This window comes from Arvicanthis niloticus, chromosome 14 (genome assembly GCF_011762505.2).
Source record: "Arvicanthis niloticus isolate mArvNil1 chromosome 14, mArvNil1.pat.X, whole genome shotgun sequence".
Classification (NCBI taxonomy): Eukaryota; Metazoa; Chordata; class Mammalia; order Rodentia; family Muridae; genus Arvicanthis; species Arvicanthis niloticus.
This window is the reverse complement of record NC_047671.1, coordinates 65,823,238-65,946,818: the sequence shown is the minus strand read 5'-3', so window position 1 is coordinate 65,946,818 and position 123,581 is coordinate 65,823,238. Positions and strand designations below refer to the sequence as shown.

The 123,581-nt window shown below is 42.0% G+C and overlaps 2 protein-coding genes, 1 long non-coding RNA gene and 1 pseudogene across 5 annotated transcripts; 3 read left to right on the top strand and 1 right to left on the bottom strand.

The window, feature by feature from the left end:
- Positions 1-23,674: 23,674 nt before the first annotated feature.
- Positions 23,675-25,084, top strand: LOC117719649 (tubulin alpha-1C chain pseudogene; annotated as a pseudogene).
- Positions 25,085-32,241: 7,157 nt separating this feature from the next.
- Dsg3 (desmoglein 3) lies at positions 32,242-62,664 on the top strand. The gene is made up of 16 exons (XM_034518259.2): positions 32,242-32,415; positions 41,223-41,258; positions 41,933-42,064; positions 42,963-43,118; positions 43,522-43,666; positions 44,295-44,461; positions 45,259-45,387; positions 45,853-46,038; positions 48,713-48,984; positions 49,788-49,927; positions 52,480-52,707; positions 54,346-54,600; positions 57,590-57,732; positions 58,006-58,069; positions 60,395-60,621; positions 61,668-62,664. Exons 1-16 carry the CDS (start codon positions 32,368-32,370, stop codon positions 62,427-62,429), a joined length of 3,090 nt encoding a protein of 1,029 aa, XP_034374150.1. The 5' UTR covers positions 32,242-32,367; the 3' UTR covers positions 62,430-62,664.
- Positions 43,012-78,793, bottom strand: LOC143434368 (uncharacterized). Of its 3 annotated transcripts, none has more exons than XR_013103831.1 (4): positions 78,599-78,793; positions 69,262-69,303; positions 57,612-57,787; positions 43,012-43,171 (listed from the first exon to the last, which is right to left on the bottom strand). It is a non-coding gene; the product is annotated as an uncharacterized LOC143434368 (long non-coding RNA). The 3 variants fall into 3 exon arrangements; XR_013103832.1 differs by lacking the exon at positions 43,012-43,171 and adding an exon at positions 61,579-61,678 and having other exon boundaries at positions 56,140-57,787; XR_013103830.1 differs by lacking the exon at positions 69,262-69,303 and having other exon boundaries at positions 78,599-78,790.
- On the top strand, positions 78,740-122,333 carry Dsg2 (desmoglein 2). Its single transcript, XM_034518227.2, has 15 exons — positions 78,740-79,096; positions 93,020-93,055; positions 94,377-94,511; positions 99,295-99,456; positions 99,591-99,735; positions 101,313-101,479; positions 102,993-103,130; positions 103,229-103,414; positions 107,456-107,721; positions 110,627-110,769; positions 111,055-111,282; positions 113,322-113,549; positions 114,344-114,465; positions 116,215-116,541; positions 119,244-122,333. Exons 1-15 carry the CDS (start codon positions 78,755-78,757, stop codon positions 120,258-120,260), a joined length of 3,642 nt encoding a protein of 1,213 aa, XP_034374118.2. The 5' UTR covers positions 78,740-78,754; the 3' UTR covers positions 120,261-122,333.
- Positions 122,334-123,581: the final 1,248 nt, after the last annotated feature.

The following is a 123,581-nucleotide window of genomic DNA, read 5'->3' as shown; positions in this document are numbered from 1 at the left end:
TGCAACATTAAGCATTATTATAACACTGAGCATGCCTTATATGAGAAAAGAGTCAGAGGCTAGAGAGACAGCTGAGTGTCAAGAGTACTTACTGCGCTTGCAGAGGACGCAGGTTCATTTCCCGGCATCCACACTGTGGCTCACAACCATAAGTAACTCCAATTATAGGGGATCTAATGCCCTCTTCTAGCCCTGCTGGGCACTAAACATGAACATGGTATACATACATATATGCAGTCAAAACACTCAGACACATAAAATAAATCTATAAGAGAGACAGAGAGAGGGAAAGAAAGAGAAAGGGATGAAGAAAGGGAGAAAGGAAAGAGAGAAAGAAGTTTGTTAACTAGAAATTCTTATTCAAAAGGATATATACATACATATATCCATAAATATATATATATAATTATATTTTATTGATTTATATTAATTTAAAAATCACAAAAAGAAACAGATCTTGGAAGATATAGTAGTATTTTTTCCTAGTACAGAAAGTTTTTCCTTACTTTTGCTAATTAGGTAAAAAATATGACATACTGTTTAATCAGTTTTCTTGGCCTAAGTCATGGAGGTTTCACTTGGCCACCACAAGTTTTCCAGATACACATATATAATTATTATGTTTTTAAACAATATTTACTTGGAAACTGTTAGGTTTTGAGCATTGGTCTTAGCTTTATGGATATGGAAGGAAAGAGGACAGACGTGCCTGCCTCAAGTTTCACGCTCATTTCTAGATGTACAAAGAGAACATGAAGGTATGACTTTGAATGCCTCCAAGAATAATTAGAGAACAGCTCGAGGTCATTCCAGAGCTTGGCTTCTCTTGCTAATACTGCGTGAGATACTGAGTGAGTGAAATGCAGACAGTAACACGGATTCCCTGTTTTCAGTGGGCATACGTCTGGCTCGAGAAACAGAAACTATTTAATTCTGTAAAATATGTAAACTATTCAGTACAAACTGTAATATGACTGGAAAGACTATGTAAATGAAATAAATATCTTTTCAGGGCTGATTCCTTTTAGAAGGAAATAGTGGGAGAAGGTTTTTTGTTTTTATTTTTATTGTTTTTTGTTTTGTTGGGGAGGGGAGTTAGGGTTTTGCTTGTTTGTTTCTTTGTTTGCTTTTGCTGTTCACTTATTTAAAAGCTTTTGCATTGGAGGCCTCTGCCATGAGCTTTTGTTTGATTTTGAATAGAAAAGAAATAGAGAGATAAAGTACCCATAGTTTGTTGGTGTGAAACCTTGAACCCTTGTTCAAAACCTCTGGCCAGTGTTCTGATACTATAACTGCATGAAAGTGGAGAAGAGATAGGGGCTAGTGAGATGGCTCAGGGGGTACAAGTGCTTGCCAACAAACCTGATGACCTGAATCCAATCTCCAGAACCCACATGGTGGAAGGAGAAAACCAGCTCCTGAAAGTTGCCGTTAAAAGAATGGAGAAAATCCAGTTTCACCTGCCGTGTGAATTGTGCTTTTTGTGAATTAGAACAGAAAAGACATCTCTTAAAAAGCTGACTTCATTAAGCGTAAATGCAGAATGGCTAAGTTACTGATAGCTGAAGACTCTTTCCCTGTCACTAGTTAATTATGTACCTGAATTATTTTGCAATAGTTTTTTAATGTCACATACTGTGATAGACATCTTGCGTTATTTCCATCAATGATTCAGCTACATTTCTCTTCTTTATAATTTGGTGAGATCCATGGAAGATTCCAGCACCTTTGCCTCTGTAGTCATCTTATGGACAACACCCAGGCATTAGCTGACCACAGAGTGGCTCCTAGACACTCAGTTTTGAGAAATATCCTGACATGAAGACTTCTCTCTTAAGGCTTATGATCTACTGAGCCAGTCATTCTCGAAATCAGAAAACGGCTAATGAATCACCAGTCAGTCAAAACTCAAAACAATATTGTTAGGTCTCAAACCTGGGACAAATTGCTGAGGTGCTTGTCTATTTAACATATCAAAGCAGATGCTAGGTTCTCCCAGCATTCCTCTGTCCCTACCTGTTACAGGGTATGGTTGGCCTACTCTATCCCCTACCCTGAACTTTGTAGCCCAGGGCTGGGCTGCCCTTCCCCAGCTGTTCTTCCCCATATAATCCAGCCATTTTTGCTATGCTGGTCCTTTTCACTCTTTTTGCACTTTTGGCCTCTTGGTGTCCTAGCTCCCCAACCCCTTACATGTTCTGTCTTGGTCTGCTGGTCATGTTCATCTGAACTCTCTCAAATGTTCCTGCCTCTGGCTATGCTTTCTCTTTTATCCCTTTCTCCTCTGCCATACCTAGAAACAATGATGTTCTTCTTTTTAATTCCTTTTTTCATTGAACTATACGGTTTAAGAAATAAAGACTAAGATAGACCCAATTGTGAGACAAGAAGGAAATGTCTCTGTGAATGGTTTCCTTTTTCTCATCATCATGTGCTTCCAATAGAGGCAATTCATGCCATGCTAGATCCTTCCTCCACTGCACCCTGTCTGTGGATTCAAGGTAACAGCATTTCACTTTCTCTTTCTGCACTAGCAGTCAGCAGGAAGCCTTTTAATATGCTGAGGTGGTCAAATCATATCATACACAACTCAAGTTTCTGAAACTGGCTTAGTTTTGAAGATCTCAGAAAAATAAAAGGGAAAAATCAAAAGTTGTACTATTTGGTTAGAAAGTAAACTTGAAATGACATTCATTAAAGGCTTGATAAAGAAACCTGAAAATCTAGGCAATAAATTTTGATAAGTAAGCATAATAGCATATATTTGAATGACATGTGAAATTTCTTGAGAAGACAGAATTATTAATGAATAAACAGACTTTATTGGAAAAGCCTTGGGTTTAGAGAAAAAAAATCATTTAGGATATGACAGTGTTTATAAATCTAGTCAAAAACTTCTGTTTCAATTTTTTTCTCTTTGGGACTAAATATTTTCATTACAGTATAGTACTAAATATGATGATGTTTTATATATTTCTTCAATAAAAGCACATGAGCTAAGAATGAAGGTGCTTCATTTGACTCTTAGTGAAGGTAGAATTTCATGCAGGAATGCAGACATGCTCAAACTGAAAATCTTTACTACTATGTCATTAGGAAGTGCTCCTCTGTCGTTAGGCAGTGCTCCTCTGTCGTTAGGCAGTGCTCCTCTGTCGTTAGGCAGTGCTCCTCTGTCGTTAGGCAGTGCTCCTCTGTCGTTAGGCAGTGCTCCTCTGTCGTTAGGCAGTGCTCCTCTGTTGTTAGGCAGTGCTCCTCTGTCATTAGGCAGTGCTCCTCTGTCGTTAGGCAGTGCTCCTCTGTCGTTAGGCAGTGCTCCTCTGTCGTTAGGCAGTGCTCCTCTGTTGTTAGGCAGTGCTCCTCTGTCATTAGGCAGTGCTCCTCTGTCGTTAGGCAGTGCTCCTCTGTCGTTAGGCAGTGCTCCTCTGTCATTAGGCAGTGCTCCTCTGTCATTAGGCAGTGATCCTCTGTTGTTAGGCAGTGCTCCTCTGTCATTAGGCAGTGCTCCTCTGTCATTAGGCAGTGCTCCTCTGTCGTTAGGCAGTGCTCCTCTTTATCCTCACCTGTTCCATTCAGGACATGGGTTCATTTGTAAACTTAAACTCTGAATAATTAACATTAATAGAATCACTGTTTTGTTTGTGAATGCCTACTACAAGATAACAAACCAATTGAATAAACATCAGAAACTGCTGTAGACATTGAAATTATATCTTTTCCCATACCCTTTTGAAAATGAAACAAAATTACCTCTATTATTTCTGTAGTAGACTAGAAAAGAATAAATAATTTCATTGTCAATTGAGAAAAGCTCCATAAACATAATAAAATATGGTGATGACATGTAGAGTTTTACCTAACAAGGATAAAGAAGATATATGAGCCAGAACTATAGAATATACCCAAAGACAAAAACAAATCAAAGCAGAAATTATAAAATTATCACATATGCTCCAACGTTCGCTAGTATAGGGGATTTTCAGGTGTTCAGCGGTCTCTATAAATTGGCTAAGTTTTAGAAGCTATGCTTAGTGCTTCCCATAACTTCAGTTAACTCAGTCATTCTGGATTTCTGATGGGGTTGAAGACCTATAGTCTCATAGCCAATCCTGGCTATTTACTTTGAGAGAAAATATCTGAGAGATGGTTTTCAGCTGACATTCATTCTAAAGAAAAAAAACAGGATCAAAAGTAAGTGTTTTAGTTAGAAGAGATGACAGAGGTTCTAGTTAGTCAACAAAATGATGGACTGGGTATTAGGACTATCTTGTACCTCACTGGTACAATTAGGAATAAGTATGCTCTAATTGTATTTTGAGAGGAAAGTTTTACTTTAACAGGAAGAGTGATATGTAGGAGGAGCTAAGTGGGAAGGAGTACTGAGAGGAAGAGATGGAACAAGGAGAGAAGATGAAGGAGAGGAGAAGCTAGGTGATGAGAGAGAGAAAGAGAGAGGGGGCATGGAGGCAGATGTTCACATGTCTCCACCAGTCAAAGATAGTTTTTATATCTAGGTTGGGTATTGGGTTATGCTTCTGATTGAGCATTACCAAACTTATAAATCCTTTGATTAACATTTTTAAAAAATTGTATAAAAGCAAAAAGGAAAGGGGGGGCATGGGACAGGGGTTTTCTAGGGAGGGGAAATGGGGAAAGGGGATGACATCTGAAATGTAAATAAAATATAAAATAAAATTTTAAAAAAGAAAGAAAAAAAATAAAATTATCACATAGGCAGCCATTTTAATTATAATTATGACAACATTGTTCCACTGTCTTCCTTCTTAGCTGACTCTCCTGTACATACTGCCTCTCTTATGTGTATTAGCCTGTGTGCTCATAGAAAACAAAGACAATGCCCTGCTTGTTTTCTGAATCTCCAGTGTCATATGTCTAGTACACAGCCTTCAGTCCTTAACTTTAAAACATAGTCTAAGCCTCCCTAAAAGCAAGTATCTGCAATTCACCAGTGCTGCCTCTAGAGAGCACCCTATGGAATGATCTTCCCAAAGAGTAAATCAGAGTCACCCAGACCTGACACTATTACTGAGGCTATGGAGCGCTCACAAAAAGGGACCTATCATGACTGCCCTCTGAAAGATCCAACAAGCAGCTGAAAGAGTCAGATGCAGATATTTGTACACAACCAATGGACAGAAGCTGCTGATCCCTGTGGTTGAATTAGGGAAAAGTTGGAAGAAGCTGAGGAGGAGGACAACCCTGTAGGAGGACCAGCATCTCAATTAGCCTGACCCCCTGGGATCTCTCAAACACTAGATCACCAACCAGACAGTATACACCACCTGATATGAGGCCCCTCAACACATATACAGCAGAGGACTGCAGGGTCTGAGTTTAGTCAGAGAAGGTGCACCTAACCCTCAAGAGACTGGAGGCCCCAGGGAGTTTAGAGGTCTGGTAGGGTGGGGGTGGGGGCTGGGGACATCCTCGTGGAGACAGGGAACAGGGAGGACGTATGGGATGTGGAACAATTGGAGGGTGGAGCCAGAAGGGAATAAAATGTGGAGAAAGAAAGAAAGAAAGAAAGAAAGAAAGAAAGAAAGAAAGAAAGAAAGAAAGAAAGGCAGAAAGCAAGCAAATCCAAAGTTGATTACATTTCAAGAGAAATTGACCTTTTGTCAAAAGGATCTTGGGATAAAGTTATGAAAACTACGTTCTAATTCTTTTTAAAGGAGTTTAAGGTATACTTGAATAAAATAAATATGACAGAGAAAGCAAGTCAGAGATGCAGAACTCCTCCAACACATTAAAATTCGATGATCTGTTCAAGAGCAAGCTACTCAACAGCATGTGGGCTGGCGCATGAATAAGGTAGACCAGCCCCTACCCAGACTGATGAGCTTCTGGCAGGGAATGGCTGTAGCGGGTAGAGAGAGCCAGCTTTCTTCAATGGTGTGGGCTAGTAGGTTGCCTATGCTCCAATGCTTGGCCCCTACACCCATGCATATATGGGTACCACTAATTATGCTCCAGGGCTTATGAAAGAAGGAGGAGGAGGAGACATGAAGTTGGAAGAGGAGGTCAGAAGGTAACTGGAAGGAGTTGGCAGAATGTTGGAAAGGAGATGTGGTCTACATTCATTGTATTTGTATATGAACCTACCAAAAAATATATCATTCTAAACAGTGGTGCCAGGCTATATATCTCAAACCCCTCTGCCTCATATCCCAAAGGCCACTTCCAGGTTGAGTCTACCTCCTCCAGGTTCTGCAACATCCCTAAAAAGTACTGCCAGCTAGGGACCAGTTGTTCAAACACATGAGGCCATTTTTTTTTCTCCTGAATCTGAAAGACATAAAACACATAGGGGATATTTTGCATCCAAATTATAACAGGTGACATGGAAATGCCAACAAATTATGTGACTAAAGATAACCGAATGAAGATCGAAGACTACCTGTATGTGTTGCTGTTACCATAAAATATCAACCCAGGAATTGGAAAAAGTTGCTGTGGGCTGGAGAGATGGTTAAGAATGCCTGTCGGCCTCACAAAGAAGGCAATTTTAATTCTCAGGACCCACCTCCGGCAGCTAACAACTACTTGTAACCTCAGCTGCAGGGGCTCTGATGTGCCCTTCTAGTCTTCGTGGACACTGAACTCATGTGCATATGCTCACACACAGACACACATGCATACACACAATTTTAAAACTAGATATTTTTAAAATAAAAAGTTTTTTTTAAATAAAATTATATTTTGGTTAGAAATCCATAGGTTGGGCTTCCCTGTGAGTACCCAGGTGACTGATTTCTAGGCGAGAGCGATTCTGAGTGTGTGCTTGACTGGGGAGCAGTGTGTGTCTGTGGTGAGTCATGGTAAGTGTTAGGGCAAAAGTCACAGGGCAGGCATGTGACCATCAAATACATATTGACTAGGACAACTTCATTATGAGTTTAAGAGGGAGGTACTGCCTGGGTGGGGACTTTGGTATCAGTGAGGTGTGAGCCACCAGGCATGAGAAACATGAACTAGGTGGAAGTTAAGTTATAAAAAACCAAGGAGTAACAAAGCCAAGAATTTGCTATTATACACTGACTGCTCTTCCAAAAGGTCCTGAGTTCAATTCCCAGCAACCATATGGTGACTCGAAACCATCTGTAATGGAATCTGATACCCTCTTCTGGTGTGTCTGAAGACAGCTATAGTGTACTCATAAAAGTAAAATAAATAATAAATCTTTTTTAAAAAGTAAAAAATAAATAAATAAAAATTCAAAAAAATGTTATATGAAACACTATGACCATAAGAAGTCTCCATACTCATGTGGTTTCTGTGTTGTTTGGTTGGAATTACTTTTTATTTGTTTATATTTTCCTTATTTGTCTGTGAACGAATTGCTAAAAATAGAAAAATAATCAGAATAGACATCAGGTCCTCACTGTCAGATTCAGGAGGAAATAAAGATTTAAATCCAGTCATATCCAGCCAAGTAAACCTGAGAAAGACAGAGAAACCTTTGACCCCAGTTGAAAGTGTGTTAGTCAGTTTTTCAGAATAGAAACATAACACCTGTCACAAGCAACTTAAAAGAAGGAAAGATTGACTTGGACCCATAGCCACGTGGCTTCATAGTAAAGCAGAACATCATAGTGAAAACTATATTGTTGGGCACACCAGAGACACTCAGCTCACAGGGGACAGGAAACAGACAGAGAAGAGTCTATATACAAGACATGTCCTTCAGAGGCATATCCTAGAGAAAAGCTTACTCCAGCGGGCTCCACTAATGTCCATTCAGCTACACATCCATCACGGATAAGTACACTGATACATTAGAACCTCAGTGACCAATTTTCAAAAGTCCATAGTAGAAACTAAGCCTTTAATGCATGAGCTTTCAGGGGCACTTTTAGATTCCAGTCGTAATGGGAATGAAGGACAAACAGCCAAAGGAAGAATAGAAAAGGCATTTCAAGACAATAAAACAAAACGGGAGAAACTGGAAAGGTTCAAATACAGATGAGACAGATCCTCTGAAGGGGAAGTGGTTCATAAGACTGATGAGTGCATGATGGGGTTTGACCACAAGGAAGGCCTGGAATGCAGCTAAGTTGGTAGAGCACTTGCCTAGCATGTTCAAAAGAAGCCCCATGTTCAATATCAAGCACTGCATGAAACCAGTTGCCCTAGTGCACATCTGTAACCCCATTGTTCAGGAGGTAGAAGCAAGGTGGTCAGAAATTCAAGGTCACCCTGGACTAAATAGCAAATTTGAGGCCAGCCTGAACTACATGAGACATTGTCTTTAAAAAATTAAATAGACAAAAAAAAAAAAAAAACATCAGAATAAATCTATATTAATCTGAAATTGAAGGATGGCTACTGAAAAAAATCAAATGCTGGAAAAGAATCCTTCCACACCCTTGGTTAACATCTGTAAGTGTAGCCACAATAAACATCTGTGTAGAGATCCACCAAAAAGGTAAGTGTAGACCAACCATGTGATCCACTTATAGTACTCTTGGTACTTACCTGAAGGAGTCAAAACCAACATAAAACAGATATACCTACACACACATGTTTATTATAGCAGTATGCACAATGGTTATAGTATAGTTGTCTTTTCTACTATGGGACAAAACACTGTGACTGAAGAAACCTCTAAAGAAAGGATGTGATTGGGAATACAATTTCAGAGGATTAGAGTCTACGATGGTGAGCAAAGGCATGGCACCAGGGACAGCTAGGATCTCACATATTGATCCATCAGTAGGAGGCAGAGATGGAGACATTGGAAATTATACAGGTTTTTTTGATACCTCAAAAACCCACCATCAGTAACACACTTCCTCCAACAAGGCCACACCTCCTAATCCTTCCAAAGCAAGTCAACCAACTGGAGACAAGTATTCACATAATGCAAAATGTATTTACTCCAACTTCAAAAGTCCCTGTAGTCTTTCAGTCTTGATACCATTTAAAAGTCCCAAGTCCAACATCTCTTCAGAAACTCAAGATAGTCTCTTCCCTGTAGCAGGATATCCCCCCACCCCCCCAAACATTTACCATAATCTCGGTAATTTGGGAGGAGCTAATGTAGGAGGAGTAGGGAGAGGAAGAGGAGGAGCTAAGAGGCAGCGATGTAGGAGCCATGGAGAGCCACGCATATATGGAGAGCAGTCTTGGGTAACAACTTATATAAAGGTTAGTTAATTGGTTAACACTTCCAATTGTGTGGGCATCTTTATAATTGAGCATTACCAAATACATAAAGCTATTGAAAAAAGGCCTGAAAATTTCATGTCATTGTTGCTTTTAATAACTGAGTAATACTCCACTGTGTAAATGAACCACATTTTCTTTATCCATTCATTAGGTGAGGGACATCTAGGTTGTTTCCAGTTTCTGGTTATTACAAATAAAGCTGCTATGAACATAGTTGAGCAAGTATCCTTATGATAGGTTAGAGTGTCCTTTGAGTATATGCCCAGGAGTGATATAGCTTTAAGTTAAATTGATTCCCAATTTTCTAAGAAATTGTCATATTGACTTCCAAAGTGGCTATACAAGTTTGCACTCCCACCAGAAGTGAAGGAGTGTTCCCTCAAGGCAATCTGTAAATTGCCTTGACAACCAACTGTAAAATCAAATGCAAATTACATATGTCCAACATACAATGGTACAGCATGTACCTTACCGTTACAAAAGGTAAGAACCTGGGATAGTGGGCCAAACCAAAGCACAACTGAAACATACCAGGGAAGACTCCACTTCCTGTAGCCCCACATCTGATGTCAATTGAATTAGACAGCTCTGCAATTCTGATTTTGCCCATACAGTAGACTCCTCGTTCTTGGTCTGGTTCCAGTCCTTTTGTACAGCTCTCCTTGGCAGATATCCACAGCTCTGGCACCTCTTATATCTTGGGGTCTCCAACACAATCCAGTCTTCACTTTCATGCTTTCACAGAAACGGGCTCCCTACCACATCCCTGGCCTCGGTGGCTTCCCTTAACCAGGAGGGAGATCCTGCAACCCTTTTACTCTTGTCTTCTTCATAACTACTTTAAAACCAGGACCACTTAAATTACACTGTCGAGTTTGGCTACCAACTTGTGGTGGACCCTACATCCTTTGAATCACATGTGCAACAGGCTTGGTTTGTTGCTGATTTGGGGAGTAAAAAATTCCTAAGGCCTTTTTTTTTTCTACAGGTTGCAAGATTAGCTGGATGAGGTCTTACCCTGACGGTACAATTTCAATGTGCATCAGGCCTCTCCTTCATCTCCATATCAATTTCAGCACAAGTCTGGACTCCAATATTAAATGTCCTGGTTCTCTTTTCTTCTCTAAAGGATACATTCTGTATTTCTATTTGCTTGGCTTGCTCCTTTCCATTGTCAACTTGCAGAGAAATGATCACTAACAACCATGTGACACAGTCAGTAATAGGCTATCTCTAAAACACCTCTGCTGAAGAAATTAGTCTAGTACTTTTTAATTCAGCCATGGGCAAAATTGTCAGGGCAAGGGAAAAGGCCAAATATCACAAGAACTGAGTCTAGCTCAGTTGCCAGTATTGCTTCCCTATAAAATCTCTTGAATGCTGGACCTCAGCACCAGTGTCTTCCAAGGTTCTACTTGGATGGCCCATTAAGTTCTACTTATGGTATGCGATCATTTTCTCGTCCAAAGTTTCGAAATCTACATTCCTCCAAAAAACAGCATGGTCAAACCTGTCACAGCAATAGCCCATTTCCTGGTACCAACTTCCCTGTTAGTTACTTTTCTACAGCTGTGACAAAACACCATGACAGTGGCAACTCATCAAAGAAAAGTGTTCAGTTGAGCTTATGTTTTCAAAGCCTTAGAATCCCAGACGCAGGATCGAGGACCTGCTAAGAGCTCATACCTTGGGCTGTTAGCAACAGGCAGAGAAAGATAACAATGGCAACAGTTCCAGGCCACATCTCCCTGTGTAAAGTGATATTGTGAAGCTCCAAGGTGTGGTTGAGGAGAAGGTTTTAATTATAGATATAAGGAAGAGAACAGCCAGAGGCATCTGGAAGAGTCCAGAGCAGGAAGAGAAAATATTAGATTGAATATGGCCATGAGAGCATAGAAGACAGGGAGAAAGAAAGGAAGATAAAAGAGGGGACCAAGAGAGGAGGGCAAGTGGGGAAGGGCAAAAGTGTACATGACCAGAATGAAAGGTTATATAGGAATGAGAAGCTGAGGGAAGGGAAGCCATGAGCTGAAGAAGTTTAGGGAAGAGGACAAGGTGAGAAGATCCAGGATGCCAACATGAGCTCTGTAACAGGTATAGGTGATGCTGAGGGAGCCTGGAGGCAAAGCACTGCTTTGGTGTGCTAATAGGCACCACAGTTTGTGCAGACTTTCTTTTGAAGCTGACAGTTTTGGGGACCAAGTATCCAAATATCCAAATATATAAACCTAGGAGGCCATTCTCATTAGAACCACCACAGAAGTTAAGAGAAAATATTGTTAAGACTTTGGGCTATTTTTCTCTCTGGCAACTCTACTTGTACAATGCATGCTTATTGTAGAAAGCAAAGACACTTAAGGAGAAAGTGGACATCATAGTCCAGCATCTAGAAATGTCTAAGTGCTTAAGACTGCTTTCTCAGCGAACGCCAGCACAGCCCTCCCCACTTCAGAAGACAGGTAGTCCCTATAAAATGCAACTTTGCCACTGCATGTAATACGCACCTCACTGTGTCTTCTAAATTGGGATTTATGTATACAAGCTTTCACTCACCTATTACATTAAGTTTCCTTTGTAAAAAGCATCTTAAGAGCTGGTTCCTCCTGGGAGTGGGCAAGAGGTTTCCCCAGCTCTTGCATATAATAATAATAATTATTGATGCTTTCATAAAGGATGTGTTCCTGTGTGCTTTACATTATTTCTGTCAGAGATAAATTTCCAAAGACAGGGGATGTATAATCTATAACACATCTACCTTACAACAGGAGCATAACAAGAAAGTCCCGGATGTTGCCCATAACAGCTTACAGTCAGGCAGAAATGACAGTTATGATTATGGTGCCCCTGAGTCTGAAACACCAGTCTCCTTTTCAGTTCTAGATCAAGTCTGTGAGTTCAGTATATACACCATATCATTCTGGGACCTTCCTGCTGTCATTTCTTGCTATGGTGAATTTATTGAATAGACAACCCTGCATCAAGCCTGAGGCTGGCCCAGGCAGTTTTGGCAGATGCAAAACTTACTCTGATGCTTGATGAAGTTGATGCAGAGCCTGGAGCCCTGGATTCCAACCCCTGGACTAAGAAAAGACAGAGAGACCAAAGTGTGGCTTGGTTGTCAAGTACTGCTAGATCCAAAGAGTCAGTGGCACCCCTGTACAGTAGTGGCACTACTGTAGAGGACTTAGTGATTAGCCATTGGTGCACATAGATAACAGCCATCAGACTACATTCACAAATCTTACCAGCTTGCCATATTTGTTTGACAAGGTTGGCTATGATTGCTATGAAAGTGATGGGTGTTCCCTCACATGTCCAAGCCTTCCATCTTCTTTATTACAGAATAAAATTCAACATTTTATGGCAGCTTTTCAGTCTCCCTGGCCCAGCTGCTTTTCTTCTGCTGATGTGCTGGAGCAGATGAGACAAAGAATTCAAGTTTCCTCAGGGAGGAGGAAATAGAAATGACAGAGGATCGGTTAGAACATGATCAGTTAGAACATGAAACCACAAGCTGTGACAGCCTGGTCTCAACAACGATGTACTACAGACCGTGTAGACATCTCCAAGTGTCTTGGATTAAGGATGAGGATGAGCAGTGTTAACATAGGCTAGTAGGATAAGACTAACAAGATCACATCAGATCACATCCACCATTGCTAAGAATTCCACCCCATAAAGACCACCTTTAAATCCAAGGAACTTTACCAAAAGGGATTGTTACTCACAAGTTGAGAACCACTGCTTCTCCCTTCATAGTTTCTGATAGGCGTCCAGAGGCTGTGTTCTGCAGAGACGTAGCAAGCGGGATATATGGACAAGTGTGAAACCCAACATTATGTTTTAGGTTTTCGTTGCTGTGCCTAAGAGATCCATGAAACAAACAAAAAAAAAAAACTACCCAAGGATAGACACTTCCTGAAATGCTGGAGGATGCTGTTTATGAGAGATAACAAGCCACCTGTTTTCACTCTTCTAAAAAAGTTTGTTTGTCTCAACTGCACCAGATGTTCTTGGTCACATGTGGGTGAGAGGCACACGGGCAGGAAATGTGTCAAGATGTTAACTGGCCCCTGATTGGATGGAGGAGGGGACACCTAGGCAGGAAATACATCAGGATACATACTTGTCCCTGATTGAACTTAATGGGAAATAAGATGGCCGTGTGGGGTTGCGTTTTTAAGCCTCTACATGGCATGACTCAGAGCCATTTTCTAGAAACCCAGAGATGGACTTGGCCAGAGTCCATCAACCTGGCCAGTATTTAAAGCTTGTTTCAAATTTGCTTGCTTATTCTCTTCTGGTGGGATTTATGTAGAGTCCTGGCCAGAAGAGCAAAGCCTATGTTCCCTTCAGCCTTTCTCTCCTTGTCTCTCTTTAAGATGATGGCTCCAGCAAGCTACTCCAAAAAGTGAAGTATTATTCCAAAAGCCCAGGAGTGAAGAAGAAACCAGCTTTCAAGCTCTACAAAAGGGAAGGAAAGGTAGAAAAGTACAACCAGAAAATCCTGCTGGTTTAGGAACTGTGGTTTCTGTGGGTAAAAAGAGATGTCCTTTTTCTGAAGGCCAGGGTGTGTTCAATTCATTGCATGTCTCAGCAAAGTGTTTGTGAAGCACTCTTGTCTACCACAGAAGAGTGCAGATGCCACTGATTTCATGACAGATACAGTAATCCACTGATGCGCAGAGACAACTGAAAGAAGAAACAGCCTTTGTTTTGTCAACTAGAAAATATCTAGTAAAAATAAGGAAATGCTTTGTAGAAAGATGGAAGCCGGGATGAGCTGGTAATTTTGAGGTGGGGTTGCCAAGTGAGCTCCCCTCTGTCCTTGTGTATCCAACACACCCAGATGCAAGATGTAACACAACCTCTTCCCTTGTATCCTGAGGTACAAGCTGTGTCCACACCTTCAGATATTTGGAAAGTTCTTGTGGAGTGAATATTTGATGGTTGAATTGGATTTCTGTAATCAATTCTTAGTATTAATTTTTTTTTCTCTAAAAGAGAATATATAAAAACACATTATCGAGTTCCAGGACAGCCAGGGCTATACAGAGAAACCTTGTCTCTAAAAACCAAAAAAAGAAAAAAAAAAAAAAAAACACATTATCAACCTATCAGGAGTGAGGGAAGAGATTCCAAGACTCAAGTTCTACCTACACTTTGAAGCTCTGCGAAACTGGATAGAGAATTCTAGTCACACATAGATACAATTCTCCCGTAAGTCACGAATGTTCCCCTGACTGTTTCTTTATGAAATTAAAGAACTGCACTAAGTCACTGTTTGCAGACATGTAAGGTCATTCATTATAGAGAATTTCTCTTCCCGGGAAGCACTGGGAAAATAAGGAAGTACTAAACCCTGAGATGCATGAGAAGAATTTATAAAAATGAGTGTTCTGGGATCTGCAACCACCGGGGACCTACAGTAATTGTTCCTTGGGAGAATATTCATCTGCATGGAGAAGAGGCCATGAACTGAAGATACATATTTCTTCACCAATTTATATTAACACACACACACACACTTTTTCAGACAGGATCTCACTACATAGCTTTGGTTGGCCTGGAACTCGGGATCTCCCCACCTTAGCCTCCACAGTGCTGGGATTACAGGTATGGATAAACACAAATTTACTTTGATTCTTTCTTTCATCTTCAATTTCTTTTTATATAAAACATACTGCATTTTGTAAAGGTGGATGCTTGATCCCAGTATCTAATGGCCCTGTGTCATCCTAATCTCCAAACCTAGGCATGGGATTCTGCCTACAATGAGTAACTCAGTGGCCGAGGAATGTATTATCTGGGTTTCATAGTCATTACCTGGAAAAAAAAAAAAAAAAAAACAAAAAAAACAAAAAAACATGAGTTTCTCCAACCACAGGGGTCTCTAGGTATGAAATTGTTCTGTGCTCAGCTGTGGGGGGGGGGGGGAAGGCGGGGCTGTGCATGTTTGTGGGTAAGTGCACACTTTGCTTGTGCATGTAGAAATCAGAATAACCTTGACAGAGCCTTTCATAGGTACCCGCCAATTTTTATTTAATGAAGGCAGGATCTCCCATTTGTCTGGAGCTCATGTTAATCCCACCAGTCAAGAATAAGACCACTGCCACAATTTTGTTCCAAATTTGAAGCAAGCTTTAATTAAACACTGGCCAGGATGGACCCTGGCCAGGTCCATTCTTGGGTTCCCAGACAATGGCAATGAGTCACATTTTGCAGAGGCTTAAAAGGCAAACCCATAAGGCCATCATATTTCCCATCAGGTACAGTTAGGGACAGCACATATCCTAACTACCTTCCGCCTACATGTGCTCGAGCACATCCAGTGCAGTTGAGTCAAACAAACTTGTTCAGAGGAGGAAAACCGTGAGGCTAGTTACCTCCCGTAAACAAGAGCCTCTAGCATTTTAAGAAGTGTTTGTCCTTGGGCAAGGAGCTTGTAAATTAGAGGCAGTTGGGTTTCATAGATCTCTTAGACACAGGAATGAAAACTTAAAACATAATTTTGGTTTTCACACTCACACTCACCAATCTGTCTAGGGTAACTGACCATCAGCTGTCTCTGCCTCCCCGGCACTGAGATTGCATCACATCATCATGTGTTTTTGTCTGAACCCATACCTCTCCCTACGCACACACACACACACACATACACACACATACACACACATATATACACACATACACACACACATACACACACACGCACATGTGCATACACACATACACACGCACACACACATGCACACATACACACATGTATACATACACACACATACACACACACACACACACACACACACACACAAACACACACACACAAACGCACACACATACCACTGGCTTTCTGAAGCTTGAACTCAGGTCCTCAGGCCTATGTGGCAAGGATTTCACCAGCTGAGCTATCTTCCCAGCCCCATTCTGTTCTGTCTGGGAAGATATTAGGTATTTTCTCATACACATGATTGAGATATTCTAGGCATTATGCTCAAAAGGAAACCTACTCTGACAGATGCTCTTTGTATATAACATGGTCCCCAGGATTCTTGTGGTCAGATAAAATATGGAATGATGTTCTGGGAAGGCAAGGAACAGCTGACCCTGAAGGGTAACTTTTCTGGAAGGTTGTGGGATTTTGGGGGGGGGGGGAGAGCTATCCTTTTCCCTGTCTGACACTCTTGACAGAGTGGTTCAGCTTTTACTGAGGTCAGACTCACAGCACCCCAACCCACTCACACCCCTATCTCTAACAGCTTGCTTTTATCATGTAAGTTTTAATGGTTTCTAATGAGAATTCAGGATTATAACTAATTGATCTCTCAAAAATGGGGGTGGGGGAATTACCTGAGGGCAATTATCTTTTCAAGTGAAAGCACAAAAGGTAAATTTTCTCTAATCAATAGATGAATACAGATTTCAGATCTACCATGCTCCCAGTCGGGGCAGAAATGAAGAAAAAGAAAATATGGGAGTAATAAAAACAGAAAGAGAGAAAGGAGAGGCAGAAATGGGGAGAATGAAGCATCAGAAGGGATGAGAAAGGAATGATCCAGGAGAGACTCACCTGCCTCAGAGAAGGAAGGGCATGCATGAGGGTGTGGCCGCTGTGCTCACCTGCCTGCGGGCTATCCAACCGCACCCAAATCTGCCCAGCCTTCTCCAATTGCACCTGGAAGCAAGCCACACCCAGTTCTCAGCATGGGTAAAGTCCCTGTACTGAGAAAGAAAGTGGCTTCCTGCTTAGGAGTTGGGAGAACTGTTCTGATTCCTGATGGATCGCTCCTCATTTTTACTCCACAATTCCTACTGCTTAGTTCACTTGTTTTTCTCTAGCTAATCTTAACTTCTTAATGCTTGACTTCTCTTTGTTTCAGTTTCCAAAGGCTGACCTAAACAGAAGCTCTCAGACTCTGAACCCGGTCCCATCCTTCAGTCTGACCTGGTATCTCTCACCCTGATTTTAGATTTGCTCCCAAGGCTCCAGCCATATAAATAGAAGTCATATTCAGAGCCGTGAGCCCTGGCCCATGTTTTGTGCAAGCTTTGCTGCTGTCCGACAAGTATTGATTGACAGGCACAGAGGGTACAAAAGAGAAACAAAGCATGGCACCTACCACAGGGGAATACCACAGACTCATTAAAGAAATCAACTCTGTTTTTTGTTTGTTTGTTTGTTTTGTTTTGTTTAAAGATAGGATTTCACTATGTACTCCTGGTTGCCTGGAACTGGGTTGACCCTCAAAAGCATAGATGGGACTTGCCTTGCCTCTGCCTCCCAAGTGCTGGGCTTAAGAGATCAACTCTTAAGCAACATTTTAATGTAACATTAAAGGAAGTTCTCCCTGGCACTCTGGGCATGGAAACACAGCAGGATACCTGAAGAAGACACATCCCGAGCTTAGTCTCTAGGGAGCAGCCAGCAAAGTGGTGGGAAGTGCTAATTGTAGCTGTCAGGCAGTAAAGAGTGAGTGCATGCTGGGAATGGCAGGAGAGGTTGGGAATGTTCATTGGACCAAAGCAAGGCAAACAGCCTGTTATCTCTAAAGAGCTGAGAGTGGAGAATAAAATTAGGTGAGGACAGTAGATTAGGATGCTGAAGCTTTCAGTTCTGCATCTCTCTGCCTCTTTGGCCTTGTGACCATCTGTGACATGCTGGTCACCTTTGGAGGTCCTTAGACCTGGAAGAAGCAATGAGACAGCTTAATATCTTCTGATGACATGCAAAATGAAGCCGACGGGATGTACTGTGGACCAAAGGGTCGGATTTGGATCTAACGAACCCTTAGTGACAAAAAGAAAAAGGTAAAGGATGGGAAATAATCCAAGGATGGGGCAAGTTAACTCAACTGTGAGGTCGATACAAAAATGGGACATTTTTCTAGTGAAAACAACTGGCTCAGACATACAAAGGTGACATTTCTACAGATCATAAGATAGAAGGGAACTAGTGCAGTGCCCTGGTTTGCCCAGTGTCGCTGTAATAAAGCATTGACCTAAAGCAACCTGGAGAAAAAAGGTTTTACTTGATTTACAAGGTAGAGACCATCATCGAGGGAAGCCAGACTAGAAGCCCAGAGGCAGGAACTGCAGCAGAAGCTACAGATGAGTGCTGCTGGGGAAAACCTTCTCTAGGCTTTGCTGTAAAGGCTACTATAAGGACACAGGTAGAGAGATGAAGAGGGTAAAGTCTAGGAGAAGGAACAGGAAGCCCCCGTGCTTTCTTTGAAGCCTGGATCTTCCCACTGATAAGGACCCAGAAGTCCCCTGAGCCCAGTCTTTGGGATTTTACACAGACTGTATTGTGTGAGAACAACTGCTAACTGGCCGGATGGAAGAAGCAAGGTGTGTCCACTTCTGTATTCTTCTTGGCTTCTTTGGGTACCATTCCTCCCCTCTGGCCATTGGCAGAAACTCTCTGGGATGAAGAGGGCATCTTATAACCTTCCGTGGAACAAGGATAAGCCAGAGAATTTTTTAGGGCCAGGTCTAAGACAAAAGGGCAAATCTAGTTTACAAGCCAGGAAGTGGGGACAAAGACCAAATAAAATCCCCACGATGAGAAACATACAGATCAGAAGATATTTGACATAGCAACAAACGCCATAATTTTAGAAAAGCAGGGTCATGGTACATAAGTCTACTTTATTTCCAGTCGGCCAGGAAGGGACTTGCAGGTGACAGTCCTACTTCCTGCTAAGTTACCTAATGTTTCATGATGTAGTGCTGGCCTTCTGTTTTAGAGACTGAGGGTTCAAATCCTCAGCGTGTCGCCACTGTGCTGGGGATAAAATCCAGTGTGGGTTACTTCAGACTCTTGACTTGGTATAAAACAGAGTTAATAGCATCTCCAATGAAAAGGTATGTAGGGTAAAATAATTAACATTTAAATAAGTACTGAGCAGAACAATTAAGTGTTCACTGAATCTCAGCTCCTGGGCCTGGCTGAAGTCCATTGTGCATAGGTGTTCACTGTCTTGGGCTGTAGCCTGAAGGGAATTAAGAGCAGCCAGTAGGACAGCCTTTATTCCGTCTCTGGCCCATCGGAACCTAACTAAGAAACACATTCAATTCTCTTCAGCTCTGCCCTCTCATCCAATGGTTTGCTCATGTACTTACAAACTCAATAGGTACATATTGAAAGCCAAGCAGTGAACAAGGAGTAACAGATGAGAGGTCCAGACCCTTTTCCCTTTCAGAGCTCATGCTGTATGATTTGGAAGAGACCTTCTCACTTGAACTGCATGGTGTTTCACATTACATACTGCATTCAAGACGGCCTTGTTTTTAAGAGTAGCGGCATGACTCCGGCCATCACCTAGAATCCTTATTAGCCTCTTGGATTAGACCCAGCGGATGCAGATGCTAGAGCACTCCTCAGTAGACTTCCCCAGACATTACCTTGAGTTGATGATGAAGACAGCTGCAACCACATTCACCTCCCAGGACCTACCCATGTACACGGAGCTATACCCTCCATCAACAGATCAGGGACCTTCCTCCTCCTCCTTTCTTTGTTTTTGGTAATGCCAAGAAATGAGGAACCCAGGATTTTGGTATGCTAAAGCAAGTACTCTGCCATTGAGCAAACATCTCAGCCCTGGAATCCCCTTTGGAAATCTTTTGTGCCCCCTAGAAATTGGTAGTGAGTCTCAGAATAACTACCCATATTTTTTATAAACACCCATTCCCAGAACTGTAATGCTTTTATCCTCCACAATAGGAATGTTATTTCCAAATAATAAAAAATTCTAGTTGGGTTTTTTACTTCCAACCACAAGTGAAGAGGGAATTCTTCCTCAGTCCCACTCCTGTCGCTCTCTTCAGACGACCATCTCTGTCAGCCATAATAGAAGGAAACGCATGCAGTTGGTTATGCTGCCCACACTTTCAGCACAGTGTATAGCTGGCTCCTGTCTTCAGACAACATTTTTCTCATTGAAAGAAAAACATTCAGTTCAAAGAAATTTAATAGTTCAATGTTAGTATGGTATTTTTTTTATTAGTAGTTAAAACCCTTACATAACAATTATATATAACTTTTCATGTTAGGGCCAAGTTCCTTTTTTCTAGATGACTTTGAAAAGTAAAAATACATTTTAATCAAAGTGTTTTGTTTTTCAGATGCATATGTTACATTTGGCATAGATGAATGAATGTGATGTTTAATACATACATTAAAATAGTAACATAAAAAAATAGTAATAAAAGGTGCCAGTGATTTTCTTTTCCATTTCCTTTTTAGTTGAATGCCACCTCCCCTCTATAGAATATACAGTAGTGACGCCATTTTATATAAAAATTCACCCTAAAGGCTTAGCATTTGTTTTTTTATATTTTCTCTGTATTTAAGCAATCATTTGAAGCCACATAAATCATATATATATATATATATATATATATATATATATATATATATATACTAACACATGTAAAAACATGTGCTATTTCATACCTTGGTCTTCTTATGCAAAAGGATGACATTGTAAGAAGCCAACTGGGGTATCTTGAATTAATTTTTTCAATGTCTAAACAATACTCTACTTTGGGCATTGTGTTTATCTTATTTATGTACTTGTGGAGCAATGCCACCCTCACTGGGTGTTGAGGCACTAATATTTTTCACCTTTACATAGCAGGAACAATTGCAGAACAATCAAAGGAACAGACAAAAAAAATAGCACTACATGTAACCTAAGTGGTGACTGAGATGGGTGAGATGGGCAAACACAAGGTCCACTCCCATCTCAGAATCTGACTTACCAAGCCATAGATAACTTTCACTAATGCTACCAGTGCATGGCATGTGCCCTGCTGAAACGTTTTAAACGTTTAGAATAAGCTTTAAACGTCCATCAGTGTAGCTCCCTAAAGAAAGCCCTAGATGGGGAAATGTGGAGACAAAGTTATGGTGGCTGAACCAGACAGGCTTGATACCATCTCCCAAGCTTACAACTAGACAACTTCTTCTTCTGTCCATAACAGGAACAAAGAATTAGAAGCAAAGTCAGCCTTGCTGTAGCCAGAGACTTCCTAGAGAGCCTTGAGTCCAGAAGAAATGGCTCTTTTTTCAAAAAGATTTGTTTTTATTTTTAATCATGTGCATGTAAGAGGAATATGTGCTCATGAATGCAGGTGCCTGTGGAAGCAAAGCATCCTCCTGAGGCTGGGGTTACAGGTAATGGTGAGCTGCCCAACGTAGGTGCTAGAAATCAAACTCAGCACCACTGTACTGCTGAGCCATTTTTCCAGGCCCTGGAAGCAATAGTTCTATCTAATAGTTGCGTTGGGGATAATAAAGAGACTAGGGTAAATTTAGATGCCTGGTAAAGCAAGACCCTTCATTATTCTTCTCAATTATGATACTTTTGTTACTGTTGGATCTCCTTGGGTAGAATGTGCCACCATGCAGTATGATGACAGTCCCTGTTTGCCTTTATGAGCATTTTGGAAGGTTTTTTTTTCTTCCTTATGATCCTCTATGACCTTCCTCTAGTCCCCCAGCTTTATTCTCTGCCTAAACTCCAAGTCAATCCTGAAAAGGGCATGTAGATTTTTTTAAAAAGAAACTTTTGCTTTACAGGGGCAATTTGTTTCACCCAGAAACATAATATCTTATTATTATTTTCTTTCTTTTTATATCTTTCTTTAGTGGTCTTCTGTGTATCCTTAAGAAAATTACTTCCAAATATTTGATCATTTTTAGCTAAGAATGTAAATAGAGTGTTTCGTTCATGTCACTATCTAAATTTTTACTACTACAGAAAAGTTACTTGTTTTTTTAATGTTTATTCTACAACTCCCCCTTAAATGTTTCTAGGAATCAATTAAATTTCCTAAGTAGCATATACAATATGATGATAAATATTAAAAAAAAAAAACCTGAAGGTATCACTTGATTCCTATGCAAATATTAGCTATAAAAAATGAGTCCCTATTCGAAAAATAAGAGAACATTGGTAGATTGATTGAACATTGAGGAGATTTAGAATAACGAACCTCTTACCTACAGTGTAAATAGCCTGAGCTTGGCGCTTCCTCCAAGTGATACCTGAGCAGCCTATACTGTGCCGCTTCTACTTGTAAAGAAACAAAAGGGTGCCTTGAGAATGTGTCAGCCTTATTCTGCACCACAGAACAGATTAACACTAAGCCACTATATTGCACAAGATGAGGGATGAGAACAAACATCCATCAAATTTGTCTTTTGTCTAATACATCAGAAACTCAGCCTTGCATGACTCATGGAGCAGCAGTCGTGGTGAGGGAGGAGAGAGGTGGAGCTTTCTCTACTTTCATCCTTCTTTTGATCTAATTTCCAGAAAGGGGCCACATACGCTGCATCTGTACCAGTCTTGAATCAAAAAATATAAAACCCTACTCTAAGGATTGTTCTTTGAGAGACACACCTAATGTTCAGACTAAATAATCCTTGGGGTCCCAGAGAAGTTTAAATATAGGAAGTAAATTGTAGTCATAGTCCAAAATGAAGCAATGTGAAACAATATAGACAATTTCTGTAGACTAACCAACATATCTCAGTAAGACAGGCTCACAAACGGTTGAATCAGACACTGGACTCCATCCTTAATACTGATGGATGAAGTAATGGTAATGATGCAGAGAAAGACCAATGAGACATCCCAAACTATAGGGCAACGTTTTCCCAACCACAGGCAAGTACAAAACAGGCTCTCATGAAGGACTATCATTCTGTCCCCTGAAAAGCAGAAGTGACATACACACTTGAAAGTTATATCCCCACCAGTTAATCCTTCCAGGAAGCATCTCATAACTTCGAGTTAGGATACAATAGAAAAATCACTGAGCATGGCAAGTTCTACAAGTTTTACAGGTTTTGCAACTGCACTGGGAACTTACTAATCACACAAGCATAGATGACCAATGCCTCACTACATACAAAGTCAGGAGTCCATGAGTCTTGAGGGGGAAAAAAATGAGTAGATCTTGAAGAACTAAGCATGACACATTACTTGCAGTTAAATATGTGCCCTTACCTTCCCAGGCCAGAGCTGATGGTTCCCAACTACACTGAGAACTGAGGTCTTCAGATTGCTTCTTCTCAATGTGCCATGCTGCTTCCAGACACTATCCCTCCACAGATCAGCATCTGTAACATGGCAGAGAACCCACGTGCTAATCAGTGGTCACTACATTTTCTGGCATGGGGTTGAGAAGCCAGCAGAATATTCTACTTGTTATTTCTTCCCTTGGAAAAATAATTGGGTTGCAATTTAATTCAAAAAAAAATCTTTTAAAAAAAAATCTAAGATTTGCAAGTAATGATACTAGTACAATTCAACCAATAAAAGGCAGAAGTCAAGGGTCCTGTGATACTTAAAGCTGCAACAGGTGGATTAGATTGTGTTCTAAATATACTAGGAGATAGTGTCAATTCTGTTGTTTTAAATGAAAAATAGATTCTTCTTGACACACACTGCTTCTCCCCTGGACTCCTTGGTAGTCTACTAATGGGAGGTCCTTGTCACCCTCTCTTCCCTTCCTCAGTTTTCAGAGACCACTTCAAGGAGTAAACATGCACGAGTTTATCTCCAGCCATGTTGGCCAGGCTGGTGTCCAGATTGGCAATGCCTTTTGGGAGCTCTACTGCCTGGAACATGGTATCCAGCCTGATGGCCAGATGCTAAGTAACAAGACCCCTGGGGGAGGAGATGACTCCTTCAGCACCTTCTTCAAGTGAGACAGGTGCTGACAAGTATATGCCCTGGGCAGTGTTGGTAAACTTGAAACCCACAGTAACTGATGAAGTTCATACTAGTACATACCACCAGGTCTTCCACCCTGAGCAACTCATTACAGGCAAAGAAGATGATACCAATAACTATGCCCATGGCCACCACACCATTGGCAAGGAGATTATTGACCTTGTCTTGGACAAAATTCACAAGCTAGCTGACCAGTGCATGGGTCTTCAGGGTTTCTTGGTTTTCCATGGCTGTGGCAGGGGAAATGGCTCTAGGTTTATCTTCTTGCTGATGGAGCTGCTCTCTGTTGCTTATAAGTCCAAACAGGAGTTCTTCATTTACACAGGCCCCAGATTTTCACTGGTATGGTTGATCCCTACAATTCCATCCTCACCACCCACACCATCCTTGAGTACTCTGATTGTGCCTTCATGGTAGACAATGAGGCTATGACATCTTGCATAGAAACCTCGACATTGAGCACCCAACATACACTAACCTTAACCACCTTATTAGCTAGATTGTGTCTTCCATCACTGCTTCCCTCAGATATGATGGAGCCCTGAATTTGATCTGACAGAATTCCAGACCAGCCCTGGTACCCTATCCTCACATCCACTTCTCTCCGGTCACAAATGTTCCTGTCATCTCTGCTAAGAAAGCCCACCATGAACAACTTAAAATAGCAGAGATCACTAATGCCAGCCAACCAGATGGTGAAATGTGCCTCTCAACATAGTAATTACATGGCTTGCTGACTGCTGTACCCAAAGATGTAAATGCTGCCATTGCCACCATCAAGACCAAACATACCACCCAGTTTGTAGACTTGTGCCCCACTGACTTCAAGGTTGGCATTAATCACCAGCCTCCCACTGTGGTACCTAGTGGAGACCTGGCCAAGATCCAGAGAGCTGTGTACATGCTGAGCAACACCACCATTGCTGAGGTCTAGGTCACAAGTTTGATCTAATGTGTACCCAAAAGCCCCTGGTATGTGGTGGGGGGAGTTCTCTGAAGTTCATGAGAACATGGCTGACCTACAAAAGAATTATGAGGAGGTTGGAGATGCAACACACCCCACCCCATCAGTTTTTAGAGAGCAACCCTCTGTTCTAACATCAGCCTGGGTTGCTTGGGGATCTCCACAGGACCTTCTTGGCCAATAACTCAACCAAATGCAACACAGGCCCACCACTGGAGACTTTACCTGGCCTCAAAAGATGGTCAATTCAGACTTTGGATCTTCCAGTACTAGGAGTACTAGGAGTCTTCACTGGGGTCACCCTCATGGATTCCAGGAAGTTTACACTGCCCCTGATTGCTTCCAGCCATCTCTTCCTGAATTCTTTCCCTCCATGCCTTCCCTGGCACACTTGATCCCTCCTGCTCTCATCCCCATCTGCATCCAGTCTACCCACAAAATCTGTTCTATTCCCTCTTTCTAGGAAGATCCATGTCCCCCTAGAGCTCTACTCTTGACCTAACATTTCTCGGTCTATGAATTCTAGATTGATTATCATCTATTTAACAGTTAATATCCTCTTGTAAGTGAATATATACCATATTTGTTTTTCTGTGTCTGGGTAGCCTCACTTGGGATGATTATTTTTTAGTTGCATCCATTTTCCTGCAAATTTCCTGGGGCTATTTGTGTAGATATATTTTCATTATCCATTCTTCAGCTGAGGGACATGTAGGTTGTTTCAAGTTTCTGACTAGTATGAATAAGGCCTCAATGACCATGGCTGAGCAAGTGTCTTTGTGGTGGGATGGAGTATCCTTTGGGTTTATGCCCAGGAGTGGCATAGCTGGGTCTTAAGGTAAATCAATTCCCAATTTCCCAAAGAACCACATATTGATTTCCACAGTGGCCATACAACTTCACACTCCCACCAGCAATGAAGAAATGTTCTCCTTGCTTCACATCTTTACCAGCATGAGCTGTCACTTGGCCATTATGACAAATATAAAATGGAATCTCAAAGTAGTTTTATTTTGCATTCCCCTGCTGGCTAAGGATGTTGAACATTTCTTTAACTTTTCTGCGCCATTTGACATTCTCATTGAGAATTCTCTTTTTAGGTCTGTACTCCATTTTTAATTGAATTGTTTAGGTTTTTTTATATCTAGTATCTTGAGTTCTTTATATGTTTTGGATATTAGACATCTCTCAGATGTGGAATTGCTAAAAACTTTTTCCTATTTTGTAGGCTTCCTCTTTGTCCTATTGACAATGTCTCTTGCCTTGCAGAAGCTTTTCCATTCAGTACAGAAGATCCATTTATTAATTGTTGATCTTAGTGCCTGCACTATTGGTGTTCTGTTCAGAATGTTGTGTGTGGAGTTTTGGGTTTGATTTGATTTGGTTGTTGCTGTTGCTGTTGTTGTTAGTTGGTTGTTCATTTGTTTGTTTGTTGGGGGTTTGAGACAGAGTTTCTCTGTGTAGCCATAGCCATCCTGGACCAGGCTGGTCTTGAACTCAGAGATTACCTGCCTCTGCCTTCCGAATTACTAGGATTAAAGGTGTGTGCTACCACCATTCAGTATGGAAGACATTATCTTTCTGAAACAGTATATATAGGATATTAGTGAGTGGCAGTGGCTACCTGAGCAAGAACATAGCTCTAAGTCCTTGCCTCTGCCATGGGAGAGATGCTATGAATTTGGCCAGGGTAACTGGAAGAAGAAAGGAACTCATGACTTTAATATACATTTTGTAAAAAAAACTCAAGTCTGTCAGTTTTACCTCCAACAAATCACAGGAACCAAGAAAAAATTTGTTCTGAAGTAGTATTGAAGGCCATCTGCAAAACTTCTTACTCACACATTTTACTATCTTATAAATACATTTCCACAAGTAAGTAGTTACCAAATCAGATTAATTCAGAGCAAAGAGAGGTTGACCCTGGTTCACAGCATATATTAACTTTTTAATGTATATTTATACTTTGTAAGTCTGGGCTGGAGTTAGCATAAAAATTAGTCTGTAGCTCAGTAATAGAGTTCTCAGCTGGCATGTCAAAATCCTGGATTTAATCCTTGATACCACAAGTGCATGCGCGCGTGCATGTGCTTGCGCGCGCATGCACACACACACACACACACACACACACACACAAATATCATGTAATGCTTTCTTTAAAAATATTCCTAAGAAAGCATGGCAGTGTTGGCACACAACTTTAATCCCAGCATTTGGGAGCCATAGGCAGGTGGATTTCTGAGTTCAGGTCCAGCCTGGTCTACAGAGTGGGTTTCAGGACAGTCAGGACAACACAGAGAAACCCTGAATTGAAAAACCAAAGAAAGAAAAAATATATATTCCTAATAATCTACAAAGCATGGTGAAGCATGGTTGGATCATCAGCTTGGCTCCCACTAATTAAAATACAAACTGTTGTCTGAGCACAAACAGACCTCCAGGCATGTCTGGATGCCTCCCCTGGATGATCAGAATGGGAGAGGTATACAGTTCTCACTACCTTGAATGTCAAAAGGTGACAAGTCCATACTTTGGCAAACCATTTTAAAATACAGGTACACTTTTGACTGGTGGCACTAGCCTCAGTTTATGAATTTGTAAACACTCAAGCACAATGAAACATTCAAAAGTCAGTAAAGGTGACACAGACTACATACATGTTTCCAGTGGAAGCAATGAGAGCCAGCAAAGGCTTACCAGGGAAGCTGAAGTGTAATGAGCCTTCTGTCCTCGATGGATAAGGGAACTTCTGGAGATAATGAGCTCCAAAAACAGCATGGAAACTTCTGTAGTCTCTGCCCATTTGAATAAACATTCATTTTGATTGCTTGGCTTCTGAGACACAGTATGATATGGCTCCATTTCTGGGGATGAATTCTTCAGCTTGTGTTGGATCTGCTTTCAAACTCTCCTGTCTTCACATGGTTTATTAGTTGGGACACAACCAAAACATACAATGAAGCTCCCCTTTAATTGTTAACATTATGATTCTCATTTTGATATCAGTCTCTCGATCAAGAGCCAGTTCAAGCTAGGGTTGGGTTTGCAAGCCATTATCCCAAGAGTAAAAACACCATTACTCAACCTGAAAGCACTGAAAAACACTCAGTGGTTAAGAGCACTGGCTGTTCTTCCAGAGGACCCATGTTCAATTTCCAGCACCACTTGGCAATCTCTTTAACTCTAAACACAAATGAATAGCAAGAGAAAGCACCACAAAGTGTAGGAGATACTCTTAGACTACGTTACTACAGCCACATGAACAGGGCTACACCTGGACATTTCCTTATCTTACTGAGAGACCCATCTTTCTAAGACAAGGATGTGTGGGCTTACAGCCACTATGGAAGTTTGTATGGAGAGTCCTCAAAAAGCTGAAAATAGATCTGCTCTATAACTAAGCTACACCACTCTGATTATTTACCGAAAGGATTACAAGTCAACATATCACAGCTAATCTTGAATACCCATGTTCACTGCAGCACGTTTCACAATAGTTTAGTTATGGAACCAACCTGTATCTCAACAGAGGAATAGATAAGAAAAATTTGGTCTATATACACAGTGGGTGTTTTTCAGTCATAAAGAAAGATCAAGGTATGTCACTTGCCAAAATATTGGTTCATCTGGAGATAATCATATTAACTCAATCACACCAATCTCAGAAAGACAAAGATCATATATTTTCTTTCATTTGGGGACCCTAGATTTAACAGAGATGCATAAAATTATATATCTGTAGATGGTGTTAAAGTAGAAATGAAATTTTCTGGGAAAGTTAAAGAGAAAACAGGAGCATAGGGAGACAGGCTCCAAGAATTTCGTATTAGTATGAAATTTGCCTTATATGACCTAGAATGTTAAAATGAAACATAAGGAAATTGTTAAGGGCACAGAGACAAAAAAAGAAGAGAAAATTAGAGAGACCCATCTGCCTATAGATCCCTTGCTCAAGGATAATCTGAAGAATTGCAAGATGTTAAATCATGAGAGAAAAATGAAAGCACTTGGTTCATCTTTTTCCTCCTCCCCATATGTTTAGACTACTACTGATAAAACCTTACTTTCTTTATATTATTTTTCAAATATCTTTTTCAATTGCAAAATTAATACAATCTCGCCTTTAATCCCAGCACTTGTGAGGCAGAGGCAGGCGGATTTCTGAGTTCGAGGCCAGCCTGGTCTACAGAGTGAGTTCCAGGACAGCCAGGACTACACAGAGAAATCCTGTCTCAAAAAAAAAAAAATTAATACAATCTCAGGCTGGATATGGTAGTGTACATCTGTCATCCCAGCACACAGGAGGCAGAGACAGGAAGATCTTGAGTTCAAGGCCAGTCGAGGCTACTTAGCAAGGCCCTATCTTGAATAAATCCAAACAGGATTCTCATTACAAAAACAAAATCATAGAATAAGTCAGAATGTAAACAAAATAAGAAAAATGCAGTTATAATCTTAAAAATAAGCTTGAGGTTTATGGTGATCCTTTTTATTGATTTATCTGTATTTCTCCTTTGTAGCATGTAATTTTTTAAAATGTCACACAAGGCTCTGGAATCAACAGTCGCCTGCCATGTAGCTTCACTAACCTCTAACCACTGGCCTGGACTGGCGATCACTCTTTATGAGTCGCTGTGGATGGAAAACACCAGACAATCTTAATATTTAAAATCAGCCAGATGTGGCAACTGCTGGGGGCAGAATCTATTGTCCTAAACTCATCAGCTATCCTGTGTTGGAATTCATCCAGTGGCAGAGGCCCCACCGGGTCTAATAGCCCCAGGCCTACATGGTGTTCATTTTCTCTGCTCCACAGCCTGGCTAAAAAGCCCTTTTTTTCGACAGTCTCCTCCTCTTCCTTCTGGGACCCAGAAAACCCGCCTCCATATCTTTACACAAAGATTAGCTTCTGTCATCTTTATTTAGCCAATTAACTAGGGAACTTTTGCCTGCACTCTTTATGTGAGCAATCAGTGTCTATGTATATACTCCAAACCCTCTGCACCCTTAGCTATGTTCAAACACTAATTTCAGAAGGCCCCTAACATTTGATCACTTACACTTAACACTGCACAAACACCAGAAAATGCAATAAATCTCCTCTCAACTTCTATCCACTCACATTTTCTCACAAGTCTAGTCACAGAACAATCACCTCATTGTCCAAAGACTTTGTCCTGTACCTCAGCCCTTCAGTGTCTCCAAGGGCTCAGTAGTCACCTCCATTCTGATTCTAGTCCAAAAGTGTATGAGATATGTTTGCTGGAGTCACAATGGAAGAAACTCTACAAGGAATGTCAAACTTGACCTCCTGAAATTTTCTTTCAAATAGAAGTAGATTTTTAAAGATTCACTACTTATTTTTCTGTTACAGACTCAAATGCCCAACAGCTTTTGTCATAAACACTCTACGGCTGGGGAGATGGCTTAGTTGATATGAAAACAAGGGTTAAAGTCCAATCACCAGAACCTAAAATCCAGATATGATAATGTGCTTGCAATCTCAAAGCTAGGGAAGCAGACACAGATCCCTGGGGCTTGATGGCCATCTAACCTAACCTACTTGATGAATTTCAAGCCAGAGAAAAAAGTGGCACATACTTTTAATTCCAATAATCTAGAGTCAAAGGTGAATCTACATGAGTTCAAGACCAGCCTGGTCCACGTAGTGAATTTCAGGCCAGGTAAGGGCAACATAGTGAGAGCCCACCCAAAATAAATCAAAATAATAAAGTCAAATAAAGTCAAAAGAGGATGGCACCTTAAGAATAACACCCAAGGTTGTCCTCTACCCTACTACATATACAGAGAAATACACACACACAGAGATACACACACAGAGATACACACACACACACACACACACACACACATTTATGGCATCACCCAGGGGTCAGTAAATTAAAAGGACAGATAGTTAATCAGTTTGCCTTTGCAGCAATACAATCTCTTGTATAGCTGCTCAGCCCTGCTCAGGTATCCCATGCTAGCATTAAGGCAGCCATTCACAATAAAACAAGTGGGCAAGGCTATGTCCATTAGCCTTTGATTCTCAAAAAACATTTATATCTAAAACAATAGTTTTCTGGAGATAGGTGGTAATAGTGATCACAGCTACACAACTCTGTGAATGCACTGAATGACACTGAGCTGCACCTTATGGTTGATGCGAGGGATGGAAAGATGGTTTAGCTGTGGAAGCATGTATGGACAAAGCTGGCCTGAGTTCTATCACCATGACCCACATGATAGAAGGAGAAAACTGTAAGTTGTCTTCTGATTTACACACACACACACACACACACACACACACATTCATATAAATGTAATTTTAAAAACTGTGGTAGCATTCCTGTATATTTCACCAATATTTAAAAAGAAATAGAGGCAAGATATTTCGTACCAGATTTCTTTTTTAACTTCTGGCCTATATAACATTTTCTGCTAAACACTCTAGGATTAAAAGAACTCTTGGGAACTAAAATGCTTCTGAAACAATGCATCAATACTTCTAAAAGTAAATTGTTCTTCTGAAAATTCTTCTTTGAGTATTGTGAAACCAACAGAGATCCTGTTATAGCTCCCACCCCCAACACAGGGTACAGTCCAAGTGTTTTGGTGATTCTAAGCATACATCAGTGTGCAAGCTGACTGCCTGGGGGACTTAAGGCGTAATTAAAAGAGCACTATGATAACCTATCTCATAGCCAATCTACTTTCTCTAAGTTATGAGGGAACAAAGGCACAATCGGATGTCACCGGCATTGACACAATCCGATTCTGCAATTCGTAAGTCACGTACCTCAAACCCTAGCACACCCAAGGAGCTGTCTGTTTCTATTTATTTCCAGTTGATTTTATTCAGACTCTGTATTTATAGTGGCTAGCTATGGCGCTTTTCTTTCTTTGTTGTTTGTAGGTCTTTCAATAACGTACATTATCAATTAAGACACACCATTTACCCATACACAGCTGAAAACAAGTGATTTTTTTTTACAAGTAGATTTGGGGGAATTTTCTATCTTTCCTTTCTACTTTCCAGTTTTCAGCTGTGACCTTAAGAAACCACCTAGATTTTTTTTTTTTTTTTTTTTTTTTTTTAGTGCTGCCAGGGGCAGCTCTTGCACCTCCATGCCATGATTAATGTGTTATTCATCTGATACCTTCCCATTCAGCTCTTGTCTTTAGCCTGTGAACCTCTCATTTAGCTTCCAACAAAGGATTCCATTGCTGTAGGAACTGAGGTGTGTCTCAGTTTTTACCTGGGAGGCAGTGATGCAAGCGTTTCTGGTGAGACCAATCCTTGGCTTGGGGTGGGGAGGAACAGACTAACAGGCCACCAGGAGAGTCCTAGGGCACACAACAGAGCCACCACTGCCAGAAGAGAGCTTCAGACATAGGATACATACACTCAGGTGAGGAGCTGCAGCAAGAGGCTTGGATTTATCACCAGAGACACCAGTGACAATGGCCTGCCTATTCCCCAGAGCCCTGGGACCTCTAGCCCTCCTGATGGTAAGTCTCATCTTTTTCTAAAACCAGTAAACTCTTCTGCTTCTTTGCTTACCACAGAAGAGTTGATATGGTTACTGAATCCCTGTTGTATGTTCTAAAAAGGATGAAGCAGAACTAACTGTGAACATGTTAAACTCCTTTCTCTTTTGTTTTTCTTAATTTTGAAAAGAAGTGTGAAACAGAAAAAAAGTTTATTTTAATGTATTTTTTTAATATTTCTTCTGTGATCAGATTGACGCATTCCAATCCTAGGTTTTATTTTCCACAATCTTCGCTTTCTTCAAGGCAATAGGTGTTTTCTAACACACAAATAAAAACAGCACGAATGATACCAGCACATCAGTTCTCCAGGCTCACAAACCCCTCTCTAAGGCATATGGCTAAGACTCTGCATGCCTGGTCTTGATACCCGGCGTGTTTTCTAGAAGAGTCACCAACCGTTGAACTAAAATCAAAGTCATTTTTGACTCTAAATGATTTGAGAGGATTATTAAGAAAACCAGTTTTACATTTAGCCAGTATGTGCAAAGTAGATGGAGCTTTTGGGGGAAGGGAGGTGACAAGACCTTTGCAGGAGAATAATGTCAGAAGAGTAGCTCTTCTGTTGACTGGGGAGACTTTATGTTTTATAAGAGACAAGAAGAGTCTGAAGTGAAGGCGTTAGTTTAGATGCTGAAGCTAGTGTATGACTTAATCGTGCACTAGTGAGGCATAAATATGTCATAAGTCACCCCAAACTTGAAGATCACCAAGACGTGAAATATAAATAAAGATAGGAAAGTTTTCCATAGCTAACTGTCACATTGTGGATGACAAACTCGGCCTCAGCATCCATTCCTGCCATTGCCTCATTTCAAAACACAGAGAACAGAGATTGCTAAGCCTTACAGGGAGATAGGTCTCAGGCGTTGTCTAAAACTTAAAGTTGTCTGCCATCACAACACACGCCTTGTGTGGAAGGATGTCTCAAGTCTCCCTCATACGACAGTGGTCAAACAGAAAACAGGCATCACACAACTTTTTAAAGAAGGGACTAGTGACTGAGCAAGGCCTCTTTCAACTGTGAAGCAGGGGCAGTTCTCCTACCATGCCGGTGGGGAGAAAGTTAGAACATGTGTTTTCCAACTCTCAGGAAAGTTTTGCCCATGCAGGGGAAGAGGAAGAGAAAGGAACAAAGTGGGAGAGGGGGACAGAGACAGAGGGACTGAGAGAGAAGTACAAAATGAAGGGTCTAGGTCTGACCTGTGCCATATCATAGCCACTGTCCGTACATGTATGTTTGTCACTTCGAATACCACTGTTCTGAGACGAAATATGCTGTTAAATGTAAAATATACAATGAAGTATTTACTCATAACAAAAGAGTGTAAAAGATATCCTTAGTTTTTATTTTGATTGCATATTGAAATTACAGTATTTCCAGTAGATTAAATTAAATGCAGCACTAATTATCAAAATTTTTAACAAGCCTTTTAATGTGCGCGTAAGACATTTTAAAACTGTTCATATGGGTGGCATTTGCGCTTCCCATTAAGCTAAGCTGTATCCTTACTCCTGCTTTCAGAGGGCAGTGTTAGGCAGATAAGGCTCAGTTGACCTTCCATGGATAGAGACCGACTGAACTGTTCCATTGTCAGACTGACAGGACAGTTGTGTTCTTAGCCAGGGACTATAGCGCCACCGGTTTGGCTAGAATGCAAGTGTATGATAGAGAATCAGAGTCATGGAGGAATTTAGAAAGGTGGATGAGTGTAGCATTGAACAGTTCATTCTGTGATGGCAAATAGAATCCTTTTACCAAACAGGAGCCACCCAGACTCTTGACATAATGTGGTTACCCATAAAATGCAATGTTCCCAGAGCATGGGCACCGTTTGTTGTTGAAGGGTGGGGTCTGAAAGTTGAAAGACGAGTCTGGAAAAGGTTTCTAAGTATCTTTCCTTTCATACACACCATACAAGGCCATTGGATACCATTGCAGTATGAGATGCAACAGCAAGGCCTAGGCTTGAGTGTGTAGCTCCTCCATTGACTCATTCCAAGTCTTATGTTCTCTACTGTCAGATAAGAATCATCTTAGGTTGGGCATGGTGGCACACGCCTTTAATCCCATCACTCAGGAGGCAGAGCAGACAGATCTGTGGGCCCAAGGTCAGTCTGGTCTACATAGTGAGCTCAGTACAGCCAGGACTCTGTAGAGAGACTGTCTCAAAAAAGGAAAAAGAAGAAAAAGAAAAGACAAGAAAAGAAAAAAAGAAAAACAGCAATGGAGGATGGAGAAAGAGAGAGAGAGAGAGAGAGAGAGAGAGAGAGAGAGAGAGAGAGAGAGAGAGAGAGAGAATCATCTTAACCCTGCTCCTGCCTCCTTAAAATGCCCACAGTAAGAAGAGAGTATCCTTGTGGTCACAGAAGTATGTTCTAAAGATACCATCCAGCTGTAGTTTTTCAGTACTGGGTGACATCCGTCACAGTATTGTGCTTTAATGTCTTAACCGCTGACATCACTTAGGTCAGGAAGGTCCTACATGTTCCTTCAGTTAGAGTATGTTAGGAATACTTGTGTGAGTCTGGAAAGATGGCCTAGTAGAGTAAGAGAGCTTGTTGCACAAACAAGAAGACCTGAGTTTGAATCCTCAGTACCCACACAGAAAAAGTCAGGCATGGTCACGTGATCTGAAGCCCTAGCACTGTGGGAAATGGAGACAGAAGGATCCTTGGGGCTTGCTGGCATTGAGACATGTTCAGTGAGAGACCTTGTCTCAAGAGAATAAGATAAAGAGTGATAAAGAACACTCAGTGTCTTCCTATGACCTCCAGGCACATACACATGTAAATATCTCTCTCTCTCTCTCTCTCTCTTACACACACACACACACACACACACACACACACACTCACCTATACATGTATATATACAAATAAAATTTAAAAACAGTATTTGTGAAACTAATGTTTCAAGAATGACAAGAAAAGGGGCAACCTTAAATAAATATACTATGAGTTCAAGAAACTACATGTTTTCAAATTTAGAGATTTTTCTCAGAAAGTCTCAGCTATTTGGACTTCAAGATCAATCATTTGGAAGATGTACACACAAAGTCCACCTGACTATTCTTTTAAAGATGTAAGATTTACCGGTTCTCTGTATTTATCCAAATTATTTCACATAACACAAAATTAGCACTTTCAAGAAAGAGTTATTGAAGATGCTCACCTTCATAGATCTGCTTATGAAAATAAAATTTGTCTTCAAAGAGAAGCATTAGTCCAGGTCTTACAGTTAACAGAATCTAAAACATGTTTGAGCCATAACTCCCTTATCTGAGGAGTGACTAGTCAGTGTTACAATGCTGGTGAAGTTTTACTTAGGGAATTCGATGTTTAAACTTCAAAGGTTTAATACAGTTTGTAGTAAATGGGGAAGCGAAGGTCACTGACATGTCAAGTCATGAGTAGTGTGTCCTAGAAATAAAAAGTCATTTCAGCCATCTTTTCTACATTTTCTGTACAATATCAAACAAAGTATATAAAAATTGGATTGAAGCTAAATGTGTCATTTTAATAAATGGACAATCTATGAGGTGTCTTTTCCACACTTGGTTGGTGAGATGGTTGTTTCCACTGTTAGTGAATGTATGGAGATGTGTATCCCACTGAAAGTCTTTAAATTTCAAGATTCTAACGGCAGAGAAAGCTTGCCAGGAATACTGCTTCACTCGGCCTGACTGGCAGCAGTCAGGAGATGCAATTATCTCTAGCAATTAGGATTCCCCCTTGCTTAATACCAGAAACCAGTTCTCATCCCTAACTACAGCACTCTGTGTCCCAGAGGTTTCTCGTAAAGCTCTTAGCCCTTGGTGCTTCCTTTCCAGTAAAAAGTCAATCAATAGCCTAAGGTGAAGGCTGGCTTGGGGAAATGCCTCATGATGAAATTACATAGATGATGGGTTATCCATAATTACGTGACAAATAATTGAATCTGCCTAATGCACACTTTTTTCTTAATGGAGTGCAGTCCGCCAGGCTGTGCATTGCACAACTCCAGTAGGTGCATTCATGGGAACTGCAGCGGCAGCAGCACCCCAGAAGCTTGTAAAGAGCACCCTCACAGGGGTACAGTGGAGCACTGCTACTTTGCTCAGAAGAGAAAGAAGTCACACACACAAACAGCAGTGCTAAGGGGTCTCTGCATACTTGTCAAAGGGCTTTCTGATACCGCTTTTCTGTTCTTGTTATTCTAACTGAAATTACTACCATTTACTAAGCACCTATTGTGTGCTTGGGCTCACCTGTGGAGTTTACATCTGTTCAATCCTCACAAGGAGCCTACACATAAATATGTAGTACTATCCTTCTATGGCAGAAGAGAGGGGAAGGAATGATTCGTGGTCCTAAGTCCTGCAGTGGTACATGCCTGGGACTGGGATTGAAATCAGTCTGGAGGCTAGGAAGATGGCTCAGAGGGCTGCCAAGCAGGTGTGAGGAGCTGAATCGGGGCCCTAGAACACATCTGAGAACAGATGCAATGGAATCAGAACTCTCCTATAGGAAGATGAGAGGAAGACACAGGAGAATCCCTGGAATCTTGCTGCCCAGGAGCCTAGAAACCACTGCAGCAAACAAGACATTTATCTCAAACAAGGTTGAAGGTGAAGACAGACATCTAAGGTTCTCCTCTCACCTCCACATACATGGCATGGAACGCATACTCCTGTATGTGCCTGCACAGACACACACAATTAAAAAGAAAGCCAGGATCTACAAGTCCAGATTTGCACCAGCACACTTGATGGCATCCTCTAATGCATTCAAATGGAATATTTGCAAACAGCCAAGGGCATCAATTTTACTTTAGCTTTAAAAAAAATCAGCTTTCTAAATTAATTGAGTTTACACATCGATTCTTGAAAACTGAATTGTCAGAAATTAAATACTAATTTGCAAATAATATATACTATTCAATTGAAGATTTTGCTTTGATGAATATACTACGTTTATTAGAACATTTTGTGGCTTTCTATTTCAAAAATTCTGTATAGTCCTAGCTTCCACTTAACATAACATTTTTCTACTTTATATTTATAGAACCATTAGGTTTTGCTTTCTATGTAAAATCCAATACATTACATGAGGTATTCAATGCTTTGTTATAGAGTTTGTGTTAGAAAATAATCCAACCATAAACTAAGTATTCCACAGACTGCAGGCCACACTACAGTGCTCAGAGGGTTATTGGTGTTAAATGTGTGTTCAGATTAGCCTTTTCAGCTTACGGTGGGATTATTAGGACGTTATACAGGAAACGTGAAGGAGCTTTCTCATAGAGGTCGGAAGGGTAAGTCACTCATTTTTCAGAACTGTGCATTGTGTAACTCATTCAACAATGTGTCTTGAAGGACTGCTCCGACCTGCCATGTCTACAGTCACTGCTTCAGATTAGTTGGTCAGTTGTAGCAGCAAAATTTCAAACTGTATGCATTTTGTGACATTTCTTGCCCAAAATGCATACACATAAATGTCATATTTAAAACATATAATAATTCCTTTGAATTGCCTGAACTGCACTCTGGCTTCCCGAGAGGGGGTTGCGGTGCTCTCTTATGGGCATCTAGAAATGGGCATTGTTGCTGTGTACGCTGCTTTTCTCCCAGCAAAGCACCTGACAGAAACTTTAAGGGAGAAGAGTTTTATTTTTGACTCACAGTTCCAGTCCGTCACTGGAAAGCATGACGGAAAAGCTGTGCCAAGAGAACCTTTCTTCAGTAGCTGCTCACACAGGAGGCAAAGAGGGCTTGCTGGGACTGGAGAGGAGTGCAGTTTTCTGAGCCCCGCCCTCCGTGGCCTGTTTCTCCAGCCAGGATCCGCTCCTGGGGCTCCACAGTCTCAGAATTGACACTCATCAATCTCCAGTCGTAGTTCTTGCCAGCGGTGGAGTGGTTCAGCACTCAGAAATGTTTCCATCAAGTCCTTTGTGTTCCTGGAAACAAACAAAGGGCATCTTCCCACAACACTAAAATAATGGGTTACTCTTTGAAATCGGTATTTTAAAAAAGAGTTTAAAATGTAAAATGATTAAGTCATCTAAGGGCTCTGACTCTGTGAGAGCACTGGACACACCACACACACACACACACACACACACACACACACACACTCCTCACAATAGCCTATGGTATGTTCTGTTGACTCTCCACAGACTAGGCTTTGCCTTCCTGGGAAGGTAGGAGCAGGGCTTTAATATCTATTAGAAGACTCATTCTCCTAAGAGCTTGTACAGACATGACTCATGTTTTCTGGATGACTCCTTTTTCCTGTAAAGAGAAGTATGCCTGGCCCATCCTTACCCTCAGAATCATCTGAGAAAGAATAGTCAGTGACCACACCACACTAGTTTCTTCTTCCCTAATAGGCGGCATGATATTGGAGCGTCATCTTGAGATGCAATTTAAAATCGGAATTTCAGTTAAAATGTTTGCAATGGAGGGGTTAATCATCCTGTGTCTGGTGTAATTGCTCCTTTGGTCCAGACATGGACCTGCCTGTTCATTACAATCTTTAAAAATAAATGATGTAATAAAACTACATTGTTTCAGAATCAGCCTCAGCCTTTGACGAGATAAAAATCTTAAGTGACTGTCACACAACTTTCTTCTGTGCATTTATGCTAGCTCCGGGTTAGGATCTGGTGTCATGGCAAGGCACACACCTTGGCCACAAAGTGGCTGTGTTTCAAACCCTTACTCGTCAAAGACTATTAACTGGGACAAAGCATTCGTGGTCTTATTTCTCTATATCCATTAAAAACAGGGATTATATAATAGAATGTTCTTCGGGTGGTTGCAATAAATAATAGCAATATTAAGTACAATGTTATGCAAATAAAAACTAATCAAGTCACCCACTACTATTACACTTCTAATTTATGCTGTAATTTGTTCTCCATGGCCTTTGTTCTTCAAATCTCCCATTCAGTGGATCAGAAAATGCTTGTTAAACACTTGAACAGGAGGGAAAGATAGGATAAGACCCAGGATTTGGAAAGCTTATGAGTAAATTCCTTAATACACATAAAACAGTAAGATACAGGGGATGTTGTGAGCTGGATGGCATTAAGCAGAGTGTGAGCTGTACAAACTCAGAGAGGGAGGCATTAAAAAAGACAGCTTCGTGTAGCTTGTTGGTACTTGACTGGATAAATCATGTGTAGGTAGGCAGTAGGGAGAGAGGAATGCACTCCGGGTGGAAAGCAGTACAAAAGCCAGGCCTGTGGGCTCCTGAGAAAGCAAAGGCTCCAGCTGCTCAGGCTCCAGCTGCTCAGCCTCCTTCATCCTCATTTAATTTTTTATATCAGTGATATACAATGAAGGCTTTATTTGTTTATTGGTCGGTTAGTTGTTTGTTGTTTGTGACAGGGTCTCAATTATGTAGTCCTGCCTCGCCTAAAACTCACTATGTAAACCAGGCTGGTCTCAGATCCTTAGAGATCTGCCTGCCAAGTCCTCCTGAGTGCTACAATTAAAGAGTAGGACCACTACGTCTGGAATTAAAAATAAAGTTCAGTGTTTAACTTGCGGCAGGAAAGAGCAGAGCAGACCCATTACCACATAGCAAGCAGCACCTGAGACTGGCATAGAATAACCCCTGCATATATGTGTGCATGTGAACACACATATACACACATACATAATATACACACTTACACAAATATATATATACATATGTATAATATATATATTTACAATTTCATAAACCAGAATAGTTCTATTCTATTCTCCTTACTCTAGTTCAGCTTTAAAAGGGTAGAAAAGGAGAAAAGCACAGAACAAAAAAAAAAAAAATCTGTCTTGAAAAGGACTTTTTATATAGGGTTATATATAAGCTTTTATATAAACACATAGATAATAGGGGTTTGATTTTGTTGTTGCTTTTTTTTTCTAGTGTTTTGAGACAATGCCTTGCTATGTCACCCTGGCTGTCCTCCAACTCTCTACAGCCCTCCTGCCTTAGCCTCCCACATGCTGGGATTGTAGGCCTGTGCCACCGTGCCCAGCAAGATAGTTTTGAGTAATTCCATGACCACTTTCAGAAGTTTATCATGACAGTCCCTAAGCTCTAGGAGCTGTTCATATGATAGCTATGTAAGAAACACGTAGAAGTTGCAACTGGCTGAAAGCCTCATTTTATAGTCAGAGATGGTGATAATGATGGTGATGGTTGTGGTGGTGGCTATGAGTCTTCTTTATTTTATTTTGTTGTTTTTTGGTTTTGAGACAGAATTTTACTCTGTTGTTCAAGCAGATCTAAATTTACCATAAAGCCCAGGTTTGTCTTAAACTAGCTACGCTCCTCCAGCCTCAGTTTCTAACTGCTGGTAGGTTCCTCTTTTGTGTCATGAAAATCTGAAGTTGTGGTGCTGTCGATCTGTTGTAGGAGTTAATAGCACTTGGTGTTTTTACAAAGGGTCTAGTTTCAATTCCCAGCACTGACATGGCAGCTCACAACCATTCTTAATCCTGATTGCAGGGGATCCAACACATACACACATGGTGCACATGCATGCATGCAGGCATGTATTCATACACATGAAGTAAAACACATAATCTTTAAAAGTCTGAAGTCAGATTAAAGAGCTAGAGAGAAGGCTATTCCTTTTCCTGATAGGATTTTCCACTTTGGGATGCTTCTGCACACCAAAATATTTAAATATTTAAAACTGAAGAACAGAATACAATGATAAGGATTATTAGCTTTATATGTCACATGTTTGAAGAACTCACATGCCATTTGGTTTTATCTGATGTCTACAGGTGGTGCTACTGGTACACGGGGAAATGTATTTAAAGGTAAGTATGCAGTTTTTATCATTGAAATCAGAATTTGCTTTTAAAACTTAAAATCAATCATATTGAGAAAAGTAATCAAATTATTTGATCATTCAACTGTGAAAACATATAAAACTAAAATTCTAGCAAATAACCCAAATCTTTTAAGAATATCTATAAATATTATGATTGTTATCTCATATGGTCTTATTTATTTCATTTTATCCTTCTATGGGATTTTGTTGGTTGAGTGGTTGGTTGGTTGGTTGGTTGGTTGGTTGGTTCATGGTCTTTTGAGAACAGGTCTTCTGTATAGTCTGTCCTGGCCTAGTACTCATTTGTTAACCAGACTAGCTTTGAACTCCAGGCAATCCTCCTGCCTCAGCCTCACCAATTATTGATTGCAGACATGCACTACTATTTCTGGGCCTTTTCTTCTTATCTTAAACAAATAACAAGCCAAAGTCAATTGTGGAATATATAGGGAGGAAATTAAATATGCTTAAATGCTAATATTAAAAATCACACAGCTTAGTAATGACCTATTTAATGCTGCTTCTTGACAAAGTATCAGGTGAGCAAATGTTCATCAAAGTAGAAACAAAAAGTTCCAGCATAGGTATCTATCTATGACAATGTTCGAAGCAAAGACTGCCAGCCATGTAGGTGATAAAGTGGGATCTCTTTCAACGCAGCCAGCAGGACAGCACGGAGAAGACGGGGAAGCATTGCAGCTGGCCAAAAGAAGGTACAAACGTGAATGGGTGAAATTTGCAAAGCCCTGCAGAGAAAGAGAAGACAACTCGAAACGAAACCCAATTGCCAAGGTGAGTCATATTGGCAGAAGTGGTGTGAGCCTTAGAATAAATGTATTATGTGCAAGTTAAAGATGATATAGAAATTCCATCTAGTAATATATAACCTGGAGAGTCCACAAAACAACAACATATTGTCTCCAACAAAACTACAATAATAGTAATGTTAAAAAATAAGAAATTAAAAAAATAGAGGAATGATAGCCTTTAGGGTTATAAAATGGGACTAAGAAATGTACTGGCTCATTTTAATGTATAAACTGGTGTGTGTCCAGACTCTAGTAAACAAGAATAAAAGGAAAGGAAGATGTCAGGTAGATGACTGGATTGACCACGGTTAGGGAAACTATTGAGGCAGGTCAATGAGCTATCTCATAAGCAATGTACTATTCTCTCTGTTAAATGGCTTTAAAATTCTAAAAATAAAAACCATTTCACCTCGTATATACTTTGAGCATCTGTCGCCTTATCCTTTCCCTTTCCCCCTTCATTGTCACTTCTTCCAACTTAGAGAAGCATCCTTGTGAAAACTTAAGTAAGAATTCTGTATCCAGAAGAAGTCTTCTCAATACTAAGTCCCTGTTGTTTTCTTACAACTTTTTAACATTCCCATCATGGTACCACAACCTAAACAAGCATTCAAAAGCCACAACGACTAGTCATTCTTGGTTGTGCTGGTGAGCAAAACAGCCGTACTTATTACCCAATCCTGCTCTCCAGTAAATAAGCAGAGCAAGAAGTAAATACACGGTGATTGGGGGGGGGAGGGAGAGGGAGGAAACCAAGAGAACAGATGACTTTAGACCGTGGAGGTGGAGGAGGCAGGAGAGGAGTTGTCAATGGTCAGCTTGACATTTAAGCCATTTTTTTGTTTGTTTGTTTGGTTGGTTGGTTTTTCCTTTTCTTACAGATCACTTCAGATTTTCAAAAAAACCAGAAAATTACCTACCGCATTTCTGGAGTGGGAATTGATCAGCCCCCTTTTGGGATCTTTGTTGTTGACCCAAACAGTGGTGATATCAACATAACGGCCATAGTTGATCGTGAGGAAACCCCAAGCTTCCTGGTAAGTTCCCAATCAAGTTATCCTTCTTCGTGTGCTTTGTGAAGTTAGAATGTCTGGTAGGTTTACAAAAAAAAGGGAATGCATTAATTGCTCTATTAAAAAATAGTATTAGTCCCTCTATCAACAATCTTCTGCAATGGCTCATGTTTCTGACATAATATACACAGGGAGTACCTAGGGTAGACTGGGATTTAGCACACAGCTTTCTAGAATTTTATCCTGCCAAAATACAGCAGCTTTAAGGAAGGCACACCTGGGAACCTTCGCCTTTGTCCACAGTTTGGAAAAGTGTTTTTTCTTCTTAAAGTTCTGTATATGTCAGCATTGGTCTAATTTCCATGAGTTTAATAATATGCAAACTAACTCTGTACAGTGATGATGTATATTCTTCCTGTGCTTCTAGATCACATGCCGAGCACTAAATGCCCTGGGACAGGATGTAGAGAGACCACTTATATTAACAGTGAAAATTTTAGATGTCAATGACAATCCTCCAATATTTTCACAAACCATATTCAATGGTGAAATCGAAGAAAACAGTGCTTCAAGTAAGTCTTTTACAGCGCCAACCACCCCCAATTCATATGGCTTTTCATGTATCCTTATACCATTGTTACAAACTGTTCCATTAGTTTGCTCAGTCATTTGATAACAAAAAAAATCATTATGATAGTCTAAGATTTCTTTTCCAAAATTTGTAGTTAATTCTTAATTAACAGTTACATCAGAATTCTATTTGCAGATGATGGTTCTGTCACCAGTTTAGTGCATAGGGACAGAGCCTCTGTGTGAGCCACGATGCTGAAGAGGCCGATTAGGCTGGGTGCACAAGCACCATGTTTTTATATCATAAGGGACAGAGACATGTTCACATTATTTGGATCATTTGGAAAGGAGGCATTCAGGTACATCTATGTGGAGAAGAACTCCAAACAGAAGATAGCCCCAACTTCAACAAAGCCAGGGCTGTTAGAGCATTTAAAGAATTTTTTTTTTTGAAAGCCAATAAATTCTAGAAAGAGACTGTAACCCTGATAGTTTTTTTTTTTTAAGCACACGGGTAGTTTTAAAGTTTTTTTTTTTTTTAAATAGGAATCAGTACTAAACTATTCTGACTATTTAATGTGAGTGTAATCTAGGACTTTATATAGTCTGATGATTTTCCTATTTTCCCAGATTCTCTGGTAATGATTCTAAACGCCACGGACGCAGATGAGCCAAACCATATGAATTCTAAAATCGCCTTCAAAATTGTCTCCCAGGAGCCCGCGGGCATGCCCATGTTCCTCATCAGCAGAAACACCGGAGAAGTCCGCACTTTGACCAGTTCCCTTGATCGAGAGGTAACAAGCTTCGTGAATGTGTCCAAACCTAAAGGGCTTGCTGGCAAGCAAGCCAAGAGAGAGGGGTGCCTCCATCTTGTCTGGGAATGCCAACGGAAGTGGGAAGGCGACTAGCTCTTCACTGAGCCAATCTAGGGGAAATTGCCTCCTGGGTGTGACTCTGCGTTGGTGGGATGTGTCCCTGTGACAGCAACCTCTCACACAACAGTTCAAATGGGGGAAATTAAGGAAGACACTGGTGTGCAGAAGCAGAGACTGCACTGTGATTAATTCCTAAAGATTGGGAGAGAATTCTTAGATGAAGAGATTTCTATTTGTCAGAAACTTTGACGGTGTACCTTTTCCCTAGGTGTATCTATTTAATTTTACCTCCACATACAAAACACCGAAGAATCCCTTCCTGTCTTCTCTCATCTGCTCCCCCAACGCCGTGTGTCTCCACCATAATGGGCTACTCAGATGCATTACTTTCACTTTTTTTTTCTAATAGACTGGTAGAGAAACTCCACAAGTGAGCTTCTCTCAATCACATCTGCCTGTATCACTGTAGCCCCCCCCCCCCCCGAGTCCAAAACACTACCTTCAGAAGTTTACAAAAGAGGAAACGTCTTGTAGTGGCTTACCACTTCCATCCAGTCGTCTGGAGCCCCACCAGTCTATCCCTGCCATGGACAACTAAGTGTATGAGAGCCATCATTCACCAACTTAAATATTTTCACTCTTATCCAACTAAAGCAACTAGTGGCCATTCTTAATCTTTGACAATTAACCTTTATTCTTTTTCTCTCCAAATTTAGCAAATTAGTAGCTACCATCTGGTTGTGAGTGGCGCAGACAATGATGGAACAGGACTGTCGACTCAGTGTGAATGTAGTATTAAAATTAAAGATGTAAACGACAACTTCCCGGTGCTCAGAGACAGTCAGGTACATCCGCTTGTCCTTAAAGAACCATCTTTGTGTATGCTTTATAGTTTGGCATCCCAATTCGTTAACTGCCTGCTTGGTGGCTTTTTAATCTTCTGTGCTTTTCTGTTTTAAAAGAAATATGCTTAAATGTAAGAATTAAAGAGTCGGTGTGAATTAACACATGCTTTGAGAAGCAAAGATTAATACTATTTAAAGTAAGTGTAGTTCTTACAGGTAAACTCTAGAGTTGAATATTGGGCAACCACCTAGAGGTTCTAGCAGGGGAACAAAGCTACTCATTCTTGAATGAAGAACATCTTCCTCTATTGGAAGGTTGATTCAGGGAGGGAAGAAGGGCACACTTGCCTAGCCAGCTAGATTAGCCACACAACCCTGGCAATGGCCAGAGTGACAGATGATGCTGCAGTCAGGTCACCCCCACAACCTGCACTAAATCTGAAATCCTGAATGTCTCCATTTCAGTATTCGGCGCGTATTGAGGAAAATACTTTGAATGCAGAGTTACTCCGATTTCAAGTGACAGACTGGGATGAAGAATATACAGATAATTGGCTGGCTGTCTATTTCTTTACCTCTGGGAATGAGGGGAATTGGTTTGAAATTGAAACAGATCCTAGAACCAATGAAGGCATCCTGAAGGTGGTTAAGGTAAGGTCTGGGTTTCCTTAGTGGGTAAAAATATTCTATAGTAACTCAAGTGACTAGCTGTACAAACAAATTACGTTAATAATGTTACCGCTTTAATATCTAAAAAATAGAAAACATACCAAAGTAGATAGCATTTATTTTACTATCATTATGTTTGCATTGTCTAAAGACAACTTCTCTTGATATACTATTTTTTCTTCCAAGCTACTGTACTTATAGAGCACACACACATGCACACATAGGTACACCACACACACACACACACACGCATATACACACACACACGGGTGGGTTTGCATGTTCTCAGTACAGGAAAGCAAAGACACTTCATATATTCATCAAATTTACTGTCTGCAATTGTATTGAAGTTCAGAAGAGATGAAAATGCATGGGAGACTGTGGCTCGGGAGCTTGTCAACGTGTTTTAAATGCATTAGCTATTGTCCTCACAAAAAGAAGTCACAATTTCTCCAGAAAAATGGGAACTTCTAACAAATTCTGCTAGGTAAAAAAGCAAAAACTGAGCAAAGCTTTGGTTCAACATGACAAATTCCCCATCTGGAATCAAGTCAGGACAGTGGTGGCTGTAAAGAGCACAGATCACAGATCGGGAAGATGCCCAGTCTCTGCTGATGTTCTTTGGCATCAGGATTTGGAACATTCTGGAGCTTCTTTAACACCTTGGGTCTGGTGTAAGGTTGAAATGATAATACTCCCTTAGCAAAGAGATTTATAGAAGATTCACGAACACTTCTTTATCACTCCACATTTCATAGAGAGTGTTACAGCTTCTGAACCTGCAAGGGCTCCACTATAAACTCCCACTAACATTGTAACTCTCTATTCCCTGTACTGGGGTCATTCTATTGCAAGTTCAATACCTGGCTGTTATCCTTGAACCATGACATCTCCTCACAGCATTCGGACAGCCATCAAGTTCTGCCTAGAACTTGCCTTGAAAGGATGGCCTGTCTGTGCCTCCTGTCCCCATCCTCTACCTGGCCTTGCTCCATCCCTCCTGTACAACTGCAGTGCCATCTAACAGGTGTCCCTCGTGCCTGTCCCCACTTGTCCTTGTTCTCACTGCTACTACCTTTCTAAGAAACAAGTTAGATGACATTCTACTCTTCAATTCTCAACACTCCCATTAACTGAGTGGTGGACCCTGATGGAACTTTCAAATTATCTGCAATTTTTTTCTAAGTAGAATACAGAAAGGATTTGTGTGATGAATCTGTGGGGGAAACCCTCATCTTACTGGGTATTAAATTAACCAATGTGATTCTAACATGCCACCCAGGTGGGTAACTACCTAATGACTTTCAAAAAAAAAAAAAAGTAGGTTTTCCTCACAAGGGTGCCCAAGGCCCTAAAGTATCACCAGCCTGCTCAGATCACCTTCTGCAATGTGAAGTAGCCAAAAGTGTCTTCACTTTTTCCTGAATAACTTCACAGCATCCTTCAATGCTCAGCTCAGATCCAAACCTCTCAGATGTCTTTCCTAACCCCCCTGCTTCCACACTCAGCCCTGTGATTTCTTTGTCTCTACCTATGCCTTTCCTTCCACTGGGAAACTCTGAGCTCCCAGGAGTAGTCGTTGCAGCTGCTCAAATCCAGATCTCTTGCCTTAGAAAGTATTCTACTGGTAAAAAGATAAAACAGGAATTATCATTTTCTTATCTCTCATCTTGAGAAGAAGGAGGAGAGGAGAAAGTGGAGAGAATAAGGAGGAAGAGGAGGAAGAGAAGGAAGAGGAGGAGAAGAAGACAACTAATGAATGAAAAATGCTAACCTAAACCTAGGATTCCTTGGGACTTGATTTGGGCCAAATTATTTTTAAAAAAAAAAAAAAAAAAAAAAAAAAAAAAAAAAAGCAGCTATAAGTAAAAACATTTAAACTTGGTTCTATGAAGAGTTAGGTCAATTTCTCACTGCTATAAAAAAGACTTGGTTGATTTTTTTTCCTAGCCAAAATGAGGTAATTTGTCCCTTAAACCTTGGAGTTTGTCAGAAAAGACATTACTATTTATGAATCTGATGAATATTTCATTAACAGCCAATGTTGCTCTTTGTAAGAATGAAGTCATAAGACTACATTTGTTCAGTCTCACAACAACCTGATGAAGCTAGGTTTGCTAAGAAAAGTGAAGGTCTGGGATGTGGCACAGTGAGAGTGCACTTGCCTGCCATAGATAACATCCTGGGTTCAATTCTCAACACTGGAAACAATACATTATTTAAACAAATTAATAAAATGCACATAACATTTGGAAGTGAAAAGCTGAGGATCCGAGAAAGCAAACCCTGTGCTTTACAACACACAGCTCAGACATAACAGAATCAGGGCTCAAGCCATGTTACCACCACAAATTAGGGATTCTTTAAGTTCTACCTCACAACCTAAAAAGGTTTGACGATGTTTTGATGGTCTAGAAAGGAGACGATGTGTTTTATAAACATGTTACCAAATGCGGCTTGTGAGTTAAGAACCCTATGACATTCTATATTTGACATTATGATGGCTTTTTAAGCCATTTTTGCTCTATAAAGACAGAAGTTCCTAGTCACCACTGCTTGCATAGATGGTTGTGTCCGTCTCTTGGTCTTCTAGACTGTGTTTACTTTGTTTGGTCTTTTGTGACACTTCCTTCTGTCTAATTTGGTCTTACCCCAGGCTCTGAATTATGAACAGACCCAAAGCATGCAATTTAGTATTGGCGTCAGAAATAAAGCGGAGTTCCACCAGTCAGTGATCTCTCAGTACCGAGTGCAGCCAACTCCAGTCATAATTCAAGTCGTTGATGTCCGAGAGGGAATTTCATTCCATCCTCCTTCCAGGAAATTTACTGTGCAAAGGGGTGTAAGCATTAACAAATTAGCTGGTTACATCCTGGGGACATACCAAGCTACTGACGAGGACACGGGTAAAGCTGCCTCCTCTGTCAGGTAAGATGAGTTTTCTATCCCATGAGTCCTTGCTGTGGTTTTCATCTATATGCGATTACAACACAATGCTCTGCCAACAGGCTGCCAAAAAGTGAGCTATAAAAGGGGTGAAGTTAAGGAACTAGATAACTCAAGAAGAGATACACAGATGATATATTAGAATACATTGTGCCATGAGCAAACACATGCTTATAAACTAGTAGGAACTAAGAAAAAGGGGATACCTTAGCCTGTTTAGAAATCAGTAAAGAACTTCACAGCTGAGTCTTGCAGAAGGTTAAAGGTTCATAACAGGAGTGAGTTCTGGTGAGATAAGACTCTGTAGTGGCACAAAGTCAATAAGGACTGAGGCATAAAGCACCTTGCAGAGTAACGGCCAGAGTAGAAGGAGCAGAGGCCCATAGCTTCCTTACTCTTTGCTATTGTCTTTCACAGTCAAAGATTGGGTTACCAGACTAGTGCATATGTAAGGATTAGGAAGTGTTGATTTTCATTTTTCTTTTTTCTTTTTTTTTTTTATAAGATTGATTCATGTTTATGTGTCTGTGCACCATGTGTGCAGTTACTTCTGATGCCAGAAGAGGGCATCAGATATTGTGGAACTGAGCTGCCATGTGGGTGCTGGGAACCAAACCCAGGTCCTTTATGAGAGCAACAAGTTCTCTTGAGTACTGAGCCATCTCTCCAGCACCCTGGTATTTTTTAATAAGTACATACTCAATATTTCAGATCATACATAAATATGTTGACTGCATAAGAAATATTTATTAGATAAATAATAATTTTTTTCTATGATAAAACAGATATGTCCTGGGTCGTAATGATGGTGGTTTGCTTGTTATTGATTCAAAAACTGCTCAGATCAAATTTGTCAAAAACATCGACCGGGATTCTACTTTCATAGTTAACAAGACAATCTCTGCTGAGGTTCTGGCCATAGACGGTAAGAAAGATATTACCATGGTTTTGAATGAAATGTTATTTCAAATAGCATTTCTTTTACAGTAGATGACCATGACTGTTTTATATATTTCCTTTACCACTAAAGAGCATTATCTAGGGGCTTTGGGCCTTGAGTCTGAGATACCTGAACCTAAGAGAAACTAAGAATTTCCACTTCTCAACTCAGTTGGTTGCACTTATAACCCTTGTCCCTGTGGCTCACTATGGGTGAGGGAAAAAACGTGTGTGTGTGTGTGTGTGTGTGTGTGTGTGTGTGTGTGTGTGGTGTGTGTGTGTGTGGTGTGTGTGTGTGGTGTGTGTGTGGTGTGTGTGTGTGTGTGTGTGTGTGGTGTGTGTGGTGTGTGTGTGTGTGGTGTGTGTGTGGTGTGTGTGTGTGTGGTGTGTGTGTGTGGTGTGTGTGTGTGTGTGTGGTGTGTGTGGTGTGTGTGTGTGTGGTGTGTGTGTGGTGTGTGTGGTGTGTGTGTATGTGTGTGTGTGTGTGTGTGTGTGGTGTGTGGTGTGTGTGTATGTGTGTGTGTGGTGTGTGTATGTGTGTGTGTGTGGTGTGTGGTGTGTGTGTGTGGTGTGTGGTGTGTGTATGTATGTGTGTGTGTGGTGTGTATGCGTGTGTGTGGTGTGTGGTGTGTGTGTATGTGTGTGTGTGGTGTGTGTATGTGTGTGTATGTGTGTGTGGTGTGTGTATGTGGTGTATGTGTGTGTGTGTGGTATGTGTGTGGTGTGTGTGTATGTGTGTGGTGTGGTGTGGTGTGTGTGTGTGTGTGTGTGTGTGTGTGGTGTGTGATGTATATTCATCTATATGTGTATGGGGGTGCATGTGCTAGTGTTTTTGTAGAGGCCAGAGGAAGATGTTGAGTGTCCAGTTTCATCAGTGTGTGCCTTAGTCATGTGAGACAGACTACCTTATTTAACCTGGAGCAATGTGGGCAGCCAGCAGGCCCTAGAGACAGAGCTATGGATAAACACGCAGCAGCCACAGCCTTTTATATAGTGCTAAGGATCCAAACCTGGGTCCTCAAGCTTGGACATCAAGTGTTCTCATCCACTGAGCCATATCTCTAGCCCCAGGAGAACTTTTTTGACTCACAAAAATATTTGAGTTTTAGAGGACCAGTAAAAACTCCTATAGACTTCAGCAAATGCCACTGCAAATGTATGCTTACTTTGTGAGTTTTCTATAAAGAACCTGGGTAGTCATGCCATTAACAACAACATTTTCTCTCCTGAGATGTTTAAAATAATATTCATAGAATGTATGTGTCTCCCCATCTGTAAAATTAATTTAGGCTCCTCATAATAAACATCGAGAAGTAAACATCACAAATACTAACACTTGAGAAAACCGTCCTAGCTCTAAGATAATAAAACTCACCATTTTCCTGCAGGGAAAGTTTTATTTTGTTGTTTATTGTCAACATTTTCAGATTTTCAGATTTTCTTCTCTAAACTGTTCGTTTTTTTTTTTTTTTTGTTTTGGTTTTTTTGTTTTTTTTGTTTTTTGGTTTTTTTTGTTTGTTTGTTTGTTTTTTTTGTTTTTTTTAGTAGGAACTCACTATATAGATCTGACCCTGAGGCTCACTATGTAGACCAAGCTGGTCTCAAACTTGTAGAGATCCACCTGCCTCTACCTTCTGAATGCTGGGGTTAAAAGGCACGTGCCACCACACCTGACTCCAGTAAACTTTTAAGTCTTAAGCAATAAATATAATTACTTATTTTAAATAGTTGGGCTCAAGTTGCAGGAGCAAGAGTCTTATGTCTCCTAACTACAGATATAGCCACAGCTTTGCAAGCTATTATTTTTATAATGATTTCATTTGTAATCAACGAATTAATTACCTTGATTTCAAGAATATTTGACTAATACTAATGCTGCTTGCTAGAGACACCAGGCAACTTGGCAAGTTCAAATTGGTTTTATTAGTTATGGAAGTAGGATAATGTCTTTTTACTCTTGAGAATAAAAATATAATTTTTTATAAAAAGTTATCCTAACTTGGAAGCTAAAAAGAAATACAAAACATTCTCTTTTTTTTTAAGTTGAATGCAGTGGCACACCTACTCTTCCAGTTTCTCAGGAGGCTAAGGCAGGAGTCCACAGCCAGCCTAGAGCAACTGTTCATCAAAGGGGGGTGGGGGGGCTGGAGAGATGGCTCAGCCATTAAAGGCTCAAGCTCACAATCTGGGGAGGGGGGCGGAGGGAGAGAGAATGGAAGGAGATAGAAAAAAGGAAGGAAGAAACAAGGAGGAAGGAAGGAAGGAAGGAAGGAAGGAAGGAAGGAAGGAAGGAGGGAGGGAGGGAGGGAGGGAGGGAGGGGGGGAGGGAAGGAGGGGGGGAGGGAAGGAGGGAGGGAGGGAAAAGAGGAAAGGAGGGAGGTGGGGAGGGAAGAAAACAAAAAAGAAGACACAGAAAGATAAGAGAAGGGAAGCTGAGCAATAAGGAAGAAGGCGGGGGAGGGAGTCAGAGCAAAAGGAAGGCGATTTTCTGTGCTTTCCTCTTTGTATCTCTTTACCGCTCAATTACTACTCTTACAGAAAACACTGGTAAGACCTCCACAGGCACAGTATATGTGGAAGTGCCCAGTTATAATGAAAACTGTCCGTCAGTTGTCCTTGAGAAGAAAGAGATCTGCACTTCCTCACCGTCTGTGACCCTCTCAGTGAGAACCCTGGACAGGAGTAAATACACTGGCCCCTACACAGTGTCGCTGGAGGAGCAGCCGCTGAAGCTGCCAGTCGAGTGGACCATCACGACGCTGAATGGTGAGTCGGACTCGCTTCCACAGACAAAATCTGCTGCTGCTTTGTGTTTCCGGAGGAATCGGAATCCCTGCGACAAAAGTCCTTTCTAAGAAAGACTGAGAACATTTCTTTGAAACTAAGATGTAAATCTGTTCTCTTCTGAGAAGAGAAATATGAATTCCACCACCATTTGCTGTTTTGTGGGTTTGTTAGTATCACTGTTGAGCCTAGGTTTCTGTACAGCCCAGCCCGGGTTGGAGCTCGCCATGTAAGAGATAACCTTGAGAGCATGGCGGACTGACATCTACAAACCCACTAGCCAGTGAAGAAGAGTGATTCCTTTCCTCCTAAAGTGCATCATATTTATTATTTCCTGTGGTTCTCAAACATCTCATAGACTTAATAAAAGTCTCCCCTCCTGGACTATACAGTGACCACCAAGCTACTTCTAACTCTCCATAAATTCCCTTTCCTTTACTGTTTTTTGTATGGATCCTGCTTTTTCTCATGGATGTGCTCTATGCTATCCTACATATGTTAGCCATGGCCACAGACACCAAAGATTTTGCTCTGCATGGCCTTCCACCCTTGGCACTTCTGATCCTATTTAAAGAAATAGCTCCAAACTGTACATGTACTGTTATCTCCAAATGAGTTTACCAGATAGATAAATTGTCAATGAACCGACAGCTGGGAATACAGCTCAGTGGTCCTGCACACGCCTAGCATTCACAAGGTTCCAGGGTCAATTCCTGGGGGTGGCAGAATAGGAGGGATTGAATTGAGTTTGGTTGGGCAGTGCAAACTGGGTAACCACGGCACAATGTCAGGGGCTGCGTGGGTTCCAGAATGGCTCAAACAACACAGCACTGCCAGGGTCCCTACTTAGGAAGGGGCGATATAGAGATGGAGAAGCAACAAGAGATGCTCAGTGGTTAGGCAGTGGCCCAGCGCTGGGAACCGTCAACTAGGCCCTAAGCGCTGGGCATGAGAAACAAGATGAGCAGATGAGAGAGCATCCCCAAGTTGAGTGTATTTCTCTGAGTCAGTCATGGGGTCAGAGTTAAAGACATATGAGACCCTATGAGGCCATGTACCTGTGAGTATTGGTACAGACATACATAAGAGTGGGTAAGGCCAGGACAGGGACCTGACATCAGTGTGATGCTCATTTTCCATCCTCTTTAGTGGGAAAGGCAATATAAGGCCTTGTGGAGGAGACTCGTGGGCCTGACAAGAAGGGAATCCAAGAGGCCCCCAACCTTTTAGCTTGATACATTTATTTTTTTTTTAAGACAGTGTGTTTCATGATACAACACCATGAAGTTGTCTTCTAATGATTTCAAGTACCTGACAATCAGACTAAAACAAACAAGCAAAAACAATCTCTTAGTGTTTTAATTAACTTTTACAATTTTGTGTTGGGTTGCATCTATAGTTATTTTGGGCCATGCATGGTCCACATGCCACAGATGGGACACTTGTGATAGACAGACCGACCTAACTGACCCTCTTCTACCACTCAACACTGCTCCAATCACACCAGCTCTGCTATTTGTGACCAGGATGCCAAGACAATTCTATCACCATTATCACAAACAAGAAGTTTTAAGACCAAATGGTACCTAGTTTCACTGTTGATTTGTATTTTTTTTTTAGCTACCTCAGCACTTCTACGAGCCCAGCAGCAAGTGTCTCCAGGAGTGTACAATGTCCCAGTCATCGTGAAGGACGATCAGGGTGGGCAGTGTGACACACCAGAGAGTGTAACCCTGACAGTGTGTCAGTGTGACGACCGAAACATGTGCAGAGCCCCTGGCCCGAGCAGAGTGCCTTTCATAAATGAGGAGTCTTCCTGGAGGCTGGGGCCTGCTGCTATTGGCTTGATCCTGCTAGGACTCCTGATGTTGCTATGTGAGTAAGCAGATCTGTCCTTCAGAGTCCATGGCAGTGATGTCATTTACAAAAGCCACTGTGCTCAACTGTACAATCTGAGAAGTGTTATTCTCTAGCAGCTTGGCTGGCAAAGTTGGAGGAAATTGCAGGAAGATTCTGAGATGCGTTTAGCTTGTCATTTAGCAACACTTTAAATATAGCAAAACAGGTCATATATGCAAACATTTTGGAAAAAAAAACAAGGCTGGGGAGCTGGCTCAGTCAGTAAAGTGTTTCCCCGCAAGCATAAGGACCTGAGTTCAATCTCCAACACGCACCTAAAAAGCCAGGTGCAACGGAGAATGCTTGTATACCAGCCACAGCAAGACGGGAGACAGAGACGAGCTAATGCCTCGAGCTCACTAGCCAGCTAGCCTAGTTTACTCAACAAAGCTCCGGGCATTGAGAGCACCTGCCAAGCAAAAAGTGGACAACACCTAAGGGGTGCTATTCTGGCCTCCGCAAGCACACTCATCCAGGTGTGAGCTCATAAGCACATTGCACACATATGGGGGAGGGTGGACAAGAGAGAGAGAAAGAAATTGTAAAGTTACTCTACTTTCAGTCAGTTGTGGTCACACTTAAAACTGTGCCTTTATGCATAAATGTGGGCTTTCTAAAGATGCATATAAACACCTCAGATGCATATACAAGTCTTGTGAAATCCTAAATAAAAGGATGCTGGTCAAATAACGTTAGCAAGGGCCCACATTAGGATCCACATTCAGGATGCACATTAACAGAGCTTCAGGTCTGAGAATTTGTTGTTTAATCCAACAAGTCTTCAACACAAAGCTTACACCTCATGTGCATCCCTTTAAAAAGTCCACACCTGGGCTGCAGAGATGGGAGTACTTGGTTCTCTAGCAAAGGACCCAGGTTCAATTCCCAGCACCCACGTAGAGGCTCACAATCACCCATAACTCCCAGACTCTCACATAGTACTTATTTATACATACAAAAGTCCTTTAAAAAATTTTAATGTTCACACATAATAGTGAAGACATTTAAGGAAATTACATGGTAATTAATTAAAAGGTACTACCTTTTAATAAGCATGCATTTTATTTTGTTCAATAGATAGACTTCTGGAAATTTTTGTTTTCATCAGCATTTCATTAATCAAGTGGTTCTCTAAATGTGAGAGTCCTCTGCCCTCTACTTAAGAGAACTTTGAAAGGAATTGGAAAAACAAGAGATCCTTAACAAACACACAATAATTCCTTAGTTTATTACTGAACCATAAAATATTAATGGTAAAACAAATTCTCATGATAACATATTATACTTCAACTGTCTTTAGAAATATCATTTAGGGATGCAGTTATTCTGAGCATATAGCTCTGGCAGAAAACCTGAGTTCAGTTCCCAGCACATATTTTGAATGGCTCACAGCTACCTATAAATACAGCTTCAGAGGATCCAATGCCTTCTTCTTCTTGCCTTCAGAGACATGCGCAGTCACATGTACATACCTACACACAGACACACAAATATGCACATAATTAAAAATAAGACATTTTAAAGATAAATACAAAGAAATGCAATTTATATAAGCCCAATACTCAATTTAGAGATAATATATCAATTACATCCCATCTATTTTGTAACTTGAGCTGATAATATGGTAATATAGGACTGATCTAATTTGAATAATTATATAGCTCATTCTACCAAAACTAACAGGACTTCATAGCATCCGTTTCTGTCTTTCTCATCTATCAGATAAACTATAATAAAAAGCACCATTTATTTCCTTTTTGAGCAGATGAGTTAGCTGAGCAAAGAAAGATCACATAACACACTTGGGGTTACAGAGCTGGAGAGCAGTGCATCCAAAGCTCAAGCCCTAGAAGTCTGATTTAGAGACTGTTCTCCCTAAAACCCTTCCATGAGATACTTGACTTGTAAGTGGACAGGTCAAGCACAGTGTTCATGTGGCCTTGACAGGCCAGGGAAGGTGAGTCATTGACAACAGAGAACGACAAACACCTGCTTTCAAAAATTACTATCTCTGGAGCTGGAGAGATGGATCAACAGCTCAGAGCCCTGGCTGCTATTCCAGAAAACCTGGATGCGAATCACTGCACCCACATGGTATTAACAACTGCTAGTAACTCCAGTTCTGGGGAATCTGACACCTTCTGGCCTCTGTACGCACAGGGCATGCACATGATACACAGAGATGAGAGACAGATACAGGCAAAACACCCATGCAGAGGAAGTAAATATTTTCAAATGAATAGTTTTTAGCCCATTAGAAGAAAGAATGATACAATGGCTGGAAGATCTTCCAAGCTAGGGACTCTCACTTCACAATTAGAAGTGCACTGATAAGGCCTCTGAGCTTAAGAGCACAGACTCTGCAAGCAACCCGAGTTCAAATTCCCAGCACCTCACACCCCCAATCCTCACATGCATCACACACACACACACACACACAGAGAGAGAGAGAGAGAGAGAGAGAGAGAGAGAGAGAGAGAGAAGACGCTGACAGCCATTGGCTAAACCATCTCTAGTTGCTCTTGTACTTTGCTAGTCAACTACCATTTACTAAGAAATTACTAAAGACCAGATTGCTGAAGTATTGTCATGATCACCTAAAATCTTGGCTATGGAGGTATCATAGCTGTGTGAGTATTTACAGGACATAATAGATACACTCAATATATATAAATACAACAACAATAATAGTAATAATAATTTTAACATGTATTATGGAAAGGGATTGAGACAATGTACAAATTCTCCAATAAACGGCCTTGCCTCCTTCTTTAGCTGATCATGATCATTGGAAAATTACTGTTTCACTTACTAAATTGTATCCTGTAGACACCAATTTTGCTTCCGTTAAACATATCCCTTTAATGTCTAAATTATTGTGTTGCCTTTGTAACATTTTGACAATCACCATGTCAAATAGTTTCCAGTGGATTCAACCATTCTCTGTCTCCTTGTTCCTGCCCAGTGGCCCCACTTCTGCTTCTGACCTGTGACTGTGGGTCAGGTCCCATTGGAGGAGCAGCGACAGGTGGCTTTATCCCAGTGCCTGATGGTTCAGAAGGAACGATTCATCAGTGGGGAATCGAAGGCGCTCAGCCAGAAGACAAGGTGAGAACTGGGTTTGTAAAGCAGTCCCTGCAATCATGTAGCCGGAGGATGATTCCTGTAGACATAGAGAAGAGGAACAGAGAGGTATCAAGGTCCATCTCGGTCCTCACTGGGAAGCTGAGACTCAAGAATGGGAACCTTTAGGATGTCTGCTTTACAGATGTCACATCCAAAAAGTAGCCACTCTGAGAAGAATTGTAAAGTTTTCGCTTAAAAATACTTCACCTATATTACTCTGAAATATATGTGTTTATCTTTTAACACAATCTGCAGGAAATGACAAATATTTGTGTTCCTCCGGTCACAGCCAATGGAGCAGATTTTATGGAAAGCTCTGGTGAGTGAACGTCAAATTTGTTTGTTTACTTATTTGTGCTGGGATTTGAACTCAGGGCTTCATGTACACTAAGCAAGTGTTCACCGATGAGCTACAGACCCTGTTCTTTCTTATGCTCTCTATTTTTGAGAAAGGGTCTCACTAATTTTCCCAGGCAGGCCTTGAACTTGAAGTCCTCCTGCCTCAGCCTCCCAAGTAGCTGAAATTTATTTTTGAAATTTGTCTTCAAAAGCAAGGGTGGATTAAAGAACTAGTCAAAGTTAAGGAGTGATCAATAATTGCACACATGTGTGCACAACAGGAACTGTCACCGCTGAAGTTAGGAGCTGGCTTAATATTTCTATTAATTAATATTTCTATTCTAATTCTCCTGGCATTAGTCTGCCCTCCTTGAGTTAATTCACTCGATGATGTCACTGTTTTAAAAATCTAAAGACTTTTTTTATTTTTTTGCTTTTCCCAAACTTTAGCAAAATGAAGTAAGCATAGCTCTCAGGCAACTAATTATTAAGTTTAAAATATTTTTAATTTATTATTTTATTTTCTTTATAAGTATTTTGCCTTCATTATGTCTGTGCGCCATGTGCATGCCTGGGGTTACAGTCAGCTGTGAACTGTTTTATAGATACTGAGAACTGAACCTAGATCTTTGAAAAGAGCAGCCAGCACCCTTAACCTCTGAGTTGTCTTTTCAACCCTAATTAATAATTTTTAATTAGGAGATATTTTACAGCATTAGAAAACTACAAATGAAAATGTAAGCAGTAACTGTGCCACCACTAACTCTGTCTATTGGTAGCTCAGGTTGGGTCATGTTTGCCTGTCAAGTCTCACGTTAGCATATCCATGCTTCATGTGTGTGCATCCCCGTGTGTGTGTGTATTTGTGTGTGTGTGTGTGTGCATGCGTGCGCACAATCCTGTCCCTCTTCTGCGTGTAACAGCATGAACTATGTCCTGATTTGAATTCAGGTAGTAGTTCTACGCAGTCACTCTGGGCATAATGGCTAAAGCTGACATTTAAGTGAATTTGTTATATCTTTGTATTTACCAAGTGACCATTTTAATCATGTTGTCTCATTGTCAGAAGTACACTATAAACTATCGAGCAATAAACCTTTAGTCTTGCTGGATTTTGCCCTACAGTTAGCAAGAATCTGCACAAGTTATCTCGGACTGACAGCCTTTAGCAGCTTCTCGGATAATCGCTTGCTTCTCTCATTATGGAGCAAAGAAAAAATTCAGAATTGCCTGTGAAAGATAACAGGTCCTGAGCTCTAGAACTGGGTCAGGGTCAAGAGTGTTAGCTCATCCTCCAAAGGCCTGGCATTCAGTTCCTGGTACCTACACTGGGTGGTTAACAAACACTTTTAACTCCAGTTCCAAGGGTTTTGACACCCTGTTCTGACGTCTGTGGACAGCCACACACATGTGCCCATACTCACACAGAGTCACATATAAACATAAATAAAAAGTAAAAAATAGATTTAAATAATCCAGGAGAGCATAATATGAAAGAAACAGGAAGATCAACCATAATTCTGTACATTTTTCTTGCACATCATCTATTACTTTGATGGACATCATGGGGGCCCGCCCTCTCTTCAGTTTCCACAGTGAAATGCTAGGACCAGTTTGACTGCAGTGTTATTGTTCCTGAGACCACAGGTTCTGATGTCCGTGGCTATTCGCTGACTAGTATGCCTTTTCACTTTGCTTCTGGCTATTGCTACTGACAATGTATTTCCCCTGTCCTCTTGGTTTAACTGACATCTGTTTTCAGGGCTTTCCACCTGCCCATACCGCCTCCCCCACCCTGTTACTCTCACACAAGCCTACCAGAATGCCAATGCCCCAGCCACATCCTTGTGCTTGCCCTCTCACTGGTGCTTTACATGGTAACTGTTCATCAAAAATGAAAGGACTGTGGGGACTGAAAAGATGGCTTAGTCAGTCAAGTGCTTACTGTGCAAGCATGAGGCCCTGAGTCATGAAACAGCTAAGTCTGGTGGCGTATGCTCACACTCACAGCACTGTGGAGGTGGGAGAGGCAGATCCCCGGGCTCGCTAGACAGAGCACCTAGCTGGGTCAGCAAGTTCCAGACCAGTGAGAGCCCTTGACTCAAAAAAGATAGACAGTGTCCTAAGGAACAACGCCCAAGATTGAGTTCTTACTTTTATGTGCACACATGCCAACATGGACATGCACATGCCTATGAATATGCACACAAATGTACACACAGATGCATACACAGGAGCTCTAACAAAAAAAAATCATAGCATGAAACATTAGAGATCTCTCCCTTCCTCTCTTCCCTGTCTTTAGAAGTTTGCACAAATACCTATGCTGGAGGGACCATGGTAGAAGGTGCTTCAGGAATGGAAATGACTACCAAGCTGGGAGGAGCTACTGGATCAGGAGCTGCAGTGGCACTGGGCCCCTGTTCCCTGGGTCATTCAGGAACGATGAGAACGAGGCATTCCACTGGAGGGACCTTGAAGGACTATGCTGCACCAGTGAACATGACTTTCCTAGGCTCCTACTTCTCTCAGGTAACTGGGTGGCAAATTGTCAGGCTTGGTCATCTCATTTATACAGGACATCTGGTTACTTAGTGATGTGTGTCAGTTTTAAGAATCATCTGTCTATGCTTTTTTAAATGTAAAGAAATAAAAGCTTCCTCTTGTCAAAATAAATCAGGTAATTTTGGTGGCTGTCAAAATGAGTCACTAGTTGAAACTCACAAGATAAGCCGACTAGGATTACGTTAACACAAAATCCCCATGGAGTGAAAACTGTCTCAATGCGTGTTGGAAAAGCTGTTCCTACCTCAACAGAAAGATCAAGCAGCCCAGTGATAAATTACAGGCATCATATACAGTTCCTATGGAGACTGGAATCCAGATTAAAATCAAGAACTAAAACATAAGCCAGGCCAGACTCTGATGGAACGTCAGCCCCGAACAAGAATGTTCATTGAAGAGTATTCCCTGAAGCCAGACTCAGAAAGACACATATCATGCTTTCTCTAATATGTGGAATCTAGATTTAATTGTATCTATGACATGAAGGTAGGAGGGAACTGCTCAGAAGGAAGAGGGCCGGGGAGGATAACAGAGAGGAGGAGGAACACGGGACAGTAGTGGGGGGAAACTATCTCGTGTTTCCTCACATTCCCAAAAAAAAAAAAAAAAAAAAAAAAAAAAAAAAAAAAACATATTTAGGTATATATTCAGATAAAGGAAATGAAAGCTAAGGAGGAAATCTAAGGAAAGAAAAGGGGCTAGCAGGAGAGAGATGGGAGAGCAAAAGGGTAAGGCCAGTCTAAATACGAACAAAAATCAAGGAGATATATGTGTATGAAAATGCCATAAACTCATTCTATTGAACACTAGCTAAAAACATACTAACAATAAAAATAAATAAATAAAAACATTTTAGCTATCCAGGGGGTGGAAAATAACCAAAAAGATAAAAAGACGAACATTTCCATCACTTGTGTGGAGTACCTAATGTAGGTGTTCTTACTCCAGCCTGGGGTTTTAGGAAGAGGATCCGATGGTCTTTATAAGGTCCATTTCTCCTTCTCCATCTTTAGAAATCATTCGCCTATGCCGAGGAAGAGGATGAGCGCGAAGTGAATGACTGTTTGCTGATCTATGATGACGAAGGCGAGGATGCTGCCCCCCATTCTCCCACCCTCAGCTCCTGCAGCTTTTTTGCCGACGACCTAGACGACAACTTCTTGGACTCCCTTGGCCCCAAATTTAAAAAGCTTGCAGAGATCTGTCTCGGTATTGATGATGAAGCCAAGCAAGCAAAGCCAGGCCCTAAAGACAGTGGTTCGGGGGCTGACACCTGCGCTCGCTCTATGGAAGTCCCTCAGGCAGGTTCTAACAGGTATCAGACTTTGCCTGGTGGTCTGGAAGTCACCCAATCGGGTTCTAACCGGCACCAGACTTTGCCTGGCAGTCTGGAAGTCACTCAGTCGGGTTCTAACAGGTACCAGACTTTGCCTGGCAGTCTGGAAGTCACCCAAACAGGTTCTAAAATGAGCCACATGTTGCCTGGCAACCAAGATACTCCTGTTTTGTCCACTTCTGGGTCTGTCCAGCCTGCTATTGCCATCCCTGACCCTCTACAGCTTGGTAACTACTTGCTCACAGAAACTTACTCAACTTCAGGTTCCTTTATGCAACCCACCACTGCCACCTTTGACCCACGTGTCACCCAAAATGTCACCGTAACAGAAAGGGTCATTTGCCCCCTTCCAAGTGCCTCTGGCAGCATAGTGGCTCCCACGGAGCTGCGAGGCTCATACAGTATGCTCTATACAAAAGAAGCCTGTTCCCATCTATGACCAAAGCAAACTGGGAAAAACATTCCAGGCAAATCTGGATATTTGTAATTACATGTCTTTTTGAAATCTAGCCCTGCTGGTACTGTTGGACTAATTTGTCTTTTAGTGGATAATCTCCAATCATAAGTATAATTCAAATATTCTAATTCATATAGAAAGCTGGGTATGTTTTTATTTCTAATTATCTGATTTTTTCAAGGAGTAAACATATATATACATATATATGTATATATATATATATATATATATATATATATATATATATATTAATTAATTATCTAAGAAGTTAGAAAGAGATATTTCCCAAGCATCTTCACATTTCTATATTATCAAAACCAAAGGAAAATGCTGTGGCCTTAAAATGTAGAGTAGGTTGGTAGATTGGCTTCTTTCTTGGAGTTCAAGTTTCTGTCTCTACCACCTATTCTGACGTCATTAATAAGGATATGAGAGTATTATTAATAACAATGGGAATTTGAGGTGCTTGATGAAGCTTACAGGGCAGCTTGGAATAAAGACAATAGATGAAGCTGGGTTTTTTGGGGGTTTGGTTTTTTTTGGTTTTTGATTTTTGGTTTTGTTTTGGTTTGTCTTCTTGGTGAGGGAACTCAAAGCATATCTTTTGCTCTAGCCCGAGGCTGTGAGGGAACCTGTTTAACTTCCCATATCTATATGCTGTGTATCTTCAAAATAAGACAATTTGAAATACAAATATCATAGAACATGTAAGACAATTTAGTATGGTGTAAATAGTATTTCGTGTGTACTTTGATCTGGCCCAAGAAAAATACAGCGAGCTTCCTCATTGACACTCCTCAGAAACTGGTCCTGTGTCGGTCTTTAACAAAGAAGTCCTTATTTTGTAAGTGCCAGGGGGTAGAAATGACTTAAGAGACTGCAGTGAGATTGTGAAGTTAACAACATCTAACAGGGTTTGTGGAAACCGAAAGCACAGCTTCTCTTGTAAGCAAAAAGGGCCTTGGCCTAAAATAACATGGAGAGCAGTGTGTGCACGTGTATCATTTTAGGAAAGTAATGAAGTAAGGTTCAAGTGGAAGAAGGAACTGTCCAGCTGCAGCAGCTTGATGCTGTGTGTTATGACGATGGTGTGTGAGTGTGTGTGCACAACAGAGGTCCTCAGCGTTTCCTCATGCTGCGAGTGACCCCAACCGTAGAGAGCATAATGTAAACAGATATGCAGGATACTTGATATGCAACCTCTGTAAAAGGGTCATTGGACTCCGCTCAAAGGAGACTCAACCCACAAGTTGGGAAACACTAATTTAAACCATATCACATGAAAGTCACCCTAACAGAAAGGCAGTTCTAGTCATTTCCCGTTATTCATGACCCCACCCTTCAGCCCATCGAGAATACCCTACCTCACCTGCTTCTGGACGTTACTGTCTTAGTCCAATCTCTCCAAAACTGTTGTCCAGCTCCGTTATTTCTAATGGTATAAGTAGATCTTTTAGTTTTTCTTTCTGGGGGTTTTGGTTTTGTTATTGATATTGGTGTTTGTTGGTTGGTTGGTTTTGTTCTGGTTTTTTGAGACAGGGTCTTGCTGCAGCTGAGGCTGTCCTGGAACCTGCTATGTAGTTATGCCAAGCCTTGAAGTTGTGATTCTCCTGATAGTCTCCTGAGTGCTAAGTTTATAGGCATGAGACACCACAGACACTAAATTTGCTTTTATAATAAAAGCTTTAAATTGTTTTCTAGTCACTGAGTGTTATCAATTACGTTTTAACTCTACAAGTAAATATAGTCTAAAGATTCAGAGGTGGAAGCAAACACCTAATGTCACTGGATACATAAAGCAGATACAATGTATCTAAAGATAGGTGGCAGCAAACACCCTAGGCCTACTAGCTGTCCCTTTGCTAGTGTGGCAACTACCAGGAAGGTATGTATTAGGAGAATCCTGCTGGGAAGCTTAAGCAGCCATGTTTCTAAGACAAGGCTTTCAGCATGCCTGTTCTGGAGTAAGAGGGGTCCAGCCTGTGGTACGTACGGGCTGCCCATTGCTTCTGCAGGGTAATGTGCTCTGACCCAAAGCTCAGATACTGGTCTGAGCTTCTGTAGTGAGTTGGTTTGGTACTTCCATGTACTCAAGTGCTAAATACTGGCCCCCAAGATCTGGTTGCCCCCAGCAATGAGCAGATCCTAGTATACACTAAGTGATCCTATGCAAACCTTGTTCCCCAACTTAAAACTATTGATTTAAAAAAGATTGGTAACAGCCAATTACTGGGGAGAATAGAGAGAAGTGGAGTTTGAGTTACCAGGCTGCGGGTCACAGGTAGGTACCATGAGGAGAAAGAGCAGGAAGGAGGGAAGACGGGAAGAAGGAAGAAAGCTGGAGAACAGAGGGTCTCCAAGAGTCATGATGCACATGCCAGAGTAATATGACTCCCCAGGATGCCAGACTGCTGGACCAGAGGGTTTCAGGTTATTTAGAGAGCATGGTTGAGCCAGTATCCAGTGGCATTTAGAGATTTAAATTAAGGGTAATTCCTCAGTAATTGTTCAGAGCCTAATAAATAAATATCATAGTTTGAGTCTCCTTCATTTAAAGTTAGACAGGGTAAGTTTAATAGTTATTCTTATACATGCTTCTGCTTTTTCGTTGAGTGTTAGATTAACAGTAAGAACAACCCTTATTCCATGTGCAAAGTCAGGTTCAGGTTTCCCAAAGCATTTTAACATTAGCTCCTAAAACCCATCTTAACAAATAGAAATTTGGAGCCAGGCATGGCAGCAAACATGGTAACCAGAGCACTTGGGAGATAGAAGCAAGAGAATCAGAAGTTCAAAGTCATCCTCAGCCACACACCTAGCCTGGCGACAGGAAACCTTGTCAAAAAAAAAAAAAAAAAAAAAAAAAAAAAAACTCTCAAAAATGGAGATTTGACTGCATTATTATTAAAAGGCAGACAAAACCAGGTCACAGTGATAAAGTGATAAAGCTTATATAGGTAAAAAATCTAAGTGTGTTTTTAAGTTTGAAAGTGTATTGATCTTTGGAATGACCTCGAAGTTCTCTTTGTTTGTAACAATGTATCTGTATTTTTTATTAAAAATAAAAATTGTTTTAAGCAGAAATTTTAAGTGTCTTTTGAGTTCCTATTTTAAACACACTTTAAATAATACATATTAAACCAGAGCTGTGGTTGCGCTGAGTGGGTAACAGTGCTTGCAGCCACTCCTGAAAACCTGGGCTTGACTCATGTGGCCTACATGGTAGAATGAGAGAACCAACTCCCAAAAGTTTTCCTCTGATCTCTACATGCACACTATGGAACATGCATGCCCCCACGATAGACAGACAGACTGACAGACAATTGATAGATAGATAGATAGATAGATAGATAGATAGATATAATAGAGCAAGCAAGTAGTGAAACGATTGTTGCAACAAAAGTATCAATAAACTTTAATCACTCTGTGAAATGAGACTCTCTGTAATGGTTATTAAGAAATGTACTGTAAAAGTGTATGTGAATCTTTTAACAGTAAAACTTTTAAAACTTTTTGTTTCTAGACAGTACCTCTTCCTTGTTCTCCCAAGCAACGAGGAAGCATGTAGGTTTTAGGATTGCATTTCGTAGATGTGATACCCAATGAATTCAAAGCAGAAAGCTGATAGAAACTGGATGTTTTTAATCACACACAGTGTGTTTGGACAACAAGAGTAACCTCACAGGCAAAAGCCCAACCTGCTATGATGACATGGAAAGGGAAGCTGGCATAAGGAGGTGACAATGCTTTTGTACTGTGACAGAAATCTGTAACTGTGGCACAGCTAAGAGCGTGGCTTTGTCACTAAATAAATGCCACGCTATTATGTCTCCCAAGAGGTGCCAAGACATTGGCTCTTGCTTCTGGATGGATCTTGCCTTTCTCTTTTGTAAATCTAAAGACAAGTGTTAGGTGAAGACTCTTGAAGAAGGATGGACGACTTGACCTGAACACTGGGAATCAATGCCAGAAGAGTGGCTTAGGTAAATAACACAAATGTTACTAGATTCTATTCATAGCAAGTTCAAGACATAAAACAGACAAAATTGGCTCAGCTGATAAAGCTTCGTTATACTTTCTCCCCCAAACATTCAGTCTCCAAAGCCTACATAATAACTGGAGCCAGTGGAGAGACTGGTCCAGGCAGGTCCGCAGGTCCACTGTCTAGCCAGGTTACCCTTATCAGTGAGCTCCAGGCAAATGCACCGATCCTGTGTCAGTGTGGATGCACCTGAGAAGCTACATCTGCATTTGACTTCTAGCCTCCACACAGATGCACACACCTGTGCATGTAACCCTTGATATCACTGCATGTGCACATGTGCAGAGAGAGAGAGAGAGAGAGGAGAGAGAGAGAGAGAGAGAGAGAGAGAGAGAGAGAGAGAGAGACTCACTCCAAAGCAAAACAAGGCAAAATTGATTTAATTTTGGGACCTCAAAGGCAAAGTCAGAGTGTGACAGGTATATGTGCCACTGTTAGCTTCACAGACATTAACAGTTAGAAAACAAAGACAAGGAGACTCCTTACTGCTGGTCGGTTTGAGTTTGTTTTGTTTTGTTTTGTTTTGTTTTGTTTTGTTTTGTTTCACATCTTCTGTGTGGTCTACAAAAAAAGAATTCCAAATCAGAAATTACATGGCTTGACATTTACTCAGGAACAGAGTCTAAGATGCTTTTATGGAAGAGGGACAACTGATATGTAAAAAAAAACTAACAGTCATTTAAATTTCAGGTGCCAGAATCCACAGAGCTCCCTCCACAAATCCGAAGCTCCTGCTGCTTTGCCTGGTTTCACAATGAGCTGAGATTAGTCCACAGCCAATATGTCAGCCATGCTCAGGTTTGTGTCTTTCTTTCTCTTGAAACTTTGTGCCACAAATATAAAACAAAGAAATATAGATATAGTGGTAGTGTGAACTAAAATCAAGACAACAGCACTGGGGGAAGTGCACCAGTGCTGCAGTCTCCAGAACAGGATCTAATGATACTGCTGAGAGTCACCTGTGACTGCAGGAGACCCATATTCTAATTAACATCTTAGAGGGAGCCTTGAACTGTAGTCACAGATAAAGAGACTTGGAAAAGCAGACTCTCCCAGGTTACACAACAAAGTAGAACAAACATATAAGTATATCTAAAGTATCCTCCCTCTAGTAACTACTCCAGATACGCTCGTCATTGTCCACTCTAAGACTTGAGCAATACCTGAAAAAGTTAGAAAGAGTGTAGAGAAAATGATGGCCATAGTGAGAAGGATTAGAAAGATACACATACAGCCTGGAGATTAAAGTATTAAAGATTAAAGACTGCTAGCACAGCTCGGTAATCATAGCTACTCCAGAGGTTGAAGCAGGACGACTGCCAGTTCAAAACCAGCCTGAACAACTTAGTGAGGGCCTGTCTCAAAGTAAGCACTAAACCTGTCTGAGGGAATATCTCAGCGATAAGGTAGTGGCTTCATCTGGGAAAGGTCCTAGGGTCAATTGCAATTATTAAAAAACTAAAACAAAAACAATGTTTTAAAGTGTAGGCTATAATGGCTCATATTATAATCCCAACACTCAGAAGACTGAGGCCAGAGAACAGGCATGATTGCTGAGGCCAGTCTGGGCTATATAACAAAACTGTATATCAAACACACACATGCATAATATAACATAATCATAGATATACAGATAGATATCTAGATGGACAATAGCTTAGTAGATGATAGACAGACAGGAAGACAGACAGACAGGCACACACAGGCACACGCAGAGACAGATGATACAAAAATGATAGGAGATAGATGAATGATAGATAAGTGATGGATGGATAGATAGATGGATGGATAAATTAATAGAAAGTAGATAGACAGACAGTCATATGGGGGCAGATAGGGGCTGGTAAATTGCAGAACCAAGTCTTTAAGCTAAACTTAACCACAGTCCTTGTTATAGATATCATAAGCACCAAACAAGGTACTTGGAAGTCACAGACTCTTTTCCAGTAAACCTTTAAGAATCATCTAGATAACTAGTGACAAACCCCATGGAAGAGCTTGAGTGTGGTGGTGTAATGTTCTTTATGTAAAGACGATATCCTCAAGAGAATCGTCTCAATCTAAGTCCACAGCCCGTGAGAAAGGGCACATTCAACAGCTACCTCTGCCTCACTCCTTGAAGTCACCTCCATTTTACTTTTATTCTGGCCAGATTTTCTTGTCAGATTCTCAGTCTTACACCTCACAAAACTATGACTTTACAGTTCACTGAGTCATCATTATCAAGTCAGTAAACATGAATTGTATGTTTACATACACACTGTATGAATACATTGTGAACGCAAGGTTCAGTCTCCTTGCCAATCTGATTGGATTTACAATCACCAAGAAAACGTATCTGAGGGTGTTTCAACTAAGGAAGGGAAACACGCCCGAGATGGGTGGCGTCATCTCACGGGCTGGGACCCCAGACTGAGGCAAACAAAGAAGAGTGGGCTTCCAACAGCACTCATCTCTATTGGACTCCTGGCTAAAGATGCCATTTGCACAGCCAGCTCGAGATCCACCTGGCTGCTGTGATTTGCCATGGTGATAACTACTTTCAAAATGGGGGGCGGGGGGGGGGGAATATACCCTTCCCTCCTTAAGTCGCAGTTGTCAAGAACGCTGTCACAGCAGTGAGAAAAGGAACTGATGGAAACAGAGTATCAACAAATAACATAAACAAAACACCAACGCTTAACAAGTCTACAGCAGCCTCAAGACTTCTCAAAGAGGACTAAACCTTCCTAGACTATAAAGTCCAAAAGAACCAAACAATTTTATACTTACTTAAAGGGCACGATGACGTGGTCTCCAATCCTGTTTCTAAAACTGCAAAGACACAAAATACAAGAGAAGAGTAAAAATATATACATATATAAACAACGTATAATATTGACTTCTGTCATATTGTCTCTTGTTAACTGACTTATACTGAAGTATGATTCATGTGACCCAACCTCCAGGGCAAAACACAGGCTTATACACACACAAACACATGCTCTCTCTCTCTCTCTCTCTCTCTCTCTCTCTCTCTCTCTCTCTCTCTCTCTCTCACACACACACACACACACACACACACACACACACACTCCTGCCTCAAATAACTTCATATCTTGAAGTAGCTAAAACGAATCCAATCTTTTCACTGTTAAACCCATGGGCCAGACAGTAATGTTCAGCATGTACCCACTATTTCTAAATTCAAGGAGTTTTCTTTCTAATTTTGATAATTAAAAAAAAAAGAATGGTCTAGATTTTTCCACATAACTCCGTTTAGATAGCTATAATCAAGAATCTGTGTTTGACCAGACTTTATGCTTAACAAAGAAGACAGTCTCCAGTCCCTTTAAGAACTATCAATTGTAATCTATCAGGTTCTAAAGTATGTTCTTCTTTGCATCTTCCTCTTCTTCTTCTTCACAGCTTCTATAAACTCTTCCAGATTTTTTCTTCAGAAGCTACTTCCTGACTATAAGGTAATATCTAAGTTATTTTTAAGATTTTATCTTTATTTTAATTATGTATCTGTGTGTGCATACATGCACATGAGTACTGTGCCATCAAAAGCCAGAAGTGCTGGCCAATTCCCTGGAACTATGGTTACAGGTAGTCATGGGCTCCCCATCATAGGTGCTGGGAACTAAACAGGGGTCCTCTACAGGAGCAGCCAGTGCTTCTAAACACAGCAATTTTTACAGCCCCTAAATTGACTTTAAAAACAAAACAAAACAAATAAAAATCCTTGCAGTTCTTTGTAGGTAGACAATCTTAGATCCCTGGGACTGTGCTCTTTTATGCTGGTCTTTGAGCAGTCTCTCTATGAAGTAAACAATGATTACGTTGCCAAAATAACAGCAAACCTTGTCCGTCAAAGCTCTCCCAGGGCTTCCCCAACATGCCAAAACCTGCAAGACTATCTTTGCCAATAGCCAAAAATCTCTCCACTGCAAAAGCAAGACGTAAGGATAGAAGACAGTTGCTAAGCAAAGAAAACGCACTAAGTTTTTCAGAAAGTCAAATTTCTGTGGGAAGAATTAAAAGAAAAGTCTGAACTCTTATCTCATCTACTAATCAATCAGAAATAACTATGTTTTAATGATTAACAAAAGTTAAACTTAAAAAAGTTTCATTCTGTCAGTGTGTGTTCTGAGTTTCTCACTAACAACGGTTTAGACTCCGGAAACAAACTACTAGCATTCAAAATCACACAACAAGTTGTTTAACCTCTGTGGATATAATAACTATTACAGCAATAATAACCATCGCTATCTCAGCAGATCCTTATAGTTGTAAAACAGATTTGGGGCCTAGTAAGTACTTAGACAATACTATATTTGCATATTAAATCTTTTAAATGAACTCTAAGTTAGGCCTGTAGACTGCCTACCTTACAGATTTCTAACCATTGGTCCACAGCCTTTGGTTTAGTTGGTTGTTTTTGTTTTCTAAAACAGGGTTTCTCTGTGTAGCTCTGGCTGTCCTGGAACTCACTCTGTAGACCAGGTTGATGTCATAGAGCTCCACCTGTCTCTGCTGCCCAAGTACTGAGATTAAAGCCAAGCACCACCCTGAACCCACCCCCGCCACAGATACGAGTGTGTGTGTGTGTGTGTGTGTGTGTGTGTTTGTGTGTGTGTGTGTGTGTGTGTGTATGTGTGGTGTGGTGTGTGGTGTGTGTGCGTGTGTGTGTGTGTGTGTTTTCATAATAAGAATGAGGGACAACTTGCTGGTCAATGGCTGATTTAAGAACTGGTCATCCTCAGATACATATTGAATTTGAGTCCAATCTGAGCTACAAAAGACCCTGCCTCAAAATAAAATCCTATGCTGGGAGTGATGGCTATACCTTTGATCTGAGCGCTCAGGAGGCAGAGACAGGTGATCTCTGTGAGTTGGAGACAAGCCTGATCTATGTAGTCTACACAGTGAGTTTCAGGATAGCCAGATCTATATAGTAGAGTATTTCAACAACAACAACAAAAAAAAAAAAAAAAAAAAAAAAAAAAAGCATATATTTGACATCTGTCCGTGTAGGATCACCACTATACAAATAAATACCTGTAACTTAGCTCTCACATTCTAACCAATTGGCTAAATGCTGCCAGGGTTTGGGACATAAAGACTTCACTATCTTCTGTCGGGATAAGCAGGTCATTTTTGATGTCTTACCCAAATTATGAAGTGAAATCCCAGGGTGTGTATTCTAGGACAACTATGTCTTCTGTTACACACCCTTATCTTGTTCTCAAGACAGCATCTATTGAAAATCTAAGACAAGCTGACTGTGTTACAATGCTAACCAATGGAAACACCCCCTCGTTGCTCTTAGTGACCACAGAGAAGTCCTTCACAAACAGCCTCAAGTGGATTTCAGTCTGTTCGACTCCAAGGCTTCCCTGGAGTACTGCTCTGCCTGACCTGTTCACTTGATATCAATTAATTTAGATGACAGTTCTAATCCCAATGTTAAGAAACAAAAAACAATGGCAGACTTTCTTCCTCCTACATAACTATTGGAAAATTAATCACAAGAGGGTTTTGCTGATGGGCTTAGGTCTATTGTGGCTGAATTTGCATGCGACTGCTGGGACTTGCTCCAAAGGTCTGCCATCACTTAGATAATGCTTCAGCCGAAGTTAGGAGAGGCAGAGTGGTGGTAGTGGGATTGAAAATTATGCAGAAAATTAACAGACAATTACGCAGCTAAACGACTGGGCACATTTCAGGGGATTCAGTCATGTTTGGAGTAAGTGTTGCATTTTGTATTGAAAAATAAGCATAATATCCTCACCCAGGATAGTAAGCGTCAAGTGCAAATCATTGAGCAAGCTAGCCCATTTATTTCTTTTGTATCAGATTTTTTTAGAAAGGTTTCGTGTATCACAAGCTAGCTCCTCACTTTGTAGGCAAGGATGACCTTGAACTTCTGGTCCCCTGATTCTACCACTGAAGTGCACGCCAAGGCATTGGGCTTGTGTGGCTCTGGAGATCAAACTTGGGGCTCTGTGCATGTTAGGCAACAGTCCACCAACTGAGCTCCATCTCTGGGCCCTGAATCAAATTTTTCTTTCACTGGTTGCTTTACATTTGAACGTATTTCCTTTTAATAAAATCTCTACCTTGAGAAAGAAGTAGAGGTGATGAAAACCAAACTAGCTCACAAAAAAAAAAAAAAAAAAAAAAAAAAAAAAAAAAAAAAAAAAAAAAAAGCCATAACAGTGCAGCAAACAAATATGTTTATAAACACTCTTAAAATGCTGGACAGATTCTGATGTCTCCTTAACGGTACACGAAAGGCTGGTTCTACAGTCACATTCCTTGTTTGTTGCAGAAGTGGACTTGACTAAATTACTACTTTCCTGCTCTGAGGTTTTTCAAATACTTTTGCTTACTGAATCGGGATAAGTTGCCATTCACAATATCTAACTGGAATCAAGAATATTGCTTCTGTCAGAACAGCTCGTGTATGTGACCTCTGCAGAGGTGGCTTCTACTGTCTTCCCTGTAGAAACACAGGGCTCCTGCCTCTCAAGGACAAGCTCACACAGAGGATCCACTCACATTTTCTTGATGGAATCCACCTCCTACCTCCACCCAAGTATGCAAGCCAGTGACATTTTTGTTTTCGGCCCCCAGGCTCAAACCTGGAGCATACAAGTCACACAGCCTGGAATTGTTAGACTCCCAGAAGAAACATCAGGGTTGCATGACCTTAGCTGCACTCCAAACATCTTAGCAAAGTCTCTAACCAACTTCTGAACTTCAGTGTCAACAAATCATTATATGAACTCAGATAGCATTAAAATTATTAAGCGATCATATTCATTTTTACGTACTTTTAAACTGTCTTTAAAGTGGATTAAAATAAGCATTTCTTTAAGTCCTTGGGTGGGTTACTTTTGAGATTCTGCATGTCTGCTGTAGTGTTTTGGTTTCTTGTTTTTGTTCTTTATTTTTTGTGGTTGACGGTTGATTGATTACTTTGGATTTTGTTATACTTGTTTGTATGAAGTAAATGAAATAGCTAAGAAATGTCTTTTCTGTCCTCTTGGGGTTTTTTTCTGTTTCTACGGGCCTATTAGTCACCTTCGGTCAGTGTGGCTTCTGTTTGGTGCTTTCTGTAAACACTGCAATTGGCTTCCCAGGACACCCTGCACACCCTGTCACTTCACAGATGGATTCCAGGCTCCTGTCAGCAGTCAAGAACACCCTCTTCTCATGTCATTCCTGACCATGGCTGGTGCCTTTATCTTTCTAAGAATTCCAATAAACAATCCCAGGGCAAAATAAAGGCTGCAGATTCCCCAAGAGTGGATCAATCTTCCTAGTATTCCTGTAATGAAATTCTGTTCTGCTTGGCCCCAGAGGGAAGGGGGCTTTTCCAGATTGTTCCTGTTTTCTCACTCTTTCCTCCTGGGTATTGGTTTCCATTCTCTTTGCTGTGAAAAATATCTGACTGACACAACTTAAGGGACAGTTTGTTTTGGCTCACAGCATAAGAGCGTGGTCTCTCACAGTGGGAAAAGCACTGCTGCAGATGTGGAGGTGAAGCAGCTGGCCAGACAGCATCCCCAGGAGGGGAATGGAGGTAACAGTTCAGTCCAGGGCCCCAGCCTGTAAAGAGGTGCTGCTCACATTCAGGGTGAGGCTTCCTTCCTCAGTGAAATCTTTCTGGAAACACTCATATGCACACTCAGAGATGTGTTTCCATGGTGATACTAAGTCCTGTTAAGTGGGCAATACCGATTAAGGGTCACACTTGGAGGACACAGAGACGCTCTCTGGTGGCCTCTAAGCGTTCCAGTACCATAGGCATCTTTGAAAAAATGGAAACATCAGAGAATTTTGACAAAGGGAACTAGGTTCAATCACAACCCCTCCCCCATTTGGAGAGCTTATCCATAAGCTCCAGGAAGCTGATACACTTCTACTTGTTCCTACTTTGTCCTTATTACACACACACACACACACACACCTTCCGCACATTTACCTAATATTTACTGAGTGAGTAGGCCTGCTTAATTTTTTATTAAGCTGGTTATTTTTCATTTTTGTGGATGCATTCAATGGCTCTCATCCCTCCCGACCCTTCCCCTAGACTGTCCCCCTGCACCTCCTCTCTTCTTTACAAGTCCCCTTTCCATACAGTCTCTTAGGATGTGATGACCAAGGAGACATATGACACAGGCAGCATGAGGAGGGGCAGTGATGACTGTCAAACCATAGATCAGGGAAGGACTTCATCGAGAAGAGAAAGTATGAGAACAAAGAAAGTCAAGAATGAAGAAATAAACTTTGCACAGAACTGCACAAAGGGTACGGGGACACTGAGGACAAAAGCTCTGAGGTGGAGCACAGGGGCCATATTTGTGGTGGCAGAGCCACAGGCAGATCAGAGACAATGGATCCACATGATAGAATGCTCCCATAACACTCAGTGGATGTCAAGGTCAGCCAAATGCTTTCCGGTATGACTCAGTGCGAGGGAGTGCCAGACTAGGAGAGCTCCAACACCTTGCTAGGTTTTCCCAGGCCCTTTCTGTGTACACCTCAACACAGCATGGTCACATTTTGATCATAGTGGAAACTCTACTCTGACCCAAGAGTAGACTCGGGCCCCTCCACACACACCCCACTGCACAAATCCCTCTTGGCCTTTTTTGGTTGTTGTTGTTGCACCTTTTTCTATTTCTTCTCTACTTCATGACGAATGTTAACAATTTTCTTAAGCCACCTAAGCTCAGGGACTCTGTACCGACAGTCATGGGTCCTAGGTAACGCAGTGACTCACACAGAAGAACATGTGGGTAATTGTCCAGTGAGACACTGACTCATTGTGGTAGGCTGTATCACTCTTCTCAAATAACTGTACTCAGGGCTGTGCCTGCCTCCAGGGTACAGGGACCCTGATGGCTTTACCACTCTGTGACGCTAACTCAGAAAGGCAACAGTACCTGCCCAGCTTGCCATTGCAGGTATTCCCTTAGCCTGTGTTTTCTTCTCACTCTTTAACCTGCATTTGGCTGTTGTCCAACAAATTAGAGAATCCAGATGCTTCAGGATCCAGCTGTCAATGTCTGACACTCACACCTTGGCCTCCAGTGCACAGGACATGGCTCCTTCACCAGGACTGGGAAGAGGGGCAATTCTGTCTAACTTCTCTACCTTCCAGGTGATGAACTCTGTTCTCGGTTGGCTCCTGGACTCTTCCAGCTTCACCTGATCCCTCCCCTCCCAGTCACACTCAGTTCCATAGACGTACTGGATACTTAGAGCTCTTAACCATCAGCCAGGACGATCCACAGCCTGACTCACACCTGCTATCTCTGTTTGGCTGCAGGGTTACTAAGGAAACACACATACACAAATCACATGCGTATACATGTGAATGCATTCTCTCTCTCTCTCTCTCTCTCTCTCTCTCTCTCTCTCTCTCTCTCTCTGTGTGTGTGTCTGTCTGTCTCTCTCTCTCTCTCTCTCTCTCTCTCTCTCTCTCTCTCTCTCTCTCTCTCTCACACACACACACACACACACACACACAAGAAACACACATCACAGACCAGCATTTTCTCACTAGATCTATCAACTCATTCACAATGAATATTCAAAACGTTTTCCTCTATAATACTCATTTTTCATTTATAATTAATTCCTTCTGGTATGTAGGTTTGCTCCAACAAATGTTTATTAATCATGCAGTATGAATCCGAGACTAGGGCTGAGCCCACTACAAATATCAACTGGTCCTTGCATGTATGGAACTTACATTATTGAGACAGAGCAATGGGTACAGCAGTCGACCTAGATGAAATCACAGGGCTTGCTACTGCATGCAAGGCATGGGATTCCTTGTGATTACAACCACAGAGGACATGGGAAGACCTGAAAATAGGACCTTAAGGATGATACCTCGGGTCCGGCTTGGGTGGCCAAGTGGCAAGGCCACCATTCACTATGGCATGCACGTGACATGTGAGAAATGAACACACTTGCTCTAGAGAGGTGGAATCAAGACAGAGAAATCCTTGTCTGTCGGTGAAATGGGAGGCGGGGGCTCAGAAGAGTGAGATGGACCCCTGGGAGTTGGAATTAAAAATGGTCGTGATCCAGCATGCAGGTGGTGGAAAAGAGAGGCGAGTCCTCTGCAGGAACCACAAACAATCTTAACCACTGAGCCATTTCTCCAACCCAACTCTAATATATTTGAATACAATTATTTGAACAAAATATATTTTGAACTAATGAGTTGTAGGCATCTAAAGAAAAAAAAATGTATGTATCCTAATCTTAAACTACTTTAGGTAGAGAGCCCGGAACGTAAAATGTTCACACCTTATCAACATTTCCATTTATTGCAAAACCATTTTTACTGCTTCATTGGAAATGACCACGTTTGGTTTTATATGCAGAGATTTATTAAATAAGCTTGACCTCATCCCAGCATAAGGGAATCAGGGGCAACGAAGGCAGATATGAATTATCTGATTGTCAGAAAGTCCCTTCAGCTGAGCCTTATGCTTAGAGTTGGTAAAGTGGAAATTAATTATACGAGGATGAGACTTGATGATATCATGTGGAGAGGGTACAGACTGACACCTTTGCTCAAGTCCTGGGACAGATGCCTTATAGACGGAATACTGCCTGGAGCTGACTTTGACGGTCCCCAGAGGCTGGTGAATAATTCAACAGAAATAAAATCTTATTAGCTATTTCTTACGCTGGAAGCTACAATTACCTTCATTACAAAACAGCTCCTGCAGTCCTGATACTGAAGCATAAATATGTGTCTTCAGGGCTCAAAGGCCAGAGCACTCTTTTAGACGGAACACAGAGAAAGCTTCCTGAGGAGGTTTGCAAACACGCTTTGGTAAATCCTGCTGGCTTGAATTAGGAGTTCTTTCAGCATTGCAAGGAATGGGAATTACCAATAGGTTATGCTAGCACCCACATCTAGTTCAAGGGGAAGGAATAAAACCTAAAAGACAATCTTCCCTCTGCATTAGCTGTGGGAGTGAGCAGAGTGGGTCCTTCCATCCACTGCTGAGGACACCAAGTAGCAGCATGGGTAACCAAACCTAGTCCCCAGTTCATTTACCAACCAGCCACCATGTAAAAAACGAGAGGAAGATTGCCAGTGACTAAACTCTAAACAAGAGGATAGGCTTCTCAGCTCAAAGTGAGCCTTTTCTGACGCAGGGAGGAAGGGGTTAACAACATCAGAGATGATGATGGTACTGAATTATAAAAATGTGTCAGCTCGAAATTCAGACACAACTCAGCTACTCGAGCTAAATTTAGTGATAAATTGGTCTTGCCTGTTTCCTGTAAGCCCTCTACGGCACAGAGGGTCTTCCTCTACTGTAATATCAACCCGAAATAAGCAGAAATGTTAATAGGATGTGAAAATTAAAACTTACAAAGACCACCCCCATTATGGAAAACACCTTTCTTTAAATGCTATGTGTTCATTCAAATATATTTGTGCAGATAACTAATACTAATTAATGTTAACTCACATATGTTAAAATGTACCTGAGTGTTTTCCATAATATTTTTCTTTTTTTCATGCAACAAAGGATTTTTCCAACCTGGGCTGACTCCAGTGTCTGGACACCCACATTCAGTGTCTACTTTTCAAGACTTCGTTTAGCCAGGCCTGGTAACACACCTGTCATCATAGACCTAGGCAATGCCGCGGGAGGATCTCAAGTCTGAGGTCAGCCTTGGTTACCAAGTGAAACTACGTCTAAATAATAACAACAATAACAGAGTTCAATTTAACGTTTACTCACTTCCTCCCGCAAAAATATTGTTTTAATTTCAACAACTACCACTGAGTCCTTAGGTGCTGGCCACTGCAGAAAGATTCATACAGATTTTCTAATTTTATTCGTACAGTAATCCAATGTTTGGGTGTCTCTGATCTTTGATCTCTGACAAATCCTGCCGTTTCTTTGCCCTGCTGTGAGTCTTCTACTGGCTCCGCATTGAGCCAGAAAAGTTGCAAACCTGCTGCAAAGGGCCATAGAGAAGAGGGGAGAGGCCTTTAAAAGAGACACTATTGAGGTCTCGCTAGCAACAGCAGGCCCCACGCCGCGTGGCCCGAGTGCCCTTAGGTCGTCACCTGCGCTCATTCCCGCAACGCCAGCCCTTTATCACCGCAGCCTTGCGATCGCGGGCTCCCTGAGTCTCGCTCCTTAGATCCTCTCTCTGTCTTGGGGTCTGGACAGTAACTAAAAAGCTCTCCAGTCGAGGTGATCCCAAAGGAGGAAGGGACACGATGGGGCGGGGCCAGCCACCCAAGGTCCCCTGCGGAGGACGTCACCGGCCCCAGGTGCGGAGGGCGGGAACTGCCTCGCACCTCCCCGTGGAGCGAGCGCATTCCCCTCCTCCATCCAGGCTGCGGCCGGGCCCACGGCTACCCTTTCGGACCCGACCACACCTGGAACCGCACCCCGGGCCGGGCAGAGGAGGAGAAGGGCGGCCCCGAGAGGGAACCTGGCCAGGAGGATCCGCGGGGCGCCGGCGAGGCCCGGAGGCGAGGGCGCGGCGGAACGAGGCGATGGCGCGGAGCCCGGGCGGCCGGTGCGCCCTGCTGCTACTGCTGCAGCTGCTAGCAGTGGTAAGTGCAGTGACCCCCGCGCCCCGGCAGGAAGGCGCCGCTGTCCCCACGGTGGGCGAGCAGGGTGGGCGGAATCCGCGCGCGCTCAATCACTCTCTCCGCATGACCGTGGCACTCAGGTCCCAATGACCTTTCCTAATTGGGATCTGTGGGTGCGGTGAGCCCCGGGGCAGGGAACCCTCTTCCGAGGGGCCCGAGGCTTTGTTCGGAGCCTTCTGAGAAACACGGAGGCAGTGGGAAGCCCCACGCGCACCCTCTAGCAAGTTCGCTAAAGTTCCCGCAGCCTCCAGCTCCTGTAGCTACCGATAGTCAGTGAACCGGGAAACCAGGAAGGACTCGAGTTCCTAGAATGAACAATGACAACTAAAAAACGCCTGCTCGAAAAGTATTGTTTACAGAGCTTAAAGTTCTACTTTTAAGATGCGTTGGTTACCTTCCTGAGCTGTTAGTACTTCCTCGGTATTTAAATAAACGTATGTAAATTTGTTTATAATTTAGAAGGGAAATCGAATCATCAAAGGAATGGTCTATTTAAAAGAAAGGGTTTTCCACACTAGAGGCAACGTTCCGATCCAAGGTCTAGATTTCTTTCCGTACGTTTGGTTTCTATGCTTTACTCGGATTTTAAATGGCTGTGTTTGTTTGTTTGCTAACGAAATTGCATATAATTCAGGAATGCCTGTTGTGACTTACTGAGATTTGCCAACTGGGTTTTGATAAATTGTGGGATCATATCGCAGAGACTTCATAAATCGGTTCAGAGAGATTAGATACAAAATGATACCCTGTTTTCTTACATCATGATTGAAATTTAAAAGGTAAGTATATCCCCTCTACTGAGAGATGAGAGAGAGACAGAAAGACAGAGACAGACAGACAGACAGAGAGAGAGAGAGAGAGAGAGAGAGAGAGAGAGAGAGAGAGAGAGAGAGAGGAGTTAAGGTAGGAGAAAGAGAAGAGAAATGGGGACCGAAATCCTGGCATGGGGTGGTATGGGTAGAGAAAAACAATAAATTTTTTTAAAGGAAACACAGAAGAAAGATGAGTAAATTCAACCCAAAGATTTACATGCTTTCCGAAGTCAGCTTGGTAAGGAACTACAGGCCAGGCCACTGGTCCAGCCTGTTTAATGCTGTTTGGTTTTGCTTTGCCCGTGATGTTGAAGTCATTTTTCATGAGATATTTCTATGACATAATCTTGGGCTTTGTTTTTGACCTGAGGATTAACTTCATCCCCTCCTCCTGCTGCTTCCTAGCTAAGGGGAATACCAAGCCAACAGCTCTTGGCTCCCCTAGAAGGTTCAGTATAAATTCTCTCTATGTAAGAAGAGAAACTCCATTTAATTTCCACATATATAGCAAACAAGCAAATTCATAGACTAGGAACGGTGAGTTTAGGCTTTCCGTTTTAGCATTTTACGTGTGTTTACTTAATTAGGCAGTGATGGGCTATTCCTCTAAAAAGGAGCAGAGTCCTTAGGCTGTTCTCTATCTATATAGTGCTTTTCCTGATACAATCTGAAAGGGTGTGGTGACCTACTGAAAAGAGTAGGCATTTCAGCATTCTGCTCCCAGTTCCTAAGAGGTTTGTGGCGGTGCTTTGTGTTGTGTAAAGGATGGGAAATGGTGGGTCCTTCACAGGAAGGAATGTAAATTGTGCCAGTTTGGTCAGTTCAGCCCCATATAACAGCATTTACTGCAGCCTGTTCCAGAAGGGGAAGAAAAAAAATTTTAGAACTAGAGAACTCAGCTGCTGAAATGTTTACCTTGCAGACTGGAGGACCTGAGGTCGATTCCCACAACCCACGTAAACTGCTCACGTGCAGGTGCACCCTTATAATCCCAGTGTTGAGGAGGCAGAGACAGGAAGAGTCCCTGGGGCTAGATGGCTGGCTGGTCTAGCCTGCTTGGCAAGCTTCAGGCTTAGGACCCTGTCTCTGAAGGCAAATTGGGTGGCGCCTAAGGAACAGTCCATGAATTTAACTTCTTGCCTCCATACCTGCACAAGTGTACACACAGTCACCAACTCACGTGCGTGCATATGTATGTGCACGAGTGAGCAAGTGCAAGCGAGCGTGCGCGCGCGCGCGCACACACACACACACACAGGAACACACATTAAAAAAGATTTATTTCAGAACATTATAGTTTGACTGTACACAGAGTAAAAGAGTTGAGGAAACCTACACCAATTTGAGCTGTTGGAATTTCAAAGCCACGGTTCCAGCCACTGAGGGAGCTGTGTCTTACCTGTGGTCACAGGACAGGAGCCACAGTATCCCTGCCACAGTCTAGAGAGCACTGTGACTGGAATGCATAAGAAGACAAATGTCTGTATCTCACCCCTGGCCATCCACAAATCTAGAGACTAAACACCAGAGGCTGAATATGACTGACTGTGACAAAACCCCTGTGCAGCACGGAAAGTAGTGGAAACATGGGCTCCTTCAAGTGTCATGAGTACAGGTGGTGCATCCATCGTAGCCTGTGTGTGTTCCTGTGTGTGCTCTCAGATCCTAAACTTCTTGAGCATGGTGGAGCCCATGAAGTTAGGAATTCAGGCTGGAGTTTTGGATTGGAGACACTTTGTCAATAAAGTCTGCACATGTTGGTTTTGTAAAACTGCTGAAGCCTGTGGGTCCCAAACCTTTCAGTTAAGGGTGCTCACTGAGAGTGGCCGAACCCACGTGTTAAGTACTGTGCCGCTGAGGAGCTGTTAGTGGTCTTGGCTTGTCCCCTACGTAGCACACCACAAAGTAACTGTTTAGTGTCCCTTACATTTATGTAACTCTGTCAAAATGACAAAAAGTGTTCTGAATAAAACCTGAGAGTCTTCTTCCGTTTCAAGCATCCTTCATCTGGGACCTCTTCACCATAAAGTTAGCAGCAGACAGAGTTCAGGTAGTTTCTAGAAATGCAGGGACTTATACACACATATATTCCTAAATGCAAGGACTTATGCACGCACGTATTCCCAAATGGGAGGACTTATATATATGTGCGTCTTCCCACTGTTCTCTACCTGAGATTTCCCATTTCCTTAAGTTGTGGCGGTGTGACTATGTTAGCAGGACACGTGGTATTGTCACATTATGGGTCAATGTTTTAATATATTTGGTATTTCAAACTACCATTTATTTTAAATACCACTAATAGACTTTAGTAGACACTAAGTTAGTGTTTCAATACTGTGAAAATAGTGTGAAGTTACTGTAACACCTTTAGTTCTTAAACTCTAAAACGACCTCAGAATATCTAATATACTTGGGCGTGTGATGCGATGCATTGTATATATTTTAAGCCATTCTAAGGATAGGAATCTGTGGAAGGTAGGAGAAGGAGAAATTTTCAGATCATGCCTCAATTTTGCCTTAAATAAAAATCAAACTTCATGTTATTGATTGAAATTCAGCCTATAGTCCTGAGGTAATGTATTTAATAGATGTTTCTTTACCATCTCCCAGTTCTAGAGCTGGGATAGCTGGACAGTGGGGCCCTGCTCCCTGCATCCATCCATACCTCTCTCCAGCATCTGACAGCTGGGAGACTGTCCCTGGCACCCTGTGCACGTGTGCCACTCTAGTCTCCCATCTTCACGTGGCAGCTTCTCTTTTGACACCTATGGCTGTCATCCCCCTCTGTGTGTCTGTGTCCTGCTTTTCGAGGACACCAGTTACACTGAGTAAGGTCCAGCCTCAGCTAGGCTTGGCTGAATCTGCAGAGACCCTTGTTTCCAATAACTTTGCTTCTGAATCATTACCTTTCAACAGCTCCTCTTAGGGGATACAGTGTAACAAGTGGGCTGTAAATTTAAGTCAAAGTACTTTACCTGAAAAATGAGTCTGTCAGTCTAAATTCTCCCTTATGGTGAGGGATTCTGAAGCCAAACTCAAGTTTTCAAGGCTGAGGTGAAAAGGTGTTTTTACAGAAACTCCAGTTGACCCTAGTGTAAGAATGAGATTAGTGGTCTACATTTTCCAAATCAGTTGAAAGTGCATCCATGTCTACATGGGGGAAACACATAGAGCCAGGCATAGAGGTGTACACCCACAGTCACAGTACGTGGGAGACCAAGGAAATAGGGTCTTGAGTTCTAGGCTATCCTGAATTGTAAATTCCAGATGAACCTGAACTACATAGCTAGACCCTGTCTGTAAATTAATTAATTAATTAAGTAGCCATATCTGGATTGATACTTTTACATTTTTCTTCAAAATAGTTTTATTTATTTATGTGTATTTTTTGTATGTGTAAACATGTACACCACAGTGTGCATGTGAAGGTCAGAGAACCACTTCAAGCTTTCTCTCCTTGTACAGTGCGTGTTCCAGGGATCAAACTCAAAACACCGGGATTGGCACCAAATACCTGAGCTACTGAGCTCTTTCTGGCCTCTGAATTAATACTTTTTAAAACAGTCAAATTCTATTAAAAATTGGCATCTAAAGATTTATTTATTTTGTGTGCAAGTGTTGTGCCTGCCTGTATTGTAAGCATACTGCATGCATGCAGTACTCACAGAGGCCAGAAGAGGGCGATGGGTGCTCTGGGTCTAGAATTACAGACACCTGTGAAGCACCACGCTGTGCTCTAGGAACCAAATCCAGGTCCTCTGCAAGAACAGAAGTGTTCTTAACCCCTGAGCCAGCGCTCCATTCCCCAAACCTAGAACCACAAACGAGCTTTAGATGTATTTTAGCCTCCCATTAACACAGCTTTTTCTCCATGGGTGCCACAAAGCTTAGCTACCTTGAAGCACTTTTTAACCATATGCTCTGTCGATGATGAAAGACATCTCCCTGTCCTTACTTAGTTCATGCTTACATTTCAGAAATATACCTTGTATGACATTAAACATTTTTACTTTAAAACTAATTGAGCTTTTTTATATATAGGTAAGTTTGATAATTAGTATGCAGGAAGTTGGAGTGCCAGGATGTATATCACAGTCATGATAAGAAATGCCTATAAGAAAATAAAACTAGCCATGTATAACCACTTAGTGCTACGCAGTGTGCTTGACACAAGGAGTCTGTAGCAAAGGCAGACATATCCTGCCCACAGGATGCTTACAGTCTTGTAATGGCAAAATGGAATGACTAGCTTTCCACTGGGGACACAGAAGAGTAGAGATTGACACAGTACAGAAGGAGCAACTATGCCAGCCCTGGGTGTCCCAGACACAACAGGAGAATAATGATAAGTTGATGAAATGGCAGGAAGAGGAAGAGGTCTAGGTGGAGAGGACTATGCTCAGGCCTGAAGGTCCTTTGAAGGACCTTTAAAGAGTCCTCATTGCCTTAACTAGGATGTGAAGCAGAAGGATGGATAGGATGGAAGTCTTTGGCCTCCAAACTAATAGAAGAGACCAAACGGCTCCTTGACAAGTGGTAGTTTGGGGAGGCACATTGCTTAGCTTCATGCTGTGAACAGCATGCGGACAGAAGCAACGGACAGAAGGAATGATTTATTGTGAGTCTTGGTTCCAGTGGGTTCCACCCATCACCCCTCCCTTTTTTTTTTCAGCAAACAGGTTAATTCTGGGAAGGGAGTAGGTGGCAGCAGCTGAGAGGGTACAGACCCCAGAATCATGAGCAAGAAGGTTGGGAAGCCACCCGGTGGCCAGGCTGGATATCACTGACCTGGCACCCTAGCTGTTTGTTGTTCCCTAATCGGTTTCCCAGCATCTTAGCTTAACATAGCTGCAGTCTGAAAACCTCAGCCATCCAGACACTTGCCCTTAAGCCTTAGTCCTCCTCTGCCTCCTCGTGCCATCCCCATGCCAATGGCACTGCCAAAAGATGGCCCTCCACCTATCTGTCCATTTTGATTTTCTTAGGACTGCCCTCCTCTCCTTACATTTCTCCTGGCTTATTCCTTTAATTTTCAAACTGTCTCCTGCCTCTTTTGTAATACCAGAAAATCCTTCAGAAACACAGTAGCAGATTCCCCCATTCTAAAGCTCCCTCATGATAAGCGAAGGTCCTTCCCACTTTGTCTGAATCTCTGTGCCTTTTGATCTGTGGCTTTCCTCCTTTCTCCTGTCTTCTGTGCCTTCTCCAAAGCCATGCCCATTGACACCTTCTCCCTCCCAGCAGGGAGTGCCTTCTGCCTCTGCAGATGCTTTTCACACAATTAAGACTCTCTCCCTCTGTAGTGTGCACTTTCCCCCATAGTTCTTTTTTTTTGGGGGGGGGGGTTTCGAGACAGGGTTTCTCTGTGTAGCCCTGGCTGTCCTGGAACTCACTCTGTAGACCAGGCTGGCCTCAAACTCAGAAATCCACCTGCCTCTGCCTCCCAAGTGCTGGGATTAAAGGCGTGCGCCACCACCGCCCGGTTCCCCCATAGTTCTTACTGGTTAGTCATGGTCAGTAATGGTAGAAAAACCATCATAAGTTCAAGGTATAAACAATTCATAAAATTTAAATAACTTTCATGGTCATATATCATTGTGATTGTTCCTATTATAGCTGTTATGCATCTCTTTCTATGCCTAACTTATAAACTACAACACTGTCGGTATGGTTATGTAAATAATAATCTCATGGATACAGAGATCAGGACCTGTCTCTCTTGGGAGGAATAAAAACTTCCTTATTATCTCCTAGCTAAGCTCTGACAGTCACTAGAGTGACATCCTTATTGCATATGCATAGAAACTCAGTGAATTCCTTGGACACAGAAAGTGTCCTTCCAAATGAGCTTATCTCTTTCTGTGTTTGAGAAGCCAGCAACGCAATCTGAATTGCACTGGAGAATTTGTGGGGGAAAAAAAAAACTGGAAATAATTATGTACGGTAAGCAAAATAGACCAACATCCAATGAAATCACATGTCTCCTCTCACACATGGAATCTTAAATAATATTTGTGTGGAACACAAAAGTTTTTATAAGCAGGGCTATAAGAGGGAGTGAAAAGGCCTAAGCAAAACAAGAAGGGAGAGTGGTGGCAAGTGTGTCTGTTGTAAACGCAGGGGCTGGGGCAGTATAGAGGGAAGGGGGGAACAAGCAAGAAGGGGCTGGGACCAGGAGGAAAGTGGGACAGAGTGAGATCATCCACATATTATAAAATAGCACATGACACCCCCCCCCTTGCTTTGTGTGCTAATATGGGGGGAGGGGTGCTAAACACAGTGCCCAGATAGACTGAATAGGAAGTACTTGATCCCTGCACATTTCACAGTCCTGAATTATGTGTGTGCAAAGCAGTCTTTGGGTGCACTCACACTCTCCCATGATCATGGAGCTTACAGTAGTGCTGGCAAGAGCACTTGTTTGTATAACACCCTTCGCATGCCAATACGTGGAGCTGCATAAAGAGCTTTCAATGTCTACCAGCGCACATAGGCCAGTGCTTGGTGCTGCAACGTAATGTACAAGAAATTTACCTGATTTCATGGCTAGAATCCAGCAAACGTGTTCAGGCAACCTGACGAACCATTCCATATTGCCAGTCCACTTTTCTGGAGACAATTTTTGATCACTTTCCTGTGCTTCCTGGAGTCTTCCTAGCCGACCAGTGCCATCTAGTGGGGGGGGGGGTGGTAGACAAGGCTGCATTCTTAAACCCCAGTGAAAAAGATTAGCCAGTTTTCTAAATTTATTTTTAAGTGTAATTTTCAAGGATAATTATGCTGCAATTAAAAATCAAAAAAAAAAAAGGAAATTGCACATGATTCTTAAATGTCAAATAAAACGGAGCACATATACACTTTAACTTCTGGCTTGCCTGATTTTAAAGGCATTTGTGGCTACCTTTAGAGAAATGTGGCAATAAAACGATATTTATTTATTTATTTATTTATTTATTTATTTATTTATTTATTTTTACTGATAAATGTCCAGGATCAGTGTAACGCAGTCTTGGGGCTGGAGGGAGGGCTCAGCAGTCAAGAGTGTTCACTGCTTTTGAAGAGGATCAGAGTTGGGTTGCCAGCACCCACATGGGGCAGCTCACAACTGTCTGTAGCTCCAGTTTGAAGGGATCTGACACCTTCTTCTGGCCTCTGTGTGTGTGTGTGTGTGTGTGTGTGTGTGTGTGTGTGTGTGTGTGTGCGCGCGTGCGCGCATGCGCGCGCGCGCACGCACACAGAGAGAGAGAGGCCCACTCACACATATACACACAATTTCTGAGGCAATCTATGGCACATAATTGGCACTTAGAAGGTGAAAACCTTCCTGTATAACTCCAGTGTTTAAATTTCATCATGTAGAAGTCATGTCTGCACACAGCAGTCTGCATCAAAGGGTTCATTATCTGGCTTATGGAATTGCCCAGGCCCAGGCTGTCATCTTTTCTCTTCCCCTTGCTACCCTGGGATTTTTAGGCAGTGCCTTTGAAACTGACCTTGGAGGACATGGAGCATAGATATTACCTAGAAAGTGAATAGAAATACATCTTCCTGGGCCCCACTCCAGACCTATTGAACAGAAAATGATCAGGTGGGGCCAAACCATTTCCACTGTAATTCTGGTTCCACCAACATGTGATAGGCACTGTTCACATGTTAAGCACTGCTCATATGATGAAAACTGAGGTAGAAAAGATGAAGCACTATGAAGGACAGCCTCTGTTAGCCACTGAGATGCTTCTTAGAGAATGATTTAGGGGTGCTAATAACATCAACTATGAATAAAAATTAATCTTGACTTTTTAAGATTTTGGTTTGTCTATTGAGGAACTGGCATAATGACAAAGAACTTCTTAGGAAATAAAATTTCCTTGCAGGATAGGATAGGATAGGATAGGATAGGATAGGATAGGATAGGATAGGATAGGTTAGGATAGGATAGGATAGGATAGGATAGGATAGGTTAGGATAGGATAGGATAGGATAGGATAGGACAGGACAGGACAGGACAGGACAGGACAGGACAGGACAGGATAGGATAGGATGGGGGCAGGTTAGATGTAACACAGCATGGCTCAATTCATGTTTCAAAATTTTGAGTCTGTAAAATGGCACCAGGCAGAAGCCTTCCTTCCGGTTGGAGCCAACTTTAGTGGGTGATTCAGCAGAAGTCATCGTCGGTACTTTGAGACTAACCTGTTATCTGAAGAGCAGGCAGAGGTTATGGCAATCATATACTTTGCTGCTCACCCGTCAGGTATTTACTGGGTTCAAATGCAGAGCTCATAAACGTGAAAGCAGAGTTCAGAGTCCTGCTTTCTTCCGCTACTGAGGATTTTCTCAAAATTAGCAGCCGTGAAGACTCCAACTATACACTTAAGCCAGCTGTTGAGGGCCATGTACACATCTGGGTCTTTTATAAGTTGAAGTTTGAAGCTAGATTGTTCATTTATTTAATTTTTTTTTTTTTACTTACTAATACAGGGCCTCACTGTGTAGCTGTGGCTGTCCTAGAACTCACTATATATAGCAGGCTGGCCCCAGACTCACAGATACACTTCCCTCAACCTCCAGAGCGCTGGAGTAAAAGGCATGTGCCACCATGTCTGGAAGAACTTCTTATTATTATGATTATTATTATAGGCGAGCACACATGCAATGGCCCATGTGGAAGTCAGCAAACCACTTTATGAAGTGAGTTTTCTCCTTCCTCTTTTACATGGTTCCAGGTATGGAATTCAAGTCAGCAGGCTTGCACAACAAATATTTTTACCCACTGAGCCATCTCACTGGCCTCAAAGTTGAGATTTTTTTAACTAAGTTGTAGCATTTACCTATAAAGTAAGAAATACAAAGACTAACCTCCCTCCATTAAAAAAAAAAAAAAAAAAAAAAACCTTAAGAAGACTGAGTGACATGTTAAATTCCAGTATAAATCTGGTCCACATCAAAATTATCAGAGAAGTGCTTCAAAACCATGGGACTCCTGACATCACCAAGACTCAACCTTTGCCAGCCATGTAAGACTCTATAACCAGAGAAACCCTTCCAAACCTTCTTCAGATCTATGCAGGAGCCAGATCTCCAGTTCTGTAGATAGAGGCAGGAAATGAGGACATGTGACCAGAAGAAACAAACAAGTGGCATCCAGTGCCTCCATTGCATCTCGTCTTATTTACTTATTAACTTATCGAAAGTTGAACCCATTTCACGGATGGATTTGAGCAGAGCCAAGGACCCTCAGTCTGATGCTTAATTTGGCCTTCTATATAATCCAAAGGAGAAACAAAGAATTTTGGAGCATTTTTTCATGTTTAGACAGATGGAGTGAGCATGTTCTAGAATGATCTTGTAAGTTAATAGGAGTTACTTTTCTCATTGTTAGCAACAAACACACACACACACACACACCCCTAGGAGAACAGTAGGCTGACTGAGAGTCACAGTCTGAGAGTACAGTCCGCCCCCTCCCCCCCCCCCAATCCCCAGTGCGGAGGTCCTGGAGGCAGGAGAATGAGGATGTTGGCGACATGTTGCATTTGCTGGCTGGCAGGAGGTGGAGGGGTGATGCTGGAGCTCATCTCCATTCTTTTAGTCAGTCAGGGACCACAACAAATAAAACACTGCCTAGGGTAGATTATCCCACCCTAATTACCCAGTCTAGAAACTCACAGGCCCTCCCAGAGGTTTGTCTCCTAGGTGATAGATTCTCACCCTCTGTAGACATCTCTGTGGAAGTATCACACCACCACCATGCAATGAAGGTGAGACAGCACTGAGATTACTTCCCGTACCTCTGTTCAGTAGAAGATACTAGTCTGAGATGTCAACTCACGGTGGAATCGTAGGCCCTCAGAAGGAAGTTCAAGGTCACCTGCAGTGGAGCAAGAAGATTTCAGAGAACCTGTCGGCCAGGAGAAGTGGTCAGCCAGCTAAACCCAGTCTTCCAGAGTCCCTGGTCACAAAATAGCTTCAAAACAGAAAACCCTTTCTATTAAATGAGAACAACAAGGATATTGTTTGCATTTTTTTTTCAGTGCTATTTGGCCTTCCTTGCTGCTAAATGTTTTGTTTTGGTTGATTGGTTTTGGCTTTTTGCTCCTTACCAGGAAGGACAATTTTTACACGAGGCACAAAATCCTGCAGTAGAAATGTTTAAACTTTTATGGAGTGAGGAAGCTCTTAAAGGATTTTTCTGGTTCATCTAAAAATCTTAGTTTGACTAAATACATAGAAGCTGACTTTTCATGCAGGCATTGCATGTGACATCATCTGTCATTAAGTTCCTTCTAAGAACAGTGAGTCATAGCTGCTCACCCATGAGATGTCTGTTCCCAAACTTGGGTATGTCTTGCTTCTATCTAATTTGTATTTCTAGGAAATTGTCTAGGGAAACAGATTTCAGTAAGTCACTAAAAATGCTCACATGAGTTGGGTAATACATCACTTCCTTTTATCTAGTAAAATATATGCAACTTGGTCAGAATAATATAGTGACAGTGACATGTAAGTATGCCTTTTTGCTAGGGCCAATAAGATTCTAGACAAGAGTAAAAATGGGAGACTGAAGAGATGACCCAAGACGGGAAGAGTACTTGCTGCTCTGGGTTCAGTTTCCAGCACCCCCTCTAACTCCAACTCCAAGGGACTCTGACCCCTTCTTCTGGCTTCCAGGCATCTGCACTGGAGCATGTGCATACATACACCATACACACGCACACACGCACACATGCAGTGCATGCACAAAGAAAAATGAATATTTTTTAAACATGGAAATGATAAATAGGCCATATAATTATCAAAGAGAGATTGATTGGTAGGAGGCAGAGAATAAGTATCAATTCGAGACTGTCCAGGCTGACGTGACTCTGAGACATCTTGGATGAAGGCACTAGTCTTTCCTGTACAAAATTCCTACCAGCGAAACTTATCTCAACATGGTCACTGTGTCACTGAGAATATAAAGTTATGGAGCACATTTTGTCTAAAGTAATATAGAAAACGTAAGAAATAATGTATCTAGTGATAACATAGGCAGTAGATGATTGTCTAAGGCTGCCATAAGTTAACTTTTCTATATGCAAAGACATCATAATCAAGGCACATTATAGAAGAGAATTCGCTTGGGACTCAAGGTTCGAATCCAGGAGGTGGAGGTAGCAGGTGGCAGCAACTAGAACAGCTCAGTTCACAGCTCACATCACAAACCTCAATCAGGAGGCTCAGAGAGCTAACTCACAATAGCATCTGTCTTTCTAAACCTCAAAGTCTGAGTCCCACCCCAACCACTGACCTCCTTCCTCCACCAAGGCCACACCTCCTAATCCTGACCAAATAGCCACCAACTGGAGACCAAGTTTTCAGATTCCAGAAACATCTCATACAAACCATAGCTTTCTATCTGCCCAGACGCTCACCTTAGAGCTACAATATCAACTGACCTTGAATTTCTTTTAGATGAGACAAGAAGCAAAAAAAGGTGGATGGGAAGGGTAATTATCCACAGAGAGAGAAGACTCCACAGGGAAGCCTTGAAGGCAATGTAGATGCTGTCAGCATAAATGTTCAGAGAAAGGTTGTTTCCACATCACATGGACTCTGTGGTCTGTGTTTCCTAATGTGGAAAAAGCAAACAAGGCTGCCGAAATTCAGGCTGAGGACATATTACAGTGAATTCATAATAAATGGAAAAGTGAAGACAATCCATGCAAACTACTTCCAGTTTGGAGTTAGCGGTAGAGAGTTGCAAAGCTGTAGAACTCAGTGGTAGCAGGCACAGAGACGGTGCATCTTCTGGGGTGTGAACAACCCAAGTCTGTTTGGTTAGCCAATGCACACAGAATGAACATGTTTAGTTTGCCTTAGGAAACAATGACGGAAGGTTAGCCAAATGACCGGCATTCTCAGAGATGATGATTGTGGGCGAGCAAGAGTGGCAACCAAAGTAAACAGTTGGTGGTTAAGTTAGAAAAGTCCTCAGGACATGTGTTGCCTGAGGAAAGAGGAGGGAGGACTGAAGATATGGTCTCAGACAAACACATGACATCATTGTCCAGTATGACTCATGTCCAGTATGTCATACTCGATCAGAAGTCAGCATGACTCCCGGGTTTGGAAGCTCGAGATGCTGATGGTGGGGGTATCGTGAGGGGGAGACAGAGCTACAGTGACTGTAGTTTGTAGTCTGAATGGAGCACATGTTTGCACAACCCTGAGGAAAGATACCCAGGCCCCTGTGAGCATGAGATAACCCACAGGGTGGGGAGGAAATAGCTGGAGGAGGTCTAAGGTGTCAAGAGGCAAAGGACTTTGTTTTTAATTTTTGTTTATTCATTTTGCATATGAGTGTCAGGACAAATTTTGGGAGTCAGTCCTCACTTGCTGAGGCAGTTTCTCTTATGTTTTAGGTGACAGGCCAGCACCCAGCTTCTGGGTGACTACCCGATGCTGCCTCCCATCTCCCTGCAGGAGTGCTGCCATTACAGATTTGCACTACAGCACAGGGTTTCAGAGTGGTCAGGTTTGCACAGCACGTGCCTTTACCCCTGAGCCCCATTCACAGAGTTGTTTGTTTGTTAAAATACTAGTTCTCAGGGCAGCAAGATGGCTCAGCAGGTAAAAGCACTTGCTATCACGTCTGACAACCTGAGATCAATCCCCAGGTCCCACATGGTGGAAAGAGTCTCTTAGGCTCTGCATCCTGTGGCACATGCATGCCCTTCTATATATATATATATATGCATGTATACGCCATCCCATACATATGTGTATATACACACACATATATACATTGTATATATGTATATGCATGTGTACATATGTATATGCATGAGTATGTATGTGTGTATATACATATATACATTATACATACGTATGTGTATATATTAATACACATATATATTAATTACTAATTGTTCTCTGAAGGAGGCTTTGTGGACCAAAGAAGGAGATAGATTCTGTCCTCTGAATCTGGTTTTTGGACCGCCAGGGAGAACATTACAACTCGTTTTTTTTTTCCCAAAGCCTGATGATAGTCACTCTTATTTTTAATGTCTACAATTTTGTTTTACAGGTCTGCTTGGACTTTGGACATGGACTTCACTTAGAGGTGAGGACCTAAGAGGGACTTGGGGAACCCAGTGCCGTAGTTTTCTGGTGAACAGATTAACTGTGCCTTACTCAGTTGGAAATCTACACTGCCTTAAAGCTGGACCTTCCCATTCAAACAAGCACAGAGGAACACACACCAAAAAATGCTCAGTACATATTTTATTTATAAATCAATCAATCAATGCCTTGCAGACTTGGTACTCACATTTCTTTGGTCCTGTTACGCAGGAGGCACTGGCAGGTGGGTCTCTATCAGTTGGAGGCCAACCTGGCCAACATAGTGAACTGAAAGCTCTTTACCCATGAGTATGAACTTGGAGATCGTGGAAGGTTTTCCCTGAGCTATTAACGAGGAATTAGTAAGGGATAGGACTTCTACAGCTTTACATTGTAAGTTTTAATCATCTGTTTCTTAGCATGAGAGTGAGTCAGAGAGAGAGTAAGAGGGAGGGAGGGGAAAATATAATCAAAATATAGTACATGAAAATTTGTAATTGATAAAATGTTTTAATTATAATCACATTATATTAAGAAAAAACATATAGAAACAAATAACAATGTAAATATCCTAAAATAAAACACACGCTTACTTAGTGTAACAATGCAAGTAGAAGAGTAGAGGAACCAGCCGCACAGAGCCATTTCTGGGATCCCAGCATGCACGACCTTGCCTGGAAGGCTCTAATTTGTATCAGCAGTTTCAGAAGAGTAAATCCTAGAACCCACAGGTGTATATTTTTAACCCAAAAGTCATCACAGAAAGTGAATCTCAGTCGTCAGCTAGTGAGAAAGGGAAGCCCTTGACTGGCATTGTCTCTAGCTTGTGAGAGACTAGGGTGTTTGTCTGCCTTTTGACAGCCTCACTTTGGAAGCCTGTTCTATGGAGAGCTGCCACTTTAACAGCTGGGAGGCCGTTCCTTGTGTGCCTGTGGAGTTTAGTGGAATACATACATTTCTTTTGTAAAAGTAAAGTTTAAAAAACTTTGAAGCATCGGAGACTGAAGAGACAGCTCTGGTTAAGAGCACTGGCTGTTCTTTCAGAGGACCCAGGCTCAGTCCCTATACCCACATGGCAGCTCACAACTGCTTGTAACTCCAGTTCCAGGAGATCTGACACCCTTGTAGTAATGCACAAAAAATAAAAACTAAATAAATGTATTAAAAGTTTCAAAATGTATCTTGTTTTGCGCTATTTTGTTTTTTTTTTTAAATCAGGTTTATTTTAACTAATACCTTAATGTGTGTACTATGTTTAAGTTTAGGAAATTACAGAATGTCTCACCAAGGTATGTGATAACTAAAGGTAATTCTGTTAACAGGTCTTCAACACAAGAAGTGAAGGCAAACTGTTTCCCAAGCGCACTCACTTGGTGCGTCAGAAGAGGGCCTGGATCACTGCCCCTGTGGCTCTTCGGGAGGGGGAAGACCTTTCCAGAAAGAACCCAATTGCCAAGGTAACAGTTACAGAAGACTATGGTATGGTGTGTGTGTTGGCCAGGTGGCTGAGGCTGTGGCATATGAAAATTACTAGGTCCACTTTCCAATATAAGGAGAATCAGGTGATGTACATAGCAAGTTTTAGAATATTCAGGATGCATTTGAAAATGACCAGAACTTACCTTTTAACAATGCAGAAGACACAGCATCAATAATACATGATTTTAGGATTTGATTCAGCTACAACTTGAGGAATCTGATATTGGGTCAATCTTAGTCTAATAGTAAAAAAAAAAAAAAAAAAAAAACTTACAATATTTAAAAGAGGGTAATATCATTAAAAACAGGCAGACTGGGGTCTAAGAAAGTGTGACTGTGACATGCATCCTCCTAGGCTTGGGACAGCCCTGTGTGCATGTCCTCTAGAGTCAGTGGCTCACAGTTCTCTTCTCCTCCAGGATGACTCCAGTTTTCAAATAAAGTTCATGCAGTACCAGCATGGAGTGTTCCAAATCCCTTAGTGGGGTTAGCTGTACAAACCTGGATCCGCAACCCCACCAGTTGGTCTACTTAAAAGTGTTCTTTATATCCTGACCATTTCTGTGACTAGCTCTGTAATTCCATCTAGGTCAGTAGTAGTATGGGATTCTTGCTCGATCCTTTCATGGGCGTGGCCTGAGACAAGAAGAAACACAGATATTTACATTATGATTTATAACAGTAACAAACTTACAGCTGGGAATTAGCAATGAAATAATTTTATGGTTGGGGGTCATCGCAACATGAGGAACTGTGTTAAAGGGCCACAGCATTTGAGAGGTTGAGAAGAACAGGCCTAGGTTTTCCTTCCTTCCTTCCTTCCTTCCTTCCTTCCTTCCTTCCTTCTCTCTTTCTTTCTTTTTCCCTTTCTTTCTTTCCACTGTGTTTACTTATTATTTTCACATTGGTTTAGTGGGAAACCCTCACACTCATGTGGAGGTCAGAGAACAACCGTGAGAATGTCTCTCCCTCTGCCGTGTGTGTTCCGGGGACTGAACTCAGGTCATCGGGCTTGGCATCTTCCTAAACATTCTTTAGATTTTAACAGCTTTACACATATCTATAATGTTTATTGTTTCCCTCCCCGCCACCTTCTGGCTCCCTCTTCCTACACTGTCCACAGTGACTACACCGTTAGAAGACACTGTCTCCTCCAACAACCATAAACAGTCCTGAGCTCCTCAGGAAGCACGGAACTCATGGACCCTGCTCCTATCCACAATGGAAAGTTAGAAAGAAAAAAAAACCCTCCAACAATTACTATCTATTTTACCATGAAATACAGAACAAACATCCATGTCTCTTCTCTTCAGTCCCCATGCTCAAATCCATGTCATCGCCTCTCACCTGTCTTCCTGATTTCACTCTTGCCAAATCCTCACCCACACGAAGCCCTTTCTCTGCAATTAGCGAGAGCAGCGTGGTCTGTGGAAGCTCGGGGGGGGGGGGGGGGGGCTGCTGGCCTTGGCCTCTCTCTGTCCTGGATTCCCACCTCCTATTTCTCTGTACCCTCTATACTGGCTACAGTCCCCTCCTCCTGGAGTCTGTTCCCCAGGGGATTTGGGTGCATGACATCATCACATCTCTGCTCAAGTACCACCTCCCCTCCATTCTCTTTTCTCTCTGACCCTTTATCCTGTGTGAATTTGGCTTACAGCATATTTGACTGCTAGGCATTGGCCAAACACTGCTAGCTTGTTGTCTGCTTCCCTCATTAGCATAGACGGGCTCAGGGCTGCCTGTGCCCTGCATGTGCGGGGGTGTTCGGTAAACATCATGTAAATGTCTACTCACCTGCATCCAAGGTTGATCTTCAACTTTCCACTCGTATATGTGAAGGGCTTCTATAAGGGAACTACAGCTATAGAATCAAAGACAATAGTTCTCTTTAACTAGCACCATGTCGTTTTTAGTTTTAAACATAACCACTGTCTTTCACTTTTATTTTATGTGTATGTGTGTTTTCCCACATGAGTGTGTGTTTACCACATGCATGCAGGTGCCCATGGAAGCTAAAAGAGGGCATTGGACCCCCTGGAACTGGAGTTACAGACACCTTCGAGCCACCATGTGGGTGCTGGGACCCCATCCCAGGTCCTCTAGAAGGGCAGTCAGTGCCCTTAACCACTGAGCCATCTCTCCAGCCCCAACCAAACTGTTTATGAAAAACCTTCTAAAATCTAGACTTTAACTGTAGCTTCAGCTTGCCGTGTGTGTACAAGCAACGGGCCGTCTTTGTTGGGCTTTGCTTGCCACTGTCTTGGCTTTGCTATCTCGGTCATCAGTTCTTTCAATAGGTTTTCATCAAACAAACCCTTAAAAGTTTAACAAGTGTTTGCTGTTCTTGTTCATTTTAATTACATGAGTCGTTAAAAGTAAAATTTTCACAAAAAGCAAGGGGCTGGAGAGGTGGCTTGCTGGGTTAAAATGTGGTTCCTGTGTCTGCCCACCCCCCAAGGGCGGGCCGCTGCTCCGAAAGGCAGAGACACAGGAAGTTGTCTGTGCTCTCCCCACCCCGGGATGTGTGGAGCCGCTAGACCCCACTCAAGGGCGAGGGGGCGCAGACTGAGGTCCCAAGGGGAGCCGAAGCTAGCTCATATGGTTCTCAGGCTCTTGGGCTCGTAGGCACCACTGGAGGACCACAGAAGGGCTGAGAATGAAGTGGAGAAGGGGAGGCATATGGGCTAGATTAGCCTGGGGCTGAAGGGGAGAGGGGAAGTTCTGGCTGTGTCCGGCTGGGATGAGAGTTCTTGGCTTGGTCGCTGTTTCTCGCTTGGCTTGTTTGGGTTGGAGGTCTACATGGCTGGGAACACAGAGAGGTCTTCTGCGGGAGATTAGAGAGTGGCTCTGTAGACAAGGCCTGCTCCACTGTTCCCCAGGGTGAGAAACAGTCCGTGATCTCAAGATGTTTATCGTCATGGCGGAATGTAGGTGAGAGCTGTACCCCCTTTTCTCAGAGCTGGTCTGAGGTTAAATACCTTTTGCAAGGAGGAAGGTCTGAGAAGGAATGTTTAATTGGTTATACCCCTCTAGCCTTTAGGTATCTCATTAATATGGAGATCTGTCTTGAGGCTCTGTGGCCTGTAGTCATGCCCTCTACCTGTGGAGGGGCATTGTCCTACGTGATTGAAAGACCCAAATCTATGAAGGGCTGAGCCTCGTATCAGGAGCCTGGAGCCTGGAGCCTGGAGCCTGGAGCCTGGTGAAACACATGCCATCCTGTAGAGTCACCTGGGGTCTCTGGCAATTTCCAGCCTGTGCTCTACCAGAAGCTGGGCTGCCTTTCACTGTCCTACAGTGGCTCACTTCAGGAAGTGCACATGCTGTTCTTTTAGAGGGCCTGAGTTTGGTTCCCAGCACCTCACATGGCTCACAACTGCCTGTAACCATATCTCCAGGAGACCTGACGCCTCCCTCTGATGCCTCTGCACTCACATACACAAACTCTCCCTCCCCATCCCTCTATATAAAATATACCTATAAAAATACTTTACACAGAAAGCAAAATATTGAAGGAAGCTATCCCACTTTTCAAACTCACCCCCTAAAAGTAATACTCTCACAGAAAAAGCCCCACCCCCACCCCTGGTGTATGCTGGGAAACCGTGGGAAGAACGTGTCATTAATCCTGAGGTTTCAGGATGGAGAGCTGGATGGGAAGGTAGAGACCGATGTCTTCAGTGATGTGTGACAGCAGATGACAGAGATTGAGAAGCCTGGGGAGGCACACAGGGAAGACACACAGTTAATGCAAACGTGGGTAGGAATAGGAAGATCACTTATGGAGAAAAAAGAGGCTGAGTGGAGGGGACGCAGCAGTTAGAAACAACATTGATTCGCTCAAGTATTTATTTCGGGCAGACAAAGTGCCTAGCTGTTCAGCCTGTTCTGGGAAGATTCCTGTTCACATCTTCCAGGCAGTTGGGTGATTTTATAAAAGTTATTTTTGATTAAGTTTTTACTGTATGTATCAAATTTTAAATATGCTCCCAGCTCTTGGGAGATAAACGCAGGAGGATCAGGAGTTCAGGTCATACTCGGCTGCATATCAAGTTGGAGGTTAGCCTGAGCTATGTGAAATCCCGTCTCATAAAACCTATTTCCCATGAGTGTAGCTCAGTGAAAGCTCTCCACTAGCCTGCATAAGTCCCTGGTTTCTACCCTAGTACAACAAGGAAAAAAGAAAAAAAATCTACTTCCCCTCCTAGACCTAGCCAACTGTATCTTAATTCCACGATATCCCTAAAGGGTGAGCACTGTCCTATTATCCATTTTACAGATAAGAAAACTGAGGCCCCCCAGTAGAAGAGGATGTACTTAATCCTGCTGCAACTTAATGTCCAAGGGTGGGGTGGTAGCCAAGGAAGGGGCTTCTCCTTGAGGAGAAGGGGAGTGGGTAATGAGGGGAGAGATTTGTGAGTGTGGGACTGGGAAGAGAGAAGTGGGGAGGGTGAGAGGAGGAGGCCTGTGGCAAAGATATAAAGTGAATAAATAAAGAAAACTGAGGGCAGGGGAGGGGAGGGGAGGGGAGGGGAGGGGAGGGGAGGGGAGGGGACAGAACAGAGTCTTGGGGAGGCTGAGCAGCTAACCAGTGTAATACCGTTGTGTGTACTGAGACAAGATTAGAACTCGGTTTCATGACACCAGGCCACCTGCCTCCTGTCCGTACCACAGCTCCTTCAAAAAGACATTGTCATTAAATGTTTTCATATAAATTATAAAGGTTTTAACTTGAAGAGTTTTTCTGTTTTCTTATGTTAGATACACTCTGACCTTGCAGAAGAACAGGGGATAAAGATCACCTACAAGTATACTGGGAAGGGAATTACACAGCCACCTTTTGGTATATTCGTCTTTGATAGAAACACGGGAGAACTGAACATCACCAGCATTCTTGACCGGGAAGAAACGCCGTTTTTTCTGGTAAGAAGGAACAATTGTATCTTTATTTGTTGTTCTTCTCTGGTGAGAATTATGGTTTGTTTTATGGTTATGAAACAATTATATAGCAATTGATTTGCTGTAGCATATCTGTTAATGTTCATGTCACAATTTAGCTGACAGGCTATGCCTTGGACTCCAGAGGAAAAAACCTGGAGAAGCCCTTAGAACTACGCATCAAAGTTCTGGACATCAATGACAACGAGCCAGTGTTCACCCAGGAGGTCTTTGTTGGGGCCATTGAGGAACTGAGTGCAGCACGTAAGAGTGTATTTCTTCTTTTAGCTCTTTGTGTTAGTGTGTGTGTGCTTGTCCATGTGTGCACCACCTGCATCCAGGTGCAGATGGGGGCCAGAAGAGGGCATTGGATCCCCTGAAACTAGTTACAGGCACTTGTAAGCCACCACCTGTCGGCTCCTTGCCAGCAGGTCCAGGCAAGAGGAGAGAGATTCCGGTCCCACCGGGTCTCTCCGGGGCTGAGCAGGATGGTGAGTATCGATGGCCCAAATTAAACACACCAGGCCGGGAGTCTTGTCGAAGCAGGAACTCAACTTTAATGTATCAGCCTCTCGCTTATATAAACTCCGAGCATAGGGAGGAGGAGTTTTGTTGTGGTGAGATGACTTAGGGGGCAGAGAAGGGTGACAGAGTATATGGGGACTGACAGGGCCAATGTCAAAGCCCTTCATCAGCAACGGTGGGGCAGAGGCAGGGCCACCAGTCTTGTTGAGTCACCCCCAGTACAGAAGTGACTGAGACAGGTCTCAAAACTGGAGCCAGGCTTAGGTTCTCCCACAAGGCCACAGAAACTCGAGCCAGGCTCAGGTTTGTCCACAAGGCCCAAACCAGGGCAGAAATGGGGCCCAACAACCACCTGATCCATGGATGCTAGAAACCAATCCTGATTCCTCTGCAAGAGCAGCCAGTGCTCTTAACCACTAAGCCATCTCTCCAAGCCAAAATATGTTTCTTTTCTTTTCTTTTCTTTTTTGGCTGTGGGGATATACAACCAGATCATTTATTCCTCATATACAGAAACACAAAATTCTATTTTTAGAAAAGGTTGAGTATTACTCACCGGAAGTGTGACAATAATGAACCCTTATTCCAGGCTCAGACCTCTTTTATTACTGTAAAATGATGTGAATCATGAAGAATCATGATCTTTCAGAGAAGATGGTAGACTGGAACACTGTTGTGTTAAGGTCTCTGTAGCAACAATTCAAGCCTGCTCTATAAAGGGAAGTTGTCTGTAGACACTATGCAAAATGGACAGGGCTGTGTTCCAGTAAAACTTTATGAGCAAAAATGAGCAGCCTCCTGGTTTTGGGCTAGTGTGGGGTGTCATTGACCTCTGATTTATATTATTTTTTCTGTATGCTGACAAAATTGCTCAATGCAGAACTCTAAGGCACAAAAGAGAGATTTCTCTTTAATCATAATAAAAAAGTATAGCTGTACTTCTCCTAATTAGTTTGCACCTGAATAAACATCCAGGAGCATGAATGGGCCTCAGTCTTGGCTATTAGATCCAAAGTGTGGCCCTGATATGGTGATTTTCCATTTATTTCTATTTTTTATGTTTTTCTCTACTATTTTCATGCATGGAAGCCAGAGAACAGCCTGTGAGGTTCAGTTCTTTTGTCCCATCATGTGGTCCCAAGGACCAATCTCAGTTCAGCAGACTTGGAAACAAATCTGAAATCTTTTTTATATATATAGTGGTATGCTGAAATTATGATAAGAACCTCAGATCCTTGCAGGAAACAGCTGAAAAAATAAAACAGAAACCGATTTGTAAGAGCACTCACCTCCAATACCTTCGTTCCTAACGGCAGATACACTTGTGATGAAAATCACCGCCACGGATGCAGACGATCCCGAGACCCTGAATGCTAAAGTCTCCTACAGAATTGTCTCTCAGGAGCCTGCAAATACTCCAGTGTTCTACCTAAATAAAGACACGGGGGAGATCTACACGACCAGTTTTACTTTGGACAGAGAGGTAAGTTAATGTCACCTGTCACCCTCTTTTCTTAACCCTCTCTAGTTTCCCACCCCCTCAATTTTTATGTTCTAATTTTAATTTGCTCTGTATTCCTCACTCATGGAATAACTCAGACTTATTATGTAGCGACGTGCTGCCCAGTAGGACAGTTACTAGCAACGTGTGCTATCGAGCTCTTAAAATGTGAGCAGCCCAAATTGAGGTGCTCTGTGTTTGTATTGAAATGGGACTAGCACCAGATTGGGAACACTTGGCATGAAGACTACAATTTTGCCATATGACTCACACATGGAACATGGCCCAGCCATTGGAAGACAGAAGCAGGAAACTCTCCACAAGCTCAAGGCCAGCCTGTTCTATGTAGGCAGGTCCAGGTTATCCTTAGCTACGTAGTGAAACTCACTTCCAAAATAAACACCTGGCATGCTAGCACACGCTGTTAATCCCAGCACTCTGGAGGCAGAGGCTGCTGGATATCCTTGAGTTTGAGGCCAACCTAGCCTCCAAACTAGGAGTTCCAGGCCAGCCAGGGCTACATAGTGAGACTTGGTCCCAAAAACAAAAAGGAGAACTAAAAAGTTCATAATAGAGAAAAGTCTTGTTTTAAGTCTTTAAAAAAAAAATAGAATATTGAGAGCTTGAGTAGTTTCCTAGAAAGATTATTCTCTCAAACATTTTATTTTGATTTCAATTTTTTTAGCTTTATGTATATTGATATTTTGCTTGTACATGTGTCTGGCACTACATATACACCTGGTGCTTGCAGAGGTCAGAAGAGGGTGTCAGATCCCCTGGGACAGCAGTTACAAGACAGCTGTGAGCTGTTCTATGGGTATTGGAAACCAAACCTGAGTCCTCCGAGAAAGTTTCCGGTACTCCTGACCATTGAGCAATCTTTTCAATCCCTACTTCTAATGTTTTAATCAAAGGGGAAATAGATAATCTTTAAGTGCCACATACACAAGAATTTTTATAGTATAGAAAGGTCATGTATTGAGGCTCCAGAGGGCACTGCAGTGTTACCAGATATAAATTTTAAGCAGGTTGGTTTGAGTTTTTTTTTTTTTTAAGTGCTTTGAGTGGCATTTTTTTGACAGACATCTGGCATTTGGCATCTGTCAGACATGTTTCTAGTCTGGACCTCCAGCCAACTTAGCATTTAACTTAGATTAAAAGTATAAGAGCAAAACAGAAGCAACCAGGCACCTCCATGGCAGAACAAACTAAAGACATGCACAATCAACTCATCTCCTAAGACTGTCCCCAGTGATGTAGTTGAGAGCTATCAAAATCTCCCCACGCTTTTTCTGCCCCTCTGTAAAAGCTCTGACTGTATATAACTATAAATAGCATCTTCACACCAGTAGTTGATGACCACAGAAGTTATTATGAATGAACTAGACCGTAATCCATTTCCTAAAGATAAAGTGAACCAAAACCCAAACAGCCTCCTCAGGATCTATTAATGTCCACCTCAGATGGGTCTTCTTCCTTTTTTCTTATTCTTCAGGAATACAGCAGCTATTCCTTGACGGTGGAAGCAAGAGATGGTAACGGGCAGATAACAGATAAACCAGTGCATCAAGCTCAAGTTCAGATTCGTATTTTGGATGTCAATGACAATATACCTGTGGTGGAAAAGGAAATGGTAACTCCATTTATAGTAGATTTACTATTTCTTGAATCTCAACTAAAAATATATTATTGCATTAATAAAAGCTGAAAAGCTGTATTTGCGTTCTGCAGTACGAGGGGACGGTGGAAGAAAACCAGGTTAATGTAGAAGTCATGCGGATCAAAGTGACCGATGCAGATGAAGTCGGCTCCGATAACTGGCTAGCAAACTTTACGTTTGCGTCGGGAAATGAAGGGGGCTATTTCCACATTGAGACTGACACGCAGACTAACGAAGGGATCGTGACCCTTGTCAAGGTAAGTTGTGAGTGTCCACCACCAGAGTGGGACAGTGGCTATAGGAGAGACTAACATGTTTTGAGCCCCATATTCTCTTGGTTGCTTTACAAGGACATCAACTGATACCAGCATTGCTCAGGGTCAAGAACATCCTTCCTGGTGCAAGTCATATGGAAAGAAGCAATCACTACAGTTCAGAGCCAGATCAGGAACTCAGATCCCAGGCACACACCTTGTATTGCACACTCCCAGGCAGCGTGAGCTCAATGGGCCAGGGCTCAATCACTCGTCTTTCAGAGAAAAATCTGTCGTGTAAGGGCTACAGTTTGAAAGAAAGTAACCTGCTTTTCTGTGCTTCCTGGTTATCAGTGAAGGCAAACATGACTTAAGTAGTCATACTGAACATATGAAATTCAGGGAATACCTCAGTGGAAGATGGCTTGCCTAGCATGTGTGAGACCGTGGGTTCAATCCCCAGTACCAAATAAGTTAAAACTTGGTTGGATACAGTGACTTGTACCTATAATCCCAGCACTTGAAGGGAGGACTGTTGAAAGTTCAAGGGCAGCATAGGCTACACTGTATGTTCCAGGCCAGCCTGGGTTATGAAGTGAGAACCTATCTTGGGGGGGGGGGGGAGAGAGAGGGAGAGAATATGAATGTGGATACATTCGGCTCTCAAAACCTTCACAGAACTTTTTAAACAAAAATCCTAAAACAGCTTTGTCTATGTAACAAACTAAGGAGTAACATTAATATACTGTAATTGACTATTAGACTTACCTAGTTTTGAAATAAAAAGCAACATCTTTTAAATACTATTTCATTTAGCTGCAGATAAAAATTACCTGCAGATTTGTGTCTCTCAACTTGTGTGTGTGTTTACTCATATGAATATATATATTATAGAATATGTATGGTGTATATAATATATACTGGGTAAATCTAAAAGTATGATGTGAGATGAATGTGTAAATAGAAAAAAAAAAAAGCTATCTTGAAGTTTCAGTCCTTCCCTTAATAATAAGCTATGATATGCATTTAAATGGCCTTCTTAAAAGCAGAGCTAAGATGGCTGGAGAGATGGCTCAGTGGTTAAGAACACTGACTGCTCTTCCAGAGGTCCTGAGTTCAATTCCCAGCAACCACATGGTGGCTCACAACCATCTGTAATGGGATTTGGTGCCCTCCTCTAGTGTGTCTAAAGACAGCTAAGTGCACCCATAGAAATAAAATAAATACATTTAAAAAAAAAACAGAGGTAAAAACATTATCCTGAGTTTAAAGGGAAGACAGGTTTTTATGACTTGAAGAAATTAGTAATGGTACCAGAAACCAAACAAACTCATTATATAGAAATAAACACAATTTCAAACTATCAGTTGTAGGTCCCACCAGTGGTAAAAGCCAATGGACATCCATGTTTTAGCAGGAGCAGATGAATTATATACACACAACCCCAGGTGGAAAAGCAGAATTCACATGCACATGGAAAGAAACGGTTCATAAATAACAGACAATCGAAACAGCTACAAAAACAAGATGCAGTTACTTGCACCAAGAGAGGTGGAGATGAAAAGACTGAAGTTGGCTGGAGATGATGCTTGGTCTGCAGACTGCTTGCCCGCCAAGCATGGCCCGGGTCATGTAGTCAGTGCTGCCAGCACCATAGTAACCAGATGCAGTGGTGAGACACAGGAAGGAGAATCAGGAGTTGAGGGTGGTCCTTGGCTACATAGTCAGTGTGAAGCTAACCTGGGCTAAATGAGATTCTGTGTCAAAGACCAAAATGTTTTAAGTAAAATTATTATTATAGAAAAGAACAGATTGAGAAAATTACAAATGTGATGTCTTGAATCTTGTAGGGAGCCTTGGAGTCTGCTCAAGACACCCCAAGTTCAAGTTCTCAGCACAAAGATTTATTTGCTCCAGGAAAACAAAGGGCAGGGAGTAAGAGACAAGGACAGGAAACAGGACTAGGGAGAGGAGGAGGGAACAAGGGAGAAGGGGGCAGGAGACAGAGAGGACAGAGAGGAGACAGACATGGCCCACAGGCAAATGTCAGTTTATAAAGAGAAAGAGGGAAATCCCATGTTAGGATTTGGATTTTAACTCCCACATTGGGTGTTTGATTTTAATTGGACATGTTAATTAAGTGAGCCAACAGTTTTTTGATTGCTGGACTTCAATATTTTGATAACTGGACCTTGGTAGTCAGCTTCGGGAGGAGGAAATGGAAATTTCCAAGTAAAGGAATGGACCTTGGAGACTGGTGTTTGGTTCGGACAGAGACTAGGGACTAAGGTGCATATTTTACAAATCAAAGCAAACCTGGCCTCCAGGTTCTCCCAGCATCCTTTGGTCCCTACATGACCTACCCTGCCCTCAACCTTGCACTTTCCAGCTCTGTGGCTGGGCTTGCCTTCCACCAGAGGCTCCTTTGTATATGATCCAGACAGTTTGGCCTCTTGTGAGTGGCTCCTCCTCCTCCTCTTCCTCCTCTTCCTCCTCTCCCACCTCTTCTTCCTCTCTCTCCTCCTCTTCTTCTTCCTCCTCCTCCTCCTTCTTTTTCTTCTCTTCCTCCTCTTCCTTCTCCTTCTCTTCTTTCACACCCTTTTTCTCTTTCTCTCTCCCTTCCCCACCCCCCTCTTGGCAGCTCCCCATGGCTTGCATAGTCTGTTTTCTTATAGAACCCAGGACCAGTAGCCCAGGAATGGCACCACACACTGTGAACTGGGCCTCTCCCATCAATCACTAGTTAAGAAAGGCCCTTCCAACTTTCTATAGCCCAATCTCATGGAAGCATTTTCTTAGTTGAGGCTCCCTCCTCTCAGATGACTTTAGCCTGTGTCAAGTTGACATAAACTCTCCAGCCCAGGACCATGTACTCACTCCATAGCCCCATTTATCAAAAACAAACTCATGGGATATATTACTGAATATTAATCTTCATTAAATGCCTATTTAATTTCTCCTTTTTAAAAAATCATTTTTGCTTGTTAAAAATAAATATGCTTCTGAAAATAACTGTGACCTTTGACCAAAATAAACTGAAAGTACTTGCTTATTGGACATGGTGGTGCTGGCCACTTAAGGTAGCATGTAAAGAGAGGCAGAAAGATAATGAAATGTTCAAGGCCAGTACAGCATGAGTTCCAGGCCAAGGAAGATCTTCATGGTTTTGTCCCCAAAATAGTATTAATTGTAAGGGCCATAGGTGGTCAATGACTCAAGGAAAGCGTTTCTTTGCACATGTGAACTCTCAAAGACTGTGACAGCATGTGCAAGGACTGTGCATGCTGAAGCCAAGCAATTTCCAACATGGAGGGGGAAAGGTCGGTACAAAAACCCACCCCACACTGAGGAGCTGTTGCCATCTGACAGCTGCTGGAAGAAGGAAAATCAGTTTTCTTTAATGGTGTGATGCCTCGTATATTGACCAGGTGTAATGACCTCATGACCAAGAATAGCTGAACAGCAAACACTGGGCTCTATGGGTTGGGAGAGAGAAGAACAGAGTTGAGTAAGAAGAAAGTAGGCATGCATCTGTGAGGAGTTGTGAGATGGGACTGAAGTTGACCAAAGAATGAAAAATAAGAAGAGAGAGAGAGAGAGAAAGAGAGAGAGAGAGAGAGAGAGAGAGAGAGAGAGAGTGTGTGTGTGTGTGTGTGTGTCTGTCTGTCTGTCTGTCTGTCTGTCTTGTGTGTGTTTGTGTCTGTCTGTCTGTGTGTCTATGTTTTGTGCGTGTGTGTCTGTCAGTGTGTCTGTGTTTCTTGTGTGTCTATCTGTGTCTTGTGTGTTTGTCTGTGTGTCTGCATGTCTATATCTTGTGTGTGTGTATCTGTCTGTGTGTCTATGTTTTAAGTGTGTATCTTTTTGTCTATGCTGTGTGTCTGTCTGAGTGTCTACGTCGTGTGTGTCTTCGTGTATCTGTGTGCACATCTTTGTGTCCGTGTGTGTGTATCCATGTGCACATCTGTCTGTGTGTCTGTGTGCATGTGTCTGTGTGTGCTCATGTACTCTGATTCCCCAGCATTAACTGTGGCTTTGTCTTTCCAGGAAGTGGACTATGAAGAAATGAAGAAGCTGGACTTGAGTATCCTTGTCACTAACAAAGCAGCTTTCCACAAGTCTGTTCTGAGCAAGTACAAGGCCACGCCCATTCCCATCACTGTCAAGGTCAAGAACGTGGTTGAAGGCATTAATTTCAAGAGCAGCGTAATCTCTGTTCGAGCTAGTGAGGCAATGGATAGATCCAGCCTCAGCCGGTCAATTGGAAAATTTCAAGTTTTTGATGAAGACACTGGACAAGCAGCTAAAGTAACGTAAGATGTGGTTGTGAGTGTATTTCCGGGTTTTAATTACCTTATGTGCCTGTTTTATGAAATACCTAACTTTAAAACTCACAACAAAATCTAAGCAGCTCATTCCTTTACACCCCAGAATTACTTTGCCAAAGGTCTGAGAAACCAGTTCCTCAAAATTGAGCTTGTAGTTGAAGAGATGAGGGAGGTGGGGAGCATCCATCCTGATAGCCATCCCTCAACTCCTCAGACCCTCGGACCCTCGGACCCTCAGCCCCTCGTGTGGAGGCTGGGCTGGTCACCTCTGAGTCAGCTCTAGTAGAAAGGACTGAAAACCATCTCAGAAAATAACTGTAAAATTCCCTGACTTCCAAGCAGAGTAGGGGGTGAGGAAGTAGCAGATACATTACCTATGTGCTCAGGATGCTGGCGCATGCTTATAATTCAGTACTGAGGAGGTTAAGGCAGGGGAATTCTGAAATCCTGGCCAACCTGAACTATGCAGTGAGACCGTGTCTCAAATAAATAAATGAAGAGAAAATCTTGCTACATACAAATGCCACATTACAAACACAATTTTTAAAATTGTTTTATGTGTTCCAATATGAAGAAATCATTTTATGTACAAATCTATGTTGAATGTTTCGCATCTGTATTTAAGCCACGTTATTTAGTTCAAGAAGGAGTGAGCTTTTTTGTGTGTGCACTTGACTGTATGTCTGTGCACCACATGAATTCACAAGCCCACAGAGATTAAAAGAGGGTGCGAACTCACTGAACCTAGAGTTACAGGCAGTTGTAAGCCGACCTATGATGCTGGGAACCAAAGCCAGATTCCCTCCTAGGACTCTGAGCTGCCGTAACTACTGAGCCATCTTTCCAGACCCTGTGAGCCTGAGTGTGTGTTGATCACAGCAGCCATTACTGAAAAGATTTGTTAAGAACTGAGTGGATGTTGTCAGTCTGCTAAAAGGATTTCATTGTGTCCAGTGTCCAGTCTATAGTGACAGTGTACACTGGTGTGCTTAAACATTTTCAAAGTGAATCTCTGTCTTAGCTCTAGGGTCTCAGTATGGAAAGAACCCTATTCAAAGCTGATTTTATGTAGTTATTTGGGTTGAGTTATTTGGCTGCTGAGACAATAGCTTTGGGGGACTTTCTGTTAAGTGCCAAAGATGCTCTCTTGCTCATCTGTCCTTATGCCTGTGTCCCATAAAATACCTCATCTAAAACTAGAGCCCACTGTGGCAGAAAGGGAAAGCCAGAGAAAGCTCCCAACTGTCTGTCCCCATTTCCATCTGATTCTCCATTAGTGGAATCTATCAGCCATAGAAGAGAAAACTCTTTCCTAATTTAATATTAATAAGCATCTTCCACTGTTGCCTGAAATCTCCTTGTGACCATCCTTTACTGATGCTACCTGTGGGGGCCAAGCTGCTCCTCCCAGGTTGATGGTCTCTACTTTTAGCCTCCATGGCTCTCTCTGCCTGACAGGACGACCCCTAACTGAGACCCCAGAATGGGCGATTCTGTGCGATTTCTCACTACATTGACTGAGAAGTTTGTATGTTCTGATATCAACCTAATTGAAAATGGCTTTCTGACTTTTTTGTTTTAAATCTTGCTGCTATTTTTATCAGGGCCTATGACTATCATCAAAATGGTATGTGTTCTTTGAATGATGACAAGCTGTTTCTTCCTCAAACCAGTCTTGTTTCCTTTCTTTAGCATGCAATTATAAAATGTTAGAAATGGAGCACATTTGACCGTGGCTCACACATAGGTGTTTTCAGAGGTTCTGGGAGACACAGCTAACTTAGATCACTTAATGAAGTCTTCATAAGGACAGGAAGGACTGAAGAGTTGGCTCCACAGGTGAGAGCACCTGCTGCTTTTGCAGAGGACCTGAACCTTGCATGGCTCACAATCGCCTGTAGCTCCAGTCAGGGGTTCCAACACCCTCTTCTAGCCTCCAAGGGCACCCGCACATATCCGCACACAGATAAGCACACTTACACATAATTAAATATTAAAATAAAATCCTTTTTTAAACTTAATACGAACAGCAAAAGGACCATATTTTTAATTTTGTCATCGTGTGGTGTTGTACTGATTATTCATTCAGTAATTTATGAATATTTGAGATACCACATGAGCTGTTATCGTTCCTGACAGGACATTCAAAAGTACTTGTGAAAATCCAAATGTGTTACCATATTTTTACCGTGTTAAGTATTGTTTGTTTATTAAGATGGTATTATTAGCCCAGGCTGGCCTTGAACTCACTATGTAGCCAAAAATAACCTTGAACTCCTGGTCCTTGTACTTTCACCTCCATTTATAATTTACTAGAGACAATAATAAAAGGCATTAAAATGTAGTTCAAGTGTATGATTGGATTATCTCCAAATAGTGTACACAGATATTACTATAAATTAGCCACCCATGCTTGTGTGCTTAAGTAGCTACTTAGTGGAAAATAAATTGTTGATTTGATTGGCTGAACTAAGAGACTCATGTGTTTTATTTGTTAAACTCAGTAGTACTCACTGCAGTACTAGTATGAGCACATTCTCTCTGCTGTTTGATTTTCCTCACTTTCAGAGAAAAAAATCCAGGAGTTCGGTGATTTCATTTTTAATCAATTTGTCTTGAAAGTCATGATTCCTAACACTATACAATATTTCAAAATGTTTAGTTCCTTCCATTTAAGTCAACCACTAATGTTTCAAGTTATGTTTACATACTAACAGTATCTCAATAGACTATAGAACATAAGCCTACCCCATCTGCCTCGTGATGTTCAAACTCGGTATGTATAACAAGGCCATATGTACTGGGATAAAAGTTAAGTTTGAAAGAGATACAGATGTTAGTTCCAATGTATCCAGAATTTAAAATGAATTTGGTGTTTGTTTTGTAACAGATATGTAAAAGTGCAAGACAGTGACAACTGGGTCTCTGTGGACTCCGACACTTCAGAGATTAAGCTTGTGAAGATTCCTGACTTTGAATCTAGATATGTCCAAAATGGTACCTACACTGTAAAGGTTGTGGCTATATCCAAAGGTAAGTTTAATAAACAGATGATTTTCATGGTTAAATGCATTTAGATTTTATCTTCCACCACCAGAAGTGTTTGTTCTCACCATGTATAAATGGCTGTCTCGTCAGTGGGCCTGCACATTTTTGCTTATTTAGTGGCTTCACATTGATAGGAACCCGAGAGCCAGCTATGGGAGGTATCCTGGGTGCTTAGCACCCCCTCCTTATCTGATTGGCTTCTGTACTGCAACTGTGTCCATGGTCAGTGATACACTCAGAAGTCTGAACTCTCTCCTGCTTGGTTTCAAGATCATCCTCAAAAAACCATCACTGGCACTGTCATTATCAATGTTGAAGACATCAATGACAATTGTCCCACACTGGTGGACCCAGTACGGAGTGTCTGTGAGGATGAGCCATATGTGAATGTCACTGCAGAGGATTTGGATGGACCCCAGAACAGTGGACCATTCAGCTTCTCCATCATTGACCAGCCTCCTGGAACGGCACAGAAGTGGAAGATAACGCACCAAGAAAGTAAGTACATCAACATCTAAATAGTAAGCGCGATTGATAACTAGGAGTTTATGACATAGGCTGATTGTTCTCTCAAATTTTATTTCCAGTATATTTTTAGGCCAGGCATAGTAGCACACTATGAAAGAATCCCAGTGCTGGGAGACAGAACAGTGAGCCCTCCATGAGAGCTCTGTGAGTTCAAGGCCAGATCCATCTACATCGGGAGCTCCAGCCCCGCTAGAGCTCCACAGTGAGACCCTGTATCAAAAATAGTAGTCAGGGTGAAAATGTAGACCACGTGTCTTCTCTCAGATTATACTTCAGTTCATCCCCAGTGTAGTCTTTAAGAGGGAAGTAAAATGAGGGTCTGAACTCTGAACCTAAAGTAGTACCCTAGTTCCTCATACAGACCTGTGGAAAGTAAAGATGGTCTGGCTTGTCTTAAGGAAGTTGAGTTCTCTCCAAGTACCCTTTCAAGTGCTTCTGCCTTAACAAGCTGAAGAAACTGGAGCCTTACTGTGTACAGCAATTATATATTTGTGAAGTGCATTCATAACAATCCTGTCTAAAATAGCATTAATTGAGCATGTACTGTGTGCCACGCCCTCTGCACACACTATCTCATTTAATCCTTGCTCAGTAACATTATGCCCTGATGGTGGGCTAGGATGCTGGCCTAACCAGGGTGTAACAACTGGTTGAAAGGCACAAAACTAGTTTGTGGTAGAGACAATCTGGCAAAGGGTCTGAAACACATGCTAACCCGATGCTGGTAGACACAGTGCAATGCTTGTGTCTTGCACATGTCCTCTTCTTGATGTGATCTTTTGGGTGTCCTTGGGACAGTCTCAAATACAGAAAATTCTACCCACAAGACTATTTAGCAAGCAGTGTTCATTTCAGAAAAATTACAACACAGTTATCAGCAACTATCTATAGCTTACCTTAAAATAATTCAGAGAAAGGTTTTGTTTGGTTTTTCTGCCATTTGTTGATATTGTTTAATTTAGTTTGGTTTTTTTGGTTTGTTTGTTTGTTGTTGTTGTTGTTGTTTTAATACAGGCATACAAATGTTCTCACAATTCTAGTACTTAGGAAGCAAAGGCGAGGGGATTGTTATGAGATTAACCTTTACTACACATCAGGTTTCAGACTAGCCTGGTCTCCATAGCAAGGCCCTGTCTCAAAGAAATAATGTCAGCAGGCCAACCCAGTGGGTAAGAGAAGTTCCTTGCTGCCAAGCCTGATTAGTGATTCCACACTCAGGACCTACCTGTAACCTCCACATGCTGACCGTGGTGCTAGAACACACAGAGAGAACCCCGTCCACACTGAATAACAAATGGAATTTTCTTATTTTGAGATATGACTTCAGCAATTCCTTTATTGTTGTTGTTTCTATTTGCTTGGTTTTGAGACAGGCTCTTCCTCTGTTGTCTGTACCGGCCTCAAACTCTACTGTTGTCCTGCTTCAACTTCTGGGTGCTAACGTCTTACTTACTTTGTCTTTTTTCATGTGTCTCTCACTGAATTAAAAATGCATGTTTAAATGACATGAAGCGCCATTACCAAACTTTTTAACAAAAGAAACAAAACAGTAGGTATATAGAGAGAAAGTATCTCACAAAAGAAAAGACCAAAATAAAAATAAGATGGGCTTATCCTGAAAATTATCAAAACTGAGGGTGACATCAGGCAGTTTCTGCTACATTTAAAAACCACTTTGATAGCTTCTTTTTTAATAACTGGTAATACAAATGTCCATGTTATTCACAGAAATGTCGTCGCATTCCCACTGACTGGAGCGGGTGGTGATTGTTCCTAGCATTTGGTGAACCACACCCATTAGCTAATCTAATCATCATGAAAGTTGCATCCAACCCGTACCCTCTGCTAGTTAATCTTTTGAAATCTGTGGGCACATTTTTTGGTGAGCACAGAGAGTGAGCACCAGGAAGAGCTGGTGAGAAATAAAGCTTCCACCTGAGGCCACATTAAGACCCTTTATTAATTTCTCTTCCCTCAATGTTTATTCTCTTGCGTCTCCTCTCTGGCAGGTACCAGTGTGCTGCTGCAACAGAGCGAGCGGAAGCTTGGGAGAAGTGAGATTCCCTTCCTCATTTCCGACAGCCAGGGCTTCAGCTGCCCCGAGAGGCAGGTCCTTCAGCTCACCGTGTGCGAGTGTCAGAAGGGCGGGGGCTGTGCGGCTGCGCTGTACAACAACTATGTCGGCCTGGGCCCCGCCGCCATCGCGCTCATGATTCTGGCGCTGCTGCTCCTGCTCCGTAAGTCTGTGTTCCCAGGGCCTTGCGTAGTGTTAATAGGTCTTCAGAAAGGACTTACCAATCATGTACCGTGTGGATATAAGGTTGTTTTTACAAATACAGTTTATTCCAATCCAAGCGTGCTTTGCATCTCAATTCGTTGGCTGATCGGCTTGCCTCTGGCCAGCACCCGCTGCAGTCAACCCTGTCCTAAGCACACACACAGGCACACACAAAAGCATGTTTTGTTTTGCTTTGTTTTATTTTGTTTTGTTTTGTTTTGTTTTGTTTTGTTTTGTTGGGATGGGGCTTTAGAGACAAGGTTTCACTCTGTAGCTCAGGCTGGCCTCAAACTCACAACAGTCTTGCTTCAGCCTCCCAAGCATGGGAGAATTGCTAAGTACTAGGGGGAATCACAGGCATGTGCCTCCATTCTTGGCTGCTTTTGTTCACTCTGATACATATCTTTTTTTTTTTCTTAGACAATAGACTTACCAAAAAATTAAAATAAAATAAAATTGGAGAAAATTGGTTTAAATGTTTTCTCCCAGTCACAGTGTTCTGCTTGGGGGCCAGAGACAGGCTCTCTGTCATGAGGAAGACCTCTGAGTCAAAGGATTCTGTCTACCTCTGGGCTTGGGTGTAATTCAACTGAAGCAAGGCTGGAAAGGTTGGATCAGAGTGAAAAAGACAGAAAACAGAAAAATGAAGCTTCAAATATGTGAAGAGTGGGCTTTGAGAACTCAGATGTGAATTCTAGATGGCGTGGGTTTAGCTGGTAAATGGACCTCTGACTCCACTTTGCTTTTGTACAGTGGTGCCACTCTTGTTGTTGATATGCCACTGTGGAGAGGGCGCCAAGGGCTTCACCCCCATTCCTGGGACCATAGAGATGCTGCATCCTTGGAATAATGAAGGGGCACCCCCTGAAGACAAGGTCAGTTCTTCAGACAGTGATGTGATCTGCTACTGGTCTGATTTTATTGGGTGACATGGGGAATTTGAACAATCTCACTCTGTAACTCAGACTAGGCTTGAACCCAAAGCAATCCTCCTGCCTTGGGCTCCCAAGTGTAGAGATTACAGCTGTGAACCATCAGCTTCTTTTATGAGTGTCTTACTTAGAGGGTGTCGGCAAAAGTTTTTGTCATGAGAGACTGACACAGCTATTAAGTTGTGAAATATACACATTAGGGGCTGGCACTCAACTCTTAAAGTCCTTGGCATCTAGGAAGCAACCATGTCTACACAACTGAGGCCTGCATCTGTGGGATCTGACAGTGTCACAGTTAAAGTGAGGGACCCAACTGGTGTCCACTGCAAAACTGACCACGTGCTTGCTGGTGAGGAAAAGGCCCTATCCCTTGCAAGGTCACGGGAGCCTGTTTTGATGTTGCAGTGTGACGATGAAGACAGAGTCATGCACATGTTTATCCGGCAGTAGTCATCAGATCTCACATGCATGCCTATCTTAAACAACAGGTTCAAGCGATAGTATATTCTCTGCTCGCCAGAGCGGAGTGGAAAGGCTTTGACTACTGTGGTATCTCCCGTGCTAGTGAGAACGCAGACCAGAAGTCAGAAGGTGATCCTAACTGTGTCGAGTGAAGGACAGGGAATGCACCCCATTATTAAATGGTCCTTTCAGTGCCAGGTTGGATTCACATCCATTCTCAGTATAGTCAACTGACAGAGGAAAACTCCAACTCCAAGGTGCTTATGAAGTTATTACTACAGAAAAAAAAAAAACTGACAAAGGGAATTAAGGAAGGAAAAGCTTATTGCTTGAGAGATACAATGTATCATGGAAGGAAGTCTTGGTAGCATAATTGTGAAGGAGCTGGTCACAGTGCAGAGAGCAGACAGGGAGTGGTGTCAGGCTATAAAACCCCTGCAGGGACCCACTCCCTTTAGTGAAGCTCCACCTCCTAATGGTTCCACAATCTTCCAAAGCATCCCAGCAACTGAGGACCAAGTGGTCAAACACATGAGCCTCTGCGGGCATTCCATATTCAAAGTGCAATACAACCCTATAACCCCAGTAGTTAGGAGACTAATGGAAAGCAATCACAAATTCAAGACCAGTCTAGACTACACAGTGAGATTCACTCTCAAACGACTAAACAAACACGCCCCCAGTCTACCGTCTTCCTGCGCCTGCACAGACGGGTTTCCTCCCAGACACTAGCTCCAACCCTCACACTAGAGCGAGCAGCTATGACATTATGAACTGACCCTGTAGGCACATTTTCTACAAGGTGTAGATAGCATTTCTTGGTCCTCTTTGGTCAGAAGTCAAGAGACTCTATCCTGTAGCAGTGGAAGATTGGAAATACACTTCTTATTTTGAATGGCCATGTGTCCAGCTGAAATTTCAGAGTTTTGTAATTGTCACACAAGACCCTAAAGAGGAGGTGGGTGCCATTGGTTCTGGTTAAGAGGGTAAACCGAGACCCCATAAAGAAATCTGGGCTTTGTGTCCTCTGGTTGTAGTCAACTCTAAATCGGAAATAAGAAATCCTTTACAAGACTGCAGTAGAAGTGCCCCCTCCTGGCTGTTTTTCTAATTTGCTTAGGAGGAAATAGCTCACCTCTCATTCCATCCACTTAGCTCACATCCTCCTGCCAAGTACACTGGTCGGCCCTTTGTCCTTCGGATTCATTTCTGAGCTGTGTTCTCCGCTAGGTGGTGCCATCGCTTCTAGTGACTGACCATGCGGAGAGCTCAGCAGTGAGAGGCGGCGTAGGAGGCGCGACGCTCAAGGAAGGCACGGTGAAAGGCAGCAGCTCAGCTTCCGTTATCAAAGGGCAGTCTGAGTTTGACGCCCGATGGGAAGAGCACAGAAGCCTCCTCACTATGAGGGACACTCACCACGGAGGGACAGCAGGAGCCATCACTGTCGATGGAACCATAAGGACAACAAGAGCCACAGGGGTTTCCCGAGACATGAGTGGGGCTCGAGGAGGAGCTGTTGCTGTGAATGAGGAATTCTTAAGAAGTTACTTCACAGAGGTAAGCGCTGGTTTCTATGGATGGCAAGGAGGGAGCCGTTTATGTCAAAATGTGAGATTCTAGATTACTACTAAGTGGGCTTTTGTGAGGGATACAGTTAGTGGGGAAGTTTTATGGTGTGTTTTGTTTTGTTTTGTTTTGTTTTGTTTTGTTTTGTTTTGTTTTTTGAGTTGTGTTTGCAGGCGATGAGCGAATTGGGACCCATTGAACTAGCCAGTGGCTGGCTCAGTTAGTCAGTGCTACCAAATGGCCCCATAGTCTGCATAGTTCTTTTTCTTCATGTTTTTAACCTGTCAATTTGCTCCCGCTCTGCTCCATGTCATCTTCATTGTAAGATGCACACTAAGAAAGCACATTGAACCAGGGAAGCTGCCATTTTGTGACCCAGGAGAAATGACAGTGGCAGAGCCAGGCATCGGCTCAGGTGGCTATGTGTCTCCCTGCTGGGATAAAGCACCTGACAAACACATCTTTTTTTTCCTTTGTTTTAAAAGATTTATTTATTTTACTTATGTGAGTACATTGTAGCTGTCTTCAGACACACCAGAAGAGAGCATCAGATCCGATTACAGATGGTTGTGAGCCACCATGTGGTTGCTGGGAATTGAACTCAGGATCTCTAGAAGGGCAGCCAGTGCTCTTAACCACTGAGCCATCTCTTCAGCCCCTGACAAACACATCTTAAGGGGGGAAGATTTATTTGGGCTCATGGTTTGAGAAGTTAATGACATCATGGTTTGAGATCACCATGACAGACCATCATGGTGCAGAAGGCATGGTAACAGACGCATGAGACAACTAGTCACATTTGTCGTCGTGCAGGAAGAGAGCTGAAAGCCGCCTCTCAGCTCATTCTCTTCTGCTCTTCTTTAATTTGGTTGGGAACCCCAGCCCTTGGAATGGTGCCACCCACACTTACGATGATGACTCTGCCCACCCCGTTCAAACCTCTCTGAAAACTGCCTCAAAGACACACCGAGAGGAGTTCTGCCAAGGCAATTCTAAATCCAGTCAAGACAGTAATGCAGATTAATCATCACAGGCTCCTTCAGACTCTACCCCCTTCACAACTGCATTTCCTTGGTCAAAGAAAGTCATGTGACTATGATAAGTGACCATGGGTCAGAAAATACAGGCCCTCTGAGGAATAAACACAGGAAGACAGAGATCATAGTCTGAAACACTAGGGCTAATAAATCCATTTGCATTTTTGTTTGGGGGGGATTATTTGTTTGTTTTAATTGATTTTATGTGTATGGGTGTTTTGCCTGCATGTGTGACTGAGTGCTGTGTGTCTGCATTTCCAGTAGTGGCCAGAAGAGGGGGCCAGAACCCTGGAACTGGAGGTACATGTGGTTGCTGGGAATCAAACCTGGGTCTTCTGAAGAGCAGCAACTGCTCTCAAGCACTAAGCCATAGCTCTAGCTCCACATTTTTGTAATTTATATAATAAACTTGTGACTCTGAAGGGAATTCACAGAACAGACACACACACACACACACACACACACACAAATCGATGAAAAAGTGACACAAAAGATGATCATATGTCATGGCTTGAGATTAGCAATTGAAACCAGGACTAGGGATAAGTATCTCAGCTAAACAAAATTTATCCCAGAATGTTGTTCATTACCAGACAGAACCAAAAGTATTTATTTTATTTAAGAATGGAAACTAGTCCATTCATGCGGAAACATAACACTCTTACACACGTTGGTTCTTTATGACAGGAATCCAAAGCCTTAAAGCAAAAACTGCTGGAGAAATAGACAAATCCACAATTATAGTCAGACGCTGAAAGATACAGGCAGGAAATCAGCAAGGCTGTAAGGGAAACAGCAGCATTGTCAGCTGGCTGGATCTGGTTGACATGGTAGAACGCTGGGTACCACAATCTAAATAGGTCTGGTTAAAGGGTAAGGACTTTAACTCACTTAAGGGAACTTAAGGCTCTATGTTCAGTCTCCAACCCCACACACACCAAGTAAAGAGAACTAGAATTTCAAAGCTATCATAAGACTGTCCAAAGAATCAACGGCTGGAAGTAGAGACACATGTATGTAATCGTAGCACATGAAAGGCTGAGGCAAGAGGATCCAGGAGTTCGAGGTTATCCTCAGCTGCATATAGAATTTGAGGCCAGCCTGGGCTACATAAAATCTCATCTCAAAGAGAGTAGAGGTTTTCAAGTGTATCCATTGTGTACATGGATTTCCACCAGTTAGCATTTGGCATTATTTTCCATTTGTTTTTTTTTTTCCATTTTGTCCCTCACTCACGTAAACACACGTGTGCTAGAATGCAGTGTGCATATTCTCTGTTGCACACAGCACAGCTAACAAAATAAGAAACTTAAAAGTGGTACAATGTACATTTCCGTCTAGATACTGATCTGTTCCATGATAATGAAAGTCTTGTAAAGCAATTACATTTTCTATTCAGTGTCTAATTGGGTTATTAAAACACTATTCACTTTTAATCTGAAGTTGTACTCCACCCTTTTTTTCATCTTTCATATTAGTATTCTGTGAGATGACAAGCCAACCATGATGTAGGATGGCTTCAATGTGTTTCTTTTGTGTTTCCTCGTAATTAGACTCAATTTCTTTTCAGTTTATGCATTATATCAATAACTATCAGGCCTGATTTTAAGTGAACTTGTCTGGTAGTGACCTGTCTCCATTCTTATTTTCATTTAGAAAGCAGCTTCTTACGCTGGGGAAGATGACCTTCACATGGCCAAAGACTGCCTTCTCATTTACTCTCAGGAAGACACGGACTCTCTCCGAGGCTCCATCGGGTGTTGCAGTTTTATCGAGGGAGAGCTTGATGATTTGTTCTTAGATGACCTGGGGCTTAAATTCAAGACCTTAGCTGAAGTTTGCTTAGGTCGAAAGATTGATATGGACATTGAACAGAGGCAAAAGCCGGTCAGAGAAGCAAGCATGAATGCAGCTTCTGGCTCACACTACGAGCAAGCGACAACCAACTCAGAGAGCACGTACTCCTCTAACAGTGGCTTCCAAGCCTCCAAACCTCTGCATGGAGCACACACAGAGAAAGTCACACAGGAAATTGTCACTGAAAGCTCTGTGTCTTCCAGGCAGAGTCAGAAGGTAGTACCGCCACCTGATCCTGTGGCTTCTGGTAATATTATAGTGACAGAAACTTCCTATGCCACAGGCTCAGCGGTGCCACCCAGCACTGTGATCCTGCCTCCTAGACAGCCACAGAGCCTTATTGTGACAGAGAGGGTGTATGCTCCAGCCTCCACCTTGGTGGGTCAGCATTATGCCAATGAAGAAAATGTCCTTGTTACAGAACGAGTGATCCAACCTAATGGGGGCCTCCCTAAGCCCCTTGAGGTCACCCAGCATCTGACAGATGCACAGTATGTGATGGTGAGGGAAAGAGAGAGCGTCCTCGCTCCCAGCTCAGGCGTGCAGCCCACTCTGGCAATGCCCACTGTGGCAGCAGGAGGACAGAATGTCACCGTGACAGAGAGAATACTGACTCCTGCTTCCACTCTGCAATCCAGTTACCAGATTCCCAGTGAAACCTCCATCAAGGCTAGGAAGACCGTGCTCTCTAGTGTGGGAGGCATGGGTCCCCTGCCCCATTTAGATGTAGAGGAATCTGGTCCTCCCAATTCTACTATAACCACATCTTCCACCAGGGTCACCAAGCATAGCACCGTGCAACATTCTTACTCTTAAAGAGAAGCCAGCCGCAGTCTGACCCAGAGCTTAACTAGCTTCCATTGGGTGTGTGTCTCCATGCCTCTAATGTTGCCACACAAAGACTTGCACGTTGAAAGAACTCATTGACATGCCAAAGACACGGTGCCTCAGGTAGGGCTGTATTTCAGAAATGCTCTGTGATATTGGGGGATGGAATTAAGATGCTGGTTCCTAAGTGCCTTTTAGTGCGCTGTGCAAGCAATACTCACAAACGGGACATGTAAAATTGGCTTCCAAGAACTTGCCAAATTAAAGCACAGTTTCTAGTTCCTCTTGTCCTGAAAGATGGGTCTCTGCACAATGTGTTGGTATTCAGCAGGGACAGGTCCACCCTGTATATTACAGAACCACACAGGTTAAAAGTACCAAATAGCACCAGAGACACATCTCCACTCTAAGCCTTCAACTTCAGTTTCTGGTTCACTTTAACACTGGGACCCTGAGTACACTGGAGACGAGAAAAAAAGAATGAAAAAACACTGGAGCCCTTTTTTAATTGTGTAAAGTTGACAGAATTTTAGAACATTGTCAGGATGAGAATACATATTGTGTATTTCTCTGCACATAGCATGTCCTGTGAACTTAAAAAATGACTTCATGTTTCTCCTCGTTTATCAGAGGTCATGAAAATGTTGAGCATTTCAGTTTTATAATCCATGATAGCCAAGTGTGGTGGTGCCCGCCTTTAGTCCAGAACTCAAGAGGCAGGCAAATCTCTCCAGGTTCGAGGCCAACCTAGTCTATATAAAGAGTTCAAGGACAGCCAGGGCTACATAGAAAAAACCCTGTCTCAAACAAAACAAACAAATAACAACAACAAATATTAATAATAATCCAGGATAAAATTCCTACTTAACTTTCTGTAATGTGATAGTAGACTACTAAGAAAAACCTCCTCAGATATTTGTTTCTTAGCTACAAGTTAGTGCACTTAGAGCTGGACAGATGACCAAGTGGTTAAGAGCACATTATTGCTGAACCTTCGGTTTCTGTCTTCCCAGTACTGGCGCTCACACCACCTCTAATTCCAACTCAGGGGATCTGGTGCCCTCTAATGGGCGCCAAAGACATTGCACTCACTCAGCGGGGTGTAGTTTGTGAGCTGCCATTGAGTGCCTTAAGTCCTCAGTGCCTCTCACATGTCCCAAGCCAGTATCTATGGGTCAAGAGGTCCACAAACCACTCTCTTACAATTACTCAAATATCAAGAAGACTCAGTAGTTCCATAATTCTGAATTAGGACCTTTACCACCTTGATATCTAAAAGACTGGTCATGACTTGATATGCATGAAGTAAACATTTTATCATAAAACCCTTGACTAACTGGCCCAATCTCATTCAACGTCCTTGTCTTGTTTCTTTGAGGAAGCTATTGTTTGGATTGTGCAGAACACCAACAGAAAGTATTATATAATTAAAGTCTGCTTTTAAAAAATAATGTTTTAAAACCTATGCATGTATCAGTCATAATTTATATCCATGTTTCCCACCCACCCCACCCCCCTAAAAAATGTTGAAAACCATCACATTTCTGGATATTTTGCTAGGAAAATGAAATTCTACACTTATATTTTTGTAGACTTTTTTTAAAATGTTGTTTACATGCATTGTGTTGTGGAAAAAAAATGTTATATGGTGCACACTAACCGTGATGCATGAAGTGATTTTATGCATGGTCTGCTATGTGGGGCAGAGGTCACCTTATTCCTATGATCTGAAATTGTTTACTTTCTACAAAGTAAGCTTTGTGGGAATTTTGCTTTCATTTTCTCTGTACCTGATATTATTTTACCAAGTGTGCAGATGGAATTATGCTACTGTGTGAAGTTGTAAATACATCCCATGTAGGAAAAAAAAAACAACTTAAAACTCAATCTTGAGCTCCCTCTGTGGGTGGGTTTGGGGCCCCACTTCTCTTTGTGCAGGGTATAATCTTCCTGGTTCCCAAAACGGTGATTTGCGTTAGTTTTTACATTTGTTCCTTGGGAGGATTGCATTTGTGTGTGTAACCATGTAAAATATTTTAATAAAAAGGCTACTTTCCTTCAGAGAGACCTCTCTCCATGTCTTCCTACTGATATTTTACAACGAATGTTACTGTGTGGCAAAAAAAAAAAAAAAAAAAAAAAAAAAAAAAAAAAAAAAACACCCTTCCTGAAGGCAGGTGTTTCTTGGGTTTTGTTATTTAATATGATTTGCTGGCCCAGCCAGACTCTTTGAAAACAACATTGCTAAGAAGGGTAGTTACGTTAATATTGACATTGAATAGTCTTTTACTGTACATCCAGTGGTTTAAATGCTGTGCTCTTGACATGGGATGGAATTCTATCCCAATCAACCCAGGATTAACTGAAAATGTGGTAAATTAGACATGTAGTTAATATGCCCGGCCCAGCCCATCTGATATTATAATACAGTTCCGAGCAAACGCATGTCACTTTGGCAGCACCCTGCAGTTGAATTGTCATGTTTGTGACTGGTCATATTATTTATCTAAATTAAATTTTAAGCAAGTACCATGGTTATACTTCTGTCTGGTTAGTCCAGCAGGTTTATTCTTAAGGAACTGAAGGTCACACTGACCAGAAACTACAGGAATCTCTTATAATTTACCAGAGAAGGAGAAAGATCCCCCATCTGACCCAAAGAGAGGACATTTGTCTACAGTATTTAGAGAGAATTGTTTTAGTTGCTTGTTACTTTTCACAACAAAAGATATGAGTCACCGCAGCAGCAGAAGAAAGAAACCATTATTCTATGCTGGGACTCTAGGGAAATACATATTAATTATTCTATGCTGGGACTCTAGGGAAATACGTATTAATTATTCTATGCTGGGACTCTAGGGAAATACGTATTAATTATTCAAGGGAAAGTAAGTCCATTAGCATGTATAAAACACACAAAAAAACTTTAGATTGAGCAAGTAGAAAAAAAATGTTTAGAATTTGGATTTGTATTTTTCAGTGCAAAGCTTTAAATAAATTTAGCAAACCACTTGTTCCAAAAATAACCCATGGCGTGGGCAAGGGCTAGCCTTGAACCAGGGAAAGATCAGAGAATTCCAGGGAACATGGGCAAACAGGATTTACAATCAGTAAAATGGATGCTCTTGCTTGCAGACTAGCATACAGAGGGGTATCCTGTGATTGGCTGAGGTTAGAAAATAATGTAAGGCTTCTTTGTTTTTAACCTAGTAACCAAAATGTCAGTTTAGTATGTAAGTACTTGATTTATGGATGCCCCTTTGGGCCAAAGTTAGTTTAACCGTATAACTACTTGGACTGACACAAAAG

What these genes read in the sequence shown, in the direction of transcription:
- Dsg3 (XM_034518259.2), top strand. Translation starts at nt 32,368, where the DNA reads ATGGCCTGCCTATTCCCCAGAGCCCTGGGACCTCTAGCCCTCCTGATG. An exon ending in ACGGGGAAATGTATTTAAAG is followed by an intron (nt 41,259 to 41,932) that starts GTAAGTATGCAG and finishes CTTTCAACGCAG; the next exon opens with CCAGCAGGACAGCACGGAGA. An exon ending in AGATTTTATGGAAAGCTCTG is followed by an intron (nt 58,070 to 60,394) that starts GTGAGTGAACGT and finishes CCCTGTCTTTAG; the next exon opens with AAGTTTGCACAAATACCTAT.
- Dsg2 (XM_034518227.2), top strand. Translation starts at nt 78,755, where the DNA reads ATGGGGCGGGGCCAGCCACCCAAGGTCCCCTGCGGAGGACGTCACCGG. An exon ending in TGCTGCAGCTGCTAGCAGTG is followed by an intron (nt 79,097 to 93,019) that starts GTAAGTGCAGTG and finishes TTTGTTTTACAG; the next exon opens with GTCTGCTTGGACTTTGGACA. An exon ending in TGAGGAACTGAGTGCAGCAC is followed by an intron (nt 99,736 to 101,312) that starts GTAAGAGTGTAT and finishes TCCTAACGGCAG; the next exon opens with ATACACTTGTGATGAAAATC.